We start from the raw sequence: 144,179 nt of genomic DNA on the forward strand, positions 1-144,179 counted from the left end.
ACAAGGACCACTGATAGGAGGGGTTACTAGTGAAATCTTCTGGTGGGAAGTATCACTGTTGCCAGAATTATCAACACCCTTATCATTACCATCACCATCGCTGCCACTTCTGTTTCTATTATGATCACTCCAGGGGCAGGTATTTCCTCCCCTTCACTGTATTTCTGCCAAGCCCCACAAAACATGAAAATAGTAACCGTGTCCTGCAGAATTATGAATGCATGGATTTTGCCTTTGTCACCACCTCCTGGCTCCTCCTCCGCGGGAGAAGCATCTCCTTTGGTTGAGGTGAGCATGAGTAGCTTGGTCTCACCGGCTCATGCTCTTTTCCTAATCAGGCTGATTGTGACTGCAGGCTGTTTTCTTCCTCCTCTCTATGCAATAGTCTCACCTGGTCAGTCATGGAATTTCATTACTTGCAATTTGGGTAGAATCCCAGGTTTTATTCACACTTTTCATGTGTATTTTCCAGCTAAGTCTCACCAGGGTGGAGAGAGCACTATTTTTTTAACTATCAGTTTCCTGTCCATTTCTCAATTGCTTCAGAACCTAGAAGAGTTTACCCATTAAGCATTGCCATTTAATGCTGCATAAAATTACTGCAAATCCTCAAATGGCCTACAACCATTGTGTTTATTGCTCTTGTGTTACCTGGTGTAATCCAGATGGCTCTGCTGATCTTGGGGGCAATTGCACACATGTCTGGAACCCAGTAAAGTGTTGGCCCATTTAGAATGACCTTGGATCTCCTTCGTGTTACCCTTATCTTCGGTAGTCAAGCCCAAGTATATTCTTATGATCATGGCCAAGGTGCAAGAGGGAAAGCGGAAATAAGCAAGGTCTTCAGAGACCTAGGTTTGGAACAGACCCATTATCACTCCTGTTGGATTTTATTGAACACAAAAAGTTACAAGGGCTTCCAAATTCAATGGGAGACAGTCTCATCCTTTTTAGGGAGACAGACTTCATAAGGCTTGGATTCAGGAGGAGTAACAAACTGGGCATAATTGCTGTTATGGTTAATATCTAGATGTCTGCCCAAAGCCTCATGTGTTCATAGGCAGGGCTTTGGGGAGGTGATTGGATCATGAGTGTGGGTTAGCCCACTGATGAATTTATACCTAAATGTGCTATTAGTAGGTGGGGCCTGGTTGGAAGAGGTGGATCACTGGGGACAGGGCTTGGAAGGGTTCATATCTGTCCCTAGTCCTCCCTTTGTTCTCTGCTTCCTAACTGGCACAAGGTGAGCGGATTTCCTCCACTGAGGCCCTTCCACCATACAGCCAACCATGCCAGGACTAAAACTTCCAAAACATGAGCCAAAATAAACCTCTCCTCCTTTCAGTTTCAGGTGTCCGATATTTTGTCCCAGAAATGAGGAAAGTGAGTAAGATAATTGTTATTTCAGAATTGCAGTCACTTCCATGCCACCGTGAACTTGGCATCATCATGACCATGGTCAGCATCCCCATCACCACTGTAGACCCTCTGTCCCTGAGAGGTTCATAGCATGACATGCCTAGTTCTTCTTCTCTGATGGATGGGGACATGTCTCACACACTCTAAACCCATAATCTAATATCAGGGATGAATTGTTTTCTTGACAGAGGAAGGCACAGCATTACTTTCACTTTTCTTCTAGAGGAAACTGAAATTAGAGAGGTCAGCAGGTCTGACTAAGGTCACACAGCTTGGCTGTGGGGCAGCCCAGGCTGTTCCCTCGCCCTGATACCAAATGACAGATGTGTGTCTCCCCCGCACCAGCAAAGGGTGAGCTTGTCTTTTGCATCCTCCCCAGCCACAAAACTGAAGACTTTCTAATGCAGAGCCTCTCAAGATCTGGGCTGCTCAGCTCCTTTGAATCGGGAGGCTGCCTGCCTCACCCCTAAAGCTTAATTAAAATGAAGATGAAGTGCTCTCCATGACGGGTCATGCTTGGTGGCAGTCACTGTGCCAAGGACCCGGCGGGGCCCTCTGATGTTGAGAATTCTTCTCCAGCTTCTGTTCAGGCAGCAGCTTCCTCTGGGAGCCTCATTATAATTCCTTTGGTAATTAAAACAACAGATGTTATAATTAAAAGGCTCCTCATTAAATCACAAATAACTGAAGCTCGAGGTGGGGCCTCACTGAACAGTGTCATCAAGTTACCTTTAGAGGGAATAAAAAAGCAAGTGAAAGGGAGTCTCAGCCCAGCTCTGTACTGCAAAAAGCAGCCAGGCTGAGAATATTTGTGAGGTGCCAACAGATGCATCAGGGAAACTCTCTCAGGGTCTTGGACCCCAGTGAGCAAACGTGTGCAGAGAGAGCACAGTGACCCTTCAGAGGGCTCCCTGGGGGCCAGGATGCAGAAAAAACCACAGTGGGAGGAGCCCTTGGAGTACTTCACCTTGCTCATTCTTTTGTACTCAGGGATCAGGTCTATAGGGAGCTCCAAAGACAAGTGAGGCACTGATTGAGAACTTGACATAGGGAAGGGGGAAGCATCAGATGAGGGTCCAGGTTCTCATTCTGGCTGGGACACTCACACTCTTATTGGCATTGAGTATGCCCCACCTTTGAGCCATGATACCTTCATCTGGAAAATAGAGGAAGTAACACTGAATGCTGCACTGCTCGGGCATGAGATGTGGTAAAGCCTCCAGCTCCTGTCTGGGAGCAGGAACCTGGGAATGTGGGCTGCCTGGGCTGCTATGAGGGCTTCTAAAAGGCGCTTTCCCAAGTGGCTGCCTAAGCATGGTTGGATTTCTCAGGGCCTGTGTGTGTGTGTGTGTGTGTGTGTGTGTGTGTGTGTGTGTGTGTGTGTGTATGGGGTGGGGCGCTGTAGCTGGAGTCAAACGCCACAGCACGGTAGTACTGTTGTATTAAGCTCCATCCCCACCTCTCCATGCTGGCCATGCTGCTGGACTGGAGAGCACCATCCAGATCCCAGGGCAGTAATGACAGGTCTTTATTTAAAGAGGCTGACCTCAGCTCTCTGCTGTGGAAGAGGAGAGAGAAAGGCTCTGCCAGCTGGTCCAAAGGCTTCAGTACCTCTTGCCTCTTTCTAGACTTGCCTTTAGGCAACTCTCATTCCTCTAGCCTGCTTCCTTGATCATAAACCAAGGTCAGTGAGGTCCCTGCCTTGATTATTAAATGATACAATAGTGAAGGCAGATACCTTGTAGTGCTTACTATATGCCAGGAATATTCTAGAACTTTACCTACATTGATACGTTGGATCCTCACATCAGCCCTATGGGAGGGTGAGTGGAAGAGTGAGTAGATCAGCTAGGTGGCTGCCTGGAGTTCGGGGGTAGAATAAGTTCAGAGACAGACCATGGCAGAGTGGTGGGGTACTTCAGAGAGCCTCTATATACTCCCATTCTGTCCAGCACTATCTTGAGCCTTCTTTTCCATTTCTGTGGCTCTCCTCAGGGCAGCTCCAACCCACATACCTCAGGGAAGTAGGTGCAGAGGGAAGCAATGCTCCTCCTTCAGGTGACCTGAGTCAGGCTGTGGTGACCATCTCACTAGCTCAGAGCAGCACTAGGTCAGGTGGCAACAGGGAAAGTGAGACAGAAACCAAGGCCACCACCTCAAATATCAGAGCAAGAGAAAGAGAATATATCAGAGCTGTCTTATCCTGAGAACTCACTACTATATTCCCAGTCTAGTACTATGCCCAGCACCTAGAAAACACTGAGTAAATTTTGGATGGATAGATGGATCATTGGACTGTGTGATGGATGGATTCATAGATGAACAGATGGATAGGCAGATGGATGGATGGATGAATGAGTGGAAAGTAGGTTGAAGGGATACTCAGAGCAATAAATGGCTACCATTTTTATTGAGTACCTACTTTGTCTGGACACTACATGCTTCTAATTCACACCACATCCTGCAAGGTTAGCTTCATTATTCTTATTTTGCAGACAGAAAGTGCAGTTAAGTGACCTGCCTAAGAGCAGACTCTGAGTGACAGCACCAGCATTTGAAGCCTCTTTCAACAGTTCAAACAGTTCAAACAGTTTCAAAACTATGTTCTTCCTACACTGCCACTCAGCTCTGAAGGACCAGAGTTAAGACAGGTTTTCTGGCTTTGTCCAGATGAATTCTGGCCCTCCCTATGTGTCCCCAGCATACAACCATATACACTTCATACCAGGCCATGTGCTGAACACCAGGAGCACAGAGATGGCTGCAACCATGGTCTCTTTCAGGAAGTCTGTGATCTGGTGCCCAGAGACACTGGCCATGCAGAGGGTAGTGCCTTGGGGGGTGCACAGGGGCCAGGGGAGCCCCAAGCAGAGGTAGAGATTCAGCCTACCATTTCTGCAAGACTTATTTGAACTGGGTTTTTAAAGGAAAATAAGAGTCAATAAAGGAAAGAAGGGCACTCTAGGTAGAAGGAAAGGATTTACAAAGTCAAAGAGCAATGAAGGTAATTTAAAGTGCAGGCTTCTTGCTGGTGGCTGCAATGAGGGAGGAAGTGTGGCAGAGATGGGATATGAAGGAAAGGGAGGCTGAGGCCAAGGGATGAAGGACTTTGAATGTCAATCCATGAATTCAGAAGCTACCTGAGGTTTAGAGCAGTGGGCTATCATGCTCAAACATGTGGTAAGAAAGCTCAATCAGCATCAGAGGGATAAATATGTTTAGCAATGGGGAGACCTGATACATACATCTGGATGATTCTAGTTATTCTCATAAATTATAAAATTATGGCTGATTAGGATGAAATGACCCTTAGAGACCACCTGCAACCTCTCATTCCATAGATGGCAAACTTGAGGCCCAGAGAGATGTAGCAACTAGCTTGAGGTCACATAGCAAGTTGGTAGCTGACCAAGACTGGAAGCAGCAGCCCCACAGAGTTGAGTATTCTTTCCTGCTGTCTTTCATGGCTCTTGGATGTTGAGCAGAAACCAAGCTGGTGGCTTCACAAGTTGCAGAATTCCAGCACATCTGGGAGGTTTGTGTAAAATGATGCTCATAATAAATTCCACCCCCCCCATTTTCCTCCTTGAGGACAATGAAATACAAAAGGAGGGAGCAAGTGCTTGACAGGGACTCTGATTAACACCAAATACAGACGTTTTTGACAATAAAGGCTGCTGGCACCACTGAGAAATGAATGATGTGAATATAACAGCTTCAGGCTGGGCAGGCAGAGAAGCGGGGCTAGGGAATGACTGAGTCAGAGGCTGCCAGAGAAGGGAAGAACCCCCTAGCTTCTGGGACCATGGCACCCCTCAGAAGGAGAAAGTCTGCCCATGGCACACCCAACTCACACACTCTGCTGCCCCCTTCCTGGAGAATTCTATGTCCTCTTGTAGACCAGGCAAAAGGACTGTATGCTACATATTGCAATCAAGACATGTTTAGCTGTAGAAATTTGTTTACAAAAAAGAAAAACATAATAACTCATTAAATTATCTTGCAATGTTTTTCTATTTTTGTTTTTAAGATTGATTTCAGCATTGTCCCGTTTAAAAAACAATTAGCTTAGTAACATAAGCATCTGTAAGCCCAGGATTATATAAAAAATTTAAAGCCTGAACCCTAGACACTTTCCTCCATAACCCTTCCTCCAGGCCCCCCCCCATTGGGCTGGACTGTGTATCATCTCTTTCCCAAAGCCTTCTTGGATTGCATAAGTCTGCACTGCTATCCCCAGATTGAGCTACACAGCCGCTGCAGGCTCTCCAAAAGGATGATGACCAGCCCCTTCCATACCTGGCTTTCTACTTCACAATAGATCCCTTTCCCACTGGCCCTCAGAGATGAGAGCTGAGAAATACACACAACCCAGCCTTCTATAGGATCAGAGCATCCCCGGAGGTGTGGCTTGGGGCATGAGTGAGTTGGGGCTCTGCTGACCCCTTTCAGAGGGGAGGTCGATTATGCACCTGGATTCTTTTTCAAATGGGCACAGAATCTCTCCACACTTGCTCAGCTGCTCCGGCCCCATTGTACAATTTGTGCTTCCTCAGTGCGTGTCTATTTTGCAGGAAGGAAAACCCTGTAGCACCGTCCTTCAAGGCCTGTTGCACACAGGAGCTCAGAAGAAACTGGGCTCTGCATACTCAGAGGAGTGTCTGGACTCTCTTCTGTGGGCCTCAGTTCCTCTATTTGTTAAATAAAGGATTGATCTGCATCACATTCAAAGTTGACTGAAGTAACAATGCATAGGAGATTCATCCCCCAAACTGACCTAGCCGTGACATCTGCCAGTGGTCCGATGGGGCCTGATGCAGGTTATGTGTAGAAAGCCTAGAGTCTCTTGGATGATGCCTTAACCCTTTGGGCTCTCAATTTTGGAGACTAAGAGGTCAAGATCAAGATCCTGGCTGATTTGCTTCCTGACAAGAGCTCTTTCTGATTTGTTGACAGCCAACTTCTTGCTATATCCTCTGAAATGGTGGGCAGAGATCATCTCTTTCATGCCTTATCATAGAAGGGCACTAATCCCATTCATAAGGGCTCTGTTCTTATGATATAATCATATCTCAAAGGCCTACTTCCTAATACCATTGGATTAGAGATCAGGTTTTAAGCATGTAAATTTTACAGGTACACAATTGTTCAGCCAATGACCTAGGGGTGCTATGAGCCTGCAGATATTTGGCCTGGGCACTAGCATGAAGGTCCTCACAGGGACCTGGACCTGTCCTCACCTGAAAGCCAGTTTGAGTAGCCTGGGTCCAGGGAAAGAGCACAGTGGGTGGAGACCCAGGAACACAAGGGCCTTGTCTCAGAGACAGCACTGATTACTGAACCCCACATGAACCACCTCCCTTGTCTGGGTCTCAGTTACTTTGCCTGCAAAGTAGAAGTCTGCTATGAGCATTAAATGACATTATGTATGTATGGGTGAACATCTTTTCTTTGTTTTTATCATCATTAGTATTCTAATTATACAAGTAATATATGAATATGTTGTTACTTTAAACATTTAAACAATGACACAAAAATGAAGGTAGAGCTTTATTACTTTACTACCTACTCCCTATCCCAGATCCAGGCCCCTCGTCAGAGGTGACCCCTTTTATTCTTTAATATCTATTCATCTATATTTACACACACTTTTTGAAGGAAAGAGCTTTATTTTTCTGTTTGTTTGTTTGTACATAAAGAGATTGTAGTAGCTGGGTCTTGCGTTCAGGGTCTCACAAGGTTGCCACGTGGGTGTCCACCAGGCTGTGTTTGCATCTAATGATTTGAGTGGAGAAGAATACATGCTCATTCCAAGCTCATTCAAGCTGTCACCAGAGTATATTTCCTTGGAAAAACACAGCTGTGGACTCCAGATCCTTACTGGCTATTGGCTGAAGACTGATCTTAGAGCTAGAGGCCATCCAAGTCACTTGCCATGTGGCCCTCTCTCTCTCCCCAGGGAGTTAACATACGACTGTTTTTTCAAGGCCAGCAGGAAACTCTCTCTCTCCAATCTGCTACGAAGAGTCATGAGGTAATAAGAATCAAGAGGCGAGGTAGTCATGGGAGTGACATTGTATCAACTTTGCAATATTACATTGGTTGAAGCAAGCCAGAGGCCCTACTCATGCTCAAGGTGAGGGAGTCACCATAGGGTGCTTGTATCACAGTGCTCTAATATCCATCTTTCCTCAGCCTTCATATTGGCCCCATAGTTCTGCACTCTCCCCCATGACTCGTTTATATCTTTGTAAGTAGTCTTTGTACTGAACAGTCTTCAAATTACCTAAGCTGAACATACTATCATTGTATCTGAACCATCACAAAAACAAGTTGCCAGGGAACATCTTTGTGAAGTAAATATGTGAAGAGTAAAATCCAAGGGGAAGAATCAAGGTGAAGGGAACAAGGAATGGGTTGTGAATTCTTTCCTACCACAGCTAGCCCATGCACAGGCAGAAAGTTCATCTTCTTTAGTATGTAATAAAGGAAAAACACCTCTTCCTCTTATCCCTAGTTCTATGAGCAAAGATTGTCCTAGTCCTCCAGACCTTCACTTATTCTTTGCACCAGAAGAGTGGCTTATTTGATCAGCATGTTTGGGATCAAGACTTGGCAACCTAAATTTGTTCATCTCTATTTCTTTTTGAAGCTTCACCTGCTACAGAGAGCTTGTGTGCTGGGATGCTGATTCATGCTATGAGCTTTTATGAGAAAATCCCACATGAGGACACTGGCATTGTTCAGCACTGCCTGTGACTATTTTTTGTTTTGGGCTTCAGAATATGGAAGCCCATGACTGCAGCAAATTCAAGTCATATCCCCCAAACCAGATTTCAAAAGCACTGCAGGTGATATTTTGATCTTCGTCTATCAGCTTATGTTATGGTTTAGATCTAAAATATCCTCCAAATATCTGACATGTTTGGAAGGTGATTAGATCGTGAGGGTGCCACACCCACTTGTAGATGGATCCATTGATAAGTTCACAGCTAAATACACTATTAGAAGGTAGGGTCTGGTCACACTGGGTTGTGACTTTGGAGGGTATATCTCCTCTATCTCCTTCCTTTTCTCTTTCTCTGCTTTCTTGCTGCCATAAGGTGAGCAGCTTTCCTCTGATGCTCTTCCACCATGCTGTTTTTGCCTTGGAGCCAGCAAACTATAGACTAAATCCCTCTAAAACCATGAGACAAATAAACGTCTCCTCCTCTTCTGTGGATGTTGGGAAAAAAATGACTAATAAAGGAAATTGGTACTAGAGGAGTAAGACCATTGTATTGACTGTACCTGACTATCTGGTGTATAAACCATTGGGACTGGTTTGCAGAAGGATTCAGAATAGTTCGGAGATGCCAGTTAGAGGAGTCCCAGAATGATGTAAGCAGCTTGATAGTCTACTGGTCAAAGCTCAGAAGAACAGACTACTGATAAGAATGCGGACATTGATGGCCAGGCTCAGAAGGTTTTCAGTAGGAATGAGGGCTCTATTACAAACTGAATTTGAGGCCATGCATGTTACATTCTGGCAAAGAATTCATCTACAATTTGTCTATGTCCTAAGATAGGGATCCCCAGCTTCTGGGTCACAGACTAGTACTGGCTGGTGGCTTGTTAGGAACCAAGCTGTACAGCAGGAAGTGAGTGGTGGGTGAGTGAGCAAAACCTCATCTCTTTTTACAGTGGCTCCTCATTTCTCATTTTACTTCCTGAGCTCCGCCTCCGATCAGATCAGTGGCAGCATCAGATCCTCACAGGAATGTGAACCCTATTGTGAATTGCACGTGCAAGGGATCTATGTTGCATGGTCCTTATATGAATCTAATTTTTGATTATCTGAGGTGGAGGTTAGGTAATGACACTAGCAACTGGGAGCAACTACAAATATAGATTAACATTAGTAGAGAGGTTTAACCACACAGAGAACATAATAAATCAATTATTGCAAACTCATATAAAACTTTATTAGTGAGAGGCAAGTAAAAATTAAACTGTACTGGTGACAGGTTTTAGAGTGGGAAATGAGTTGATGTAATTCACTTGTACAATTGCATCTGGTGGCAGGATTTAAGTCAGAGTCTGACACTTATTTTAGTCTTTTTGTGGCCTGCCTGTTATTTTATGATGTCTATCCACACCTCTTTCCCACTCTACCCATATGTCTCAGTCATAGTTTTGGTAAGCCCACAAGCTAACCGAATCTCAAATGAGTAGATAACAAACATTACTGGAGATATTCGAAATGGGGAAAAGACCCAATGATGATAGAGAAGACTCTAAAATTACCAACAAAAAGAAAACTGCATTTAAAAAGAAAATGAGTCCTACTCAAATTATGAGTTCATTGAAATAGGTGATTCACATTCTCTAAGCACATTTTGTATAATATGCAGTGACTGGCTATCAAAGGAGGCCATGAAATCCTTAAAACTGCTGACCAAACACAGTGCATTGAAAGACAAGCCTTTGGTATTTTCAGAAGAAAACAAAACGAACACAAAGAACAGAAGCAATTAATGAAGGTCACCACTTCATCAAATGTATCTGCATTGAGAGCATCATTCTTAATTGCTAACTGCATTTACTAAACATAAGAAGCTCTTTACTATTGGTGAAGAGTTGATCTTGCCTGCTGCTAAGGACATTTGTCATGAACTTTTAGGATAGGGTGCAGTTCAAACAGTGGCATATTTTCCTCTTTCAGCTAGCACCATAAGTAGATGAATTAATGGAATAGAAAACTATATTGAGGAAAATTGTTAGAGAGGGTCAATGAGTTACTGTGGTATGCAAACTAGACTGATAAGGCTATTGATGTCAACAAGTCAACAATGCTTGTTTTTGTGCAATATATTTTCAGAAGGATGTACATAAGAATATGCAATGTGCACTTTTGTTGCCAATCAATGCCAGAGCTGTAGAACTATTCAAGGCTTTGAATGATTACATATCAGGAAAACTGAATTGGTCATTTCATATTGGTTTATGCACAGATGGAGTGGCTGCCATGACTGGATAGGTTTCTGGTTTCACTGCTCAGGTCAAAGATGTCACTTCTGAATATGAGTGTACACATTGTGTTATCCACAGAGAAATGCAGGCTAGCTGAATAATATTACCTGAATTTAACAACGTTTTGTATGATGTGGTTAAAATTATTCAACCACAGTAAAGTACATTGCCTTGACTCATGCCTGTTCATACAACTCTGTAAGTGCATAGAGAAAGAGCACACAGATCTCTTATCTATACAAGTGAGATGGCTTTCTAAAGGAAAATCTACAGGAAGATTGCCAGAGATTTCTTTAGGAACGCACTCACCAGTGGTTGCACATTTCAGTGACACAGAATGAGTCACAAAACTTGCTTACTCTTGTGACATATTCAACTTGGTCAATGAACTCAATCTATCACTTCAGAGAATAATAACAACTGTGTTCAAGTCAGCAGATAAAATGGATGCATTCAAAGCCAAGTTGACATGGGAGTGAGTGATGAGTGAAATTTTTAACAAGTTTTTACATATATCAAACATTACAGAGATTTTGAAAAAGATTGAACCAGCATCATCTTTCTCTCAATTGATGCAAGATTACTTAGTTCAGCTTTCAGAAGTTTGAGCATTAGTTTTCAAACACAAAGTCCCCCAAACTGGGAATGAATGGATCCATGACCTATTTGTGAATAGGTGAAGTAAACCAATTCTATCTGTTCCAGAAGAGGACCAACTGCTTGGGATCACTAATGATATTGGCCTTAAAAGTATGTTTGAACTAACTTCAAATTTCCATATGTTCTGGATTAAAGTCAAAGCAGAACATCCTGATATTTTCATGAAAGCATTGAAAAGCCTGACAATATTTCAAATATGCTATCTTTGTGAGAGCAAGCTTTTCTGTGGTGACAGTAACCAAAATGAGATTACAAAATAGACTGGACATAAGCAACACATTTTGTGTGTCACTGTCTCCCTTCATCCCCAGATGGGACCATCTAGTTGCAGTAAAACAAGTTCAGAGTTCCCACTGATTCTGCATTATGATGAGTTGTATAATTATTTAATTATATATTTCAATGTAATAATAATAGAAATAAATGCACAATAAATATAATATGCTTGAATCATCCTGAACCCCTCTCCACCCCTTCCCCCCAAATCTGTGGAAAAATTATCTCCCACAAAACTGGTCCCTGGTGCCAAAAAGACTGGGGATCACTTTGTGTGAAGCTGAATTTTAAGGTGGTAGACTAATAAATCTGGCAGAGAAAATTTCAAAGCAGCCCAATATTTAGGTTGTGGGATAGGTACTGCTGGCTTCTTTTAGCCAAATTTATAATGAGAATCAGGTGCAAAATGCAGAGTAGAGAAATTTGAAAAGCTTAAATCTTGGATAGAAAGAAAGGTCATGTAAAGTTGGGGTCAAAGAAAGCATGGCTCCTGAAGAGATTAGTATTATTAAGAAGAAAACAAGTACTTTTTACAAGTACAAGAAGAAAAATACCTTCAGGACATCTCATAAATCACTAAAAACCTACCCATCCCAAGCTCAAAGCTGTAAAATTATAAACTTTTCATTTGAGAAGAGAGTCCCTGGAATGTCCACTCAAGAAGAGCCACCTAAGAAATTGATTTCTTGGGGTTCATTTCACTGTGCTCAGCCATTCTGGGACTCAGAAACTGCTCCAGCAGCACTACAAGGGATTTGGCTACTGCTTAAGTCATCGTCAGCAAACCTTGGCATTGTCCACACGATGCTGGTTTTAGTGGCATGGAGAATGCAAAAATTGTGAAGTTAGGAAGGCTTCCACCCAGATTAAAAAAAAAAAAAAAAAAAAAACAAGTAAGAAGATCTTGAGAGGACAGTTTATAAATCTGTGAGAATGAAGTAAAAGGTTCAGTGGAGATTCCAGGAAATTGGAGATTTCAGCAATATGGATCATCCACAGTGGAAAGCTGCAGGTAGTGAGTGGAGCCACTCCAAAAGATAGCCAAATAGTAACGCCATAGTGATGAAACAATAATGCACAATAGAATAGGCCTTTCCCCTGCCCTCATTTAAAAAAAAAATGTAACTGAAATGTATGTTAAATTTATTTTAAAATAAATGTAACTGTTTAGGCTGCAGAGTGCTCCTGCCACATGTATCAAAATGTTCTGTGACTGTGCTGTATAATGTACCTGCTCCATGTATCAGAAGTGTTTTGTTGGGCTGAGGATTTAGCTCAGTGGTACCCTGCCTGCCTTGCAAGTGCAAGATTCTGAGTTTGATCCTTGGTACCAAAAAAAAAAAAAAGTGTTTTGTTTAAACAATGTAACTGTTAGTATCTGATGTTTCTACCTAAGTTTCTTCCTCCCAGCTATGTCTTCACCCTAAAAGGTTCCTTTCAACTTCAATAGGAGAGTAGCTACCCAATGTTTTTGGAGCTCACACCTCACTAAACATGACCTGGTTGTGGATATGCAGCAAACGTTTAATTTTTGTCCTGCAGGGTTTTGGTTCTGGTTTGATCCATTTTCTGTCTATACTTCTATTTCTCCCTTTTGGAATGTGAATGTTTACCATGTGCCACTGTATGTTGAAAGTATTTAACTTTCTTTTCGATTTGTACAGTGCTTCACAGCTCAGAGTTTGCCTTGAGTCTCAGAGGAGATTTTGGACTTGGACTTTTCAGTAATGCTGGAACCATTAAGACTTTGGTGATTCTGAGAGATGGAGTAAACATATTTTGCCCAATGAGATGGATGTGAGTCTTTTGGGGACTAGAACAAAATGTTATGGTTTAGATCTAAGATGTCTCCCAAAATTCTTATGTGTTTAGAATGTGATTGGACCATAGGGGTACTATATTCATCAATGGATTGGTTAATTGATGAGTTCATATCTAAACATGATGTTAAGATATGGTGCCTGGTTGGAAGAGGTACATTACTGGGTGTGTGCTCTTTGAGGGTGACTCTCACTCCCCATGTCCTCCTTTCCTTCTCTCTGCTTTCTGGCTGCCATAAAGCATGCAGCTTTCCTTGGCTGTGCCCTTCCATCATGCTATTTCTGCCTTGGAGACTGCCAACCATGGACCGAGTCCCTCCAAAATTGTGATCAAATAAGCCTCTCTTCTTTTAAACTGTAGGCATTAGGTATTGTGTCTGTCAATGGAAAACTGACTAATATAGATCATCCTACACCAATAATAATCACAGACATTCAAATTAAGTAAGAGTTGCCAAAAATGTTAACATGAAATTACTCAATGCTGATGAGGTTGCAGTGAAATGGGCATCTAATTTGTTGTTGTTAGAGGCATAAATTGTGGCAATTATTTTGAAGAACAATTCAGAAATATGAGTCAGAATCCTTACAAAATTCATATTCTATATTTCTTAAAATTTGTATAAGCAAGTAATCTGAGATGCAAAAAGACTTATACCCAAAGATTAATTCCAGCATTATGAATGAGAGCAAATATTGAGAAGAGAATCTTAAATGCTTATCGGTAGGAAAAAAGGCAGTCAACCATGACATAGCAGAACTAGCTCATAAAATATTATATAGGCATTATGATTATTTTCAATAGACATTTAACAGTGGCAGAAAATAATTATGATATGATGTGAAGTGAAAAAAAGAAGAGAAAAATTCTTAAGCATGTGATGCAACTACAAAAATATGAGAGAAAAATGACTAACTTGATTCTATGTCATGGTTTTAAGGCCCTCTCTATTTTCTCTATTTTTTCTGTTTCTCATTGTAAAATCATATGTTCCACTCACCCACATGCCATCATGACACAAGTGCCATCCTCCTCCTGAAGATATTTGATGCCACCAAAGGATCTTTGATTTTCAAGTGCAGTGTGAGCTACAAAGTGTTTCTGCAAGAATATCAGTATCATTCCTCAGTTTTATGGAAGTCCACCAGGATGTGGAATTCCTGGTGCTCCTCATCATGATGGTGAGGAAGGACGCTTCCTGTCGAGGACCTGCCCCACCAATGTCCCTTCACTAACATCTCATCCTGTGGCCTCTCCTAAGCACTCTTGCCAGGTCTTTCTGAGGGCACATTTCTCTGAGTACATCTGAAAGTCAGTGTACTCTTCCATGAATATCATGTTCCTGCCACTCGTTGTGGCACAGGTTTGCTTTAGTGCTTTGCTGAGACAGCACTACATGGATGTGCACAGGGAATCCTGGCATTGCTCTTTGAGAGTGTCCAGACCTGTGTAGCTCCCTGACTTTTTGCCTGGTAGTAGACCTTTGTCACTAAATAAATGACCCTGATTTTTGGCTCCAAAGGAATAACAGTAAGGTGCCTCAGCAGAGAGAACCAATTATAGCAACACTGGAAAGAAAAGCCACAGGAATCCTGTTGTGGAGAGGAAAAGCCTAAACCCTGGTCATTTTATCAGTGAGAACCAGTCCATGGATCTTTCCTGCCTGCTGCTAGGGGTTAGACACTGGGCCCAGGAGGTCTGGGCAGCTACAATGAAGTGAAGAAGAATGCTTGTTTGGTCCCAGAGAACTGTGGCCAGAGGCAGGTCTTATGAAGGATGTTGTGCCCTGAGAATTTTTTATAGTGTGGCCTTATGACAAAAAGGAATGTGTCGCCTCCTGTTTGAGAGGTGACTTTTGCTTGTTAACTTGTGGCCTGTGAGATCAGGTAGTTGGACAGACATTGGACAGGATCCTTACTCCATTAGAAGTGTGGTGAATAGAAATGAGGCCTCTAGAAGAGGGCAGTGAATCCCTACCTGCCCCAGCAATGGGAAGGACTATGTCACATAGAATTGTGACATGGTTCAGGTACTGAGCACAGTCTGTGGATGGATTAGGAGCTCAGATTAGGGCTGAAGTTAGCTTTAGCCTTCAGCAGGCAAGGCCTTGCCCACGGAAGGGGGAGTGGCTTTCTTTAAAGCCATGCTCAGGATCTGGTTTGATCAGGATCAGGGATTGTATTAGAGCTGATATCAGAGCCTACTGTGTAGTTGGCAGACTCAGTGCCCCTCCACTTCTTTAGGAAAATCAATGACCCAGTAGGAGGGGCACAAGGATTGGCTGTTAGATGCCAGCCCACTGGTGTCACCTCTGAGGATGTGACTAAGGAAAACAACAACACTAAGAAACTGAGGATTTAGAGACCAAATCTCTTGTAGGCCAGTGCTCTGGTTGCCACTGCCCTTTCTGCCTCCACATCTGCCAGTCTAATCTTCCTCCAGATGTCCTTTGATACATACCTTGTGAACCCAGACAGGTGCATGATGGTGACATCCAGCACGTAGGGTGTCTAGCTTTTCTCCTGGAGCAGTTTACAGTCTGGTTGGGGTTCCATAGGACATAGCCCAGATTTGGAGGCTCTCATGCTCTGAGCTCTGTAGCTGGGACAGACAGCCTTCCTGGAGGAGGTGGCGCTCCCTCAATTGGTAAGATACTGCCAAGCAGTGAGGCCAGTATCCAATCCCATGAAGAGTCATACAAAAAACTGGCAAAACTACCCAAAGCCTTTTCTAGATGTTACTTTACTTCAGACACAATATTTTGATAGTTTCCACATAAGATGAATCAGAAACATATGCATTAATTTCCTCTTAAAAATATACACTTGTTTTACTTGGCAAAATGCATCCCGAGATTTGATGAATGTGAGGCAAGGGAAGAATTGTATGGGATCCAAGATGGGGAGGTCTTGGAAGCTGGAGCATCTTGCAGCCTGTACCTGAAGCCCTTCTCCAACCTACACATGGCAGAGACCTGAGACAGTGTCCCCTCCCTGAGGGCATCCCAACACCCAAAATCTCAAATCTGAAGTCATACTAGATCTTAATGTATGCCTTCTGTTGAGTATCCAATCCCAAGCTGGGCACATCCTGGCACACATCTTGGAAAAGACTGAAGCTCTGCTCCTCTGAATTTATTTGGTAATGTCTATTCTATTCAAATCCTCCAGCTACCTCAACTATTTCTCATGTAGGTGGTGTTCACATCACACCCTGAGAAACGTTGTCTATATTGATATTGATCTACATTCATGGAAAGGTTTGTCATGAACAAAGGTTGGCTTTTCTTAGCCTTAGACTCAAAATGAATCCAAAAACCCTTTTCACAACTCGGCCATCATCTGCTTTACTTTGGCATGAACATGGTCCTTTGAAAGGAGCACCTTCAGACCTTGGTGTTTGAATAAAGGTCCTTCACTCTGGACAGGATGGTGCAGAAGAAAGCAGTTATTCCCATCAGTATGTGGTTGGATGAGCAATTTCTTCAGAATGCAAAAGCAATTAAAGTTTATTTATAAAATGAATCTGAGGATGAGGATGGGAAGATATCTCACTAAACCAGTTGCCTGTAGGGTAGGACAGATTTCCCCGCAGTTCAAAGCTGAAGACCACAATCAGCATTGTTGATTTTCCTAGCTTCTTCAGGCTAGGGTCTGGAGGCAGCTTTCCTGGCTCTGATCTCTTTCACCCACAAGCCTGGCTAGAGCTGGAGATCCTGCGCTGATCATCTCACACAGCCTACAAACTGGTTCTTGCTATGGTCTGAACATCTGCTTCCTCCCCAGAGCCGCATGCTGAAATCCTCACTACCAGGGTGATGGTATTAAGAGGTAGGGGCCTTGGATAATCTCAGGATTGGAATCTGTGCCCTTAAGAGGTCAAGAGAAACCCCTTGTCATTCTATCATGTGAGATTTTAATAGAAATGTGGCCATCTATGAGCCAGGGAGCAGGTGCTTTTCAGATACTGCATCTCCTGGTGCTTTGATCATGGACTTTCAGCCTCCAGAACTAGAGAAATAAATTTCAATTGTTTGCAAGCCACCCAGTTTATAGTATTTTGTTATAGCATCAGGAATGGACTAAGACAGTGCTGGATATTCTCAGGAGGCTTGTGTTACCACGGGGCTGTTAGAGTGCCCTCACAACATGGTGATTGGTTTCTCCAAACAGAGGGACTCGAGAGAGAGAGATGGAAGTAACAATATTCACAACCTAAGCTTGAAAGTCACATGCCATTACTTCTGCTATGCTCTATTTGCCACTCAGGTTGGTCCTGAAGTGATGTGAGAGGGCTGTGTAACCAGACAGCGAAAGTCATTGAAAGCCACATTTGAGACTGGAGGTTTCACTTTAAATGCAACTCACATCCATCCATCAGGCAAATTACCCAGAAAACCTGTGTTATCCTCATTCAAGTCACCAGCAGTGACTTTTCTAAAAAAGGCATGTGTGCCACTGGGATTGGCCTCTAATTTGGAGTCATCCCATGTTTTGTAGCATGTAGTAGTACGGTCATTATCCTGAGCCTTGAGCACTAGAAAAATGCCTGAATGCTTGGTGTCAGAATTAAGGATACTTGAGTACTGAGGAAGAAGAAGGCAGAGAAGGCAATGGAGTGATAGGAGCCAGGGGACCTGGGTCCTTGTCAGTAAACAAGTGGGCACTGCCTATGGCCAAAGGGAGGGGCATTCTCAGTTATTAAGGGGCCCACGAGGATGAATGAGTGGGTGGCTCTGAATCTAGGTAGCTGGTCACTCATTGTCACTACACTCTGCTTCCCCACATGTCAAAGTAGCCTGGAGCAATGCTAGTGATCGACGACTACTGACTACTATTATTGCAGTGTCATTGTAACTATATTAACCCATCTCCCAGGTCAGGCCCTCTGCCACATGCACTTCAGAAATTATCTTACTCACTTTCTCAAGCACCCCTCAGGGTTTGATTTCCATTCTTATTGTCATCATCCACAGCCACAGCCATAGACGTTACTGACTGACATCTTTTAGAGTACGGGTATGGAGGTGGGTTGGGAGATTTGATTGGGGTGGGGGAATGATACAATCTTATCTGATTGCTTCTGTTTTCATGGTAGATTTGAAAGCAAGGTCCTTAGCCAAGAGAGGACTGTCTTCAGGGCCTGACCATGTGTCCCGGGTCAAGATTGGGGCAGGGGGAGTCCTTCTGTATGGGGTATTCTCTTTGTAACAGGCTATAGGGCAAGACTCAGGCTGGGATTCATGGAGATTATGCTGGAAAAGTTCTTCTGGGCCTGATGTCCCTGCCTGTGAAGTGCTCAGAATCATGCCTGGTCATAGTAAGTGATACCTAAGGATTCGCAGTGGTCATTGCTGCTGCTCCCTGGCTCTTCCGGGCAAACAAGAAGTGGTAAGTAGGGGTTATATAGTGCACTGGGCAAGCAGCACCCACCAGGTCTGGAGAAAACAGTAGTTATGCTGGGGACTCAATGACCAGAGTCAGCCTCAGAAGCACATCATTCTTGGTAGGTGCAATACAGACTAAGGGCTGGGTCATTCCAAATAAATATTCCCAAGTGAGTGAGATATAGTTAGCACCTATCAGAGAGAAGCTCAGAGAGCAGATTTGTGGAAGATTAACAAGTAAGTTACAACACCCAGGAATGAAGGCAGGAATGGGGGCCTGTAAATACAAGGTGAGGCAGGAGCCGAGGGTATGGGTGAGCACGCTGTCCAGGGAGTCAGAAAATGTTTGCCTAGGAGGTGAGACCTGAGTCTCAAAGAGTGGACCAACTTTGTTAGAGAACAAATTACCTGCAGACTACAGTGTCTCAGTGTCACTGGCTATAAAACGGAATAACAATAGCATCCTTCTCATACTGCTAAGACAAGGAGTGAATAAACACAAAGTGCTAAGTATGGAGATGCCCCAGAGTAAACAGTCAGCAAACTGTAATTGTTGATATTGTTGGGATTACTGTGGAGGCCCTCAAATGTCAACTAATAGGAGATTTTTTTTTCTAGGCCAAGGGAGCCTCTTGAAGACTAGAACAGGTAGTGACTGGCACTTTGAAGGGAGATGGACAGGGTCTGAAATACAAAGCCAGGATCAATCAGTCAGAATCATCTCAGGAGGGGCCTACACATAAAAATGGCCAGACAGAATGGGGTCTCTCTCAGACCCCAAAGGTATGCAAGCCGAGGATGACCAGTCTTGGTAGAGATGCAGAACATGAGTTCAAGTGTGTGAATCCACATGTGTGGGAGGGAGGGTTGGGGGGCATTTTCTTCCCTGGAATGATGGCTGTTGGGAGGGAGGCTCCATTTCTGAGGGCCTATCATTGTATTTCTAAGCCCCTGGGGTTCAGGACACAAGGCCTAGATTAAAACCAGTCTTCCAACTTTTCTGCAGCCTCATACGATGCCCATACTCCTGCCGGCTTCATGGGAATGGGGCTGAAAACCTTCCAGGGTGATCGGCAGTTCTAGTGAGTGGAGGGGCAGGTATTAATTACAGTGCAGATTAACTGTCAGTGGTGGGTAACAGCACCAGGACCTAGAATTGCTTAATAAGAACGTTTGTTACACCGTTTGGCCTTGAGAAGGCAATATTGATCAGGAGTCTCTGTCCTGGAACTAATAAAATATTCACCCCCAAATTGCAGTGCCTGGTTACTTTTAAGGTCGTCTCTTCCATTGTTACTTGGAAAATTGTGATGGGGCTGAGGCATAGTGAGAGAGAGAGAAGACCATGGGGGTGGGGGGGAAAGGGAGGGAGGAGAAGAAAACAAGAAAGAGAATAAGCAGGGAACGGAATGGAGCTTTTTCTTTTTCTGCCTGAAAAATCAGATATGATGAGCTAGATAGGGCCTTCACTTGAAACAACTTTTTATCCCTTGGAGAGTAGCTTCCTTGGTGTCCAACTTTACCCGAAAGTATGTGCGCTACTGCAATTTTAATGAAGAAAGCTTTCAGTATGTTAATCTTGGGAATAAACGAGTATGAATTCATTCCTCTCTGTGCTGCCTCCTTCTCCACTGCAGCTATGAGGTACTAGGATAATGTGCTTCTAATGGTGTTTGGAGGATCCTGTGGCTTTCTGGGGAGAGAGAGAGTGAGGTCCTGGGAAGTCTGTTGGGGTGAGACAGGAGGAAATGGGGCTGGGGATCTCACCCAGGCTCTGGAGCCTTCAGCTCTCACAGAGCAGTCACGTGGTAAAATACAGTGTACTAAAGGCAGTGCTGTTCTCCTGTGGTTTGTGCATCTTTCTGACCTCACCTACCTATCTTTCCACCTCCAACACAGTGCAGTTACCGTGGAGTGTGGACATACACATGCACACACTCCCTCAGGACTGGGGTTCATGGCCTGGAAGGAGAACCAGGAAAGCAATGGAGACCACACAAACCCAGGTAACCTGCATTGTGGAAGAAACCTGCCAAATGCTCAGGGGGAAAAGCTCCATCCCATCTAAGTGTGAGCTCCAAAGATGTGCATGAGCTCAACTGGCAAGGAAGGGTAGAGGAGATGTTCCAAGGAAACCGTGCAAGGTCTAGGGCATAAGAGTCAGTCAGCTTTCTGTCTCTGTGACCAACTACCTGAGAAGAACCACTTAAAGGAGAAAGGCTTTATTCTGGCACGTGGTTTCAGAGGCTTCAGCCCATGGTCACTTGGTTTCATTGCTATAGGTCTGTGGTGAGGCAGAAATGTCATGGCAGAAGAGTGTGGCTGGGAAAGACATTTATGTCCTGCAGCCAGGAAGCAGAGATAAAGGGGAAGAGCCAGAGAGGAAGGGGTCGAGGAGGACCAGCAATAGTCCTCAATGTCACATCCTTATAATTTACTTCCTTCAATAAGGCTCCATCTCCTGTTTCTATCACCTCCTATATTACCATCAAATTATGATCTCATGAATGGATTAATCCATTTGATAAAGTTGGAACCCTCATGGCCTAATTATTCCTCAAAAGGCCATTGACTGACAACCAAGCCTTTAGCACATGAGTTTAGGGGGACATTTCCAACCTAAATCATTACAACAAGAAGAGACATGGAGTGTTTGATGGAGTGCTGGGAGATGTGACCAGGCATGGAGCTGGGGGCTGGGCCACCAAAAGCTTCAAAGTTGAGGCAGTGCCCTGAGTATTATGAGGAATCATCAGAGGTCCAGCAGCAGGGGACAGGTGGGTGCCATAGGGGGAGGTTGGACTTGGAGGTAGGGGAGGGAGTGGAAGGAGGCTTGTGCTACCTGAGCCAGAGAGACCTCTAAGGTGGCTGCGATGCCAACTCATGGGTGAGTTAATGAGGATCTGAACATGGAAAGTGAGTTGGGGTGGAGTAAAGAAGGCTGTCCATGGTGGAAGGGATTGAGCATCTGTGATTGGGTGAGGGATAAGAGGGAGGAAGAAGCCAAGGGTAACGGCAATGCCTTGGGTCACCGAGTGGATGGTGGTGTGGCTGAGATGAGAACCCAGGATCAAAGAAAGCCTGGGGGAGACAGAACACTGAGTCTTGGCTGTGCCATCTGAGGTTTCTGGAGATGCTCAGGGAAGCTGGATTCACAGGCCTGTTACTCCAGGGACAGGCAGAGACATGAGGGCCCCTGATATGGATTTAGTTGAGAATATGTAAGAGGAAGCCATCTGATGGCCCAGGAAAGTACAAAGAGTGGGAAGAAACAGATCAAACCCAAAGAGAACTAGCCTCCAGTGATAGTGAAGCCACCATCCAAAGCCTAAGAGTGTACATAATGAGAGGCAACCTGCTATTTTACAAATTCTTGGTTCTACAGACATAACAGGTAAGGAGAGCCCTAGGTTTTAATAGTAATTTATCTCAATGTAGGCTTTTAAACTTCAATTTCTCATTGTTGCTGACAACCCTTGGATTAATCTGTTGCTCAGTGTCTGTCTTGCTGCTGCAAATCCCAAAAGGATCAAAGGGAATTGATATACATAAAGAACTGAATTTCAATTAATGCAAGCCCATGTTAATTTTCCAACACATAACCCAGAAACATTCTCATTCATTGCAATTTTGTCTTGGCTTATCCTCCAGGGGAAACACACCCATAGATTTTTTTTTTTTTTTCTGGCATCAGATTCATCACAGAGGGCATGAGGCAGAGGTGGGGATGTGGAGGGAGCTGGCTGAGCACCCTGCCCCTCCTCAGCTGTCCATGTTTTGCTGGGATGTGCATGGAAAGGAGCTCCAGAATTTGCCCGGAGTTTCTTGGATGCTTTCAACAATTCTCCTTCCAATGGAGACATGGTTCTGTGAAGCAGCAGGTGGAAAGGGAGCTGGGATCTAAAGAAGGCAGTTCTGTGGTTAAACTGAGGCTGGCCAGCCTATGCCTCAGGCTGTGCTATCTCCTGATTCCCTGGGGTGGGTACTTCAGTGGAGTGGTTAGGATTATAGCTTCTCCTGGAGGCACAGTCTGTAGGGTTTTTTTTGTTTTTTGTTTTGTACTGGGGATCGAACCCCGGACCTGTGCTTGCGAGGCAGGCGCTGGAACCACTGAGCTAAATCCCCTACCAACAGTCTGTAGTTTTAATTCTAGAGAAGAGCATGGACTTCACTCTGACCAAAAGAAAGAGGAGGATAAGCTGAAGGTGATGAGAAGAGTTTATTCCTCACCCCTCTCCCGTGCCCACCATGGGCTCTTCCACATGTGACAGGAATGTCCCACATTATTTCAGCCTGTCAGGCTCCCTACATTTGTCAGTACCAGCCTGAGCTCCTTCTTTGAGGGGCTCTATAGCCCTCTTACCTGTGCTTCAGTATAGAGCACCAGGCTTTCCTGAGACCCTGATGTGCCAGCTCCCTGAGGGAGGACAAGGCTGCTGAATGCACCTGTGCAACATTTTGATACCATAAAGGTGCCCTCTGGTGCCCATTCTGCTCAACATTCTTAGATGTGCTATGCATGTGTTGGAGGAGGGATGTAGCTTTCTTTGCCCTAAAGCACCTTGGCAAAATTCTGTACCTAAGAGGCTGTGTTTGCCCAGAGGGGTAGCTCTTCTAACATGTCTCACCAGAAGGTCTCCTCATGCCAGCTGGCACAAAGGCACTCTGTGCCTGCCTAGCCTGGGGCACTCAGCTTGGCACACCTAGCACACCTCTTTACCATGACCTGGGGGGTGATTCTGGGTGCCAGAGTAGGGCCTCCCTGCCAAGCCCAGATACAGAACCTCACAAACAAGCTCATTAGAATTCCCTGGTGTGGTTTGGCTGCCCTTTGCTCTGTGATTGGCAGAAGCAAAGCCCTGCTTAAGTTGCCTTGTCCCAAACTTGAGGAAGAATCGGAAAGCTAACCCATTATGGCCCCTCATTTGATCTGCTTCTCTGGGGAGCCACAGTCCCTCCTCAGCTCAGCGTGGCTCTGATGCTCTTTCAGATATCCCACCACCACCCACCTGTGGACATGGTTGGTGTCCATTCCCAGCTATGTGGCCACTGCTTGGCCCTTTTCCTCTTCACCTATTGTCTCCTTTGTAGAAGAGTGGTCCCTAGCATTTTCCTTCCAGAAAATTAAAGGGGCTGTATTCTGTGCCTGGGTCTTAAATGCTAAAGGTGGCTGAGTGACAACATAGAGAGATCAGTGCCATTGGAAGAAAAGTTGAGTGTTGATCACGAGGGCACAGCATACTGTGCAGTGCTGTAAGGGCAAGGAACAGGGCCAGTCAGGGGTGAAAGGCAGCAAGGGAAAGCATAGGTTACAGTGTTATTGGAGTTTCTCTTGGACATGCAATGCAGGTCAGGGGAACAGCTTAGGACTGCTTAGTTTGAATAATTCCAGTGGGCTCTGGGATCTCCCTGGGATCCTGGGATGACCTAGGCAGGGAAAATATTGACATGGTGTGTGAGAATTAGATAAAGTAATAGCTGAGGACCTTGAGACTCTTGGCTCTTTGGTTGGTATATGGAGCCTTTTGCTGTCTCTAAGAATTTTGCTGTCCTTCCAGGCCCGCCTCTTTCTGGGTTTATGACATCTCCAAATGTCAGAGCATTGAGGATGTAGAAAAGGAACTAAAGCCAATAAAGCCCTGTGATAAATGGATCCAAATAGACAAATGCAGAATGTAAGATTATTTTATGAGAAGAGGCTGCTCTGTCATCTCTGGTCCTGCTTGTCTACCTGGAAACGCAGTGGCTTAGCACAGCACCAGTTTCATCTGCATGTGGGCAGGGCTTGGCAGGGACAGGTCACCTCTATCCACTGCATATGGTGCAGCCTGGGCTCCAGGCAACTAGGCCTCCAAGATCCTGGTGGTTTCTCACTTGCACATCAGTGGGTCTGGAGGGGTCTCCTGAAGGGAATCTTCTGGCAGGGCAGGGAGACTTCTTTTCTGGGGATCAGAACTCCATAAGGGCAAAAGTAGAGCTTCCAGGGTTCTCTAGGCCTAAGCAGGCATAAGGTCACTTCTACCACATTAGCCCAAACAAACGACAAGGCCAGCACAAGGAGAGAGGCTGTACCTCCTTTTTCTGTACCTCTTAATAGGAGTTCAGGTAGGGTGGGAAGAATTCAGGTGCCCACCTGCACAGACAACATACCATTGGCCATGTTGGGGACTAGGGGCATTGAAGGAGAGCTTTGTCTTATCTTAACATGGAGGGACATAGGTTGAGCAGAATCAGCAGACTCCAGAACAAGGAATTGTTTCTGTGTTTCCAATATTCACTGACTAGGTCTGTGAAGAGCAGTTTGGTATGGCAGCAGAAGACTGTGCAGGACTTGGATATGAACACCCTTGCACTCAGTTCTTCCTGCCTCTTACTGCTGTGTTACCTTGGGTAAGACCCTCCGATGATTTCTTGTCCCATTGATAATAAACTCATAGCACGGACAGGTCTCCTGGGCTTGCTCCTCCTTTGTGCATGCCTGCTCCCATTCCCCTTACTGCCCCTGCTCCAGCTGCTGTGGTCCTGGGCTGTTTTGTCACACAACCATCAGGCATTTGCCAAGTCCTGAGACCAGCTACAGCTTCCTGGCACCTGAGTCTGCCACACTGCACCCTGTCCCCCAACTAGGCTTACTTGCTCCATTCTGGCCTTTGCTCAAACTTTCTCTCCAGACACAGGCCTTCTTGGTCACCCCAGCCCTCACTCCTTTCCCCTGGCCTTTTCTTAGGGCTATTATTCAGCCTGGACTCCTTGTCCATCCCCCCGTGAAGTGAAGTGCCATAGTTAATTTCTTGGCACTGAGACACAATACCCGACACCCACAACTTAAAGGAGAGGTTTATTTTGGCTCACAGTTTCAGAAATTTCAGTCTGTGGCTGGCTGGCTCCAATGTAGAAACTGCATGGTGGAAGGGTGAGGTGGAAGAAAGCTGCTCACATTATGGCATCTAGGAAGCAGAGAGTGAAGGGATTAAAAGCCACCTCTGATCTAAACCATAGTGTGAGGGGAGATGGGCGAGCTTCATTTTGCTCAAAGCTGTGCTTGTGGAATTTTATTTATTTTTATTTATTTATTTATTTATTATTTTGGTACCGGGGATTGAACTCGGAAACTTGCGCTTTCTAGGCAGGCGCTGGACCCACTGAGCTAAATCCCCAGCCCAACAGAAACAAACATTCTTTTTTTTTTTTTTTTTTGGTACTGGGGATCAAACTTGGGACCTTGGGCTTGCAAGGCAGGAGGCGGAAGCTTGTGGAATTTTAAAGTCACTGGCACATAGTAGGTGTCCCCTGACAAACTCACACTGAGATTCAACTACCACAGTGATGGAATTGGGAGGATGGTACCTCCAGAAGGAGGTCATGAGAACTCCACTCTCATGATAGATCAAGCTGTTAGTTATTAGGAGAGAGGATTGTTCTAAAAGGGAATTGGGCTTCCTCAGTGTTCTCTTATTCACCATGTGATGTCTGCTGTTGTGTTATGATACACCAGTGGTAGCCCTTTCATCCTGGACTTCCAAGCCTCCAAAACTATAAGACAAAAACTACTTTTCTTCACAAATTACCCAGTGTGTGATGTCCTGTCATAGCAACACAAAACGGACTAAGGGGAATATAAATGTATTGAATGAATAAAAAAGTTAGATAAGCCTCCAATTTCTTTCCTGTAGAAAACAGATAACAATTCCCACAGCTTAAGATTATTGGGAGGAATAGGTGAAACACGTGGTGTGAAGACAGCACTGTCCTTGTCCCCCCATAGTCCCTGGGAAGAGGACAGTCCTTACTCCTTCACTGGCCCCTTCAAGAAACTAGACCTTGGTGTCTGGGCTCAGCTAAGCATTTCCCTGTGCTGTGAATGCATGCTGACTGCTCAAGCTGTGCCACCTCCAGCAATGACACCCAACAGGTGCTGCCTCTGTTTGCCTAAAACATTTCAGGGTGTAATGGCAACACGCATTGTCTGCCATCTGAAGCCAAGCATAAGTTGAAGTTCCAAACACATTCTTATGCATGGAATGTGGAGTAATTAGTATAATTATTAGGGGGGTTAATGAAGCTGGGAACAGCACATCAAGCACACATTTAAACAAAACCTTTTTCAAAAAGTGGGTGGAAAAGTTTGCCACTTAACTTTCTCCTTTTTTTAGAATTTGGATTTCAGGGTTTGAGCTCAGCATAAATTCACTGTTTTCTCCCCACAAACCCAGGCTACTCTTTGTCTCCCCATGGCTGTTGTGATATTGCTGTAAGAGGGAAAGCTAGAGTGTCTGTGGTTGTTTCATTCTGCATATGCAATTAATAACCAAGGCTGCTGATTTCACCTTGTTGGCATTTCTGGACTTGGTCTGCACTCTTCACCCCACTACCACTGTCCAGGGCAAAGGTAGCTCCGTTGTCCTCTGGGTGATGGCATTGCCTCCTAAGTGGCTTCCCAACACATATCTTCCTGGTCACCTTATTCTTAGGTTGGGGTTCCCAGAGGCGGATCCTGAGATGAAATTTCCTGTGGAGGACATTTTTTTAAAGATAGTTTTCCTGGGATAAACCAAGAGATGGAGTAGAGAAGGCAGATTGGGGCAGAAAAAAAAGCAAGGGAAGATGGGTAAGTAATAGTAGCACCCTGAGCCGAGGCCCTTGGAGGGCAGCTGTGGTTTGACCTAGCAGTACAATGTAGGTCATGTCTTAGAGCTGTCTCTGTTAGGGTGAGAGAGCTAGAGTATGTATTTAGATTCTGGCAACTTCAATTGTGGGTCAGGCCATGGTACCCAAACTGTGTGCCACAGTATTCCAGGTGTTGTGGGATATTTTAAGTTTTGGAGGAAAATACAGAAACAGCTGCTAGACTATCTCAAGAGAGTTTGCAGTTTCCACATTAGCTTGCCCTACATTCTATTTGAATGACATCAAATGTTTGTGAAACTGGGTGTTAAGCAGGAGCTAGGATCAAAAGCAAGTACCTAATGGAAATCAATGCAGAGCAGGAAATGAGGGTGGTGATGTCCGATCTGTTTCTAAGAATGGAAGAGCTGTAAGGTGCCCAATAAGCCTTGCACATCCCATCAATAAGTAATTGTGGTTATTTATGATGAAGTCAACATGCTATTTTCTGCTTTAATTTTTATGTAGCATATTCACAAACAGTGACTGAATTGTTAGGACATAAATACTAGTTCAACTGTTTGGACTGCATTTTACTTAATAAACGGCACTGTTAGTTTTATTTTTTTGTTTTGGTCTAATAGTGCACAAATTACCGAGACACCAAGGGCCCCAAGGAACAGTGGAAGTTCTGGAACCTCTGAGTAAAGAGCTGCCCCTGAGTGGACATAAGTTCCAGGCCCTCTGGCTGTCTGTGCCACAGACAAAGGGGCCTCTGGCAGCTCGAGGGCAGCCTTCTGGCAAAGAGAGGCATAGGTAGGCTGCTAGGTGTGAAGGTACACTAGGAGTCAGTTGGCACAAAAAATGTGAAGGGACTTGAGAGAAGGGTAGACATGCTGTGCTAGAGCTTCTCAAATTACAGTATGTGCACCAGTCCCTTGGAGATCTTTTTAAATATTCTAATTCAGGCTCTGGGAAAGGCCTCGGACACTGCATTCTTAACATGGCCCCTGGTACTGCTGTTGCTCTGAACCTCTCACTTGGAGTGGTAAGATCTACACACCTTTCCTTTCTGTCGTGGCTTGCTCTGCTTTCCAGGTCCACACATAAATACTTTTCTTCAGTGCCTGTCCAATCTAAGACTGATGTGGAGTTCTTGGGGAAGTCCCAGAACTCCCAGAACAGCTTAGAGTTCCATTTAGACTGAGTAACCCAGGCTTAGCCCTGCTTCTGGCCTGGAGGACAGTGAATAATGAAGGTCCCTGTGTCCAAAGTCCTCATTTCTCCTAATTGCTTTGTTTCTTCCTAAAACAGAAGACTGACAGCTCTGGACATTGAGGAATGACAACAGGAAAAGTTGGGCTGATACAGAGCCAAACACTGAGACTGGAGTACCACTCCTGGTATTCCAGGAAAGGCTCTGCTGAGAAAGTTCTTGGACTTACACATAGTGGCCTGAGCCCATTACAGAGAAAGGGAATTTGAGGCCCAAAGATGAGCTTCAGGGCTTGTGGAAGGCGGTGTTAGCTATGAAGATTCCATTTTAACTTTGCCCTCCACCGTAAAGGACAAGATATCCGCTCTGGGAATACTCTGTCCCTGCCAAGCCAAATGCTTATCTTTAAAGATTGTCCTGTGCCGTGATGAATGTTCTTTTACCCAGAGATATAAAGAACTAAAAGAACAGGGAAATTCTAGAGAATGGGGAAATTCCAAAGAAAAGAGAAGTAGGCGTTTCTGTATCAAGGCCAGGACTAAAAATAGCCACAGCCTGTTCAGTGTATAAAAGATCCAGAAAAAAATAAACTTGCGCTCTCAGTCTCTCTGGGAGCCCTCCCGACTCTATCTCTGTGTCTTTCTTTTTCTTCATCCTCACTCCCCCATTCAGGTACTGTTCGACAAGTGACGGCGGGCTCCGTCAAGGGCTGAGAACAGAACTCAATGCATCAGATTTAACACCCAGGACACTGGCTGTCCGCCATCGTTGTCATGTTGAGATGAGGGTATCATCTTGAGGCCCAGATGTTGAAAATATAGCAGAATCTAGTAGTATTGTCGTCAACTAATGCTCCTGGTGTTGGAGTTCACTGATCAGAGATTGGAGGTACTGTACATTGCATGGAATATTGTGGGGAATGCTGACCCAGATATAAAAGGTACTATAGTGGTTTAAATATGAAGTGTCACCCAAAGACTCCTATATGCAGTAATGTAGTAATGTTCGGAGATGGGGCCCAGAGAGGTGATTGGGTCATGAGGTTGCTAATCAATGGATTAATCCATTTATGAGTTCTTAGCCAAATGGGCTCTCAGGAAGGTAGAGTCCACTTGAAAGGAGTAGGTCACTGGAGACATAACGTGGAAGAGAATATCTTGCCCTTAGCTTTTTCCTTCTCTCTGTTTTCCAGCTGCCATGAAGTGAGTAGCTTTCCTTTACCATGCACGTCTACCGTGATGTTTATGTCTTGGAATTATCTGGACTGAAATTTCTGAAACTGCGAACCAAAATAAACTCTTCTTCAGAAGGACAGGTTTGTTCCTAGTATCCCTCTCTAGGTATGTACATAAACTATATCCTCGTTTCCATTTCTTTACTCTTGGCATTAAAATGATGTATCTGCATCTGTTGTAATGCCATCTTACCAGACCTCACAATAGAAGAAGTGAAACATATTTCCCTTGCCTATTACTGTGGGTCCTATTCAATAGATCGCTATGGATTTACATTTTTTTGACTTGGAATATTGCTTTCCCTGTCTGCTTTGAGAGGAAAGAGTTGGGTAACTATCATCCCAGGAGGATGCGGAGGCTCCTAAATGGACCAACAACAGTCTAGTGCCAATCCCATAGGAGCCATAGCTGTCAGTGAGAAGTAAATGCTTCTTGTCATCTCCTGAGCTTATGGGTTATTTGTTACATAGCATTATTGCCACAATAGCTGACTAATGGACTATGGGACATTTGGCTAGTTACTTACGTTAATCTCTGTGGGATGCAGTTTCCTCATCTATAAAAAATGGGCAATAACACTTACCTTGAAGCTCTGTGTTATGGTTTAATAGGCTATGGCATAAGTAAAGCACATGGCGTGGTGCCTATTTTGCAGAGGGCTCTTGATGAATGGAGATTTTAGAGAGAGGGCAGAGTCACTCTATAAGAGCTAGATTTGACAAAAGGGTATTGAGTGAGTACTCACGGTGGATGGCTCAGTGCCAGGAATCATAGGGGATGGATTTCAAATCCTATTCCTGTTACATGATTTATATTGGCTACAGACAGGTCACTGGGCAGAAATCCAGGCTAGATTCTGGACAGAGCAGAGGAGGAAGTTGGGAGTCTACTCCCCTGAATGTTAAGCCTCACTTCTGATCACTGGACCTATATCCTCCTTTCTAGACTATGGGTTCTCTTTTCTTTTATGAGTTTCTGGGCAACTTTACCAATCTCCTGCCACTTCAACAAGACAGTTGTGATAATATGTCATCTCAATGACATTATAACAGAAGCAAAATTATAGCACCTATCAAGGGTAGGATTTAGGAACTTGGAATCCTTCTCAATCCCCTTGCTTTTCCTCTGCCTTTTCTGCTGGAGTAGCCATCCAGATCCACACCCCTCTCCAGGGTCTGAGGCTCTGTTTTTGAGGTAATGCATTTTTTGTTATTCTAAGTGCAAGTTAGTCCAACAGTTTCTCCTAAAATAGGTGGGTGAGAGTGGTCTCAAAAGGCTCTAAGATCCCATGGGCTCAGGATCCCTCACCATTGCCCCTCTAAATGTCCATGAGTAGAAGGGCTGGGATGTCAGTTTTGGCTGCATCCCTGGGAGAGGCTGCCTTCTCTGTGGTGCTACAGGCTGGGCCCGTGGGAGGGTGGAGAAATGAGTCAGATCATGAGTGAGGAGCGAGGTCTGGTAGTGCTGTTTTTTGTGGGGGCGCTCAGTGAATATGCAAGGGCTGGGTGGGAGGTGGCCATAGGGTGCACTGAATTGTGTGTCAGCATCACAGAGGACATGGCCTTCTCCAAATGAAAATTGCTTCCCCTGCTCCCTGTTCAGCCTGGGAAGCTAATATATGCTGCTTTAGAAAATTCGAATAATATAAAAATATGTAAAGAAGACAAGGGAAACAGTAATACCTAAAATATCAGTAGTCAGAAATAACCACCATTTTGAGACATGTAACTCCACACTGATTTTTTAATGTATATGCATGTGAGTGTGCATGTGTGTGTGTGTGAGAGAGAGAGAGACAGAGGGAGAAACAGAGAGACAGAGACAGAGAGAGGTTCTGCTATATGCAGTCTCATCTTCTAAGGAGGGCAGGTTCTGTTTGGTGAGTGGCCTGTTGGGAGCTGACCTTGAGCCCTTGGATGGGTTGGAATGCATGCAAAGGTGGCCTAGATATGGATTTGGGGGTGGAGCAGGAGAGGCATTGAATTGCTCTGCTTCATAAAGTGAGAAGAGCTCCAAGCTCCCAGGCTCCATCAAGAGCTAGAGGGAGAGCAATAGAGCTGAAAATAGAAAGAAAAATAAAAGCACAAAGCACAGCCCAGTAGGAGGCTGAGCCATGGGCAAAGGAATGGTCAAGACATCTTTGAAAAATGGGGACACCTAATTACTGAGTTTCAAGTTGCATGCTTTGTTGCTATGAAAAGCCTTCAACAGGCTTCCACAAGCCATTAACCATGTTCATGACACACACAGACCTCATGTGAGTGTCCTAGGGTAGACATCAAGGACAGTTGACTCTATATTGGGGTTGTCAGGGTGTGAAACCAACATAAGTACACGGGAAAGTAAGATAACCCTGACCTTGAACTCATTCAGTGAAAGGATATGGTGGTGATGGTGGTGGTGAGGGAGTGTGATGGAGAATCCAAATGTGACTACATCAACAAATGTCCTGGGCTGGGGATTTAGCTCAGTGATTCTGCCGCCTGCCTCAAAAACACAAGGTCCCAAGTTCAATCCTCAGTACCAAAACAAAAACAGAAACAAATGTCCTTCCAGAATTCACACCAGTACTGGGGTCAGGGATTCCCAATTTGTGGATGGTAGTTTCAAGCCAATTTTTTCTAGTTCTGACTATAGGCTGATCCTAGACATCTAGGTTGTGTTTCTGTTTATGGGTTTTATTTTAATAGAATTTCATAGCCCTTGCTGTGTTATATGTCTTTTCACTCAGTCTGTGTCTTATGCATGTTGACCTGTCACTAAGTTTGTATCTAGTTCACTCTGCTTCATGTCTAGATGGTAAACTGTTGGGAGGAACTAACAATGTAATAACTACTGCTCTACCAATAGGCATTTAAATAATGCCCAGTATTTCTGTGATAAAATCCTTCTATTTCTATCTTGGAAGATTTGTTGATGTGGCTACTTAAAAATTGGTTTTAGGTGAGAATACCAAAAACAAATGAACCAAACCCCCAAACAAACAAACATACAAACAAACAAACAAAAGGCCAACAAAACATAAACCACATTGGTAATTTTATTTCATTCTATGGAGGAACTAGTTGAAGGCCTTGCCAGCAGCCCCAAAGACCCCCACAGGTTGCAAAGGGTAGTTGGGTTTTAGTGAATATTACCTGACCTGTCAGGTTGGGGGTGCAACACTGACACCCCCTTATGCCAGGAGAGTCAAAGGATCATAGATGCAATTCTTTCCCTGACTGTGAATTTGGAACTGGGCCTGTTTAGGTTTTTAACACATACTCAGTTTACAACCATGGCCTATGACCGCTGGGAAGAAGACAAAGTCTACTGAGGGAAATGGATTTCGTGGTGAGAAAATTAGCAGCTCAGGCAAAAAGCTGCTATTTGGCTCCACTGTCAAAGGCAAGGAATATCAAAGCTGGAAACTTCCTTCATGAGTAGGTCTGGTGTCTTCATTTCACAGATGGGGAAACTGAGGCCCATAATCACACAATTTGTAGTACAATAATGAGAACCACCCTGTTAGCCTTCCTATCCTCATTTTTCAGTAGAGAGAATAGGGGAAGAAGAGACCTGAACCCTGGTGGTCTGGAGCCCTAGTCTGCACACTGTCATTAGAGACCACTGTCTCCTGTCACTGATAAGGGAACGTAGGACTCTGGCCCAAGGCTCCCTGCTTTTCTCCCTCATAAGGCATCCCTCAGCAGAGCTGCTGATGTGTCATAATCCATTGGCTACACTCCTCCCTGTCCAAGTGTCTGTCTGTCACAGCTATGAGCCTGGGGGGACATTCTAGGTGGACAAGACAAATGAATAATTCAATAAAAGTGAATAATTTCCATGGCAACCTTACCAGCAAGTGACCTGTTCTGCTGCCTCCCAGGGCTGGATTCACCCTAATAAAGAAGCTCTGTATCAGACGCCACAGAATAGGCTGGGAGATGCTTTTCTTTTATGGAAACTGAAATGAAATAAGGTTGGAAAAGGCAGCAGAGCTGGGCCTCGTGGGACCTCTGATCAGACATTCCTGTGGCAGGTCAGAAGAATGTGACAGGCCCCCCATCACTGTAGGCCTGAACTTGGTGGCAGGGCGGGTGTAAGGAGATCAGTCCTCAGGTTTCAGTGAAAACTGCATTGTCCCCCAGTGTACAAGGATTCCAGGGCACAACTTTCAGAACCCTTACAAAATCTTTTTGCACTAGGAAAGGGAAACTGAGGCCTAGAAAACTGCCCCTTAGAACAGAGTCTAATGTGACTCTGCTGGTGAGTCAGGGATGGAATGGAATCAAGCCAACAAGAGCCAAGATAATGAGAGAAACAACCTCAGGGATGGCTGGGGTGTGGTCAGGACTCAGCCTAAGGCACACTCCTGTGTGGGGGAAGAAGTGTGTGTGCACCAGTGCTCAAGTGCAGACCTTGTCATGGGTGTCTGGGCAAGTTTATGAAGGACTGATCACTCTAGGACATGCCTGGGAAGCCTGGGAACCCTGTGGACATGTACACTGTCATACAAGAGAATTTGTCTACAACGTAAATGTCACCCCCTTTGATGGGGCTTTCCTGTGCCATGTACAACATGAACAACTAGGCAGATTGGCCTTGGTGAGTTGTCTGGCTTTAGGCTAATTATCTTACCTCTCTAAGCTTCGATTTCTTTTGTAAAATGGAAATAATGAAGGTAAACCCAGAACCTTATTGAGTACACAACATGTGACCAATCCTGGGGAGAGGGATGTGGTAGGCAGCCTTTGGAGAGTGAGTTTAGAGGCACCAAGCAAATGAAAGGGTGCAATTTGGCTCATTCTCAGGAATAAGCAGCAGTGTCTTTGCTGTTCCTTCCAACAGATGAAAGAAGAGCATCAGCACGGGAGGCAGCTGGCCCAAGGTCACACAGCTAGCAAGTTGCAGAAGCAAGGTGCAAACTCAGAACTCCTGAACCCAAGGTCTTGGCCTTTCCCTCTCCACCTTCCTTAGGCCTCTGGCTGCTGAAGAAGTCATCACAGAAGAGGAGGAAGAGGTGGAGGGGCTGAGCCTAGGAGCTGCCTCGGTGGAGGGGTTCTCACTTCAGCCCTTTGGATGGTGGCCACAAAGGAATAAAATGAAGTGACAATCTGTGAGCACAGTCTCTCTTTTTCCAATTCAATTATGTCTGCCAACAGCAAATATCATCATTTCAGGCCATGAGAGAGCTGCAGCTTTCGGGAACCTTTGTCTCGTTAGTGTAAATCTCGCACCGTTTTCTTCTGCCTTGGCAAAGACGTTCCTTTAAATTACACTACGCACACCCACCTCTCACCAGTATCATCCTGAACACATGTGTTTTATTTTATGTGATAATAATCATCAAACACACACCAATTTGATTTGGGCCAGTGCAGTCATTAAGAATAGATGCTTTCCTTTTCTATCATTTTATAGGTCAGACCATCAGACAGGGGTAATAAAAATAGTGAAAATAGTAACAGCTGCTCAGTACTCTGCTAATATCTTCGCATCTAACATTTCATTTAGTGAATCACTAGGTGACATTGATATTTTTATTATTTTTTCCATTTTATTTTTATTATTCCCATTAGTTGAATAATAGAGCTGGGACTCTAAAACAAGGTCTCCAACAACAAGATGCATTTACCTAGGTGCTGTTTAACCTCCCTGAGACATTGGGGATCTCCAAGACCTTTCAAAAGGTCCTTCGCTGACAGCTTCAGGCATGAAAAGCACACTTGCATTCAGAATCCAGCTGATGCCCAGTAAGGAGGCCAAAGTCCTCATGGCCTGGCCCTCTCTCAACCAAAGGCAGAGGTTCTAAACAAAGGCTTGTTTTGTCTCCCAGAGGATATTTTGCAACATCTGGAGATTTCTGATTGTTGTGACCATGACCGGGAGAAAGGGTTGCTGTCGAGAACACAGGGACACTGAAGTCTTGCAGAGCACAGAATGGTTCATAGAATCCAGAAACATTCATTCCAAACTAGTCAGTAGGGTTGAAGTGTCAGGGAAGGGACAGGAAGAATGCGTGGTCAGGAGAGCAGCAGAGAGCAAAACGTCTGTAGGGATTAGGACACTGGCTTTCTGGTGCTCCCTCAGCTCCAGGTACCATTTTCAGTACTTGACATTCTTTTACTCATCCATGCTTTTCACTCAAACACCTCTGGTGGGAAGGACAATTTTTGGTATCCTCATTTTACAGAGGAAGAAACTGAGGATTGAGAGGTTAAGCAAGTTGTCCAGAATCACACAGCTCACAAAGGGCAGGGCTGGGATCAGAACCCAGGTAGCCGGATACTAGACCATAGTTCTACCTTAGCTATTTCCCCATTCTGCCTCTGAGAGCCCAGGCTTTGAAGCCACCCAGATCAAGTTTAAAGTCCTGTCTCGGATACTGGTTATCTATGTGACTTTGACAAGTTGCCCAACTCTTCTGAGACTCAGTCTCCTAAACTCTTTATTAGGGATTCTATATTCGTTTCCTAGGACTATATCCCAATTGCCAAAAACTTGAAGGCTTAAAACAATGGAAATTTATTTTTTCACAGTTCTGAAAGCAGAAAATCCAAATCAAGGGGCCCACGGGGCAGCAGTTCCCATGGAAGATCTACAGATGAGTTTGTTCTTTGCTTCTTCAGCTCCAGGTTTTCCAGACATTCCTGTACTGTGACTATAGAATTCCAATCTCTGCTTGGCCTTCTCACAGACTTCTGTAGTGTCTGACTCTTTTCTTCTGTCTTCTGTTAAGAACAATTGTCAAGGATTTAGGGATAATCCAGGATAACTCATGTTGAGGTTCTTAACTTAATTGCATGTGCCAAGATTTTTTTTTCAAAATAAGGTCAAATTTGCAAGTTCTAGGAGTTAGAATGTAGACATAGCTTTCTGGGGGCCACCATTCAACCTGCTGTGGACACTGATGCTACATCATCAAATGGGATTATAAATAGAAAGACACCAAGCATGCCAATCTTCAGTAAATCTTAGATGACCCTAGTTAGCATGTGGTAGGGACTTGGTAACTGCAAAAGATACCATATGACTGGTACAGCTATACCCTGTCTTGGTGGAGTGACAGAATGCTTCATGATTTGTATCAGTGCTTTGGGTCCTGATTATTTGGGTCAGTTTATGGTCCCTTGCTTTAGGATAAGCATTTGAGACTAGGAGATAGTGTGGTTTTTCCATCTTTGCCCTGGCCTGTCTTCTCCATCCTGCTTACCTGTGTCTTCTCTGGCCCAACACCCTACACACCCTGTGACCATCTCTGAGTCCCCAAGTAGGCATATAGACCCCTTAGAGGCCAAAGTCACTTAGCCTGTAATTGGGAGTCAGATTTATAATTCTGCCTTTTGACAGGATCCTTGAGAATAGGAGTCATCCATAAGTACCCTTTGCACAACAACCCAATTCTTCATCCTCTCAGCATGCAGAGGGTGGCACTTCCTAGTTTCTAAAGATTGGGTACAACTGTGTGAGTAGTTCAGTCAATGAGTCTGAAAGAGTGTGATGTGCTTTATTTCTGGGTTGGGTCATTTCATGCTGGTGCAAACCCCTTAAGACCCGTCTTCCACGTGTGTAATGCTCCAGGCAGTGGCTGCCCCATAGGATTGTGTGTTAGGGGAGGAGTTTATGAGGCAAGATGGCATAGTGAGGCCTGATGGACTTGACGCCTGAGTAAGAGAAACCTTGGTGCTCCTAAGACATTGATGCCAGGCTGCAGGACTGCACCTCTCCAGGCTGAGAGTTGAAGGAGGAGACAGAAGTCCAGGCTGCTAGGTACCTGGGAGTCAGCTCAGAGGAAATGCATTCTAACAGCATAAAGGACTCTGAATGAGCTGTGATTCTTACAGAACCCATTGTTCTCTGCTCCTCTCCAGAGCCTTGGTAATGCAAAAAGGGTCAGGGCTAGTCACAGTGGACCTTATGGAAAAATAGTGTAAAGCTTTCACTAAGGATGGCTAGCCAGCCTAGGTATTGTGGATTTGATCTTGATTATTAGATTTCAAAAATAATCTCTCCAAATACAATCATGGAACAGAAAAGGACATGAGTGGGGACATGAGAGATATCCAAATAAAAGTTTCTCATTTAGTTAATCATAGCATAGCAATGTTAATGTCTCAGTTATGATAACTGCATGTAGGTTATGTTAGGTGTTCCTAACATTAGGGAAGTTGGCTAAAGGGAACTCTCTTACATTTGTTATTCTGCCTCTGGCTAACAAAGTCTAATTATCTTGAGGGAAACTGAGGCTGTATAGCCCTTATTCCTTGAAACACAAAATTCCTTGGAACATGCTCTGTCTGGCCATGCTGGCCAGATGGAGTCCACCTCCCTTGGCCTAAGCGTCTGATGCATCCGGGAAGAATTGGGTGAAGGCTGACTTTAAGGTGAGAGTCAGCAAAGAGGAATCAGTCCCCTTTCAATGGATGGCATTAAACAATGAAAGCTTCATCTTCTAATCACATTACCTCACCCCAGGGGGTGTTTCCCAGCCCATTATCACATGGTGTGGTTGGCTGGATCTCCATTTGTCACAGCAAACATCAGGCATATGGTAATGGTCCCGTAAAACATGCCCTGTTGGGTCTTAATGTCTATTTAATGACACCTGCTATGAAGGCTCCCATAACTGAACCCCTAATGGGAGATGAGGGGATATTAGATTTTGGAGGAGAGTTCTCTGAATGACAGGCTGCCTTTTTCCAGGAGGCCAATGCTGAGCTAAGTTGGGTGGGGATGGCTGATATCGAATCACAGAATTTAACTGTGGCAGGGGCTCTAAGAGATGGGCTGGCCAGAAAAGGTCTTTGGTAATGGTGAAGGGTGAATAAAGCCCCTAAGCAGGGGCACAAAAATGGTTCTGGTAGGGACACATGGAATATCAAGCTTGATTTGCATTTCTTTTATTGACCCTTAATCTGTGTTCAAAGTGAATCCTAACTACTTCATCTATTTGGAATGGGGAAGAATAGCTAATTTTGGTGGAAGTAAGGTTGAGGAATTTCTTTTTTATCTTCTCAAGAGTTGGAAATCTTCCAGTTCTCTTCCATCTCTTCTCTTCCTTCTTTCTTTTTCTTTGTGTATCTCTAGGCCTCAGTTGTCAGCCTCAGGTAGAAAGAGGTAGAGTAAGTCTTAGGAAAAAGAAGGTTTCAAGGAGGACAGGGAGATTTCACTCCTCCTCCATGTGAAAATCATATCCTGGGAAAGGTGCAGTTCTGAGAACACTGAGAGCCCGTGCCTTCCTTGTGTGCTGGGTTAAATACTGAGATGTTTGCTATGGAGACCGTGTTTTCCAAAGAGAATTGCAGTACTACCTTCCATTGCACATGATTTATAATGTGAGTATCAAGAGGCAGAGTTCAATTTCCCATTCCTTGAATCCATGTTGGCCCATGACTCACTTGTAACCAAGAAGCTGTAGCTGGATGTGATACTTAATGCCTTCTGAGGCCGGATCAGAGAAGGCCATGTAGCTTCTATCTGCTTCCCTTGGGACTCTTTCCCTGAGGGAAGTCAGACAGCTTAGGAAATGTGACCAGAGAGGCTATACACAGATGCTCCAGTCAACAACACTTTCTGAACTCTCATCTGACAGCCTTCAGATGGCTGAACCCCCAGCTGATATGTTCTTGCAGACTGCACGAGAGACTGCTCACACGCTAAGCTCTTCACCTATAAAATTGTGAACAAATTAAAATGATTTCTTTCAGGCCTCTAGTTTTTTGAGGGTAATTTGTTACACAATAATAAATGGAAAACTGAACAAATTCAGCTCTTGCCATTGAAAGATTCACAATATTATCAGAGATTGGAGACATCTAAGTACTGGTCAAACTATGACATAGTGGATCTACACATAGGAACACGGAGAGGAAGTGGCCAAATGGCCAGAGAATCAGGGTATTTGGCCAGGAAAGGATAGCATGTGGAAAGGTAAGGGAACATCACAGGAGGTCAAGTTGGGATCATATTTTTTTTTTTCAGAACTGGGGAATGAACCCAGGCCCTTTGCACTGAGCACCATGCCTCAAGCTCTTCTTTTAAGTTTTTATTTTGAGACAGTGCCTCACTAAGTTCAGCCTGGGCTCAAATTTACTATATATTCTTGCCTCAGCCTTCTAGAGTGGTGGAATTAGATGAGTATGCCACTGCCCCTGACTCATCAAGTAGGGACCATCTTAATGCAGGGATGGGAAGTTCTGTCAAATCTTCAAGGAGCTGAGGGTGTGTGGGGGGAAGGCATTCAGAACTACACAGATAGCACATCTTTCTAGATATGAATTAAGTCCACTAGGAAGTTAGTAAACATTTTCATGTTAAAACCAATAAGAAGAACAACAAAATAAAAACACAAAAAGATGATATTTTAGGATTAATTCCAAAGTTCAATAAATCATGTAGCTTTTCAGACCTTATTGTAGGCTCCTTGGAGGTACAGCTTTGTTGCTTAGGAGGCCTTTGGTGGAAACTGAGAAGCTCTGAGTAGGTGATAGTTAACTGTGGTGTCAACTTGAATAAGAAACAAACACCCAGCTAATTGGTTTCACATAGTTCTGGGAGTGTCTGAATGATGGATTTACTGAAGATGGAAGACCCACCCTGGGTGTGGCTGGCACCAACAAATAGGCTGATATCCTGGATGGAATCAAAAGAGAAAGAACAAGGAAGTCTGGTTTCTGTTTCTTCAGAAGAGGTGCAGTCTTTGACATTGCCTTTGGATATCCATCTCCAGGCTTCCAGCAAAGACCTTTTGGCTTCCTGATAACAGACTTGCACAAGAGTCTGCAGTGAGCTCCAAACCTTTGACTTTTGACTGGATCCTTTGGATCTTCAGCATGCAGATGGCCTTTCTACAGTCTTCCACACCTGACTGCAGGTGGCAGTTGTAAGCCTACCTTGACAATCCACATATTTATATATCTATATGTATAGATATATCTTACATTAACCCTGTTCTTTGGAGAACACTGACACAGTGTTGTTCTTGAAAGGTTTTCATCTAAGGGTGAAACATGACTGGGCCTGTTTTAGGAAGATTTCTCTGGAAACAAGAATGGAAGATAGTCTGAAAAAGAACAAAGAGGCTTATTCAGAGTGTGTTGGAACATTCAAGGTAGAGATCCATGGAATGGAGGGACACAAAGGAGGACAATTTTAAAAGACTTTTCCAAGCCAGAATTGACTGCATCATTACCCAACCTTTCCTATTTCTATGTTGATGTCTCCTCCAAGAAGTTTCCATCTGATATGGATTAGAACCCTTCCTAAGTGGTTAGATAGCTCTCTGTGTTTCTCTTGTACTACTGATCATACCACATAGTCATGACACCAACATCACAGAGAGCATTTACTGAATTCTTTCTGCATGCCAAATACTTTTCTTATTTTCAGGTAGGTGTATATTCACCTCTATAGCAGTTATTATTATTAATGTAATTTTATGAATGAGGGACTTGAGGGAAAGATATGGCAAGTATTTTCTTTTTTTTAATGTTTTATTTTAGATAGAGGAGCTGGAGTGGCATGTTTATCTATATCTCCAATGAGACCATAAACAACCTGAAGCCATGACTATGTATTTAGCATTTTACTTATATCTCTGTATCCCCATCACCTGACATAATATAGTTAATAGGTATAATGATTGATTAATTGAATACTTTATTGACATCCCAATAAAAATCTATACTTTCCTGTCCCCCATCTATGACAATGGAAAGAGGGATCAGAAGGGACCTCTTCTGGCACGCCATTCCTCTTGACCAGTGTCAGCTGGGACTTGCTCAGCTCCAAGTTCTGCTGATTGTCAGACCAACCATGCTCAGCTGAGCACACCAGGACTTAACAAGGTCTGAATTGTTTCAAGAAGTGTTTTTAGCAAGTTGTAAATGCATTTCACTAAGTCCCATTGCTGTACACAATTGATGTAGCTGATGAAAAGCAATCATGATCCTGTGAATCATTTCTGCCTATTTACAAGTGCATTTTGTTCCCCATCTTCCAGAAGGATGCACAAAGCACACTTTAAAGGAAAATGTATTTGATATTGACATATGGTAAGACTGTCTCACATTCCAGTTCCTTACTGGCTCATATGATCTGCAAAACAGAAAAAGGCAAGCTCATAATTACTATAGGTTTTTTTTTTTTACATAGCCACAGATAATTGCTTTTAAATATAAACAAGGGCATTTGCAAGAATGATCATTTTATCTCCACTTGGTTTGTTTTAGGATAAGAAATATGGCAGGCACCTTGGGATGTAATTATTTGTGTACACATCTTTCACTCTCACTTTAAGGAATGAAGTGTGGATCATTGTAATTTATAACCACCCCTTCCTTACTCCCAGTGCCTCTGCTAAGCTTAGCACAAGTAGTCATTCGTTAAATATATGAACAAATGAATGAAGGAAGGAATAAACCTTGTGGATGAAATATTGAAAACCATGAAAGGGAAGTATGCTTTTTGTAACAATGATTGAGATTGATTAACAGTATATGAATAGTTGGATTTAAATGAGTGAGAGTTTGAGTATTTGAACTAGTGAGGCTATATCAGCAACTGATGCTGCAGTTATGCTGTATAACAAACCAACTGCAAGTGCAATGGATTAAAATAAGTATTCATTCTCATAATTATGAGTTTGCAGGCTGATTACAGCATGGCTGATCTAGTTGGAATTGGTTAGGTGGATCTGCTTCCTGGTACAGGTTGAATGGCATTACTCATGCTACAGGATAGACTCAGGTTTATTTTACATGTTTCTTTGGGGCTCTTCTCTCAAATGACAGTGTCTCCATGGCATATAATCTTCTGATGGATTATGAGAGTTCAGAAGAGCAAATTCAATTGCATAAATTTCACGTCTCTGATAATATTCACTAACATCTCATTACTCTAAACAAGTCTAGTCATCCCAAAAGTCAACGAGGAGGAAAGTAGGAGGAAGTGACCTATAGATCACTAGGCCATGGAAAGAGCCTGAAAGAAACATTCTGTTACAAAGCAAGGAAGAGTTGAAACAAAAATGTGATAGTTAATCTTGATTGTTAACCTGACTGGAAGAAGAAACCTCTAGAGAGGTGGTTGGATTTTGAGAGCACTTATCAACAGATAGACCCATTGATGAATTTATAGCTGAGTGGGCTGTTAGGAGGCCCACCTAGTTGGAGTAAGTAGGTCATTAAAGGTGAGCCTAGGAAGGGTAAAACTTTTCTTAAGCTTTTGCTCTTTCTACTCCCTGGCTGCCATAAGGTGATCATTTTTCTTGCCCATACCCTTCTACCATGATGTTTCTGCCTTGCTATAGGCCTAGAAGCAATGGAGCCAAGTGAGCATGAACTAAAACCTCTGAGCCAAAATCGATCATTTTTCCTTTAAGTTGTTTATGTCAGGTATTTTGTCCCAGAGACATAAAGCTAACACACAAAATTTCAGATTACCTCAAAGAAAGCTGTAGAGGTAAAGAGGAGAGAAAAGAAAAGAGAGATTATATAAGCAGAGAGAACAAACAGATATTGGGAGTAGAGCAAGAAGGGGAAGTATCTATGGCATATCTAGGTTACTGAGCTTGGATTTTAGTTCCAAGGAAGGATAGGAACCACCGTGGTAAAATTACCTCAAGCCATCAGAAAGACTCTCCAATATAAAAATATCATAGTAGTATATAATATACTCACTAAAAAGCCTAGAAGTATAATTTCCCCAAATTTATTAGGTCTGTTGAGAGGAGAGAGCAAAATCATAAAGGAGAGGTGTAGATGGCAGGCATTAACCAGATAACTGTGCACACTGTGTGACTCCAGCCACCCCAGACCAGCTCACTCCTGTCTCAGGTCATGCTACTGCTCTTGACCCTCTGCTTCCTGGTTCTCACACAGCCATAGTGATTTTCTCCCACCTAATGCAATGGGCACTTTCCAGACCTATTATTTTAATTACCTGTGGCTTGTGATACTGTCAACTACTTCCTTCCTAAAATTCTCCATTCTCTTGGATTCTGTTTTGTGATTCTCATTTAAATTTTGCTCTCTCTCTGAGTATTTCTTCTCAGCATCTTTTCTAGGTTCATTCAAGTTTTCAAGGAGACAAATGCTGGCAACTGAGCTAGAGAAAAGAAGTATTTGGCAGTGAGTGGTCCAACAATCTTTGTCTTGGAAAGATACTAGCTTCACGCTAACGGTGCTTGTTGCAATATGGAATATGGACGGGGAGCTCCTCTGGGACCAACTGTCATATTTAAACAGTAACTTCCTCCCTGCCTATAAAAATGCAGATGAAAGTTCAAGGGTTGGTCACAGCATGATTTCTACTTCCCTCTGTGTTGCTGAGGGTATGCTTTGTGCCTGTATTTCCTGGTCTTCTAGTAGCCACGGAAGAGTTTGGCACGTTGGTGTGCTGTGCTGATTGCACATTTACTTTGTGTGTAGAGAGGAAGATATGCACAGCCTTGGGCTAAAAAATTAAATATGCTTCCCCCACTTTGTAAAAACCATGGCTTTATCTTCTCTCACCATCTTTCTCCAGTGTGCACCATACCAAAATCATTTCCACGTTAGTCTGGTTTAGCTCCTCCAAATGGCCATTTACTTCCCTACCTGCCGATCTGATTGCTCCATCATTCCAAGTCCAGCTCAAATCCCCCTTCTTCTGTCATGACTCCCATGACTTCCCAGCAGGAAGCAACTACTTTGCCTCTAAACTCTTTTAGCACTTCTCTGAATCTCTTCCAGAACATTTATTACTGTTGACCTTGTATCACCATTATTTCTGCCTGCTGCTTATGTGCTACCTTCCCCAGTTGGTTGCTGGTTCCATTCACTGGGGAGATTAAGTTCTGATTTACACCAGTGTTTAGCTAAAGATTACAATAGGGTCAATGCTTCCTCAATAAATCAATAAACAGTTTAGCAATAAACAAGTTGGGATGGGATTGGCACTCTGGGAAAAACAATCTGATATGTTCTTGGGATTTTTTTTTTTTTTTTTTAGTACCAGGGATTGAACTCGGGACCTTGCACTTGTGAAGCAGGTGGCGGCACCACTGAGCTAAATCCCCGGCCCACAATCTGATATGTTCTTAAAATTTTCTATCCCAAGCTTGTAGTTTTGGAAAAGAGAAGAATAAAATCCATTTTTATTGAATCCATCTCCTCTTTGTAGAATTATTTTGTGATCTCTTTCATTGGGCCAATTACATTTATGAAGATGAATTATGACAGTCAAGAACCTATGTGCATGGATTACTGTGTGGTAACTATGTAATTAGCAGTGGCTGCGGCTAGGAGAGGAGTTTGTTAGATATTTCCATATGAAAAAACACATTATGATCCATAAAAAACAATGAGCAATGATAATTTCATTTTTATTGGTCATTTAAAAACATTCGCTGATAATTCCCCCCATGCTTAATAGGCATATGTTTGCTTCCTTCAGAATAGACCCATAAACTTGTTGCAAAAAGCATTCTTACATAATCGTTTCAGCCTCCCTTCTATCATGAAAGACTTTCAAAGACAGGAAGTGTGAAGTTCATTAAGGGCACTTTAACAGGTGATATCAGTTATTCTAAATCAGCAGCTCTTTTCCACAGGAGCTGTAAAGGCCAGGCCCAAACTAACTACTGCATCATCCTCCAGCCCAGGGCATTTCCCACCTGAGAGGGTTTATCCTCTGGTTTGTATTTGAATTAGGAAAGAATAAGCCAGTATTCCTTGCTTTTAGTGGGTAATCCAGAGGATGCTAAGGGTCCTGGACCCAAAGGCCAGGCCAAAGACAGATTTGCAGAAGGTAGTAATAAATGTTAATTACATGAGTGAAGGACCAAAGGCTGGATGGATAAATGAAGGAATGAATGGTGGATTCGACTGAATTGGATGGGACTTCTCATATCCTATCCTCTGTATTCTGGCACAGACTTCAGATCCTACTGTCACTGGTTCTCAGCTCTTCTGGAAAGGTGACAAGATTCTTGAGTACCCCGGGAGGTAGTTAATAGCCTCTCAAGTTCAGAAAGAAAAATACTTTCATGTGTTTCCAAAAACACTTTAGGAAATTATCGCAATCTTCCTAACTGAAAATTAAGTCCCCCTTGTGAAATGCACTTACTTTTCCTTCTTTCTTCTTTTGGCTACATAACTCCGTTCTCTGGCCCCTGACTAACACCTCAAGGTCCACTTTCCTGTCATGTGCAAGGCCAGCAAACTGTCAAGGATGAAAATGGTGACTAAGAAGCGAACTGGCAGTTCTTCCAGGTAAGAACCCAGCTCACAGTTTTTGGGACATGCTGATTTCTCTCCAGAAACTAGCTATCTGTTTACATATGCTTTGGCAGATGTGGAAGCCTAACGGATATTTAGAGTGTGGGGTATATGTGCATATGTGTTCATGTATGAAAAATGTATGTGTGCATGTGTGTGCACATTTGTATGCGCATGTATGTCTGTGTGATTGGGTGTGTGAATGTGTGTGCATATGAGTGTGTTTGTGTACATGAGATTATATCTACATGTGAGGCAGGAACTGTGTGTATGTCTTTCTGTATGTGTGTGTACATGTGTCTATATACTTGTGTATGTACATGTATGTATATGAGGATGTATACTTGTGTGTGAGCATGTGGAGACAGAAAGTGTGCATGCCTGTTTGAGGTCCTACATGAAAGTATAAATATGTGAGTGTGTTTATATGTTCAAGAAAGCATGTTTATGCATGTGAATATGTGTGTGTGTTATCCCTGAATGTCTGCATGTTCTCATCTCCCTGGAATTCTCCCTATGTAGGGCAGTAGGGAGAAGGAGCACAGGGGATGAGCATGGGCTTGCCCTTCCTTGGAGCACTGGGAAGAAACCCTATGTGTGTGTTTACCCCTGTCTGAACATGTCTGCCATATGTTCACCCAGCACCTAAGGCTTTTCTGGGACAGCTACTTGGTTATGGTCATAGCTCCCACATTGCTGTGCCTGTGCCAGCACTCTGGGTTCTGCCAGCACTGGTGGTTCTGCAGCCTGGTGTCCACATGGCCATGGCTTGCTCACTACCCACCCTTTCTCTGTGTCTTCCATCCCATTTGGCTCTCTTCCTTTCTCCAAATATTTTCTGCCTGCACTGTTCTCTGACACTTTGCGGCAACCTCAGGACTCGTATTTGTCCTGGAGGATTATGACAAATGGTATCAATGAGCTGGTCACCCACCCTTGCTGGTCTGGGTGCAGCTCAAAGGTTCTGTCCTGGGGACAGGCAGAATTTGTCCTGAACCAAATAAGGTGAGACAGTCTTTTTTATATACCTTGCGAGTGCGTTTGAAATAATACCCAGTGGTGTGGTGGGGTGGATTAATTAATGGTCAACTTGGAATGCCCAGCTGAACTGAATCAGCATAGTTTTGGGTGTGAAAGACCCACCTGGGGTTGTTGCCAACAGCATAAAAGGAGAACTGAAGGGAAAGATTGTATGCTGTTGATTTTCCTGGAAAAGCTTGCAGTGGCTGATTATCCTGATATGAACTCAGCTGTGTCCAGGTCCTTGATGTCATCAAGGGTGGCTTCTCTTCCAGGGAGCTCTGCTCTTTGCCTTGAGCATCACTTCCTGGCTCCAGTGCAGATCCCTCAGCCTTCTGATCCTTTACTCTGCCAGCATAGTCTTTCTAGCTTCTACCACTGGCTCTTGGACCTTCCCGGTGCAGATCTTTGACACAGACTTCATGAGACTGTGCTGTAGACTCTAGGCCTCTGGCTGGACTGATGGAGGACATTGCCATGGGCTCTAGGCCTCCAGATGGACTTGTACAGGACACTGCTGTGGGATCCAGGCCTTCAGTTCAACATTTAATGGGTGTTAAATGAAGCCAATGGGTCAGAATGGCTGGCTTGGTGATCACCATTTTCTGTGTGACTTCTGGGAGCATTCATTTCCTCATCTGTTAAGCACGAGTTAATATAATACCTGCTTCAGGAGATTATTCTAAGAATTGAATAAAGTCACATTTTAAATCATCCATAGATGTTAGTTACTATTACTGCTGTTGATATTGTCACTGTGACCACTACTTTGAGCCAAGTGACAAGTGGAGCGCAGTAGAAATAGGTGACTAACAGGATCCTTGCTCTATGGCAGCTCACAGTCCAGTTGTCAAAGCAAATATGAAGAAACACCTATGATGACTAAAAGCAGAATGAGGGAAACAGAACTGTGAGCATGACAGAGGAGAGACCCATTAATTTTTCCTTTTGACTGTCTGGGAGGAGATAGGTCCACTTAAGTTGGACCTTGAAGGATACTTGAGACTCAAATAGAGACAGAAAAAGAAAGATTTTGTAGGCAGACAGAAGACCTACCTTGTAGACTGGCTGAATAATAAATGGAAGGTCACAGCCACTGTGGGTAGGCTACAGAGAACCTTGAATACCTAGCCAAGTGAAGCCTTTGGTTTTTATTCTACTGGCCATACCGTGGAAGTGACTCCCAACATCTTAGTCAAGGAACTTCCATTGTAAAAATAAATACATTTACCCAAGATTGAAATATTGGGAGGAATAAGTGGCCAGATATTCATTTCTTTGGCTGTTTGGGTTTACTTCTTGCCATAGGCAAAAGAGGCAAGAAGAATAATGCCACAAGGGAAACGGGATGCCTCATGTCAGGATTAGATAACCAGCTTGTACTTACCAAGGACCATGGATCAGGGAGACAAAAAAGAAAGCTTTTGGCACCACACCTCTCTAAGCACTATAGCCCAGAGAGCTTCTAGAGACCTGAGAAAATTATAAATGAGAAACTTGGAGTCTGATGATCTGAGTCTCAATCCTTTCTACCACTTAACTAGTTGTGTGACCTTGGGAACAAAGAGCTTAATTTTTCTGAAGCCTAGTTTCCCCATCTACAAAATGGGAATAATAATAGTGCCCTTTTCATAGGCTTGGAAAGAGGACTTAATGATAGAATACACAGAAAGATGTTGGCAGTACGCTGGGCATGTGGTAAGTGCTCATTGAATGACAGCTATTAGGAGCAGCTCTGGAGACTTGGAAGAGACTGGGCACATAGGCCTCCTAACTGCTCACCTCCCCTTCCACCCCAAGTCCTACCAGTGTAGTGGGCTCTGAGCAGGCTGTGATCCACCCCAGGATGAGCTAGAGAAGTGTGGGAATGAAAAGTCCTTGCTTTGGAGGATTTGTAGTGAAAGAAAACCAAAGAATATCATGTATTTTTTACCACCTCTCCTAAGAGAGTAAGAAATGGATCATGCATTCTTTTTTTTTTTCAGGCCCTTTGAAATTTTAGCTATAAATGGTAAAACACATCAATGCATTTCCCCATGAATATTTATTGAAATACCATTTCTAATACAAAGCCATTTGAAAAATGAACCTCTAAGGGAAATGCATCTTATACAGCCATTGATCTTAAAGTATTTACTATGAATATGCTCATCCTAGAAATATTACATACTGCTTTTTATTATTTGTTCTGGGTGAAATCACAGGGATTTGGCCTTGATGTTTTTTTACAAGCTAAGCAGAACTGGCAAGATGATCTTCTGGACCACATTCAACTTTCTTTCTAGTCTATGATTTGTTATTTTCCAAAGATGTCTCTGGGATTCACAGAGAACTGGTGGAGGGGGACTAAACACACAGCTGGTAACAGGTGAGCTCTGGAAACAGATGGTTAGAGAATCATGGATACTTGAGTTAGAAGGATCTTGGAGATCCTGTTGTCCAATGCCCTTTCTCATATGTTAAGATGCTTTGTAAAATACTCTGAAGTTAGATGCCAATACTCAAAGCTCCCACTGGATAGGCAAAAGTTGAAAATAGCAGTAATGCCTAAAGTTGTAAAAATGCATGTGAATAAACATTTATATTTCATGTAAATATTAATTTCAATGGAATTCATATTTCCAATGCTGGTAGGAATGTGGACTGCTACATGTTGAAGATTAGGCCATCAGTATCAATTAATGTTAAAATTTTAAGTAGCCTTTAAACTAGCAGTTTCATCTTTGAGAGTCTGTCCCACAGAACTTCAAGGACTAGGATATAAATGTCTGTGTAAAGCACTGCTCGTTTCAGTGCCCAGGAACAGTCTGGATCTCCATCAAAAGGCAAATATATGAATAAAATATTCCCTAATTTTGTAGACTAGTGGTCTCTAAATATTTTTAAGTGCTCATTTAATGATAGCACATACCTCCATAATATAGATATTTGTAGGTATGAGTATCTTAAGTGTAGGATAACAAACACAAAAGAGAAATTTTAAAGAGATGAAATAAAAACAAATAGAGATAAAAGTTTGAATATGTTTCCCTAGTGCCAATGTGGTATATTCACCTATTTTGTAAATTCCTACCAGAGAATTTTATGCTACCTTCTAAAAGAATGTATACAGTACATCGTTCAGGAAACATCTTAAAAACAAAAAAAAATTTGTGCAATATATGATTAAATTTTTTTTCACAAACAAATGATACTCCTTAAATTCTTTATACTGGGGGAAAATAAGATATAAAAAGGCTATAAAAATGAGAAAATACCAATGATATAATATTAAATAAAAAAGTGAAAATTTATGAGTTATATTAGTCAATATAGGTAAAAAGTAAATTAACTTGAAAAGGGACTAGAAAACAAACAAATAAGAGAATTGATTTGGTTAGGTGCACAATCTTTATCTTGGGTTTAATTGCCATTTTAACATCAGCATTAGGAGATACTACCTCATTCTCTCTGGGTTATTTCTTGGTTTTCTTCCTTGTAGCAGGATGATTCCATTTGTTGCTCTGCAGAGGCCTCTGCATTCCCATGTGCACATTCATTGGGGTTCACATTCATGAGTCTCCATTTCACACTCCCAGCAGACAGGCTAAGATCTCTGAAGCCCAAGTCCAAGTCACCAATAGAGATAATCTGATCGCTCCAACTTAGGTCAAAGGGTCCCAGCGGTCCAATGAGCTCTGGCTGTGGAGACAAAGTTGTAAAGTCAAATCCAGGTGTCAGATTCACCATCATGTTTGAGTGATAGTTCTCAGGGAAGGGGCTGGCAATTTCCAAAGATGTGCATGACCAGTTATTTGTAGAGTTTGTTCTAGAACCTGAGGCCTCTGGACCAGATTGGGTGATCTTTCCAATCCTCAGAGTTGATTCATTCTCTATATCCAAGAATTGGTGACTAAAAAACAACTTGGGTCAGGGATTTGTGGGATTAGCATAAGATAGACGCATCAAAATGGGACATTTCTATGGGAAAATGAGAGAGTAATTTACAGAGAAAAATATGGCTTTTAAAGGAATGAGAATACATGAAGGTGCCTCTGGAATATTTCTACTTGTTGTTTATCCACAACTAAAAATCTATATAAAACAGTTTGCATATGGTGTCCACTGTCCAGTGCAACTCTCAGACCTGACAGGTTACTTGCTGGCATCTTGTGCATAAAATATCCTCTTCCTGGCTCCATGCCTCAGCTTGATCCTGAGATGCATGACAAAGCAGCCCAGGAAGAAAGAGAAGTCAGGAAGAGAGGAAGCAAGAGAATAGGTCCTGGCAGGGGGCCCTGCTGTCATTGTGGAGTGAAGTGTGGGATAAGCTCTGGTCAGCTCTCAGAGCAGCAGGGGAAAGCACAGATCCAAGCCACTTCCCTGATAAGAACTCAGTGGAGCCAGAGATGGCCCCACTGCCCTTGGCTACTGGGCCATTTGAGGGGAAAATTAAATTATAATCCTACCATCATTTGTATATCTGGAAATTTGGCATAGTAATTTAATGTTAATAAAGTGAGAGATTAAATGGATAGTTTCCTTAAAGATTACACTTCACCCCCCAAGGTCAGATAGAAATTATAAGTAATGTAGTGGTGTAGTCAGATCACTCTGGCTGTATAAATGTCACGACAAAAGCAAGGAGTCGTTCAATTTTCTATATTTGAACATCTCATTAGAGTCTGTGTCATTTAGAGACATATGGATGGCAGAAAGGTGACATTTAAGGTCCCTCATGGTAAGACAAGCTCTTAATTATCTGATGGAGGTTAATGTGTCTGTTGAACAGGGGAAACCTGAATATAAAACGGAAGAATGGATTATGTTAAGAACAGATTTCATGGGTGCACCCATGAAGTGGGCCATCCCGCTAGGATGTCTGGCCAGAGTTTTCCTACCTAGCTGGTTCCCTGCCAGGCTGAATATGGCAACCAGAACAGTTCTCCTTGGTATAAAGAAATGATGACCACAGATGTAAGGAAGAGGATTTCAGAAAATAAGTCTTTACCCCCCACAATGATGTAGGCAGAAGCTTAGCCAGACTAGAATGCTGAAGGCCATGATATGGTCATGTGCGGGAATGAAACAAAGTGCATGAAGTTCAGGGTGGCCTGTGACTAGTGTAGGAGACCGTTAAGGGCAGTCAGGTAGGCAGCTCATTTAATGAACTATAAGAACTCATGTCCTTGGGCCAGAGATTTAGCTCAGTGGTTCTACCACCTGCCTCAAAAGTGCAAGGTCCTGAGTTCGATCCCCAGTACAAAAAAAAAAAAAGAAAACCTCAGAAAAATTCATGTCCTTGTGTAATGCATGCCCCACTCCCTGGATGTGGGTGGACTGAATGATTTGCTTATAACAAATACAATATGGTAAAAGCAATGTGATATCACTTTCAAGATTAGGTTACAAATATAAACCAAGATTTCTATCTTATGCACCTTCATTCTAGCTTTTGTCATTGGTTCCCTCTGACAAAGCAAGCTGCCATGTTGCAAGATACCCCATGGAGAGGCCCAGGTGGCCAGGAAATGGAGTGACCTCTGGCCAACAGACAGCAAGAGACTGAGGCCCTTAGCCCAACAACCCTCAAGGAACTGAATCTTGCAAGTACTTGAGCACCAAACTGAGTCTCCCTGAGTTGAGTCTTCTGATGAGATTGCAAACCACCCCAACTTAACTTCCTGATTGCAGCTTGTGAGAGCCCCTGTGCCAGAGGACCCTGCTAAGCTGTGCCTAGATTCTTGACCTACAGAAACTCTGCGAGAATAAATGTTTCTTTTAAATTGTGGCTGAGTTTTGAGAAATTTGTTACATGGCTGTTGAAAATTATTACAGTAGCTTGAGACTTTATCACGCTCCTGGGGTGGGAGGCCCCAGGCCAACCAATAGGCAGGTGTTTCTTGCTGTGTCTCCACTTTCTCACCCTTGCCCCATCCTATGGATTGGGGTCTTTGTGTTTCATCATGGGAGCCTAAAATAGAAGGAAGATTTGTACTGAAATGAACACATTTTTCTATAGATTTAATGATTAGCTTTAGGTAAGGAGCTGAAGAACTGGGCAAGGTACAGAAATGGCCCTTGAGGCAGACAAGAGCAGTGCCCATTTTCAGCAGAGACTGATGCAGAGCCAAGATGCTTACTGCAGCTTAGGTTATCTTTCTGAACAACCATTGTCAGAGATTTTGACAGAAATCCTGCCAATTTGTATCCTGCTCTTCTCTAAGAGTTGGGAACAGATTGACCAAGAAATGGTGTGGTAGCTCAGAATAACTCTCCAGCACAATTTGGTGGCTGCTGTATTTTTCACCTTTTATACCTGCAACATTGAGCATACAGCTCAACTTAGCCCTTGAGCTACTCAATAAACAGCTGGTGGAAAAACCCTTTCAACTGTCTCCAGCAACATCTCCTAAATATGAAAAGCAAGTTTTTATTTCACAGGAAGGTTTTATTTTCTTGGAAAAGTTTAAAAACCAGGTGAATTTGGACTTTCATCCATATCTTCTTCGATTCCACTAACATTTCTTGTTCCTCCTGTACAGGAGGTCTTGTCTTAGTGGATAAGGTTATAAAGATGAACACAAAATACCATACTGGCTTAAAAATGCCATACAGGCTCCACTGGTTTAAACATCTAATGAAGGACTTAAGTAAACACTGCTTTTCAAGTGAATAAGGAAGTTGCAGAATTGTTTATTGAATTTAAAGAAATGACAAAAATGGAGGGAATGAACAAAACTTATTTTCAGGGTATTTTATTTTTCCCAAGACATTATCCATTTAAGAGGTGAGGGAGACCTGACCAACGTTGGGAAATCCAACTTTCGTAAAGTGAAAATCTAACTGCTTTGATATTATTGGTAAGGTTCTCAGTTTTGAGTGTACAAAAATCATTCCTTCTCATGAGATTATGTGGATGAGATGAGTAGAATTTTAGAATGATATGGCCAACATCTGAAATGAACAGACATTTCTCAGAAAAAGAAGTAAGAGCAGCAAATAAATATATGAAAAAATGTTGTTCAACATCACTCGTCATTCGAGAGATGCAGATGAAAACAACACTGAGATTCCACCTCACCCCAGAAAAAATGACTGCTATCAAGAAACCAACCAATAATAAATGCTGGTGGGGGTGTGGGGAGAAAGGAACCTTTCTCCGTTGTTGGTGGGAGTGCAGACTGGTGCAACCCCTGTGGAAATCAGTATGGAGATACCTCAAAGAACTAGGACTAGAGGTCCCATTTGACCCAGCTATTCCCCTGCTGGGTATCTTCCCCAATGAATTAAAAGAATCATACCACAGCGATATATATGCACCCATGTTTACAGCGGCACAGTTTGTAATAGCTCAAACTTGGAAACAGCCCAAGTGCCCATCAACTGGAAACTGGATAAAGAAGATGTGGTTTTTTGTTTTTTTTTTTTATAAAATGGAGTACTACTCAGCCATAAAGAATGAGAAACTAGAGACATTTATAGCTAAATGGTTGCATATTGAGGCCATACTCTTAAGTGAAATAAATAGGACACACATGTGTAAATACCAAATAGTTTCTCTAGTGTGAGAAACTGAAAGTGTAAATAAGGATTGAAATGATTAAAATGAATAATTGATAATTTGAAATATTAAAAGGTCCAAATTTGTAGGGGTGGTAGGAGGGGAAGGGGAAAGGAAAGAAGGGAAAGGAAAAATTATGAGAAAAGAAAAAAAATGGAAATGAAATCTATGTAAATAGGGAAGGGTGGAGGGGGTGAAGGGCACACAGGTAATGGAGAAAAAAATAAGAACCAAGATACATCATGTACAGGTACAAGCACCCAATGATAAATGTAAATGTATTGTATACCTAAAATGTACCAATAAAAGAATTTTTAAAAAAAGAATGAAACGCCCAAGCTTAATGAAGATTTTGACAATTCTTTTTTTAAAATTTCTAACATTTTTAATGAAGAAATAAATTCAGAGAGGAAAGAATATGTGCCCAAAGTTACATAGTGCTTAAATTATACATCCAGATGAGAAGCCAGGTCTTCATCTTGATTCAAGCCATCATTTTGTATGATGTTCTTAGGTCAGAGCATTAAAGATCTGGATTTTATAATCAATGACTTGTTTTTCCTGGTGATAAATTAAATCATGGAAGATCTGATTTTCAAGATGATCGGTTAATGAAGCGCTTCCTTTATTTTCAGAATTAAATCTATATAATATAACCATGCTTGAAAATGAGAAAAGGCACAAAAGTGGACCCTATACTGAGCAAACTCTGAAAGCTGGCACCCAGGACACAACTGAGAGTTCTGCTTCAGAAATATGAGTGCTTCCTCCTGAGAGTTGGACTTCGAGAGTAGAGAGTAGCCGAGGCTAAGCAACAGTCATCACTTAATTAAGGTATCACACTTAGGACCGTGAAGATGATTTAAAATTGCATAATTCGCTCTTTTCCTGAATACATATTCAATACAATTTTGATAAAATCATAAATAAGACAGCAAAAAACAAATGGAAAAACTCACACCCAAGGAAACCAAGTCAATAAAGCAAGCATTACAGAACATAAGTATATGATATCCTCAGAGAGATGTAGAAGAATATCACATCTATGAAATAAGTTCAGATTGTTAAAAGAATCAAATAGTAGTCTCCAAATTTCAAAAGCACATATCTATAGAAGGCAACAGGTGCGTTGAAGATTAGAATGTACACAGTGAAGAGCAAGTTATAATATTTGACTACCAAAGTGAAGAATTCTCCCAGAACTCAGCACAATAGAATGAGAGGGGACAAATATGAAAAATGAGCCGAGATGTAGAAACTAGATTCTTGCATTCTGGCATTAATGTAGAGAAATAGCAAAAAGAGAGATTAGAGAAGGAAAGTGATGGGAATATTCAAAGAAATAATAATGAATGATGTCCTAAAATTAAAGAAAGAAATCCAGACATCAAAAGGGGAACTACGTACTGAGCAGGATAAATTTTATGTAAAAAGTAGAGTTGGCCAATATAAATTAGGGGTTCATTGATAACTTTGCAAATAGATGCTTCTATTAATGTTGATACATTAGCTTGGGAAGATGGGCCCTGAATTCATTGTTATGATTTGACTGCAACCTGATCTTCTTGGATGATGCTTCGAAACACCCATTGCATTTCACACAATTCAATGCATGGTGCTCTACAGACATAAAGCCTATCCTGATGGCAGGAGGGTTTCCTTACTGAAGTTGTGGTAGACAGACTGAAAGGGGATCCCCAATGATTCTCACTTTCTGGCATTCATGCCTTTGTGTCATCCCCTCCCCTTGAGTGTGGGTGGGACCTGTGACTTGCTTCTAACTAGCAGATATAGCAAAGGTGAAGAGAAAATTTCCTGTGTCTCTATTATATTTGCAAGATGATCTCACTTTCTGGTTGGTCTTTAAGAAGCAAAGAGCTGTGTGGTGACCTGCATATGGAGAGGCCTACTTGTGAAGGAATGCTGGGTGGCCTGTGGGAGCTGAGGATCTCTGTCCTACAACCACATATGACTTAATTTTGCCAACAGTCTGAGTGAGCCTGGAAGTGGGCCCTTCCTTGGTCACATCTTCAGATTAAAGCCCAGTCTGCCAACACTTTGATTGCAATGTGCAGAGATCCTGAGCCAGAGAACCCAGCTGGGCTATGCCCAGACTGCTGACTTGCACACAAAGTGTGGGATGACCAATGGGTGCTATTTTCCACTACTCAGTTTATGGTCTCTTGTTACGCAGCAATATAAAGTAAATTCAGGTGATTCCAGGACATGAATTTCAACTTTTGATGATGCCTATGGTGCAACTGGATGGTGGAAGGCTGGGGAAATTTCTGTGCTTAGTACCACTAATCTGCTGTCCTGGTATTTTGCCAAACACACACTAATCCTACTCCCTGCCTTTCAAAGTAAGAGTGAATTATTGTCACCTTGATATGGCAGCTCTGACTGTAGGAAGGAGTTTTCCAAATGGATGCTGATGCCCAGGTGACTGGGCTCTTGTCACTGGTAGTGCTCAGGATAGCTGGCAGGTGATTCAAAGGTGCTATTGTCTGTCAGCAGCTGCAGCTCACACCTGCATGCCTATGTACTTGTAAATACATAAACACAGCTGAGTGAACTCACTACAGATGCTTGCCTACCACTATCCTGGCATGACAAGGTCTTTCTGCTGCCTGGGATGTTTGTGACTCAGGATGAAATCTCTGGACTCTTATTTTATGGCAAGTGCCATTTCTCAGGAAGTGTCTGAGAAATCTAATGTCAGCCTAAAAGGGGTAACAGTGGGCAAGTATACTCATATTGATCTCCTGGGATCCTCATCTTTCTCTACATATCTTACAGAACTTCACCTTGGCATACTATATGAAAGATGTTCCAAAGAGAGCATGAAGATATGGTAAGGGCTATGGTTTGAATAAGTGTGCCCTAAAGGCCAAATCTGAGCCCATGGCATGAGTGGGAGGTGGTGGAAAACTAGGAGGGGACCTAATGGGAGGTCTTCCAGTCCCTGGGGGCATGCTCTTGAAGGGGATACTGAGACCCCAGCCCCTCTCTTTCTTTCCCAGTTTTTGTCACAATGTGATGTGCTGCTTTGCCACAGCCCCAAAGAAACAAATCATAGCCTGCACTTGCAAAACTGTGAGCCAAAATAAACCTTTCTTCTTTTCAAGTTGATTTTCTCAGATATATTGTTATGTAATAGAAAGCTGACTAATACAGAAAATTATGGTCCATCTCTTTTACCTCACTTCTTCAGAGACAAATGCTTCTGAACAGGTTTCTAAGCATAGGGGTTGCTTGATGGGTGGCCTTTAAAAGTGAACTCAGTGGTCACCAGCAAGTATTTCAGCCAATAGTTCACAGTGAAATTAGTGGAGTCATTTCCAAATGAGATGAATATGTACAATTGTCTCATTTTCAGCAAGTTCTTGGAGTTATAGGGATGCAATGTGGAGGCAATCAGGTGGTCTAGTGGAAAGATTCCACATTTGGATCCTAGCTCTACCATCCATTCTCACAGCATGACCTACGACACCCTTCCTCATTCTGAATCTCATTTTCCCCATCTGTACAATAAAGTGGCTAAACTATGGCCAACTTAGTCTTAGATACTACATTTTCTCTTCTCCCAGCATAAAAATAAAAATAAAAATGCTCATCTCACTGAGACACCCATGAGATGACGAATATCCATGGAACTTCATGACCCACAGGAATACTGCTTACTGTATAGATTATCAGGGGCCACACTTTCAGGACATGGATCTGTCACCATTGATGTCCAAACCTGAAAACCAAACATCTCAAGTACCAAAGACACACCTTGGGTAGTTCATTCATTCAACTCATGCTTACAGCATCAACTGGAGTTCTTTTCATTTTGTTTGACATCAAGATTCTTCATTTTATAGAAGCAATCATGTTTGCAATTTAGGGTAGATCTGGTCATATTTCCCATGGCAGGCACCTGGGTTTCTGTGATGTTTCTAAACAGGAAGTGTCTGAGAAATCTAATGTCAGCCTAAAAGGCGTAACAGTGGGCAAGTATACTCATATTGATCTCCTGGGATCCTCATCTTTCTCTACATATTTTACAGAACTTCACCTTGGCATACTATATGAAAGATGTTCCAAAGAGAGCATGAAGATATGGAGCACATATAACTCCACGTGCCTCTCCAATTTCTGGTACACAGTGAGATTAAAGAGGTAAGTCCAAAGGAAGAAAACTCTTAGATGTTATTGTCCTACTTTTCCAATGGCTTTATTCTGCTCCACCCCAAGTCTGCATGTCCCATTCAGCAAAATCAAAGCTTTATAGCTAATCATGCCTCCTTCCTTAGACAGCACCTAACTATCTGCTGTCACTATTACCTCCTACCCACTGAAGGGGTTCACATACCCTGGAAGTAGCTTATCAAAGAATTCTTTCCTACACCACGTGGTCTTTTCCATGAAAGGAACTATGGTAAATGCAAAAGAACCACACTTTCACAATCATCACAGATGTTATTCCAGTCCTCTCATTCATCATGCAGAGAGAATAATCAAATAATAACCACACCAAAGAGTTCATAAAGGGCTAAATGAGACAATTGATTGGCTGAGCATCCAACAGGAACTGTTTTCCAAGGGTATCTTGGTGATCTCCTTGTCAGGACTGAGTAATGCTACTTGTCTTGGTTGATGGCTTCCTATTGAGTACTTCACACTCAGCCCCTTCCTTTGAAAGTAACCTGACAGTCCTACTAGCTCATGGTGGTGGGGTTTCCTTCTTTATCTGCATCAACTGTTGAGACAGAGAATGTCAGAGCTCCAGGACTTTTCACTCCAAGCCCTTTTTATGGTGCTCTGGGTTGGAAGTAACAGAAATCCAACTCAACCCCATTTAAGTAATAAATAGAGACTTTATTGGCTCATGTATGAAAAAGGTCCAGAGGCAGGACGACTCTCAAAGTTTACCCTATATTTAATATCACTGAAGACCTGGATCTTGTTGCCTCTCAACTCTCCCTTCAGCTTCATGTTGAGAGTGATGCTATAATGGTCCCAGGATGGTCATTATCAAATTCAGGATTACCTGCTTTCTCTTCATATCCTTCTCCCTCTCCCTCTCTCATTCTCCCTCTCCCTTTCCCTCCACCTGTTTTATTGTCCTGGGGATTGAACCCAAGGCCTTTCCACTGACCCATCCCCAGTTCTTATAAAAAAGTTTTCGTTTTGAGACAGCGTCTCTTTCAAGTTTCCAGGCTGGGCTCAAACTTGTGATCTTCTTGCCTCAGCCTCCCAGAGTACTGGGATTTCAGGCATGTGCCATCTCACCAGCCCAGCCCCAGAAGTCTTGAAATTCCCTCTGCCTACATAGATCTAGCTCACACAATCATACCTAGATCAGTCACTCTGGCCAGAGAGATGGAATACATTATTGGCTTAGTTTACATCAAATGTTCACTCCTGGAAGTGGTGAGAGCCAGTTCTGCCATCATATGAACCCTCAGCAGAAATGAAGGACTGGTGGGAAAGGAAATAGGGGAGTAGATGTTGGAAATGCAATCAACATCCATCACATCCCTCATTTTATGGATGAGAGACTGAGACCAGACATGAAAAGACTGTCTAAGATGACAGCAAGCTGGGACCACAACCTAGCCCAAAAATATACAAACCTTCCAATGCTTTCACTATACTTTGCTCCTACCTGGTTCAGGCCAATTCATCCAATATGCAAATGATCAATTTGAACCAATCAATTTCTCTGTAGCCCTTATAAACTGCTTTGTAGGCACCAAATTTCAAGCACCTCCACCAAGTTTTGACGTCAAACAAAACAAGCTTGGCCCAAGGATTCTTACAGACATGAGGCTCAACTTCATCTCTTCCTCCTCCCTTCTTGGGGCCTCCTAAGAACCAAATAGCTCTTGCTACTTTTAAGAGAAAAAAAACTGCATTCTGATGTGCAAACATGATTGCATATTCATGCACTCAAAATCTAATTTTAGCTGCGAGAGGCTTCATTATAAGATGCTCACATAATTAAGCAGCTTTCTTCCCAGGGTTTGGGAGCTTGTCTATTCTTCTTTCTCATTTACACATCACTAGGATTATCAGGATGTGTTTTAGTTTTTTAAAATTATGTATTTTGGTTTTTCCAAATTGATCCACAACAGGAGATAAAATCTATGAAAATGACATGTTTTAACACAGGTTTGTGTAACTCCATATCCTTGCTATTACAGTTGGAATCTGTAGAGAGTTTTGCTGTTCTGTTATAATTGAGTCTCAATGCATTTGCCACTCTTCTGCTCTACAGACAGATCAGCTTGTACCCTGAGGCTGGTCAGGACAGTATCCTCTTTCCTGAGAAGCCAAGAGTTGTAGATGAGACCTAACTTTGGAGAGAGCCAAACGGATTTTCCCAAAAGGACAGACAGATTCCTCATCCTAATAAGGAGGTAGACCCAGGATGAGGGCTGCTGGGAACCAGCAGTGGCTGTGAACTCCATGCCATATGAACTGACAGCACCCCACCTGAAAGGGGATGAAGCCTTGGGGCATCTGGCAGCAGTGAATGTACCAACCAACTCCCAGGAGAAACTCTCCAGGGCTGTTGGCTCTCTCAGGCTCCTGGGGTGGTGAGTGAAGTGTAGGAGATCAGGCCTTGGCTGCAGGCTGGTCAGTTCTCTCTACATGTTTTCCCTTCCCAGCCTCTAGGGTTTTAGTCTTTGCCTCTGATCATCTGGATGCCCCTGGAGAGTGAGCCCAAGCCTTGGCTCTATTGCACAGGCCAGCCTCCCTGCTCTCTAGCAATCTGATGCCAGGCCTACTGCCTTTTTGAGTCTATAGGTTTGCTCTGGGATGTAGACACCCCTGGCTCCCTTCCAAGGCAGCATGGAAACTCCTGTGGGTCTCAACTGCTTCCATGCTCAAAGGAAATAGCTTTGTCAGGGGCTTTCACAGAAAGGACCATGTAGCCATCCTAAGCCAGTGAACATTTACAAGGACACTGGTGTTCCCAGCTTTAAGATCCCAAAGTAAGTTCTAAAACAGCCTCTCATTGGGAATCACATGGAAGCTACCAGGAGCGGGGTCAATCCCCCCACCCTTCACTGGGTGAGAGGGAGCTTCACTGGGTTCTCCACCTGGTCTGTGCTCACTGCAAGGAGCCCTTGGCTCCCATGGCCAGGCCAGGGGGCAGAGGCAGGATATACCAATGGCAAGGCTGAGCGGAGGTCTCCCTGATGGCCACCCCAGGGCAAGATCACAGGGTCCTGCCGGGATTAGCTCAAGCCTGTAGGAGCCACACAGGGGCCACCTGATTTCAGGCTCACCTACTTCTTCTCCCTTGTGTGGGTTAGTCTGCAATGAGATCTTCACAATCCTCCCTATACCCTGGCCACACCAAGCTTTGCTCCCAGACTACATCCCATTCTCCAACCTGACCTTCCGGGTCTCTGAGTCTAAGATATGTAGTAAAGCATGCAGTTGGTCATTAGCATCAGCAGCTCTCCTGGTCTTGGGTTAGCAGGGCATGGCCCAGGCTGAGCACTAAGTAGCCACAAGGATAGAGTTCCTTTCTATGCCCACCTGTCCTTTTCAAGGATTGCCCCAGCCTCTGAGGCTTTGCACATGCTCCTCTCTCTCCCTTGACTATCCTCCCCATCTCCCCTATGCTAGGATAATTCCTACAGATTTCTCAAGACCACTTCAATCTGAAGGCACTCCTCAAAGGCCCCAACACAGTGACCGAGTCCCCTCTGAGCTCACATAGCACTTAAGTTCCTCGGAGATGGGGTGTCTCATGCCCCTCACTAGACTGTGAAGTGAGAGGGGAGCAAGGGCTTCTGGCATTTGCCTCTTCCCCGTGCTTGGTCAACAGAGGCATCCATGACTATATGGGCTTCCCCTTGGAAGGAGGAAAAGGATAAACAAGTGGGAACAATGTCACCACACAGAAACAGAGACAGATGGTGTAACAAAGAGGCTGAGTGACAATATAATGGTGATAGGATGTGTCAGGATGGACACAGAGTGGCACAGAGGGTCTGCCACCAGGGGTCTGGCAGAAGCTGTGGCACAAGGGTCACATAGAGCATTCCTATGACCCGAGTGTGACAATCAGAGAACAGGTCTTGTTAATATGTGTTGGGCAACAGTCCCAGTGGCCCCAAAATGAATCCTCAAGGGTCTCCTATGTCCACCCCAGCCCCCTCCTGCTGGAATACTGGTCCCTTGGGTCCTGGACTTTCCTAGAGACTTAGCCCCTGCCCCACCCCGCCCCAACCCTCATACCCTGCTTCTGGGGCAGAGTGTGAATATGCAGCTTCCTTAGAAAGCATCAGAGGAAAAAGGCAGGAGGGGCCCCACTCCAAGGACCACTGACTTGGGGTGAGTTGAAGAGAAAGGTTGGGCTAGGCAGAGTGGTCAGTATGTGCACCTGTAGAGCATGGCAGGGGGTGGGCTTCACTTTGCCCACCGTGCCTCACCATCCCATCCACAGAGAAGAGAGAGGCTGAGCTGCAGACTTTGCAGTGCCTGGTAGTCACAGCACACCTTTATGGGAGGTCAGACAAGGTCAGGGCCGAATAGCCCAACATCAACAGTCTACACCCACCTCCATCCCTTTCTGCTTGGGGCACGAGTGCCTGCCCAGGCTGGCATTCTAGAGTTGAGGGCTCTGGAAAGCAGGTCTGTGCTGGGGCTGGACACAGGAAGCCTAGGGCCTCTCAGAGCCCAGGATACATGTATGTGCACGTGCACCTATGAGAGACAGCCAGCCAGCCTCTGGGCACACACCCTGGTACCTATGTGTTTGTGTCTGTATGTGGCTGCATTTGCAAGGCTGGGCACATCTGGCTCACCCTGCATGGGTGGCTTAGGCACATCAAAATGGGCATCGTGAGTGTGGAACAATGTCTAAGTGTCTGTGAACATGTGAGTGTCTGTCAGGAGTGTGTGTCCATTTGTCTGTCCTGTGATGTGTCTGGGTGGGTCTGGCATCCAGATCAAGTCTCCCTGCAGCACCCGAGGGCCTCCCTGCTGACTGTGTACAAGCAGCCATATGTCCCATGTCCCAGAGGTCCACGACCCAGCAGCAGAACAGGGGTACAGTTTCATGGCATGACTGCATCTTGAAGCAAGGGTGGGCAGCTTGGGCTGGGGCCTATCATCTGGGCACATACTCCCTGGGCAGTCCGGCCCAGTTGTGGTCACGCAAGGCCTGGTCCACTGTCCGGATATAGCCATTGATCAGGTCTTTCATCTCGGGAGTGAAGGGTTCTGGGTCATGTGGGCGCTGGCCATGCCGCCGGAAGCTGCCTTCCTTGTTGTTCTCCACACAGAGCAGCCGATCCTCACTCACAGACACATTGAGGAAGGCCACCATCTCCCGCAGTGTGGGGACCAGGCTGCGGCGCAGCTCTTCATAGTGCACCACCAGCAGCCGCTTCCCATACTTCAGCCAGTCCAGCACATGCGAGGACCACCATGACGCATAACTGTTCACGAAGTCTGGCCACTCTGGAGTGGACAGAGAAAGGACATGGTCAAAGACTGCCCTGCCATGGCGGCTGGCTCCATTGGGCCTGCCAAGGAGAAAGAGGCAGCCAGGGTTTCCATGGGCCATTGCTCAGGGCCAATCTGCCTGGATTGCCATGGGAGCAAGACCCTTTGGTGACCTAGTGTGAATAATGGGCTTGAATGAGTCCTAGGGCAACAGCATTTCCTTGGAAACATACCAAGTTAAGAAAAACATGGCCTGTTATATGCCAACAACCAGTTATCTCTGTGTGCACTATGATTTCCTTAACTTTTGAGGTTGTACCTGGACAAAGAGGTCTGGGAGTGGACCTGTAGTCCCAGGCTATCATGACACAATAGGACCTAGGATGGGTGGGAAAGCCAACCAGGGCATCTCTGTCCAGATGAACCACAACTACCTTGACCATGGCCTTGGCCACTAGGCATGTCCAATGTTAAAGGGTTTTCTACTGATCCTCTCTAAGGCTGACCTGCCTGGATCCCCCAAGGAGCAGGACCCTTTCGGTGACTGAGCAGTGTGTGCTGGGTATGGGGAAGCTACTGGGTCTCTTGGTGAGATGAAGAGGCTGAGCTTGGTTTCCTGTGCTGGGTCCTCCTATGTCAGATTTGGCTCGGTAAACATGGTACTTGATGGATATGTATAGTGTTTTGTGAGTTTGATTGATAGTTTGAACCTGTGACTCTGCTGGGAGGTAGGATACACAATGACACTAAAAACATGGGTGGCCTCAAACTTCAGCAAATGATCTTCTCCATGAGCTGTCTTTTCTAGAAAATTAAGAAATTAATTTTTGAAAGGGGTTGGGGTACAATTTGTCAAGAATTGTCTCAGCACAAAGAGTTTCAATAGTCGGGCTGTTAATATACCTCAAATGTGATGGCTTGCTTTCTCTCATCTTCACAATGGGCCCATGATTCCAAAATAAGAAAACAGCTCTGAAGATGAGGTACACAGCTTGCTGAGGGTCATATGGCTTCCAAGAGGCAGAGGAGGGATCTGAACTCAGCCTACCCAACTGTGGGAGCTAATCTTCTGCCATTGTCCCTGCATTTCTAAAGGCAAGTTGGCAAGAAGGACCAGGATGGCTGTGCAGGACTGGTCTAGGTGGAGGGTGATTGGAAAAGAAGTGGATTCTAGCCTGGGACGCTAATCAGACCCAGCTGATGCAGAGTGAAGTGGGGACGGACACACAGCCTGACTGGTCATAATGCCCCACAGCACTTCGTCTTACCATCACCCTGTCTGGATACAGCTTGATTTCTGACTTAATCTATATCACTTACCACCAGACCTGTATCTTTATGATTTACTCCTAAAGGCTAGACTATATGTGCTTTGAGGTCAGGGGCTCTAACTCTTTACTCTGGGCCCTAATGCTCTGCTGGGGGCCTGGCACACAACAGTACTTCAGTCGGTTCATAGACAGGCTCTCTGAATAAAGCTACTGGAGAGAGCAAGCCAATCTGACTGAGAATCAGAAAATCTGGGTGTTATGGACTGAATGCAGCTCCTTGAATTTATATGTTGAAACCCTGATCTCCCCAATATGACGACATTTGAAGATGAGGCCTTTGGGAGGTCGATGGGTTCAGAAGAGGTCGTGAGGGTAGAGCCTCTGTGATCTCATTAGTGTTCTTATAAGAAACATCAGAGAGACTTCAGTCTCTGTCATGTGAGGACACAGTGATGGGGTGGCTGTTTGCAAGCCATAAAGGACCTCAGTAGACAGTGAATCAACAGGCACTTTGGCCTTGGACTTCCAGCCTCCAGAACTATGAGGAAAAGATGTCTGTTGCTTAAGCCACTCAATTTGGCTGCCTGAGCTGACTATAGTGAAGGGTTTGAGACTCAGCTCTGCTATCAGGACAAGTCATATAGCCAGGTTCTCTGGGCTCATCAGAAAGTCAGGATGATGGTGATTCTCCTGTGGGACACTGTGAAGAGTCAAGCAGGGCAGCAAAGGATGGGGCTGGCACACTGAGCACTGACCACAGACTGGGGAATAGGCATTATTTTGCCCCCAGATGTGGTCTGTGGCCTTATCTTATGAGGCTAGAAGGAAGCTGGTCCTGCAGGAAGGGGAAGGCATGACCAGGCCCACCTTTATCCAAAGCCAGCGTTCTTCTCCCAGCTCTGTGTAAGAAAGGGGCATGGATCATCCCACTACCCAGCCTGGGGCAGGCAGACAAGATTTTTGACCATCAAGCTGGCATCCATGTAAAACACTATGATGCACAAACTGAGCAGGCTTAGAAAAGACAGGGAAGAGGTGAGTTCAAACCAAGCACAGCAGTGGAAGTCTTCAGAAAAAGTGTGTACTGATCCTGTAGGCTGGAGGGGATAATGCCAGCATCCTTGTGCCCCCTGCCTGGCTGGGCCCCTGCTTACCTTTGCTCTTCCAGTTGTGGTCGGGAGCATAACCCAGGTGCCCGGCACATTTTCTGTTGAATTCAGCCACCAGGGACCTGTAGGGGTTCCGGATCAGCAGAATGGCTGAGTCGAACATCTCAATCTCCCTCTTGCCGCTCTCATGGGTCTTCACGCAGATGGTGCGCCGGCTCCGCCAGTGGTCCTTCTCACCCTTGAACCCTGCCCGGGAGAAAGGAAAAGGTCTCGGTGGAGGAAGGTGCTCCTGCTCCCACAGGGGGTGTCCCTACTTCCACAGGGGCAGGAGGCCTGATGCTGACCTACACAACCACCGGAGGGAAAGCCAATATTGAGGATAAGAGGGTCAGGGATGGCTCAGAAGGGAGCACTGAGAGTGTCCATGGATAGGGCACAGGCATTCCCCACAGGAGTGACCCCGTCCCAAGGAAGGTGAAGCAGGAGGCATCTATGAGTGGGGAAAGATGGCACCTGCAAGAGAAATGAGGACAGTCACCTCTTGTAGCAGGAGGCAGAGGGGCCAACCATGCCCTTTTATAGACACTGAAGATGCAGACACATTTGAGGCTTTTTGTGGAGATAATTTCACATGAGCATTGTAAATAATCTTATGAGTTAAACAGCTGTAGGCACAGCCAGATGAAGGGACTAAGGCTCAGAGGGAGTGTGTGACTTGCTAAACACCACATAGCACCATGTAAATAGTACCAGAGCTCTCTCCATACGCCACTGTGTGTCCCTGTGCAGCCCTCAGTTTCCATCTGCCTTCCCTCAGTGGGGTCGGGATTCCAACCTCAGGCTCAATGGCTAAAGGGCTAAAAGTGGCTGGATCCCCACCCTCTGACTTTACAGCATGTCCTACAACAGGGCCCCAGCCTTGCATATACTCTATGGAGATTCTCCATCTTGGGCTCTGGAGAAGGGCTGGTCAAGGCTTCATCCGTAGTATTTGAGTCCAACCCTGAGGAATCCAGGTCTGATTTCTATGAATATCCCATTAACCAAGTTCTCTGGGGCCTGTCTCCTTCCTTGGCGCCTTGGTATAGTACTGGGCACTCAGAACCTTAATGACAACCAGCTGAGAAGACCAGGCTCCACTTATCCATTCACAGAGGCACATATGATTCCACAAAGGTTTTTCAGAGGCTTGGACTCTTAAATTGGCAATGAAGGAGTAAGACCCTGCCTTTAAGCCTACGTTCTAGGTAGATTGGCCCAAGGACAGAACATAGGAGCTTATGGAAACAAACAGTAGGGGAGACCAAATACAGTGGACCCTTGACTTACAAATGCAATTCATTTGTGAGGGCTGGTTGTAACTCAGGTTGGTCAGTTGAAGGCTCAGATTCCTCTACACAGCCTTCAAAGTCTCTCTCCTCTATATAGGCAGATCTCAGTGTCCTTAGCGAGACATTGGTTCGGGATCTCTCAATTAACCCAACACAGGAAAGGATGTTGTAATGCTCCTTACAGAACCCTTTAAGGGTTAAATTTGTATCTGAGACTATGTGGAAGCACAAGTGGCTGGCATTTGGGTCATAAGTCAAGACTTTGGTGGTGAGTTAAAACTAAAATTCTGGTCATAACACAAGTTGTTTGTATGTCAGGGCAGTCATAACTTAAGGATGTCAGAGTAATATTGGAAAGATGTCTCCTGGCCATATCCTAATATAGACAATGCCATTCAGTTCTGGGGACAAGCGCCATAAATATTAACTAGCTTATCTTGGGCTCTTGGAAGCAAAATGAGTTTTTCTACTTGCTTGCCAATCCTTCTCCTTCAGGAATGGCTGGTACACATTCATATCTACTGTGAGCAGCAAGGGCTTGTCTAATGCTTGGGAAATAAAAGTATCCTGACTCTGGCAGTCTGGGTTTATCTGCTGAAACTCAACACAAGTTTCAAATTCATTGTTGCCATTGTTTCATTCTGTTTTGCCACCAAAAGCCTATTCTTTGATTCCTCTTATCAACTAGCTGGGAAACATCATGAAAGGAAGAACCAAACCATGGGCTCAATAAACTTGAGATCTAGTCTTTGTCTAACCTGACTCTCAGGTTGCTGTTCATACTGCTTCAGCCTATTGCAATTTGCTACTCTGCCCGTTCAGACCACATTCACTTTCCACACCAGGTTGGTGTTTTTGACATTGGAGTTGCCTTGTAAATTTTTAATTTGTGTGTATGAATGATCACTCTGTCAGTGCTCTGGGGCCTATAGCTACATCTAACCCATCCTTGAAAGCTCAAACACGCACTAAGTATCTCTAAAGCACCTCTGAGGCAGTTGTCCCAACTCTTGGCTGGCTCTTCTGGTCTTTGGTCCACTCAGACATATGTGGACCAAAACAGTTAATTGCTTTAATAAGGTAAAGGCCTTTTAGGTGAACAAGGTGGCTGAAAGCATCCTGGGCACAGGGGAACAGCCCGGAGAGGATAGAACCACACCCTTATTTCACTACTTCCTCTCTCACCTGCAGGGACTTTTAACATTCTTGAGTTCTTGGTTATATTAGCTACCATGGCTTTTCCCCAACTAGACCAAAACTGTCACAGGCTTTTCCAGGCCCACTGCCAATCTCAGGAAGTTTCTGTTTCTCCAGGATGTTACTGATAGCATTATCATTTGCTAAACAAAACTCTGGTTAAATAAACTCTGAGAAAATGCTCCAACACTTGACAAGAGAGTAATATATTTTGCCAAATTTAGATGCCACTTGACTTGTCTGAGGCATCCTGTTCGTTTTTAAACAGCACACAGACTTGAGCCATTTACATTAATTTACTTGGTATAATGAGACCTCTCATTTCTACAAAGGTAAGATTAGAAATCATAAAACTTAAAGATTTTTGAACCTATTTAAGTAAAATTGCATTTTGATATGCTACCCCTTGCCTCAGGAAAAAAAAAAAAAAGGAATGAATAGATTGAGTTTTGGTCCTAATTATTGAGGGTTCGGAAAATTAAGGAAAATTCAAGAAATCTTTATAGAGGGGGAATCCTAGCTGTTAGCCTTTCCTTTTGAATCTGGAATAAGCACTATTTTGTAAAGTTCCATTCTAAGTGCAGTCGAATGGCTGGCTGCATCAGCACCCCTTGGAAACTTGTAGAAATGTAAAATCCTTGCCCCTGGGTCAGACAAACTGAATCAGACTGGGAGTGTGGCCCAGGAATCTGTGTTCCAGAAAGCCCTCCGGGGGGTCCTTATGCACACTCAACTTCAGGAGGAGCTGGCTGGTGAGCAGAGAGTCTGGCCTATGCAAGCTACCTTCACGCCTCTCTGCAGCCCCGGCTCACCTTTGTTGTACAGTGTTCCATCGAAGTAGTAGCTCCCTGTGTAGAATCCTGTGGCATGCTCAATGAGGTGCCGTGCCCACGTGTTCCCGGCTCCTGGGAAGCTTGATAAAGCCACAAATACCTTGGATTTGCTGGGAAGAAACCTCCTGTCTGTACACCGTGTGTCTGAAAGTCCAGATGTCATTAGTTACTCACCTCCATGATGACCCACAGATCCACCACTGGGCTCCCTACACCGAGACAGATGAGTTATGATTCCCATTCAATGGATGGGAAGACAGAGGCCCAAAGAGGTGAAGGGATTTCCACCTGTAGCTTGGCTGCACAGGTCTGTGCCTGGACAGAGAAAGCCCATGACAAGGCTTCCCATAGCCCATGCAGGGGTGGGCATCTGGTGTACTATGGACCCTTCCCCCCATTCTGTCTCCATGGCCACAACTGAACCCTGGCTCAAGCATAGGTAACTCCAGATTTGGCTGGGGGAAGTGGCTGGGGGATGTGCCCAGCCACAGTGAATCAGGGCTGGACTTATTTCAAGCACTCATTGAGCTGCCACTGGCTATAGGTATTTTAGACAAGTAACTCTCTGAGTCTCATTTCCCTTCACCAGGGCTGCTGCGAGAAGCACATGAGTCACCAGGGGAAAGTCCCCCAGCCTCCCTAGTTGAGCTGGACATCAGGTGCTGGATAAAGCTGGGAACATTCCCACCCACCTAGGGCAGCCCTGATGCTCATACCAAGGAGGAGTTCAGGCTGGGAGCCCTCAGAGGCCTTGACCTCCCCTTTTCCCTAGGCCTGGCCTCACCCTTCCCATTCTTTCCACAACCCACCATGATGCTGGGGGCTTGACACAGATACCTTCTTGCTCTGCTCTGGGACTGCACACTCAGGCACACCTGGCTTCTCTAACCTCAGGAGCTTTCCCAGACCTTCGAGACCAAAAGCCATAGCCAGTGGTGGCTGTAGAGCTCACCTTGCACAGGAGTCTGGTAGACCTTGCAGTAACGAGCTGTCCTCTGTGGCTCAGGGGTGGGGCCACACAGTGCGCTGTCCACAGCATCCCGCAGGTTGAACTGGGGGGTTGAGTAGGCACAGTAGCACTCCCAGCCCCGCAGGACGGCCAAGGGGAACTCCTACCAGGGGAGGAGAGAGAGAAAAGGGCCCAAGGTGAAGGTGAGGGCCAGACTCCTGCACTTGGGCCCTGAGCAGAACAGGATGGGGCAGTGGCTACACAGGGTCAATGAGGATACCTGCACCCCTCCATGCCAGGCCCTGGGTCCAAACCAGGGAAGCCAGAGCTCAACAAGACATCACTTTTGTTCCCTGGGAGCTCAGCGTTGGCCAGGGACAAGTCCAGTCACACGCAGTTGAGCAGCACTGTGGCAGAGGGGTGAGTAAAGCATATGAACCTAGGAGTGGAATGTGGACCTGGGCTGTGAGATGTCTAAATGTTTTACTGGGAGGGCACTGGCATGCCAGAGACGAACTAGGGCAGCCTAGAGCTCAATGTGTCACATCATTCGTAACAGACCTGAAGCCCTGAAAGGGGATTGGAATTCTCTTTGCACTCTGTGGCCACCCCCCTCCATGGAAAGAGACCCAAACCAACCCCTGAGCCTGAAGCCTTGCTGCAGGGTAAGGATGGATTCCTATGCAGTCATTTTTCCAGAAATGGAAGAGGTGGGGAAGTGCACACCCAGTTTGCACCTAAATTGCTCAGCTTAATAGGGGCTTCCTGAAAAAGATGGGTTCCCACCAGATTAAGAGAGGGGAGGCACCTTGCTAGGAAGGCCCAGCAAGCACTTGGCAGTCTCTTCAACTGGTGGGAGCTGGATGTTGGCTTCCTGAGGATCTGAATGTGAATTCTGGCTCACTTACTGGGTAACCTTGGACAAGGTGCTTAACCTCGCTGAATCTCACCACTGACAAAAGGTAATTTGATCCATCTTGTAGGTTATGGTAATGGGCAGATGAGATGGGTGCACACTGCCCAACACTGAGCCAGGCACACAGTAGGTGCTTCACAGAGCAATAGGCCATCCTCGGCCTCTTCACTCTTTTGGATACCAATCACAGCTCACTCAAAAATGTATCCACTTGCTTTTCATATAGTTTTCTGAGCACCTGCTATGCACCAGGCACTAGGTAGGACATTTAGCCTCCTTCCTGCATCTTGAAACCTAGGGATGCTAGGTCCCTTGGAGCATAGTCTTAGGGGTGTATGGCAGGGAGGAGGGAGGCAGCAGGTGGATAAAGCTGCTCATTGCTAAGGGAAGTGCTGCACAAACCTTTTTATTTTTTGCCCACAGCAAGAAATCTCATAAATAAATAAATAAATAAATAAATAAATAAATAAAAGAAAATCAATAGCATTTTTTGTGTGCAGCTTGGTAAAGCTGAGGATCTCAGCATTCACGGAAGACGGCAGAAAGTGTCACAGCCAAGTAAGGGTGATGCAGAGCCTGGGGAAGTGTGGGGAGCATCTTACAAGGGTGTGCAAGGGAAGGCTGTGGATGCTACCCACCAAGGGAGTGTAACCTGTAAGTGCAGTGAAGCCTCTCTTCCACTGCCTTGGCCCACAGTAATCCCCGCATCCCAGGAGCTGCAGACACAGGCAGCCCAGCTCCGAAGGAGCACACAGTGGTCAGGCTGTGCCTCCCATGCTCCTGTCCACATGTGCTGTGAGGGGTGGAATGATGTCCTCCAAATTCATCTGTTGAAGGCCTAACCCCAGTATCTCAGAATGTGACCTTCTTTGGAAATAGTCTTTTCCTTGTTGCTGGGACAAAATACCCAATGCCTACAACTTAGGAAAAGAAGAGGTTTATTTTGGGTCATGGTTTCTCCCCAGCAGAAACAGGAAGTCAGAGGAAAAGATGCTCAATCACTGGCAGTCAGAAAGCAAAGAGGGAAGGAAGGAGCTGGGGACAAGCACAAACCTCCCAGACCATGTCTCCTGTGGGCCACCTTCAACCAGCCCCACCTCCTAACAGTACATTCAGCTATGGTACCCATCAACGGATGAATCCAATGATGAGCTAGCACTCTGTGATCCAGTCACCTTCCACACACACAAGAGTTTGGAGAGGCGTTTTAGATCTAAACTATAATAAGAGTCTTTACAGAGATAATTAAGAGGAAGTCATTGGGGTAGGCCTACTCCACTGCGACTCCTGTTCTTATGAAGAGGAAGTAAGGACACAGACAACCCACAGACCTAGGGACAGCCATGTGGGAAAACCGTGAGAAGATGACCATCTGCAGACCAAGGAGAGGTCTCAGAAGGAACCAGTCCTACAAACACACTGATCTTGGAATTCCAGATTCCAAAAATGTAAGAAAGCAAATGTGTGTCATTTAAGGCATCCAGCCTGGGGTAATTTGTTACAGCAGCCCTGGATGCCTAAAACAATGACTGTCTTGCTGTTCCTGAATGCTGTAGCCAAGGCCCACATCAGGACCTTTACGGATGCTCTTCCATCCTCTGCCCGGAAAGTTCTTCTTCCAGATACACTCACTCTTTCCCTCACTTTCTGAAACTCCCCCTCCTTGGCCACCCATTTCCAAGTTGTGATACCCTTCCTCCAGCAACACATCTTATTTTTTTTCTGTGCTTCTACTTTTGTGTAGTAACTCCATGAATGAAATACTCATGCTCAGTTGGCTTTGACGAACATGTATCAAGACAAGCAGCACTTCCATTATTCCAGTGGTTCCTCTATCCCTTCTTCACTGGAAGCAACCACTATTCTGATTTCTATCACCACAGACTAGTTTTATCTATTCTGGGATGCCATATAAATAGGATTACGCAGTAGGTATTTTTATGCACCTGGCTTCTTTCATTCAGAAAAAAATTTGCTAAATCCATTCATAGTGGTTTATGTACTGGTAGATCACTGTCTTTAATTGGCATGCAGTATTTTATGTGCGGATGGACTGGCATGTTGAATCATTCACTTGATGGACATCCAGACTGTTTCCATGTTTAGCTATCTGGAAGAGAGCTGCTTGAAATATTCTTATACAAGACTTTTTTAATGGATCAGTTTCTCATGGATAAATACCTATAATTCCTGCCTCATTTTCTCCAGTACATTTATCACCACACAACATACTATATATTTTATTTATTTATCAGTTTATTGTCTGTCTCCATCCATGAGGACGTAAGTAGGGATGGGGTTTTCACAGGTTTTGTATGCCTTGCTGCAAGCTCAGTACCCAAAACAGTGTCTAACATGTGGCAGATGCTCAGTAAATGTCTAACTGATGAATAAATGACTAGATGAATGAATCCTTTCCAGATTTCATCTCCCTCAGAAGCTGGGCCAGCAAACTTGGGTATGATCCTTCTGCTGGTCACTGCATCTACAGCATCACTGCACAGAAGGAAGGGGCGGGGGAGCCCACAACAACTAAGCAAGGCTCCCCAACTGCTCTGCTCTCCTGGGGTTCCTGCTCAGAGGAAGAACAGCCCCCAGCATGGTAAGTCTGCTCAGGGGACGCTCATTCCATCTCCCTCCCCAGCAGTAACTGCACTGCTGACACAGCTCACAGTCTGATATCCCAGGGCTATGGAATGGGCTGCTCCCACCAGTGACCCGAACCTTTTTGCTTTCCTGAGTGGATTAAACTGTCAAGTTTCTGGGTGTTTTCAGAGCTACGGGAGAGCTGCAGACAGTAATGTGGTTTTATTTACAACATAACCGCTTCAGCAACATCACTGGATTCTGAAAACACAGAACAATTTTCAGCCCCTTGGGGATTTCTAGGACATGATTTCCATAAAAATTAAATATTGATGAATCTTATCTCTCTGCCAACTTCCCAGCTCACCCCACCTCCACTCCAAGCTTCAGTGAGAGAAAAAGAAAGAGCAGAGAGAAAGAGGAGAAAAGGGTCAGAGAAAAGCAGGCAGGAAAAGAAAGTGAGAGCACAGATGTGGGATTGTTTTCATCAAGCAGAAAGCAGGGGGTTACACGGGGCTGGGTCAGCCTAAATCTGGGGCAGGGTGGAGGTACCTGGGGCCTCATCCTGGGGTGTCCAGGATGGGGTGTCAGCTGGGGGCTGGGGAGGGCTGGGGCCATACCTGACTCTGGGGGAGCATTCAGCCTAATCCAGCTCATGACCCCTCAAGGGCGGGCCTCTGTGGCTCATGAGGCCCCATATGCAGAGGCTTGGTCTATGGCCAAGGGGTCAAGGAGTAGCTATTTCTTCACACATGAAGCAAGGGCCAAAGCAGACTTGTTTGTACCTCCTCTCCTCTGTCCCCATCCTTCCTTGAGCAGTATTCTCAGGATCTCCAGGACTGCACAGAATTAAAGAGACTGATTCAGAGGTCACACGAGGGGAAACTGAGGCTTAAAAGCAGGCGGCCAAAGCCCAAGATTTCCAGCCTAGCAGGTGAATGGGCTCAGATGTCAGCCTTCTGGACCCCTAGCTCAGGTCTTTGCCTCACCACAACTCAACTCCTCAGAAGCCACCCCGCCTGTGTGTTGGGTTTCTAGTAAAATCTGCATACCAGTCTCTCACTCCAGGGCAGTTCTCTACACTCCAGAGGCAGACCAGGACACTCAAGGGGCAAAAAGGAAAGCTGTTCACAAAGCTAGCTATGGGGATGGAGGCCAAAGGGGCAGACTTCAGCTTGCAGGCCAATGTTAAGTTGAAGGACCACTCACACACTGATACTATAACTGGCAATGGGGGGCTGCAGGGTTCAGAGTGGCAATGCTCAGAAGAAAAAAACAGCTCAAGGCTTGCCACCAGGAGCCTTTGGCTCTGAACCCCATTTGTGGACTCCGGAAAAGACACTGGGTATGGGTTTACCATTTGTAAAAGGGACGTGGCTTAAGGATTAAGGGCTCTGAAGTCCACAGGTTGATTTTAAATTTAGGTAGACTGAATTGATCTTTCCTTTTAGAAGGGGTATTAATACTTTCTAGGTGTCTTTCAGAAAGTATTCAGCAGCTTGGATGGTCTGAGTCCTGGTGAAGCTAGATGCATGGAGCCAGAGCTTCAATCCTGTCATCCCCAGCATCTTCTCTTCTCCATGTAAAGGGCTAACTCACCAGTCCCCAGTCTTCATCCATCTGTCCAGCTACAAGGGTCTGCTAGCTCTAGTTCACAGACTAACAGATGCTGGGCTGTCTGTCCCACGGGTAGAAGAAAAAGCAAACCATGACAGTTCCAAGCAAAGGTCAGTGAGACTCCATGCCTATGGGATGAACCACTGGTTTGGTGGATTTGTGAGGATCTGAGCCCATTGGCAGCAGACCTATCTTGCCCATTCGAAAACAACAGCCTCTCATTAAAGTCAGACATTCATCAGACAGAAGAGTCTGTGAAATGCTGCGGGTCTCAGAACCCCCAAATAACCAGGATTCCAGGGAGCCCAGATTTCCACTGAGCTGGAAAAGGAGCAGTTCCACATCTTTGGCAGTTTCCCAAACAGACAGAAAGAAGAATGAAAGATTCAATGCTTATAAAACCAACTCCCTAAACATACACCTAGAATAAAGACCAAAAAGGCTGTAAAATGTCATCCGTGATCTTGTTTGATGTGATAAAGTTAGAGGTGAATTTTATTTTCACTTCTAACAATTTTTTCAAATTTTCTAAAATAGATATTTATGACCTTTATAATCTTCCACAAAAAATTTTAAAAAACACCAAGAAAGCAAAAACAAACAAGTGTTCTTAGAAGCACACATAGGGTCTGATACTGTAGGTTCTCTATAGACTTTTGAAAAATCCAAAACAGCTCCTTTTTTTTTTTTTTTTTGGTACTGGGGATTGAACTTGGGTCCTTGCGCTTTCGGGGTAGGTGGCAGAACCACTGAGCTAAATCCCCGGCCCAGCAGCTCCCTTTTTTCACTGTTTTTTTTTTTTTTTTTGAGACAGGGTCTTACTATGTAGCCCAGGTTGACTTTGAACTCGTGGTGATCCTCCTACTTCAGCTTCCCAAGTGCTGGGGTTACTGGTGTGGGCCACCGTGCCTGGCTTAGCAGCTCTTTCTAGTCACTTACTGGGTAGTCTATGGCAAAGGGAAAATTCTTCAGATTGAGGTAGTGGTTCACAAAATCCAAACTCTCACAGGTCATACACTTGCCAAAGACATAGAGTTGGGTGCCCTACAGAGACCAAGAATCTAATCCAGGGAGGACCATGCCTACTAGGATCCCAGTGGATTTAGCAAGAGCAGCCACCCAGTGGAGAACAAAGGTTCCACACTAATGCAGGCCTTTCCAGTTCATGGGTGGCTAGGTTAGTGTCACCATTAAATGGCCAAAGGAAAAATCTGTTAGAACAAATGTCAGTGGGAAAACATCAGGTGCTTAACATTCTGCATGCAGAGTTTAAACATACAAAAGGGGCTAAAAGAGGTCAAAAAGGAAAAGTACCATCGCCCTACCTTCTTTCCCTGCTGTGCCCTTGACAGCAGAGCCACTAGCAGCTGCTGGGAGAATAAAGTGTGCTCCCAAGGCATAAAAGCCAGGGGAAGAGACTTTCAGTCACTCATTAAGTCACCTGTTTGCAGCCTGGGTTAGAGTCCATACCCCAGCACCAATTCCAAAAGCTCACTCTCACAAACAGCCTATCTACCTGCATGCAAATATCAGCCTTCGAAATCAATTACCCCAGATCTGAGTTGGTAGCAATACAAATATCCATTTTCCCCTCTGCTCATTCACACTGTGCACCTAAACCAAGCAGGTGATAGGATCTTGAAAACCACTGAAGAGGAGTGGGTTTCCTTTCATTTCCAACACCATTGCTGGAAATTAGATGAGACCATTCTATGGGGCTTTAACAACACATCATGTTGGTCAAGTCCCTCTCGCTGGCAGAGAATTGGATCATTAAGATGTTGATGCTTCCCCTAAAAGCTTCTCTCCCCTCCCCTTTCCGCCCCCTCCCCCCATTCAATAACTCTTGGAACTCCCCCGATCCACTTTCACTAACTGGCAAAAAAAAGAGTACAGAGTTTTATCTGGGGCCACGAATAAGCCTCAGAAGATAGTTCAAAAGTAGGAGTAAAGCCAGGAGAGGGCCCCTCTTTTTCTGCTTCCCAGCTCTACTACCTACATCTGCCATTCCCAACAGCTCTACTGCCCAGTCGGTCACAATTAAGCCCCTGGCCTCCCACCTTCAGGCTTAGCTCTGTCCCATTGAATATTCTGCTCTGAGCATATTTGTTCATCAAAGTCTTTGGAAACATTTTCAATGGCTGTAGTATAGTCCAGTCTATGGCCCTGGCATAATTGAGCCATTCCCACCTCATAAGGCATCTGAGCTGATTCTCAGCCAAATGAGGATAAGATAAAGATGCCTCTGAGATAATGGAAAGATCACAAGCCTTTCAAGTGAGAAAGCACTTGGACTTCAGAACAGGAAAGTACAGCTAGATGTCCCCAAGTGCATCTTTTCTACCACCCTCAGCATTCAGCAGAGAAAAGGGGAAGCGATAACTTGCTGAGGCCAAGATTGGGTGAACTTCTAGTTGATTTCTCATACTCAGACCTCAAGGCGTGGAGGCAGGAGTTAGCAGGTAGAGAGGTGGGCCAGCCTGGGCATGGCTGACAGTATGTCCAAGCAGGTTTTCCAGTGCTGCAGGTCTTAACCAGGGCTGATTTTGTCCTCTTGGGGACCTTGATCAATGTCTGGAGTCTGAATTGTCACAAATGAAGGGAGAGTTGTTATTGGGATTTAGTGAGTAGAGGCTAAGGGCACTGCTAAATATCCTACAATGCAAAGACAGGTCCTAAAATAGAATTCTTCAACTCACAAAGCTTGTAAGGTTGAAAGATGTGGCTTTAGGGTGACATCAAGATTCCACCCAGTATCCAGAGCAGAGGGTAGGAGGGCTGACAATCCTGAAGGCCTGAGTCCAAGTTACCAATACCCACAAATTGAGGCAAGGGAGAACAGAGAGAGAATATGGGAACTTGGCTGGACAGACAGTAGTTTTACCTGGATGTATGACATCGAGGCACTATTCTTTTGCTTCCTGGGCCCCTAACTGCAGAGCTAGGTTATAGGTTGACTTCTCAGGTAGACGAGACATCTCTGAGGGTGACCCTGAGGAAGGCCACCTCTCCGAATGACCCACAGAGAGAATTCCTCTCTCTCACATCCTCTCCAGTGGATTCTGCTTCTGTAGCATCTCTTAGATCTCCTTCATCCTTTATCAGCTCCAGTACCCTTCTTGCTCTAGAACATCCCTCCTATAGCTGTAAAGTATCCTGCTAGACATACGACTTTCTCCTAGGTCCATCTATAGCTCGCTTCTTCCTACTGAAAAAATCCTTAACTTTAAGGTAGGTATGCAAGGCCCTCTGCAAAGTGTCCCCACCCCACATGCAGCACTCCACTCAGGCCACACTGGACTGCTTTCCCACCACCCTGGTCCTGCCCTGTACTTATTCCTCTTAAAATGCACTCCCTACTTTCCCATTCACCTCACCTGCTGACATGGCCCCAAATGCTCCTAAAAGTTGTAATTCCTTTCTCTTCTAAGTTTCCTTCCAAGCTTTTTCACCCTGTTTAGGCACTAGGCTTTTTCTGTCATATGTGACTCACCTGAGTTCCTGTCTCAGTCCCTTCCTAGCCACAAACTACATTCTGAGTAGGGCTGAGCTGCATCTAGCACTGGGATCTGCTGGCACCCAGCACATGGGTTTACCCATTGTAGATATCAGCAGATGTGTTTTGCCAAATTCCTGTAAATATGCTTTGCTGAGACGCACTTTCAACTTAAAAGCTGGAAATGGTGACTGTTCCTACAGCTGCAAAATCCTGCAGCTACAAACAATAGCACCAGAGGAAGCACGCACTCCAGCCCCATTCAACAATGCAGACTGGTCAGGATAAGGGACTGGCTGTCAGCACGGATACCAATGCTGTGTGCTTTGGGGACACAGGCATTTCTGAGAACACTAGGTGCACTTTCCATTTGCTTCTGACCTGAACAATTCCCAGTTGCATATGCCAGGGCTGAGCAGGTAACTTGTCCTTGAAATGTATCAGGAAGGGAGGTGGACAAGGTGCTAAAGGTGCAAAATGGCTTAAGATACCAAGAGCCTGCCGGTATCTTTAGGCGCATACTCCACTGTGAAACAGCAGCAATCTGGATTTGTGCCAGTAAATATGAAGAAAGGCTGAAAACAGAAGTGGAAGAGTTTTAAATCTTTTAAATTCCTGTCCATAACCACAAGGCAGAATTCTCAGGGTAATAAAGGGCTGCCTAAAGGGAGGCACTCCCAGAACACTGGGGAATCTGCCCGGGAAGTTGCTTTGAACTGCCTTCCCCCAAAGAAGGATTATAAGGGTGGCTTATTCTCCCTCACACATTGCTGCAAGGGGTGTAAAATTAGTAAAACATTTGCCAAGGGCAAACTGGCAAAGTTGAGTGAAATGACAATGACATATACTCTTTAACTCACCATCTCCTTTAAGAGTTGTTTTTTAAGTAAATTCACTCACAGAAAATGACCCAACGATAGTCACTGCAGCATTGCAAAAGCAAAAGACTAGACACAACCTAAATGCTTAACAGTGGGGGATTGGTTAAATAAATTACAAGACATCTGTGTAACGGGAAAAAAGAAAAAGAAATCATTTTCTGCACTGATATGGAATAATCTAAGGTGGATTGCCTGGTGGAATGGGTTCAGTGCAGAATAGCATGTGGCATGTTGCTATCTGTGGGTTTTGTAATGGAACACCGGATGCAATCGCTTGAATATCCAGTCTCTGAAAGTGGACAGGAGAAGCCAGGACACTGCACTGCCTCCAAGGATGGGGGCTGGGTAGGAGAGACTTAGGCATCTTGCTCCTGTGTTTCATGTGAACATACTGCCCACTCAGAACTCATCTGAAGCGCTCAGGACACATGGCCACCATTACTGTCCATTCTCTTTCCTCCTATTTCTTCTCATCTCTGTCACTTGCTCCCATTGCACAGAGAAGCTGTGGTGTGGCTGATTCCAACTTACATTGCTGGAAGGGGTGCTAGTGTCAGGAGCCAGGACTGATGCTGGTCACTTGGAACCTGATGGTAAATGCTCTCACCTCTGCAAGCCTGCACTGGCTCCTGTAGCAAACAGGGATCTGAAGAGTTCCCCTCGCTTGCAGCTGGGAGGATTAAAGCAGACATCGTATGGGAAAGCCATGGTGGGATTCTTTAAGGTTGCTGACCCAGGGAGGCGTACTTCAGCCTGCTCTGGGCTGGCAGAGCTGCTCTGATTCCAGTGGGGAGGGCTCTCTGGAGAGCTGCTGAGAACTGCAGGTGGGAGGGATGCCTGAGGGGTGGCTTGTTTCCCTGTGGACACAAGCAGGGGCAAGCAGCGGAGCAGGTATCCCCACTGGCTCCCTCCAGATCTCTGTTCCCATGAGTATAAAAGGCAAAGAGATTTCCAAGCCAGACATCTACAAATCAATAAACTGCCTTTTGGGCTGGCTACATTGTGTCCTGTAAACCCTGACACACAAAGGCATCCTTGGAAGTGGAAATGTTGGTGACAGAGTAGAGTCACTGCAAAGGTTGTACTTAGGCAAGAGGAATGCACTTGTGAAGGGCTTTGTTCTCCTCCACCCCTGGAGGTAACTTCCTGGGTGGTGGGAGACATCCTGGGAGAGCTCAGGAACTAGAAGTCAGGAAGAAGACAGCCTCTGGAGTGGGTGCACAGGAAATGCACTTGTTCAGGTCACATCTGTCTTGTGGATGCACACTCCTTGCACCCTTCAAACTACCAGCAGGTTGTAAAGCTAGTTGAGGTCAAGTTCTAGCTCTACTACTCTGTGACCTCAGCTAGATTGCTGAAGTTTCCTCCCTCAGTTTCCTCAACTGCAAAACATAGATTATCACAGTACCTATCTCATAGGGTTACTAGGATGTTTAAATGAGTCAAACATATGCAAGTGCTTGGACTAGTAGCTGTCATGGAATAAACCATCAGTAAATGTTAGCTTCTGTGATCATCACTGTCATTGTCATCATCATCATCATCATGTCACCAGCAAGGCCCTCTGCTCTCCTTGGATCTGGTCTGTTATGCTGTCATGTGTCACACTCTATAAACCTTGTGAACCTCAGCCTATCTAGAGCAGTCCTGGTACCCAGTCCAATACTACCCAGGGCCATTTGTAAAGCCTCAACCTCTACTAGCTGGAGACAGCTGGACCCCAGCTGAAGACCTTAGAGCTCTCTGGACAGGGCCTACTGGGTCTCACCAGCCTTGACTCACACTCTTCTAGCCCTGCCTCCTATAGCCCCATCTATCCTTGACCAACTCGAGGTGAGAATGGATATAGGGACAGTGGCCTCCAGTGCCCAGCCTAGCCCTTGCAGAGTTACTCTACTCCTCAGCCTATGCTGAACCAAAGGAGCAGGTGTGTCCATGGCCCCTGCAGCCAGATTCACCTCCCAGTGCTGTCTGCACAAACAACAGAAAATGAATCAGCTGTCCCCAAGTCCCAAGCCAGCATCTTCTTATACCCAAACCAAGTCAATTTAACATCTGACACTTGTGCCAAGAGCTCACATCCAGAAAGGCACATTCCTTTCAGCTTTACAACCTTCACTGACAATTCCCTACTCAGCCTCCAATCCCTGACAGTGGCTACGAGTTAACTGCCAGGATCCTGTGACAGCAGGTGCATGGCCTGCTTCTCTCCCACTGAGGCTGCCAGAGTGGATGTGCATAGTCCAGGATGAGCACCTCTCCTTCTCTGGAAGCCACCTCACACACTGGACCATTAAAAGGATGAGAAATTACAATGGGTCTTACTTTCTGGGAACAAAATCCTGAGCACATCTCCACAGTCATGTTGGCCTGTATCAGGGAGGTGGGGAAGGTGTGTGTGGCATTCTCTGGCAGCTGGAAACACCCGCGGTAGGTGGCAGTCCGCCCTGTGGGGAAGGAAATGGGTTTTTGGTGAGACATGCTATTCATGGTTGTTGGTACCTGTCATAAGGAAAAATACTAGCTTTGGATCCCAAAGCAGGTGTAAATATACTCAAGAGAGTAGCTCTTAAATCAGAAAGGACAAACTGTGCCAGTAGAGGTGCAGGCAAGCCGAGCTCCTGAGAGACTGGCATTGGGACCTGGCTCACCCAGGGTCACTGACAAGGGACTACTTGGTTGAAATGACTAAGCTCAGGTTTTGCTTCTCCTGCCAGTTCTCTGGAGATGGTGCCTACCTGTCTTTTCTTTCTCCTTCCCTTCCTTTCTTCAACAGATTTGCAGTGCGCATTTACTATGTGCCAGATTCTTCAGTGGGTGACTCGTGGACAACTCTATGTCCTCTGATGACATGCATTAAAAGAAAGCAGACCTGAACCTCTGAAATCCTGCCTGTTGCCTTTGTCACTGGTGTCAGACCACTGCAATGCTTCTTAGCAAAGCTGGCCTCGCACTGCTCTTGAACTCCCACCCAAATACTAGGAATACTCCTCAAACCTATGGCACAAAGAAAGCTTCCTGACAAGTTGCTCTCCAGACCTTCTAGTAGAAAAGCCCAGCTCTTTCACTGGCTTCCTTGGTGTTGAACAAACAAACCTTCTGGAATGTTCTGGTGCCAACTGCTCATATAGCTTCCAGACTCACCAGAGTTTCTCTAGATGATGTGCTTATGACCCTTACCCCACACTCCTTTTCATACAAGGTCTTGCAGAGCTCGGCATGTCCCCCAGTTCTCGCTGCCTGCCACCCCTCCTGGCCAGCAGCAAAAATGCCTTAGCCATGGCAGCAGGGAGAGGGCTCTTTCCATGTCACATTGCCAAAGCAGGACCAAACCCTGGCTCTGAAAGCCCATCCAGATCAACTACAGGACCAGTGGTCTCAAAGACAGGGCACAGACCTTGTAGGAAAGACATAGGAAAGCTGCCTGGTGCAGAGAAAACAGCTGGGGTTAGTGTCCTCAGGGCCTGGGTTCAGATCCAGCCACTGCTTGTGAGTCTCTTGCAACTCTGAGGAGAGTCAGTAGGACAGGACAGACAAAGGGAGGGCAGACTGACCAGCATCCCAGTAAGTCTAGGCCACAGGGAGGGACAGCATGGGCCCAAAGGGCTCCGAATGGTGCTCCTGGGGGAAAGGTGCACCTGGTTATCCTACATTCCCTGGAGATGGCCTGTTCTATAGCTTTCTTCCTCACTCCCCAGGTAAGAGCATGAGGACCACCTAGGGCAGAACTACATTGCCAAGGGAAAGGCATTAATGAGTCTGGACTATCCTGATTCCAACCTTGAGGCATGCTTACAGGTCTTGTTCCTTGTGAATGCACCTTGCTAGCCAGAAGGTGCAATTTACAATGAGTGGTCATCTGGTCACCTTTGACAGAGATCCCATCAGCCCAGCCCCTTCAGAAGGGAGCAGGAAGGCAAAGGTCAGCCACACAAGGCTCCACAGCCTGTCCTAAGGGACAGCACTAACAACATTTTCAACATTAGCTATGACCAGCAGGTCTGATGGACTCAAAGACTACCTCTGGCCTGAACGACTGAACCATTTGTCCCTTAGCCAATGGACAATGGAGGCAAAATAGCTGTCTCTAAAAGTCAGTGGCTGAGCAGCCAGGAAGGCTGGTAGGCAGCCCAGAATTTACATACAGGCTTGATTCTGCTGAGGGTCAGAGGTGTGGAGACAGGCTAATGTTTGAACCCAAAGAAATGAAAGATCCAATAAACTATCATGGAGCGGTATAGTCCTCAGGATGCCCATGTGAATGATCAGGACAAACCTTATGCCAGGTCAGGGTTTGGTGAAGAGCAGGTATCAGTGAAAAGAAAAGCACCTGTTGAGTTAATGACCTCATGAGCAAATGCTTCAGCTAGAGTACACTGTCAGTATCTCCACACCATGCTCACTGACTCATCTGGACCTCCTGACTCCCATGCACATCCTGCCTGAACGCAAAAAGCACCTGAGCACCCTAGCTGTCAGGTACAAACTTCTCTGTCTGCACTCTGACCCCATACAGTGGCCAGGTCTGGCACAGGGCTGGGTTTCCGAATTGTTTGGAAAACTTGCTTGTTTCTACAGCAGCCCTCCCAGAAACACCTCTGCAGGCTTAGCTTTTGATCTGACACCTCATTCCCTAGGCTCTGCTCTGGAATCCTGCTACTAGAACCAAAGAGAAGAGGCAGTTGTGCCTATGAGTCAAGGTGCCCAGATGCTGAGCTGTGCTGCCTTCATCTGTTGTCCCACCTTTGCCAGTGGAAGGGGAAGTCTCTACCTATGCTATGAGAGAAGTCTCACTTCTTTCTGCCCTTGCTCTTCCTTGTCATGGGAAGGATGGCCTCCAGAGTGAATGAATGTGTACAACCTATTCTTTCATACAGGAGCCTTTTGTAATTAGATTAAGTGGATTTGGGGCCTATCATCTTATAATAAGGACCATCTTGAGTTTCAAATTCATCTCCTTGGGCCCCCTCGAAGTCCTCTACTTGGCAGCACCTTTCTTGAAATTCTTGCTGATTGATATACCCACTTATTTTTCCTCATGGTTGGTTATTTGTTCTTATGTCCTGGAATTGTGAACTGTAAGCTCACCTTCAGTGAGAATTTCCTATGAGAACCCTTAACACTGAGGCTGGTGAGACAGCTCTCAAGAGAGATTTTATATTTGCCTCTGCCAGGTATCTCCAGATATCCCAGAACCAACTTCTATGCTGAACCCCAAAACTCACAGAAATGCAGGACTATAGTTACAAATTGTTACGAAAGGTTTTTTTCACCTGAAGCTCAAGTCAAAACAGATAAGCTTTCTTTCTGTCTCCCTGAACGGGTATGTGGTTTATTATGACTATGATTTTTATATCTAAACTGCAGTAAAAGTGAGTTCTGCCTTACACAGAGGTTTCAGTCCAGTTCCCATTGGATGATAGGCTCAAGCCCTTCACTGCTGCCCGGCTTAGGCACTAAAACCTATGCTTTGTGGCCACCTAAACTGCCAACTTCACTTTGCAGAAACCCAGGGCACAGCACTGTTTCTTCCTCTTACCACTGTGGTTCTTAGTTCCTTTTTCATTTCTGGACCCAGGGCTTTCCTTACTCTCCCGCTAGTTAAGTGAGGGAGAGGAGAGAAAGGGGGTGTAAAAAGAGTTAAGAGGTGTTATATACACGTACCAATTCCCTACAATGAGTGTAATCATTATGTACTGCAAACACACTAATGTACTATACATACGAATATACTAATAAAAATAATTTTTTTTTTAAATTGCAAAGATGTAGCTCAGTGCGAAGGCCTTGGGGTTCACTCCCAGGACTGCCAGAAAATGAAAATTCAGTAGGTAAGATGTAATGACTTAATATATTTTAACTAAGCCTATCATATGCCAAGTTGCATCTGTACAATTTTTATTTGTAAATTCAAGTAAATATTTTTAAAAACTAAAAAATGATACTGGTTAAATCTTAACCAATTCTTTTAGGTTTTTTTATAGTTAGGGAACTTTCAGATTCTCAGGTCCACTTATTGCTAAAAATCTAAGGTCTTCCCAGTGATACTACAAAATAAACTAAAGCCCACAGGGGAAATGAGCTGTCTGAGGCTATACCACATGTCTGAGGCACACCTAGGACTCCTACCATGTTTCTCCTGCAAGGAACAAGCAAAGACGTGCCTCTATCATAAACTCAAACAGTTAAGGTTTTGATGGACCCTAAGCCTGCCGTACCCTGCCAGGAGCCAGTCCAGCGAAAGTACAGGAAAGGGAGGGCCTACTGCATGGGTTCTGCCCCATGTAGCATGGAGCTGAGGCTATGGAGCAGGTGAGAAATGCAAAGCTCTGGAGAGGTTGGCTACTCACGCTTGCTGGTGCCTGTCTGCAGCATGTCCACGCGGTACACGGAGAGCCGGCCCACGGCCCCACACACAGCGCCCTTCTCGCCCTTACACTCAAGGTTGCACTCATTCAGCCCGATGCGTGCAGTTGGCAGCCGGTTCCCGCAGTAGCACTCTGCCCCAGCCTCCAAGCCAGCATACACGTAGGACCTGCGGAAGACCAAGCTGGGTGAGTCTGGACCTGGGCCCCGAGCAAGGGCTGGGGTCCTAACCACAGGAACATACAGGTCAGGTGATACAGCTGGGTCTAGGGAGATAAGGGCTGGACTTGAAGCTGAGGGTAAGTCTGGGTGAACAGGCAGGGGCCATAGCCATCAGCACAAGGCTGGCCTCATGAATCAGTCTTCATCTAGAATTAAAGGCCATCTGAGATCAGGAACCAGCATTTCCTTTGTAATATACCTTTTGGCCATACCGGTCTGTCTTGTGAGCTCTGAGCTTTGGTGCCACCCATGTTACAGGTTTTGATCGGATGAAATCAGTGCTGTACTGGCAACTGGTTCTGTTAGGAGCTGGGAGGGTCCTGATAGGCAGTGCCAGCCAATTACTGAGGTGGAAATACTCTCACTACAGTCACTGGTTCACAGCAGCTCTCAAAACTGAAGTTTGCCCCAGGCCCAGCACCACTGGTCTGACATACCAGGCACACATCTCATCCTGTTATAAACACGACCTGCTGCATGTCCCTCCTCCTCAGCCACTTCTTCACCTACTTCCCCCAATGTAATTACAGCTGCAGATAAAGAGACCCGAGATGGAATCTGCTACATAAAGCCCAGGAGTGCACTAATAGAAAGCAGTCAACCTTTTTAAACTCCCTTCTCAGTGGATCCTAGAGTAAAAAGCCCAGACTGAGAACCCACACAGAAGCACCTAGTGCCTGTTTGGCCACTTGATAGCTGTGAGATCCTGACATCACTTCCTACATCCAAGTGTCAGTTTCCTTAACTGTTAGGAGACTAACCTGAGACTGTGAGGCCCTCTGTTCTGGCTTTATCTAGGCTGTGAGGCATGTCTAAGTAGGGACCCTGTCATTTCTTTCTCTAGCCTCAGATTTGCCATCGATAAAATGGTGATAATTAATTGTTACCTAGGGGTTGTGGGGCTTTACATAACATAAAAAGTATTAAGGAATCTAAGGTGATAAAATAGAGGAAGAGTAGCCTGCTTGTGCTGTTCTGCCCGTCTCTTATACAAGTGTGTGTATGTGCATGCATGGTGAATTGATTGCCTCAATGGTAAGGCCCATTCTCTGGCGCCTAACACATGTCTGATAACTACTGGGTGAGGTGGCAGTATCAGAAGAGGTAAATCTTACTATAAATGCAAGATCAGAATACTGCTTCCTGCCAGAGGTGGAAAAGGCCTCAGAAAAATCTATGTTAAAGACCTTTGTTTTATTTTATGCAAGAGCAAACTGAGGTTCAGGGAAGGAAAAGAATTCACCAAAGTCAAATAGCAGGTCCGTGGCACAACTGGATTAGAAGTCAAGTCTCTTGGCACTGGCCCAGCACCCATGCCATCTGCCAGTGGGCTTTCTCTGGACAACCGAGAGCGGATCAATTGAGATCTCATGACACTAGGACAGCTGACTGTAGCCAAGGCATCACCAGGTTCAGGGACTGAGTCCTGACTTTATTTCCAGTGCAGTCACCAGAGGTGTCTCCAGCACTTACCGCTCAGCACACGCATCCTGGCAATGGGCAACCGTCATCTTCCTCAAGTCATAGAACACTGCCCCCTTCAGAGTTCTCTCCTGGCCTTCGTCACTGAAGCATCCAACATAGGTGCCTGTAAGGAGGCAAACTGCAATCAGAGGACTGGGAGAGGCATCACCTTTAGGGAAAGCCAGGGACTCTCCAGCCCTCCTGGCCTGGGTGCCTTCAGGGAAACACAAGAAGTGAGGGCTGCAGTCCAACTTACCCTTGGTGCAGGAGCTAAGCAGGCACCTGGACATCTCCATCTTATTTATTTTCCACCCTTTTCTCAGTTAATAGCCCAGGGTCCACCCGCACAGCTCTGCCAGGAGCCTGGTATCAGCCTGGCTACTGCTCTCCTCTACCACTCCCCAACTGCCTATATCTGCATTTGGGATTTTTAAATTCACTATTATTATTCAATTGTACATATTATAGGGTACAGTTTGATCATTCAATGTATGTATATGGTGTACAATGACCAAATCAGGGTAGTTAGCATATCCATCTCCTTAAATATTAAAAAATCTTTTTTATTTACATGTAATAATTGGATGGTTTAATGGCCTCCCATGGCCATCAGCACCTCCTCCCCATCCTTTCTACCAGGCACAGTGAGGCCCCTTTGCCTTTCTAAAGGTCCCAAGAGATACTCCTGTGGCCTCCATGGAGAGGAATGGGAAGACTGACAGTCCCTAAGCAAGGAAAAGCTGACAGTAGCTGACATAAACAAGATCTTTCAAAAGTGGGGAGCTGTGTTTATAAAGAAATTTAATGTCTGCTCTTAGAGTGCCTACGAGGAGTCTGTTAGAGTGTAAGATGAGAACCTGGGTGGGAATCAGTGGGGCCAAGTGACCACAGAGCCCTCTGAAGTCTCCTTGGTACATCTCTGTCCCTCATCAGGGATGCTGGAGGATGACGTGAGGCAGTGGTGACACTGACCTAACCAGGCAAGGGCCAGTGGAAGTCTGATCGACCCTGCCCTGTCCCTCCAGGGAAGGAAATGCCTCCTGGAGATGTACAGAAAACTCAAGAGAATGTGAGCACAATGCAAACACAGCATCAGGCATGTAAATGTCACTCACATCAGTGTTTTGAAGGAATGGGACTGGGAATTTGCAAACACGCCACCACATGGTCCCCAAGCTGTGACTGCATACCCACAATAGCTGTGCTGAGACCTGGATTGGGCACCTGTGATAAAGACGTCACACATCTCCCCAAGAGTGTCTGCAGTCTGCTATTTGGTGTCTCTGAAATGTCACCTGTGGTGTGCATGCCTCCAGAGAAATTAGGCTGTCCCTGGAAGGCACATGCGAAAGGCTTCTAGGCAGCCTGTGACTCTCACATGGTATTTTGGTGAGGAGGAAAGTCCTGATGGCCTGATGCTTCCCAAACTCTCTGAGGGTAGGGAAAACTCATTTTTATTCCTGGCAAGAATGTGGTCCAAAGCAGGGCCCCAGGGCCACATGCTGAGGAGCACAGAGGAGTGGGTTCACTGTCTTTTCACTCTGGGGTCCACAGCAGGTAGTGGTGTTCCTGTCTGTGAGCACTGCCACACTGCATTCCTCCTCTGACCTTGCTAAGTCACTTCAACTGTCTGTGCCTCAGTTTCCTCCATAAGTGCCAACATCTACACCTCCCCCTACTCAGGCTCATTTGTCCTGCCCCACCTTTGGCCCATCCCTGCTCCTCCTTCAAGTCCACTCTATGCTTCCTATCTGCCCTGAAGGCTGAGACCCTTGACTCCAACCACTCCAGCCTTTCTTTTCTCCGGATTCTTCTATGTTTTGCCTGAAAACTCATCTATCAGCCACATCCTTGCCATTAACTGTTGCTATTAAAAATCTTCTAAATCCATGCATCTTGTCTCTGCAAAATGACTGGAGCCTCCTGGAGGGCGGGGGTTATGCCTGCCTTCACCCTACCTGGTGAGCCCTCAGTTGCTCATCAGGATTAGGCACAATGTCAGTGTCAGTGCCTAACTGACCAGTGGGTTATACCTCCTAAGAACCATACTTTGATGTCCTGTGGGCACAAGGGTGGGCTCAAGAGAGCCAAACACAGGAAGGGGATGGACTTGCTGACTTGTATCAAGAGCAGTTCCCAGGTTCTAATTTAAAAGAGGCACAGCAGAGGAGAATCACAATGGCTGCAGGATCCAAAGGTCCCAAAGACCCTCAGATCAGAGGACACCAGGGATGAGGGATGAGCAAACATCCACCTTCATTCATGTCTGCCAAAGATCTGGCCCTTTCCCAAGCTATGAGCCTCCTGGGGTCACCTTCATGGAGGGATGCTTATCAGCATCTAAGGCCACACCCGGTGCACCTCCACAAGCACCTGCTACTTCCCTTACCCTGAGGTTGCTTCCCTGACCCCAAGCCCTGCAAGCTTCTCTCTCCTGTAAGCCTCAGGAATATGGCACACAGCATGCATCACTGCAGAAACTTCACCCAGGGCAATGGGCATGCATTCTTCTCCTCTGCCTGCCTCGTTAGTAAAAGAAAACCACTACATGAGAATTTTCTGATGTGTTGCTCAGCAAAGAAGAGAGTTCGTTACTGCTTTTAATTAAACACCCAAAATATTTATCACTGTAGTTGGGGAATTTAACCACAAGGTTCTAAAGGTGCCTTGGCTCAAAAATTTCCAAGGCTGAGGCAGGAATAGACATATTTCTGGGCAACTGGATGGAAAGAGCCTGTGGGAATAGACTGACTTGGGTTCAAATCACAGTTCCATCACTACCTATCTGTGTAACCTGGGATGCACAGCTTGCCCTCTCTGAGTCTGTTTCTCCATCTGTGAAATGGGAACATGGTGCCAATGCCATGGATTGTGAAAATTACACAAGACACCGTATATCAAGTGTCTAACACCAGCCTTGGTATAGGAAGTGCTCAGTTATTATTCACAGATCATTATAAATAATGAAAAATTCTCAATGCCTTTTATTTCCCTGACACACAAATTCTTCACCATTAAAACAGTGAGAACGCCACTTACACCAGAAGGCTGTGTGAAGATGAAATTAAATGATGACAGATGTACATCTATGCTAAACAACTATTGTTATTCTGATCCTACATTCTAACCCAAGCCTACTGTGATGAGGAATTGGTAAACATTAGTTGAATAATTAGCACATTAATAAAGGAGAGAAAAAGTAGTTTCAGGCAGGCGGGCTTGGGTTCTTGTGAACACAGGGGTGTCCAGGAGTTACTGACTGGCCAGTTATGGGCCTGACCAGGGTGGAGAGGAAGCCCCCACTCGCCTCTTTTCCTGTGTGGCCAGGCCTGAGATGCAGATGGACCCTCTGGTTTGTGAGTAGCAGGTGAGCCCTTTTACTCTGAAACATAACAAATGGCTTTTCTAACTTTCTGACAGAAGCACGAATGTGCAAAGAAGAAAGAACTTTCGAGGGATACGCTGGGACACATCCCAAGGTGGATTTATTACTTTCGGCTGAAATGAAGGCAATGCATTATTGTGTGTGACTCCACATCTGTTCATTTGCACATCAAAATGGACAAGCCGTGAGGCTATTAAGGATGGCTTTGGAGATATTGGAATGTCTTTGGAAATTACTATCAATAAAAAACAAACTGGCTATGGAGAAGTTACTATTTTTCCCCTAGTAAACTTACTGACATTTTATTCCATTATGGATGTTGTCCAAGGTATAATGAAATGCGTCGTGATTGATGGAGCCTCCTGCAGCTTCCGAGGCTTGCAGGATCCCCTTTCAGGAGTGTGGCGGGCTGCCCAAGCCACAAAGAGAAGCTTGCTTTGTCTGCAGCCCCAGCAGCTATACTGAGGGCTGCATTCTAGGCCCTCTCCACCAGTGAGGGCTGCCTGGCTGCACAGGACCCCCACATCCCAGGGCCCCCAGAAGGCTTCTAGGCCAGCGTCCTGCCTTCCCCTGCTTTCCCTGAAGACCTCCAGCCATGTAACAACAGGGCGTTCCCCAGACAGGCTCTTTCATATTCTGCAGGGTCAGCAATTCCTCCCTAAATCCTGGGGTCTATTAAAAATATTCAACAACCCGTGGAGGGCAGGGACCATTTGGAAATGCCACCATTCAGCACTGATCCTGGGCATCCTGTGGTCCCTAGCCTTCCTGGGTCATGGAGAGGCAGTCAGAGTGCAGAAGACACCCCAGAAGCTAAGAGCGGGAACTACGAACAGGCGTGGAAGTGTCCCTTGCTGCCCTGATAGGATCGTGCTATGCTGTTGGACAGCAGCTGAGTAGCAGTCCTGCTTACATCTAACCACAGTTTCTCCAGCTTTTACTGGAATCCCTTCTGTCATCACTTTAAGTCACTGGAGGTAACTACTGTTCTACACTATCATATTTAATCCTCAAAATAGCCCAGGGATGTGTGTCTCCATCTCCATTTCAGAGCAACCTGGAGGAATCAAGTGAGATGCCCAAGGTCACCCAGCAAAGTTGTGGCTAAGCCAGGATTCAAAACGAGGTCTGTCTGAACCCAAAGCGGGAGCTCTAGGTGACTGGCTCTCGCAGCTCAGCTTGGAGCCTCGTGGAATTCCAGACAGAAAGTGAGCGAAATCTAGGGCACCTTACATCCCAGGCCGCACAGAGCAGAAGGCACAATTTGCCAAGGCCATCAACCTGCAGGGCCTACTTCTCCAGCTGCCATGGAGCCAGATAAAAGGGATACCAATTCTTGACCCTGGGCAGTGATTCTGGGTCCAGAGACACTGCAGAGCACCTACCTTGGCTGTGTGTGGCTGGCCTGGGGGCCTCAGGACCCAGGGTGGGTGACCCATGTGGATCACTCACAAAGCGGTGGAACCAGCGGCGCCGAACTGAGCTGCGGTTCCTCCGGGGCCAGCGGAGTCCAGGTGGGAGCCGGGCCAGAGGGCTCTGCAACATGTCCACATCGAGCAGCAGGTCTGGGCTGACCTGGGAGTCCTGGAGAGCTCTGCTGTCCAGCAGGCCCATGCCCGGTGCCACAGTGGCCACTGGCAAGGCCTGCAGGGTGCCAGGTGCCCGGGGGCCCTGAGGGAGGGCCATTCGGGCCCGCTGCAGTAGCAGCAAGGTGCCGGTCATCAAATAGGCAGCCGTGAGGAAGAGCAGCAGAAACTGCGTCCTGCGGAGAAACTTCTGGAGTCTGAAGAAAGGTTTGGCCATGCCCCTGGGCAGCAGGGCTCCCGGCTGGAGCCCGGGGACGGCTCCTAGCACCCGGGAAGAAGGGAGGCCAGGGCCTCCGAGGGTGTCATCCTCGCATCTTGGCTCCTGGCATCTGCTTGGGCTCTCCTGGGCTACTGTTACTGCACCATGTTCTGCAGATGTTCAGAGGGCACCATCACTTTTCACCAGGAGCCACAGGGCCCTGGAGCTAGCTGCAGCTTCTGCCCAGGTGTCATGATCTTTCCCATCCCTGACCTCTACCAATTCTCATTTCCTGGCTTGGAAACCTGGAAAAATGGAGAAAGAGCACTTAGATGTAATAGAAGAGTCTGGCCCTTCCACTGCCCCATTATTGAATCATCAAAGGCACCGGCCTTGTTGTGGAAGCCCTGGACACAAGACTGGGTTCAGATCCCAGCTCTGCCACTCGCCAGCTTTGTGACAAATTGCTTTACCTCTCTGGGTCTCAGCTTCCTCATCTATAACATTCGGATAATGCCCTGCTCCTGAGTAGTGCTGAAAGTCCTGTGATAACAGCAAAAGCAACAAGCAGGAGAAGAAGCAAGGGCAGCTTCTTACTAAGTCCTAGGTACTCAGCTAAATGTGTTACACATTATCTCATTCAACCAATCCAACGAAGCAGATACTGTAATATCCCCAATTTGCAGATGTGGAAATTAGCAAACTGAGGCAAAGAAGTTTTCCCAGTCACATAGTTGGCAAATGAAAGAGCCAGGGTCTTGCTTGAACAGTCTCCATTCAGATCCTATCCTCATGAAAAAGCCAGCCTGTAATGAGACACCTGCCTATGTAAATGGCTAGGCAATGCATACAGCAGGTGTTGGATACATGCATGCAATGAGCTGACCCCCAGGTGTGCACTGGGATAGCAAGCTGTGTCCTGGAAGGAGGTAATGCAGAGGGTAATAGCTGGCTCTCACAAAGAAGGAGTCCAAGGGAGAGAATAAGATTCAGGAGCTTCCTGCCAGAGCCAAAAGACGAGCCACAGTGCCGAGGCTGGGGCGCCTGGTGCAGACTTTCTGAGCAGCACCCCCACCTCTGAGGGCCCTTGCTCCTCAGGATGTAGAGCTCATGCCAGGCTCTGGTTCCCACTGGCGGAGCCTCTGAAGTGTGCTGTTAGGGTTGGCAGAGGGCTCTGCAGCTGCCTTGAGCCGGGCTGCCGTGTGAGGAAGGCCCTCAACACAAAGGGCAGGCTTGTCCTAGAAGAAAGGGCCCCCGAAGCGTGACTAAGCCAGTGCCCGTAACTAACATGGCCTGGGACCTTTGCCAGGCCCCACAGCCACTCAATGGTTGCTCTGTGTGCCGCCGAGGAAAGACAGACAGTGCGAGAAGAATGTCAAGGCTTGGGCTCTGGAGCTGGCATTCGAGGCCCCCAGAGAAGCAGCCTGGACCAGCACAACCCTTCCTGAGTAAGCACCAAGGGTGTCCAGGTTCCCAGACTCCAGGAAGGGCAGAGACATGGGAACACAGGTTGGCCCGGCCACCCTGGTAATCAGCCAATGAAGGCAGAATGAAATCGAGGCTGTCTGCCACTTGAGAAGGGTCTCAGAGCCTTTCTCTTTAAGCTGTGTATCTGCCAGGCCCACCTCAGAGAGCTTCCGATTTGTAAAACCATGGAGAAAATCCTATGAAATCCTTACTTATCTCTCTGCCTCCAGCTTTGGCCCTGCCAATCCATCTTCCATAAGACTGCAAGGGTGATCCTCCTAACACGCAGATCTGCTCATGGTGCTCCCCTGTTTAAAACCCCTTTCAATAGGGTCCTGGGGCTTTTGGGATAAACTCCAAGCTCCTTAGCTTAAGGTACAGGGCCCCCTTTCGTGATCTGGCCTGTCCATCCTGAGCTCTTGCCAGACCGTTTCTGCTGCACCTCTACCACCATGTTCCAGCCTAGGCACCTACAGCCACAGTACCTGCTGTCTTTCTTTCTACTCCTCCTTTCACTTGGCCGATCCCTGTGCAACCCCTAAGGCTCAGCCCAGGAGTCAGTGCTTTCTAGCACCCATCCATAGGCATACATTCCTTGGTCTTCCCGTACCTTGTGCAGACCACAGTATGATGATTAGCACTGTCCAGCTCCTCGAGCAACCTCAGAGGACTCTGACCTCCTCAAGGGGAGAAGCAATGCCCTATTCATGTTTGTCACTCTGCCCCCCAGCACCTGAGGCATGCCACAATGTGGCTACTCCGTGATCTTTGTGAATACAGTTTTTCAAATTAATGAGAGCACAGAAAAATAAACAAACGGGTCCTGATAATCAGAAACCTGTACCTGTGGGGTCAGATCTCAAATACCATTCATCCAGAGCTGGGGTGGAGCCTGAGCTGTGGGGAAGCTAGGATAACACATAGCCGACAAAGGACACAGCTCCACAGCTGGCGTCTTTCAGACACAGGTGCATTATGCGGGCTTTATCCGGTACCTGTTCCACCCAGTAATTCCATGAAGCAGGGTTTCTGGGTGTGTTTGTAAAAGAGTTCTAATTAAAGGATGTTGGGATCCTATCAAAGGAAAATCCTAGAAAACTAAAATGAAAGGTGAGAGGTGGCATTCCTGTTGGGAAAGAAAGTTTCACTGAGATGGAGCAGAAAGGTAGGCAATGGCCCCACAGTTCAGAATTTTAAAGGCAAGGCTTGGTGTACTGTCCATACACAGCCTATAACTCAGACCTGGACACTTGGTACAAGTAAGACCAAGGTACAGTAGGTTGGGGAATCGTTAGGGCTAATCCACCAGGAGTCAGACTTACCAAGTTCCTCAGGTGCCTCCCAAGTCCTCCCTGGTGTTGCCCCTTCCAAAAGGGTCTCCCCTGGTCTGGCAAGATGGCTGCTAGGCACTGTAAGGCAAATACCATTTGCAAGATAGAGTGCCATGGCCCAGGTCTCCTATAAGGTAGACCGTCACCTCCAACTTTTAAAAAGGCAAGCTGTCCCCATGCCAGAACACTAGCCAAAGTGGGCTGGGGGAACTACATGCCCAAAGCATCAGGAACTTGTCCTCTTGCCCTGGACTTCCACAGCACTTTACCACCAAATTCCTATTTGCCAGTCATTCTCCATTCTCTGCCACAGTCACCACTCCATGAGGCTGACATTACAGTCCCTCCAGGGCATGGATCACACCTGGTTTATCTCCATGTCCCTGGATCTCAATATATAGCTAGCAGGGCAGTGACAAGTCATGTTTGTTGAGTGGCTGAAAAAGGAGCCCTGGGAAGTGGGGAGACTTGGATCATGTACACAAGGGCTCACAGCCAAGCCACCAGGTGAAACAGACAGCAGAACCAGCTGACAGGTATCTAGCCAGTACCTGTCTAGAAGGTCATGGGCAGTGCTCTCTACCCCCGAAGCCAGCAGGCTGTCCATTAGCGCAATCTAGCTCAAACTATTGTCTGGCACAGAGCCTCAGGCTCCTCATCTGTTAAAAAAAGGTATAAGCAGGAATTATCGTGAGATGAAACCAGGGAGTGGATGTGACACTTCTATTAGCTAATGTGAAACAAACTGGTTATAAATGTAAAATAAGTACCACCTGGAGGACAGGCCTACAGCAGCAGTGTTACTGGTGAAATCAGTCTCAGTGGCCCCTGTCCTCCCTCTGATTCCCCCACACCCTGGGGCAGGCTCAGTATCGCACTCTTGCCTGAAGCTCACACCTATGCTAAGACTGCTATTAGCAACTGCTGTTTTTCTCAGTGCCACCATTTATTAAGCTTTGCAGCATTAGTAAACAGGTTAGATGGGCTGCATACTTCACTGGCACCATCTCCTTTACTCCACAAAGTCGCCAAGGCAGAGGCCCTGCTTCCCTATGCTTCAGAGCTGAAGTCTGTCCTAACCTTAGAGGGACGACACTCAGTGCCCAAGATTAGACCATCGGGATCAGTAGTTAGACCCGAGCCACCTGCACCCAGAGCCCCTCTTGTGGCCACTGAACTTCCTGTGTCTCTTCCTACCTCAACCCCAGCTTTGCATGAGGCAAGATTTATTCTTAAAAGGAGTTTTGTGTGCTTCTCTCAGTAGCTTTTTGAATTCATGCCAGGCTCCTGGAGATGATGCTCCACATGGTGTCTGCTGAGCCAAACCTTCCAGGCGCTGCCATGTGGGTAAGTGTCCCGGCCTCCCTGGGCCAGTGGGGAGCAGCCTCAGATTCTCTCCCCTCCTCTGGAAATCTCTGTGTTCTTCCTTGAGGTGAGCTTCCCAGGTGTACCTCTGGTCTCGGAGCCCTGCAAGGTGCTTTGAGGAGAGGCTGGTGGGCCCACTGCACCCCTCCTGAGGCTTGGCCCTGTTGAAAGGGGCCATGTGAGCTGGATAAAAGTGCCCATCCACCACCCTGCTCATTGCCTTCCAGAGGACTTGGAGTTACTGTGGAGCAAAGCAAGGCCTGAGGAGGGGGACCCTGTCTCAGGTGTGAGAGAAGAATAATCAAAGAGAGGGGCTTCTGTGAGTGTCGGGAGGTAGCAGGAGCTCACAGCAGGTGGGACTCAGCAACCCTGAGCCCCAGGGCGGCAGATGGCACCTGCCTCTGTGCCAAGCTGGGGACAGAGGCTGAGAGGTGACAGCAGGAAGAGGAGTAGAGGCAGTCCCTGGAGCTGGCCCAGGTGACCAAGGGCCTCTGATTCCATCTCCCTTCTGCTGCCTTGCCAGAGATGACGTGCAGGAGTAGTGAAGAGGAGAAGGCTCCTAGATGGAACGTGGCCAATTTGACCACTGCGGCAGAGGCTATGAACATCTTGGGACTCAGGGCTATGCACTCTGACTGGGGCAGGAAAGGGGCCCCACAGGCTGCTTTCCAGACATGCAAATGGATACCCATATCAGAGCAGTTCAGAGCCCAGACTCAATGACCACAAACAGGACCACAGTGAAGCCACACACGGGAAACTCCAGGTAGGCTCAGGGCTCCTAGGTGACCTCTCCCTGGCCTTCCTCTTCTGATCTCTGGCTCTGCCCCTACTCAGGCTCAGGGACTATGTGCTAACCACAGTGTCCCTGGCCAGCTTGAGATGCTCAATCCCCACCATCCCACCTAGCTCACCCATGTCCTTCCACCTGTGAGGGACACCTATACCCCATCTCACCATTCAAATGCTTCCAACTTACAAAAGCGGAGCCTCAAGGCTACTTCTTCTCTGATGTTTCCCTGATGCCTGGTGCAGGGCTGTTCAGAGCTGACAGTGAAGCTAAATGCTGCCATGACGATGACCTTTGCCTGGATTTTGTGTTCTACCTTGAGTCAGGCTGCCAGCTAATGCCCGTAAATCCCCTCCCAGCATGCAAGCCCCTTGCAGGGCACTCAGTGCCTCTGCTGCCTCTGAGACCACTGTAATTACTCCAGGATCCCATGCACCTAGGCTCTGAAGGCTAAGAAACCCACTAAACAAAAGCTGCTGCTTTTGGCAGGTATACAGTCTGGGGAATGGGAATGGAGTGTGGTTCCTGTCTTTGAAGAGGCAGATCTCTATCATTTGAACTTGAAGACTTAAGAGAAAAGATTCAAAATATGTGTGCAAAAGATATAAAAGATAATAGTTAACTAGCTTAAATCATTCCACATTGGATACCTATTTCAAACATCACATCATACCCCATTTATATATACAATCATGATTTGTCAGTCACAAATAATAAAAAATACAAAAATTAGAAAGGTCAAAACTCCATTCACTGCAAATGGGAAAAATCTTCCAGTAAATCTATTGCTGAAGTTCTTATAATAATAAATTTTATATGCCACATTTGAGAACGCAGAGTACTTTCACATACTATTAAGTGTGTTGGCTGAATGAGCAGATGAACAAATGAATGAGAGATCTTCCCCCAAACTTAGGAAGTTATTATATTATGAATCATTATCCCCATTATATAGATACAGAATGTGAGCCAGAGAGAAGATCCATTAATTTGAACAAAGCCAAACAACTACTGCTAGAATGAACTCAAGTTTTCTGATTCCAAGGATGGGGTATCACGTGCCATCTCACATGGCCTTCACTTTCTCAGTATCAGATGGGTATCCTTCCCAGCACTGTGGTGGGGCCTGGGGCTTCAAAGACAGACAGGGCTCCATGTGGGGCCTGGCATTTTCTTTCACGATTGATTGGGAGCCCATCTCACTCTTTACACAGCCAATCACAAACTCTCCTGGGCTATCTCTGAGCAATCACTTTAGCAGCTCCCTAATCCTAATTTGTTTGTTCTTATGTTCCTGCACCTGGTGGAGAATCCCTGAAGGGTATCTGGGGCCCAGCTCAGAGTGTGACAGGTAAAGAGGTGATCAAATTCCACTGAGAAATGTGGATAAATCAGAGCTAGTGAGTAGAGCACCCTGCCAAAGTCAGCCTTGCCCTTCTCTGGCCCCATCTCCGCCACCAGGATGGTGACTCAAGCTATGGAAAGGGGACCAAGACACCCGGAGGCATTTCTGTCCTCATGGTCTCACTGTGAAGGCAGCCACCCTCTGGGAGGGGGCTAACATCTCCAGGGGTTTCCAGCAGTGTGGAAAGAGAAGCCCAGGGAAAAGGCCTTAACACATACCAAGAGGTACACTGTACTGCGTAGCTTATAAAATTAATCCGGTCCATTCTTCATCCACTTCTCAAGTCTACACTGGGAGGCAAGGTGTGCATAGATAGGAGTCCTCCCCAACAACATTCCCCCAAACTGGCACACTTGTGATAATTTTTCAGGCCACAGGTCAACATGGTGATATTAAAGGCAAGAAGACATTACAGCCAACAGTAGGAAGCAAGACCATGAGGCACAGGGAAAAAGCGGTGGGAGGCCTTGTTCACCCACTTGTTCCCCAAAGGAGGAGGGCAGGGTCCAGCCCAGCCTGACCCCAGATGTTGGGACTCAGTTCTGGCGCTGCTGGTGTATATCATTATCATTCTCCTGGGCAAAGACCCTGAAGGTCTGTACACTGAGCTCCCCCAAATTCTGAAGTACTTGGCCTTGACCTCACTTGAAGTTCCACAAGGAGGATCAGGGAGCTCATCTCACCAAGACTGACCAGAGTATGAGCCGGGTGGGAATAACAGCTGGGAGTGTCTACAGTGAGAAATACCATGCTCAGATACGATTTGATCTGGGCTTGGAGGCTCCGGGTTCTTAAGACTCTGAGCTACCTGCTCACACTGACTCTACAAGGAACCAGCTCTGTGACTCACTGACTTGGTCTGTGGTGCTTGGACTGAACAGGCTCAGCAGCAGGCCAACCAGTGACCCAGATTACCCCCTTCTGCCTAGTGAGCCAACAGGAGGAAGGGACAGGAGTCTGGCTTTCTGCTTAATCCAGGCTTCTCTTCACTTTTGACCATGTGTTGCAAGGTCCTAAGAACCCACTGAAAAGAGGGATCCCTCACCCTTTCCAGAGGACCTGTGAGAACAAACCTGCTGAGGCCTACAAGATGAAGCTGTAGGTGAGGACTGCCAGTTTCCCACAGGGAAGATCAGGTAGTCCGGGTGCCCACCCAGCCAGCCGCTGGCCAACCTGCCTTCGGCCACTGGGTCCCTGGGTCAGGTCCTGCTGTTCCTCCTAGAAACTCTAGGCTCTGACAGCTTTCCCTGAAGCTCCTTCTCCAGGGGACTTCTCAGGGCCGTGTGTGTGTAATGTTTGGGAGAAATAAACCTGTTCCTACCTGCACAAAAACCACCCCTTGCCCTCTCTCTAGCACTTAGAGCCTTCCAGTAAGGGAGGTACTACAAATAGAACAGGGTCAATCAGTGTGAGGCCTCCTCTAATTCTTTAACTCCCCACCAGCCTTGTGCCTGATAACCTAGTAATTCAAAGAAAAGGTCCTCACTTCTGATCTCAACCATTGCTACAAACATGGGGCAGTGCAAGTACCTCCCAGAACCCAAGCATTCTGTCCCAGCAACAGGAGGGCCGAGGCTTCTGAGGCTCCGGAAGTACAGAGCAGTCTATCCAGGGAGCAGTGGCCAGGGGGCTGGATCCCAGGGCAGGGTTGTGGTGCTGGAACCTCCACAGCAGCACTAAACCGGTCCCTAGAAGGGGCAGAGGTCCGTCTCCCTGTGCCCAAGACCCATGGGAGAGTCAGCGCAGATCAGGTATCACAGATGCACAAATGCTGGGGAAAGCAGTCAGTGAGGCTACTCTGAGGCAGGGGACCCTACCAAGGACGCTTCTGAGGATCAAAGGAAAACTCATATGCAGCACCCAGTCGTGAGTCTGTACACACTTGGGAAGATGCAAAGCTCTATATCGGTTAATTTTCCGAACATATTACGTTTCGATTTTGCCTCCGCCTCTGTTCAAGTTCACCAAGAGATGGGAGAAACCCTCCACTGACCGTTGACCGGAAGCCTGGCTTGGTAGCGGATAGAGAAGGAGCTGCTAATGGTGAACGTCTCCGCCTAGGAGGGAGGCAGTGTGCACCCCAAATCCTGCCCTGGCCCCCCCTAGTCCACTCGGGGCTCCTACCGCGACGCCCTCCCGTGAAGGAGACGGTCGCTGAGACTGCCTGTGAGGAACCAGGCTTGTGCAACTGCCTTGGGCACCCCCGCCCCGGCCCGATTGTTGCGAAGCGCTCCCCCGACCCGACACGCACACGCTCACACATCCCTTCCCGGGTCCAGCGGCCCCAGACCCGGGAGGGCGCCCCCCACCAGGCCACCCCGAAGCCAGAGCAGGTGCAGCCTTGCTGCGCTCCCAGCCGCGGCGTCTACACAAACTTGTTTGCCCGCATCCGGGGAAACCCAGCTCTCAGCACGCACGGGGGTCCCACCTGGGACACCCAGGAGACAGGACTCACCCCGCGATCGCGGCCAGCTGGGGAGCCCGCATCGGCCACTCGCCAGTCTCCCGGGGCGCTGAGCCCGCAGCCCCGCAGTGCCCTGAGCCAAGACGCCCTCGGCGCCCGCACGCCTCTGGCGCTGGCTGCGAGCGGTCCGACGTGCCCGGGCGCGGCGCCGCCGCCCAGCTCCCCGAGGCTGCGGACGTTCGCGCGGAGCCACGGCGGCGGAGCGGGCGCAGAGTGCGAGCGGGCGCCGAGCCGGGCGGGCGGGCGCGGAGCGGGCGAGCGGGCTAGGGGGCGCCCGGCTCTGCACATGCTCACTCGCGCGGCCCGGGGACAGCGGCCGGCCGCTGCCGGGTCCTAGCGGCGCCGGCGCACACGCCTGGCGCTCCCCCGAAAGGAAGGGTCTGGGCTTTGATGCTGGAGACCGACACTGCCCTGACTCGCGAGACATGCACACACGGAGGGCCACACGCGATAATGCAAGTCAAGATGCTGACACCCACTCTGACACACACACACACACACACACACATGCACTAAGCCACAACCTTGCATCGGAGCCTCACTAATTCTAAAGCACATACACTTACCCCCCCCCCCACTGAGCTCTGCCAGAGGGGCATCTGCCACACTCACTCAGATTCTGACACAGTGACACACACCCCGTCTGGTACAAACATACACTGAATCACCACTTCACAGACACACTGACCCACCCACCCCACCCCACCCCGCCACGTACACACTCTGAGCCTGGTCCACTCTCAGCGACAAGCTGGGGCACGATGACAGACACACACACAAATACACACATGCCATGCACTTTGTAGCACTGTGATAAGAAATTATGGAGTCATAGACACACACTGGGTCACCATCCCATGCGGAGCTGGACACTGACAACTACATCTTTGGCACAGACACACATACGTATAGACACTCACACACATACATATAGACACTCACACACATATCCAGAAACAAGCATACACTGCAGCACACACACACACACACACACACACACACACAGAGTATCTGAGAGTCCCACAAAGAGCCACAAGCCCACAATGCATTGACAGCATCTCCCTACACACTTAGGGCTCTGCCAGCAGCTCGTCACACTGCTCTACACTGGCACACTGTGACAGACCCCACCTTGAGGCAGTTGCCCACAGAAGCAGTGCCACACACCAGATGGAGTCCACTAACAGACACACTCTTTTACAGAGGAACATACTGGTTATCGCCTCACAGGCAGGCCACACACACACACACACACACAGATGCAACTTCCACCCCCACCCCTTTAAATAAAGGCTGGATCCAACCTTAAGGATTTCCCTTCACTAAGGAGTCCCACTCCTGCTCTCCAGAAGCTCTCAAGTCACAGCATCCACCCTGCCCTGTCAGGTGCACCTGGCACCCAGTCCTCACCCAGGGTTGGCTGCTAAGATCCTCTCAGAGGCCCAGGATAGTAGGGGCAGCAGGCGCAGGTGGAGATGGCTCTAACCCCGTCTTCCTGAAAGGGAGTTGCATGCCTCCGACTCCCGCTAGGGGCAGAGCTGCTTGGCCAGGCTCAGAGGAGCCAGATTTCAACAGGTGCAGGGCAGCGAGAGAGGATTAGATGGGGACCAGTCCTAGCAGGCTTCCTGCAGGTCAGTCAAGGGGTACCAGAGTGGAAAGGACTCACCAAAGTCTGCACAGCTTGTCAAGCCAAGTACAGAACTGGAACAGAGTCGATGGCCTGGAAGTGAAAATTGAGCTCTCTGGATCCCGGGGAGATGTGGGTGAGGACCCAGGGAATGAGAGGCAAATTCTGTGCCATCCCAATATTCCAGGCTTGCAAAAAAGCTCCCTCCGCCATCTGTGTTCTTTACAGCATGTGAATATATGTAATGTTATCAACAGTGGCACCCCACTATGCACCTTTACAATGCTCTTTGGTTTTCACAGCCCTCTCCAGGAGGAGCTACATAATTTGCAAGATCCAATGCAAAAAGAAAATTTGAGATTCAAATTCAAAAATTATCAAGAATTTCAATCAATGAAAGCACGGTATTAAACCAAATGCTGGGCCTTCCTGAGCACAGATGCATAATTCTCATGCCCAAAAAGCCAGCCAGCCCTGGCCCTCTGGTACCCATTGTCCCACTTAAACTCACAATAAGCTGCCTTTACGGGTCCAAGATGAAGCTCTTGACTCCTGGATGATTGTAGCAAGGAGATCCTAGGTGAGCTCAAGTCCAGCTTCTCTGGGAGGCCAGGGTTGCCCTGCAGCTGCCATTTGGAAGAGGCAGTCTTGAAGAGAAACCACATGAGACAAAGGATGCAAGTTGAGGAGTCCATGTCGTGTGCTACCAAGGAAGGAAAAGAGCCTTGGGAAGGGCCAAATGTCCCGAAATACCTGCAGTGCTGGCCTCTGCAGGGGAAGTAGGTAGGCACACCTGCTGACTCCAGGGAGTGATGTTGAGAAAGGGCATTGAGTCGCTGAGAAGGGCTTTGTAAAGGCAGCTTGTTGTCCAAATGGCCAGGAATATTTTAGCACTGGCACAAAGTTCTCTCCCCTAGCAATGGTGACAAATAAGAGGGTGTGAGGGGTCCACTTCAACTAGGTCTGATAACAGAGTCACTCCCAACCCACAACTACTGCCTTCCCTGGGTCCTTTCTACATAGCTGGGACCAACCATTGGTAGTATACCCCTTTTTCTTTTGTCTATGTCCCAAAAGCAGCTGTGGGAAGATATCCTAAAGTCACAGAGGCTTCAGCAATGGTCCCACCATGATGCTGACACATATCCAGTTCTTGCTGAATAATGCACCCCTCCCTGCTTCTCCTCAAGTCTGGGACTAAGAATCAGACCAGTCTGATCTCACTTCTTCCCATCCTTCTGTGTTCGACTCTTGACTACGTCCACTGCTATCTCTTAGGCCCTTAATTATTGGATCCCAAATATATATACTGCTTCCTAACTTCATGTCACCTACTGGTTTCCCCTCCTTCCCTCCTTCTCTTCTTCCTTCCTTCCCTACAGCCATCCTTTAATTTTGTCACCAATCAAGACACCATCATGTGTTAGATTTTTGCCATGAACACTGGTGACTGATAGGAAGAAGCAGTCTCCTCTAGGAGCCTCCACTGTGGAGACATGGAGCAGAAAAGAGTCTCAAAGTCATGGCTGACAATTGTGTGTATAAAACATCATCTGCCATAAAATAAGCACATAATATATTTTAGTAAATATTATATACAGGGTTTTTTTGCCCCAAGGCTTTGCTGGAGTCCAGAAATGCCACATATGCCTTATTCTCCTAATCCACCAGGTTTGTAGTGTTTTCTCTTCTTTTAAATACCACCTCCGCAGAGAGACCTGCTCCAGTCCTCTCCACTCCACTTCCAGCTTCCATTCCTCCTAAAACTCATCACCTCACTATCAGCTTGTGTATTTAGCAGTTTACTCCTGTCTTCTTAATCCTCAGGAACCCTACACCTAGAATTTGAGTGCCCACCACAGCCATGGAAATGTCTGTCTCATGCACAGCTATACTATTTATTAGTGCCTAGCTTAATTCTTGGCACATAGGCATGCTCCCTAAATATTTATTAAATAAACAATTGATTTTCTTCAATTTTAAAAAATTTTAAAAACTTTTTTCCCATTAAGTTTATTGGTACATTTTAGGTATAAAATACAGTTACATTCATCATTGCGATCTTGTACCATTACATGAGTATCTTGGTTCTGATTTTTTTCCCCTTCCCCTGCCCTCCCTTCACCCCCTCCACCCTTCCCTATTTGCAATGACTTTGTTTCCATTTTTGTCCTTTTCTCATATTTTTTTCTTTTCCCTTTTTTCCTTTCCCCTACCCCTCCCACTTCCCCTGCCCCTTTAGATTTTTTCTTCCTGCTATACAATATCAGTTATACATTTTTAAAATTACAATATCAAGATCTAGGAGACATTACCACAGATTTTACAGAATGTAAAAGGATATAGAAAGCATATTTCAAAAATCTGTTTTGAAATAAATTTCATAACTTCTAAGAAGTACCTTGGAAGACAAATTAATGAAACTAACTCTGGAGGAAATATAAAATTTGAATAGCACCTATTAAAGAAAGTATATTCCTAGCTTGAAAACCTACCTATATGACAATAGCAGGCTCATATACATTTTAACTGATAAATTATATCAAACAATTAAAGCAGAAAAAAGAAGGAACACTTCTCCCCTCATTTTAGGAACTCAACACTGTGCTAATCCTAAAACTGAATAAAGGTAATAGAAGAAAAAAGTATGAACATAGATAGAAATTTGTTTAACAAAACAAACTATTAGAAGTCAGATCTGGTAGTATGTAGAAAGTGGTTTTGTTATAGGGATGGCAGTGTTGGTTCAGCATTGGAAGATCCACCCCTAAAAGTCATCATTTTAACAGAGGAAAGGAAAAAGCCTTATGATCCTGTCAGTAGTTGGAGAAAAAGCATTGGACTAAATTCTACAGCTGTTCATGGTAAGAGTTATCAGGAGACTAGAAATAGAACAGAACCTTCTCAACAGATCAAGGACATGTACTCCATACGTCCAGCAAAAATGCCTTATATGAATAGAGAAGATACAATGCTTTCTCCCTAAAGTAGGGAACAAGGACAGCTATGCCTACTCTTCATCTATCCATTAAACTTTGAAACCTAGGCCCAAATCAAAATAGTCTGACAATCAAATGACACAATTAGGATAGGATTGGCAAGGTAGAAGTAAAATCATTTTTTTTTTTTTTTGGTACCAGGGGTCGAACTCAGGACCTTGCGCTTGCAAGGCAGGCGCTAGAACCACTGAGCTAAATCTCCGGCCCAGAAGTAAAATCTTTATATGTAGATGAAATGATCATCTACAGAGAAAATATGAAGAAATCTCTAGGAGCCCCTAGAACTTGTATTTGAATTTAGAAGGATTAGAAAACACAAGGTATATATAAAAATTCAGGTCTGTGTATACTTGCTGTAAATGAAGAATTGGATATTGAAATTTAAAAGTTATGTAGGAGTGCAAAGGTCCTAGAAAAGTTAAAAAAAAAACAGTGTTGGAAGACATTTAGTACCTAATTTTAAGACTTCTAAAGCTACAGTAATCAAGGCAATGTTGGTGTAAGGAAAGACATATAGATCATTGGAATAAAACAGAGAATCTAGAAATAGAACCACACATATATGGTCCACTGAGTTTTGAAAGATTATTTAACATTAGCATTTTATAGAATATAAACTAAATTCAAGAGCTGAGGAAGAGATAGGGTTTTCAGCAAACGGCACAAGAACACCTGGTATCCGTATATAAAAAATTAACCTCAACCCTTTATTTCCATACATGAAAATAACTTGAAGGGATCTATGAACCTAAATATGAAAGCCTGAAAGTATAAAACTTTAAGAAGAAATTATAAGGGAAAATGTTTATGAATTCAGGGTAGGCAAGAACTACCTAGTGTACAAAAGACATGATGTATAACAGAAAAAAATTGATGAATAAGATTCCATCAAAATTTAGAACTTTAAAGGACATCATTAAAATGAAAAGTAGTCCTTAAACAGACCATATTTCCAATGCATATAACCTATGAGCAGAATATATAAAGAATTCCTAGAGCTCATTAATAGACAACTCAATGAAAATGTAGACGTAAGAAGATGATAAATAGCCAGTATAGCACAAGGAAAGGTGTGCATCTCTCGAATCAGAAAAATACTAATCAGTACAATAATAAGATTGAATTATACAGTCATTAGGGAGATGAAGTTAAACGTTTTAAAAGCCTTGTCATGACTTTTTCTTTTTGTTGGATTCTCCCCCTTTGCGTTTAATTTGTCATGCCCAATGGATTCATTCTGCTGGGTTTCCTGGGGTTGTTATCCTCATTGTCTTTTCCTAGGATATTGTCTAAAATTTTTTGGAGTGCCAGTTTGGTATTCATGAAGTTCCTGAGGTGTTCTTTATCATGAAAGTATCTTATTTCTCCATCCATTTTGAAAGATAGTTTTGCAGGGTACATCAGTCTGGATTGGAGGCTGTTTTCCTTTAAGGCTTGAAATATGTCACTCCAAGCTCTTCTTGCCTTGAGAGTTTGCATTGAGAAGTCTGCTGTGATTCTGATGAGCTTTCCTTTGTATGTGATTTGTTTCTTTTCTCTCACTGCTTGTAGAATTTTGTTCTTCTGTTGGATTTCTGGAATCCTAACTATTAAGTGCTTATGTGTAGATTTTTTTTGATCAAGGCTATTTCGAGTCCTATATGCCTCACTTATCTGTATGTCAAGTTCTTTTCCCCTCCTTGGGAAGTTTTCTGCCATCGCTTCTGTGAACAGTTTTTTATGTCATCTGCACTCTCTCCTCTTTCTTCATTGACTCCAATCAGTCTTATGTTTTTCTTCTTTGCATCATCTAGCAGCTGCTGGATTGATTTCTCATGTTCCTTTACAATTTTAAAGAAATTTTTCTTTTCCTGGTCACTAATTGCAATCTTTTCTTCTATATCTGAAATTCTTCCTCACATTGGTTCATTCTGCTGTGCAGACTTTTGATGGAGTTTTTAATCTCTTGGAAATCTGTTTGTATCTGTTTTATGGATTCCATTTGTTTCCTATGTTGGGATTCCATCATGTTCCTCAGATCCTCTATTTTTTTTTTATCTGTGTCCTCTCTAGATTTATTAATCATGTCTTGCACCATGAGCACAATCTTTGCTCTTATCTGAGTAAGTATTACTGATTTCATTTTTCCCAGATCCTCTTTAGTTGCCAGTTCAGAGAGTCCAGGTGGTTGAGTATCAGATTGTTCCATCTCATTTCCCTTTGAGGTTGCTGTAGGTGATCCAGATGTCTGTTTTTGAGGCTTGTTTACGTGTCTTCTCATTTCCACGGGGTGGGCAGGGGGGTGCTTCTGGCACCTGCGTGGCTCACCTTCTCTGCCCTAGAAGCTTGGGATGGTGGCAGTGGAGCTTCCTTCTGGGTGCTGGGACCGGCTCAGCTTCTCTGCCCTAGGAGCTTGGGGTGGCAGCGGGGGAGCTTCCTTCTGGGTGCTGGGACTGGCTTAGGTTCTCTGCCCTAGGAGCTTGGGATGGCAGCAGGGGAGCTTCCTTCTGGGTTCCAATAAACAATTGATTTTTAAGATCCAGTATGTCTAGAATGACATATTTTTAATGAACTTGAGTGAATTGCCAATGTATGCTATATTTTCTTCTCAAGAGCTCAAGAGACCACTTGGTCTTGCTCTGGTCACAAACTGATCCCTGTTTGTACCCAGCCATCTTATGATTATTCATCAGATTCTACTGGCTATCGGGGCAGGGGGATTGTTCACTCACCACATCCTCCTGCCAGGAACCTAGTGTCTGGTTGAGGAAGCAGGTGGCCTGTCACCACATGAGACCACCTGCATTTGAACATTTTCTGCCTTTAACTGCACACTTCTGGGCTGCTGCTCCACCACTACCCTGGCATCCAAGGTGACGTGGATTGGCCAGCCCAGAGTAGTCTATGAAAACTTCCTGAACTCCAAGACATCATATATTGGAAACAATGCAACATCTCAAAAGGAGAATGTACTCTCTTCTGTCTTCCTTTGCATATCTTTTCCATGGTGCTGTGACCTCTTTGATGCCTTCTCTGTGCAGTCAGACCTGAGGCTGAGTTTAGCCCTTTACTGGGCTGTGTATTTACTTGCTTTCTCCTGTGAGTGCTGCAGTGACTTAAATATGCCTCTGTAAAGATGCCATTGACACAGATGGTAATTGCACCCCCTGCCAAGCTGGGCCTGCAGACACAGGGAGGTAAGGGTGTGGAGGAGGGCAGAAAATCTGTACTTGCCTGGGAAGGAGGACCCTCACTCTAACCCTAAAGATAGGCAGGGGAATAAGAAGAGAGTGATTTGGGACCTATTCTGCTTCTGTATTTGGGCAAATTACATCACTTCTAGTTATTTTGCCCTTTTTATTTATTAACTTGTTTGTTTGGCTTTAATGCTTGCTAACACAGTGTCCTTTCTATATCATGTGGATTTAAATTTAAACTTTTGAGTCCTATTTAAAAATACTTTTTGTACAGCTATAGCTGTCATAGTGATTCTTTTAATGGATCTGGATAGAGATAATTGAAAACCTTTTGGAATATATTCACCATTCTAGATGTAGGTAAGAACATTCATGACTCATGGGAAGAGGTCAAAATACCAACATTAACAGGGTTTGGAAAAAGTTCATTCCAATGTTCATGGTTGACTTTGAGGGGCTCAAGACCTCAGTGAAAGAAGTAACTGTAAATGTGCTGGGAAGAAAAAAGAAAAAGCAACAAAGCCTAGAGGTGCAATTGAATTGCTACAATATAATGGTCCAATTTTAATAGAAGAGGAGTTGATTTTTATGGATGAAAAAATTGGTTTCTTGAGAGGGAATCTATTCCTGGTGAAGACGCTATGAACATGGTTGAAATGACAACAAAGGATTTAGAATATTATATAAGAGAGGATTGACTCCAATTTTGGAAGAGCTCTCTCTGTGGGTAAAATGCTAAGATGTAGTTTTTTAATCTGCAAAATGGGCAAAGTGCTTTATTTCCAAAGCATAGTTTATAGCACAGAACATATATTTAATAAGTGATAGTGAAGATGATTCTTCCAGCTCTAAGTTCCAGCCCTGGCACTGGGTCTGACATCACATGTGCAAGAATAAGAGCAGTTGAGTTAGGCTTCATAACTGCATGATCCCATCCCCTTTTATACAGAAGCAGCACAAAAAGCACTGAAGGACAGCTGAATACAAAAGTGAGTTGAGGTAGGTGTAGTTTCAGTCATCAGTTGGGAAATGTAAGCTGGCAAGCAAGCTATGGTAGGGGAGAAGAGCAGTCATGTCCCATGCTTTGTTTCCCTTATCTACTTGATATCTACTGATCAGCAGACACAGACACCTTATAGAGAAAGCACCTCACTTTTATGAATTCCCCCGTAAGTTATTCATTAAAGGCCTTGAACTTGCAAGTCAGCTAAATTAAGCTACTGGTGCACCCCATACATACAGCATTGATACAACAGGAAATGGGCTCACTTTAATAATCTTTTCATTTTGGAATACTTTAAAATTTGTAGACAAATTGCAAAGAGAATAGAGTTTTCATATTCCTCTCATAAGTTTTCCCTATGGTCAACATCTTATATTATGATAGTATTTTGTCAAAGGTGACACATTGGCTGACACTGGCAATTTGCTCTTACACAAACACCAGACTTTACTTGGATGTCCCAAGTTTCTCCATTAATGTCCTCTTCCTGTCCTAGGATGTCATACAGGAATATTATGTTATGCCTCCCCAGCCTCTTCTTGTCTGTGATGGGTTCTATTCTTTCCCTGTTTTCATAACCTTAACAGTTTCCAGAAGCACTAGTCAAGTGGAATATCTAGCAGGTTCATTGCAAACAATCAGACATCTCAAGTTAGAAGAGTTTCTGAAGGTGGTGGCATCATGCAAGTATGGATATTGTCTCTTAGGACGTGAGGTCTGTTGGCCAAGCTCCAAGAAGGGAGAACTGGTCAATGTCCTGAAGAAAGGCAAGAAGGAGAAATTGCTATGGAAGAAATTATAACATAATCAGGGCTGGCAGATGGCTGGTGGCTGAAATAAAATTCTGGAGAAAATGCAATATCAAGCTCTGATTGTGGTGCTGACAGATTCCCAGAGGCACACCTGGTATGCAAGGGCTGCTGGTTTGTTACCCATGTCCTCTACCCCCTAGATGTCCTTCCTTAGCCTTTACCTCGAGCTCTGCTCCTTCACCCCAGATGCATAGATTCACCTACTTAAACATTGGGCTACTTCTCACTTCTGCCCAAAAGGAAATGGCACACTGATATTGATGGGCACCTTAAGTGCTATTCAAGGTGAATTGATCCCTTGTTTAGAAATAATTTTAAGAAAGAGAAACATTTTTTAGTTTGTTCTAATCTCTTTTCTCACCCTCTCTTCTTTAGGGTTTTCTATTGCAGCATCAAAACTCAGCTACACTGTTTTTGCACCATGAAGTGACAAGCTAACCCTCAAAGGGGGCAGAGCACAAGGGAAAAACAGCCTGAGCTGCAGTACCAACGGAGCATCTTTTACCTCTGAACGGACATCAGAAAATTCAGGTCTCTTTGTATGGAGGTGTGTGTGGGGTTCCTACTCATTTATGTGCTTTGATGTGATTTCTTCCCTACAAATTATGACCCCCCCCAGTACCTAGCACAGAATTGATGAGTTCCTAACAAATGTCTGCTGGCCACTTGAATGGAACCCTTTAGAAATCATGATTCCACCTTTTGAGTCTTCTATCTTCTGGAAGGATGGTGTGCAAGTGAGCAGATGATGAGGGGTGGGTGGAAGAGCCAGGTTTTATGCAGATGGGTCAAAGGGTAGTGGATGGACAGGTGCTGAGTAGGTGAGTAGAAGGTGTGAATACACAGAGTCATGACAGAAGGAAACCAGTTTGTCTTCACATTTACTGCTGCTACTCAGCACTATGAAGAGGGTCAGCAGACAGCAAAATCTCAATAAATATTTGCTGATTAAATTAGTGAATATCAAGGATGATAGCTAAGAGGGCAGAAGTATGTTTGTGTAGGTGAGTGAGGATATAAAGAGTGAAATGTATAATACATGGATAGGTGGATTTACAGGTGACTTTGGAGCTCCTTTTAAGTTCTTGTTGCTGCACAAAAATTGTCACAACCTTCGTAGCTTAAAACAATGCACATCCATTACTTCATTATCTGTGTGTATTAGAATTCTGGGCACAGCATAGCTGAGGCTTCTGCTCAAAGTCTCACCAGGCTGCAGGCAAGCAGTCAGCAGGGCTGCATTCTCACCTGGAGGCTCAACTGGGGAAGAACCAACTTCCAGGCTCAGAATTTATTTCCTTGCTGCTAGATGACTGACAGCCTAGTTTCTTACTGACTGCTGGCTGGGTGGTCACCTTCAGTTCCTAGAGGTCACTCACAGCTCCCCACAACATGGCTGTTTACTTCTTGAATACTGCAGGAGCATTTCCTGCTGCAATGGGCTAAGACAGAGTCTTACAGACTCTGTAATCAGGGGGCGGCATCCTACCCTCATGGCATATTCTATTGGTAAGAAGCAATTCACAGATCCTGCCTACATTCAGGAGCACAGGGATTCTATAAGGGTACATTCACTGGGAATCACCTGGAGAGATACCCAGCACAGAACATGAAGCTGTACCAGGCTGTCAAAGAAATACTAGGCCTGATACTGCCAGCTTCTTGAAGGCTCCCAACTGCCCTTTTCAAGTCCAGCCCAAGAGAGTGGGGTTTCTCTTGTGTACCCTGGGTGGCCACCTCATAGGTGTGAGCAGAATACATAAGAATGTCACCACACTCAAAAGGGCAGCAGGAGGCATGCTCTTGTCCTTCAGCTTGCCTTGTCTACGAGATTCAAATAGAACTAAGCATATGAAGCTTCTACTCTCCTGGTTCTCTTCTGCAAAGCCCTGTCTATTCTTTGCTTAGATTTCTACTCTGAATCCCAACTGTCTGCTAAATATCAATATTTCCCCCTGGATGGTCCTGTAGACTCTGAAGGCCACTTGTACCCTATCTCACAATATGGCTCCTTTTTCCATTCTCCCCCCGCCCGCATTAAGTTTATTGGTACATTTTAGGTATAAAATACAGTTACATTCATCATTGGGATCTTGTACCATTACATGAGTCTCTTGGTTCTTATTTTTTTCCCCTTCCCACGGCCGCCCTTCACCCCCTCCACCCTTCCCTATTTGCAAAGACTTTGTTTCCATTTTTTTCCTTCTCTCATATCTTTTCTTTTCCCTTCTTTCCTTTCCCCTACCCCTCCCACTTCCCCTGCCCCTTTAGAACTTTTCTTCCTATTACACAATATCAATTATACATTTTTTAAATTACAATATCAAGATCTAGGAGACATTACCACAGATTTTACAGAATGTAAAAGGATATAGAAAGCATATTACAAAAATCTTTTTTAAAATAAATTTCATAATTTCTAAGAAGTACTTTGGAAGACAAATTAATGAAACTAACTCTGGAGGAAATATAAAATTTGAATAGCACCTATTAAAGAAAGTATATTCCTAGCTTGAAAACCTACCTATATGACAACAACAGGCTCATATACATTTTAACTGATAAATTGTATCAAACATTTAAAGCAGAAAAATGAAGGAACACTTCTCCCTTCATTTTAGGAAATCAACATTGTGCTAATCCTAAAACTGAATAAAGATAATAGAAGAAAAAAGTGTGAACATAGATAGAAATTTGTATAACAAAACTATTAGAATCAACTCTGGCAGTATGTAGAAAGTGATTTTATTATAGAGATGGCAGTGTTGGTTCAGCATTGGAAGATCTACCCCCAAAAGTCATCATTTTAACAGAGGAAAGGAAAAAGCCATATGATCCTGTCACTAGTTGGAGAAAAAGTATTGGACTAAATTCTACAGCTGTTCATGGTAAGAGCTTTCAGGAGACTAGAAGTAGAACAGAACCTTCTCAGATTAAAGACATGTACTCCATACTTCCAGGAAAAACACTTTATATAAATGGAGAAGATACAATGCTTTCTCCTTAAGGTGGGGAACAAGGGCAGATATGCTTACTCTTCATCTGTCCATTAAACTTTGAAACCTAGGCCCAAACCAAAATAGTCTGGCATAAAATGACACAATTAGGATAGGATTGACACAGCAGAAGCAACACCTTTATATGTAGATGAAATGATCATCTACAGAGAAAATACTAAGAAATCTCTAGGAGCCCCTAGAACTTGTACTTGAATTTAGCAGGATTAGAAAACACAAGGTATATATAAAAATTCAGGTCTGTGTATACTTGCTATAAATGAAGAACTGGATATTGAAATTTAAAAGTTATGTAGGAGTGCAAAGGGCCTAGAAAAAGAAAAAGAAAAAGAAAAAAAAAAACAGTGTTGGAAGACGTTTGGTACGTAATTTTAAGACTTCCTCTAAAGCTACAGTAATTAAAGCAGTGTTGGTGTAAGGAAAGACATATAGATCATTGAAATAAAACGGAGAATCTAGAAATAGAACCACACATATATGGTCCACTGAGTTTTGAGAGATTTTTTAACATTTTATAGAATATAAATTCAATTCAAGAGCAGAGGAAAAGATAGTGTTTTCAGCAAATGGCACTAGAACAGCTGGTATCCATATATAAAAAATTAACCTCAACCCTTTATTTCCATACATAAAAATAACTTGAAAGGATCTGTGAACCTAAATATGAAAGATTAAAACTATAAGAAGAAATTATAAGGTAAAATGTTTATGAATTTAGGGTAGGCAAGAACTTCCTAGGATACAAAAAACATGATGTATAAAATAATAAAATTGATAAATGATATTCCATCAAAATTTAGAACTTTAAATGACATTGTTAAAATGAAAAGTAGTCCTTAAACAGACCATATTTACAATGCATATAATCTATGAGCAGAATTTATAAAGAACTCTTACAGCTCAGTAATACACAATCCGATTAAAGAGTAAACACAAGAAGATGATAAATAGCCAGTATAGCACAAGGAAAGGTGTGCAACACTAGAATCAGAAAAATACTAATCAGTACAGTAACAAGATTGAATTATACACTCATTAGGGAGATGAAGTTAAAAGTTTTAAAACACTTGTCATGACTTTTTCTTTCTGTTGGACTCTCCCCCTTTGTGTTTAATTTGTCACGCCCAATAGATTCATTCTGCTGGGCTTCCTTGTTTTGTGATCCTCATTGTCTTTTCCTAGGATATTGTCTAAAATTTTTTGGAGTGCTGGTTTGGTATTCACAAAGTTTCTAAGGTGCTCTTTATCATGAAAGTATCTTATTTCTCCATCCATTTTGAAAGATAGTTTTGCAGGGTACATCAATCTGGATTGGAGGCTGTTTTCCTCTAGGGCTTGAAATATGTCACTTCAACCTCTTCTTGCCTTGAGGGTTTGCATTGAGAGGTCTGATGTGATTCTGATGAGCTTTCCTTTGTATGTGATTTGTTTCTTTTCTCTCACTGCTTGTAGAATTTTATTCTTCTGTTAGGTTTCTGGAATCCTAAGTATTATATTCCTGTGTTTATATTTTTTTTGATCAAGGGTAGTTGAAGTCCTATATGCCTCGCTTCTCTGTATGTCAAGTTCTTTTCCCCTCCTTGGGAAGTTTTCTGCCATCATTTCTGTGAACAGTTTTTTTATGTCATCTGCACTCTCCCCTATTTCTTCTTTGACTCCAATCAGTCTTTTTTTTTCCAGTCAGTCTTATGTTATTCTTCTTTGCATCGTCTAGCAGCTGCTGGATTGATTTCTCATGGTCCCTTACAATTTTAAAGCAATTTTTCTTTTCCTGGTCACTAACTGCAATCTTGTCTTCTATATCTGAAATTCTGTCCTCACATTGGTTCATTCTGCTGCATAGACTTTCAGTGGAGTTTTTGATCTTCTGGAAATCTGTTTGTATCTGTTTTATGGATTCCATTTGTTTCCTATGTTGGGATTCCAGCATGTTCCTCAGCTCCTCTATTTTTTTTTATCTGTGTCCTCTCTACATTTATTAATCATGTCTTGTAGTATGGGCACAATATCTGCTGTTATGTGAGAAATTATTTCTGATTTCATTTTTTCCAGATCCTCTTTTGTTGCCAGTTCAGGGAGTCCAGGTGGTTCAGTATCACAGTGTTCCATCTCATTTCCCTTTGGGATTGCTGTAGGTGATCTGGAAGCCTGTTTTTGAGGCTTGTTTACATGTCTTCTCATTTCCATGGGGGGTAGGGTGGTGCTGCTGGCACCAGCGCGGCTCACCTCCTTTGCCCTGGGAGTCATGGAATGGCGGCCAGGGAGACTTCTCCTTGGCACTGGGATTGGCTCACCTCCTCTGCCCTGGGAGTGGTGGAAAGGTGGCTGGGGAGCCTCCTCCTGGGCGCTGGGATTGGCTCACCTCCTCTCTCCTTTTCCCATTCTTGATCTTCTTCTGCCCCTGACTCCCCACCCTTGGTGAATGGTTCTACTGACCTTTAAAGCCTTAAGCTAGATACGTGGGTGTTGGCCTTTTTCTCACCCCAGGCTATCTTCTTGCATACCCACATTCATTCCTCATCCCTAAATCCTGTTTGGATAGCTGTCTTCCACTCCATCTGATCACCTCTTAACTGTTCAGACTGTCCCTGCAGCCTGGCCCATCCAGCCCAGCCCCGATCCTGTCTGGTTGCCTGCTCTTAGGTTTCTTTGTGATGTTCCCACTGCTTGCACAGTGAGCTCAGAATGGAGATGGGCACCCAAGGCCCTTTGCTGTCTGGCCCATACTCTTTAGTTTCCCCTTACTGGTTTTCCCTTGTTCTTTATCAGACCACTAATCAGACTATGTTATTCTATCTCTACACTTTGCCTGCTCTGCTTCTTCTGCTTGGAACATTCTCTTCTCAGAATTATTATCTGCAAGACTTTTCTGGGCCCGAGACAAACTCTCTATTTCCTTTGAAAAGATTAATCTCTGAGATTCCATATCTTGATTTTAATGTTCCCCTCCTCATCAGTGTTTCCATGGTTTTGTGCTTGGGATAAAAGCTGGGATGGAGAAATACAGGTGTCACAGCAAGAAGAAGAAGGGGGACAGTGTGTGTGTGTGTGTGTGTGTGTGTGTGTGTGTGTGTGTGTGTAGGCAGAAGTGTTCCGATGTTGACTATCTTACAATGTACTGATCACTCATCTTCCCTCAGCTGAGGATGGCAGGAAAAAGCATTATTACTTGTGGAGAATCTAGATTCCTGAGTCTCATATCAGGTATTATACATGATATTTTATGTAATCCTCCTCCCCTTCATGACCTTATGCAATGTCTGCTATTTTAGTCCCATTTTGCAGTTGAGAAACTGAGCATCAGAGGGGTTAAGTGACAAAGCCACAGTACACAACTGAAAAGTAGAAAAGCTGGGGTTAAAGCACCAGTGTATTTGGATTTATAGGACCCCATCCCATGGACTGTGCTCCAGTCACCATGCCTGCCAACCTGTCTTCTTCCCTATCTATCTCCCCACATGGGCACAGAGGGACAGACGCAGCTCTTCTGTACAGGCAACCCTCTGCCCCTTTCCCTTGCACCTCATCTTAGGGCGAATACTCACATGCTTGGCCCTGGTCTCTCAGATTATGAAGGAAATTGCATGGAAAGGGCTTGCTGAGTTGGTACTAGCCAAGGATGTGGCAAAGTCATGCAAGAACCCAGAGGAACAGGGGGTGCTGCTGCCGGTCTTTTAGAGGTTCCTGAGCTGGATTAAGGGACCCTCTGGGGAGAGGGCAAGGGAGTGAAGAGCTGCGGAAGAAAGGCACTGCAGCCCTGCCCTTTCCCCACCCAGTGCCAGATCTCCAGGCAGGTGGCTTACAGCAGGATGACATCATGAGGAGGGGAGGACAAAGCCACTTGAGTAAATACAGTGCACCTCCATGCTTCACCTACTCTCTCTGTGTCTTTTTATGTGTTGTTTCCCATGGAACCAAGGGACAGAGGTGCCAAGGAAGAATAAGAAGGTGGCTCAAGAGACTCACCAATTCTGGAAGCCAAGCAGAGCAGGTGACCACCATTCAAGGATTATAGGGCTGTGTGCCCTCTAGCAAGCCCCTTCACCTCTTAGAAGCTATGGGAGACTGGAAATTAAAGGAGAGGGAGCCTATTTGATCCCTGGACTGTACCTCATACCTTCCATGCATGGCTTTACTTAATTTTTCTTTCAGATACTCATATTTTGTAGTTCTATTGTCATACAGGTACTAGCTGGGTTAACACTTACCTCTGACACTAGACCTATCCACAGGAGTGGCTTTGCCGATGTTCATTTCAGCTGTTTTCTCACAACCCAAGGTAGCATTTGCACAGAATGAGCTCAGAAAAGTTGCTGGTGCCCATGACTTCCATATTTCTCTGTCCATCTGGTCCATATCTGTTGGGGACTGTGTTAGGCAGGTACCTATTCCCAAACCTGGGAGATGTGAGATTTGAGTTCCTGTCATAGTAAGAATTAGAGGATGGTAGGTGAAGGCTGGGCCAGGTAGGGACCTGAGATCACAGAAAATGCCTGCGTAACTCAGAAGAGCCCTGATGACCTTCCTGTCATCAGTTTAGGAAGCTGGAAAGAGGAAAGAGTACATTTCAAAGGGATAGGAGTAGAGTTTGAGAACACTTCTAAAAAGTGAGTGGATGGAGAAGAAAATTCTAAGATAAGGAGGGGACTGTGTGGTTCAGCCTAGTCTAAAGCACAAAACATGCCTGGAGTGCTCAGGGGAGCTGAGAGGTCCTCTTTGGTGGGCACACAGGTGGGGACAGAGGCTGGAGGTGCACTGGGAAATCCAAAGGGGTTTGGCTTTCTCTTGGAGCCAGGGGTGATGGGAACCATGATTGGTAGAAGGGAGGGGGATGGGTCCTGACCACCTGGACTGCCTGCCTGTTGCCATGGCAACAAGCAGTAGGCATCTAGAGAAATATTTTCCAGCTCATGTATGAGACTGTCCCTCAGAATCTTAGGGTGAGTTCGGGACCAACAGCTGAGGCTACTTCTTCTCCCTTTCAGGGTCCCCTGATAAGGGAGAAGTTTGATCACCTGCCTACCTTCCTCCACCCTCTCTTAGTCACCAAAGCCCTGGGTTGTAGGTCCAGGGATCCTTCTGTTTCCTCACATGTGAGAGATGACAGGGCTCAGGTGTGCATCAGGCTTTTTGACCAGCTTCCACCCTGTTCTAACCAAGCTTCGAGGAACAGGGAAAGGGGAAGTGACAGCAAGCGCCAGGAGTCACTAAATCTGTGTCGCCTCAATTTCCAGGCAAATAAAGCTGTCTCCAAGTGATTATGGCACTTCAGAGACACCCTTGTCCCTGAAGGATCTACCTGAGGTAAGTGAAGACTTGCTCCCAAGTCTGCTCTTCACCTCTGGAGGCCATGTGCCATCCCACCCTCCCTTCTCCCTGGCAGCCTCCCCTGGTTCACATCAGCCTCAGCCGTTCCCTGGACCCTGGATGCCTGAGTCCAGCCACAGCCTCCCTGCTGTCAGGGTCCATCCTCCACAGCCATCAGAACCATGCTTTATCTTCTGTAAAGACAGATCTGGCTCCTGCATAGCCAAACCACAAGCAATATCTCTTTACTCATCTTGAGCACTGTTTCCTCAGAATAAATAACTCTCTTCATTGCTTTTTAAAGATAACCTTTAAAAGGGTTGCTTATAATAACATCCAACAATTATGGGGTCAGATTCCCAGGAATAATGAATTACTCCATCTGTGTTCAATTTTTTTTGTCTACTTTTATTTTCACCAACAGATTGAGGTGATTTTAGGCTACTGTATCATTCTCCAAACAGTACCACATTGCTGTTTGAAACTGTCTAGACTCTCAACAGTGCCCTAACATGACAGCCTTGGGAAGGAACCTTTCCAGATAAAAACATTTGAGAAGAATAATTTCATCTTGTATGCAGGCATTTATGGTAACTGAAACATAGGTGTGGCCAAGTCACTCTCTTCCTTATGATTCTTTCAGACTCTACAAGATGCAAACTTCCTCATTGATCCTTCCTCAGTCCCGCCAAGCTTGCTACCTGCATTTTGGCAGCTTTGCTCAAAATGTTGCCCTCAGCCCCTAGATTAAATTCTCTGACTCCTCCAGACAGAGTTAGATGCTCACAGACACACATGCACACACACATATACACATACACATTCACACACTGACCTATACACATACACCCCTAGATATACAAGTACGTATGTATGTGCACACACACACACATGCACCCACAAGCAATGCACATACATGCTGAGGCTGTTCAGCGATTGAACATTCACAGGCACACATGAGCTCACACACAATGCATCCATATGTACATGTAGGTACATGCACATACCTATGTGCACGTGCATAGGTATATGCACACAGATTCTTTCTTTTTTATGTATTTTCTTAATGACACTGATAAACATGACACTTTGCACTTATCACAGTACCTTGGGTGCTCTGGCACTGGCTTTTCCTTCACTGACTCAAATACTGGCCCACAGGGAGATGATTGTTTCAGTGTCCAGAGAGAGATGAATGTGTACAGTAATCAGTCAGGAGGAGAGCCCTGGCATTATCTCTGTCCTCCCATGCTGAGCAATGGTGGCCAGGTCCGTGCTCCTCTCTGTCTCCCACAGGGACAATGGATATAGACCAGCTAGGATGGGTCTGCCATCTCTCAGCACACATGACCCAGGAGGGAGCAGACCCAGTGCTTCTGGTGGGGGCACTGGGAGCCCATTCCATAATTCCCCACTGTAGCTGGCACAGTGTCCCAACCCAGCTTATTTATGATGCTTTTAGCTCCAAGCAGACCCATTTCCAAACTCCTCTCCCAGATATAAATTATCCTAAAGGGCTGATTTGTATCACTGTGGTTGGACAATGCCTAAGCAGAAAGCACTCCTGCCTTTCAACAGTTTCACTCCAAGGAGAGCTATGGATGTTTTTAACCTAATAGAGCACTTCATACAGCGGGGTTGAAAATCTTCAATAGGTTTTATTTTTAAGGAAAACAATTTTGACGTATTAGGTACTGTTGGTTTAAAAAATACATTCACTAATGACTTCTATTTAAATATTTTCCTACAGCTGAGACATTAAAAAAAAAAGTACTGTGTGAATGGATTCAACATTCCTAAATGAGGAGTTTCCTACCACAATTTCTAAACTTTCTTAGCCAGAGCCTCTTAAGTGGTCAAGATGTTCCCATGGGGTCAAGTTGTACCCATGGTGCAACTCTCTAGAGGAAGCCTAGTGGCTGCCCACCCCTCTCTGGGCAATATTGAGGCACAGTCTTAGATGAGGATCACTAGTTTCTTAAAGTCTTTTACTGGCATCTTACTCCCTATAGGATTAAATGCAAACCTCATAGCCTTGCAAAAAAGACCCATCCTGCCCTCATCTTGGAACAAGTACTTACCATGCTCCCTCTTGAACTCCAGATAGGAAACAGTGTTGATTTCCTGCCTATCTTCGAGATGTGGGACTTTTGCAGGCATACAGGGCCTGGCATTCAAAGAGGCCCACACCTCATTTAAAGACCTGCTAGTGTCATCTTGGAATTCTTTTTTTAAAATTTTTATTTTATTGTTACAATTTAGGTATATAATATAATGACATTCATCATGGGAAATTTGCACCTTTACATAATCTCTCTTGGTTCTTATTTTTCCCCCTTCCCCTGTCCTCCCTTCAACCCCTCCATCCCTCTCTATTTACAAAGGCTTTGTTTCTATTTTTTTCATTTTCTTATATTAATTCCATTCCTTTCGCCTACCCCTCCAACTCCCCTTCTCCTTTGCCCCTTTTCTTCCTATTTCACATTATCTATTATACATTTAGTCCTTATTTACACTTTCAGTTTCTCACACTAGAGAAACTATTCGGTATTTACATGTGTGTTCTGTTTATTTCACTTAAGAGTATCACTTCCATTTAGCTATAAATGTCTCTAATTTCTCATTTTTTATGGCTGAGTAGTACTCCATTTTATAAAAAACCCACATTTACTTTATCCAGTCTCCAGTTGATGGGCATTTGGGCTGCTTCTAAGTTTTAGCAATTACAAATTGTGCTGCTATGAACACGGGTGCACATATATCACTGTGGTATGATTCTTTTAATTCTTTGGGGAAGATACCCAGTAGGGGAATAGCAGGGTCAAATGGGACTTCCAGTCCAAGTTCTTTGAGGTATCTCCATACTGATTTCCAAAGTGATTGCATCAGTCTACACTCCCACCAAACAGTGGAGCAGGGTTCCTCTTTCCCCACAGCCCTGCCAGCATTTGTTATTGGTTGATTTCATGATAGCAGCCATTCTTTCTGGGGTAAGGTGGAATCTCAGCATGGTTTTCATTTGCATCTCTCGAATGACCAGTGATGTTGAACACATTTTCATATGTTTATTTGCTATTTCTACTTCTTTGTCTGAGAAATGTCTGTTCATTTCAGATGCTCATTTTTGGATTAGGTCTTTAAATTTGGGAGGTCTGATGTTTTTAAGTTCTTTACAGATTCGAGATAGTAGACCTTTGTCTGAGGAACAGCAGGTGAAAATTTGTTTCCCACAACGTGGGTTGTCTCTTCACACTGTTGGTGGTTTCTCTTGCCATGCAGAAGGTTTTTAATAAGAAGAGATCCCACTTGTTGATTGTTTGTGCTAGTTCATGGGCAACTGAGGTTTTGTTCATAAAATCTTTTCCTGCACCAATGTCTTCAAGAGTTCTACCTAACCTCTGCTCCAGCTGATTCAGTGTTTCTATTTTAATATTTAGATCCTCAATCCATTTCAATTTTAGTTTAGTGCATGGTGAGAGATACAGGTCTAGTTTTAATCTTTGGCAAGTTGAAACCCAATTTTTCCAGCACCATTTATTAAAGAGCCTATCTTTCTTCCAGTGAGGGTATTTGGCTCCTTTGTCAAAGATGAGGTGCCTGAGTATGTCTGGAGTTATTTCTGCCTCTTCCAATCTGTTCCACTGGTCCTCAGATCTGTTTCTTTGCCAGTACCATGCTGTTTTTATCACAATAGCTTTGTAGCATAGTTTCAAGTTGGGGGTTGTGATACCCCCTGCCATGTCTCTGTTACCTAGAAGTGCTTTTGCTATTCTGGGTCTCTTCTTGTTCCAAATGAATTTTTGGATTGTTTTCTCAAGGTCTGTGAAGTATGCTGCTGGGATTTCAATTGGGATTGCATTGACTCTATATAGCAGTTTTGGAAGTATGGCCATTTTCATTATATTGATCCTTTCTACCCAAGAGCAGGGGGTGTCTTTTCATTTTCTGATATCATCTTCAATCTCACTTTTCAGAGTGCTACAGTTTTCAGAGAAGAGGTCTTTGATTTCTTTCGTTAGGTTGATTCCTAGGTATTTCAGTTTTTTGAATGCTATTGTGAAAGGCATTGTTTGCCCTATTTCTGTCTCAGTGAGTCTATTGTTCATGTAGATGAAAGCAATTGATTTTTGTGTGTTGACCTTGTATCCAGCTACTCTACTGCATTTGGTTATTATGTCTAGAAGACTTTTGTTGGAGTTCTTGGGGTCTTCTATATAGAGTATCATGTCATCTGCAAATAATGACAATTTGACTTCTTCATTTCCTATCTTTATTCCTTTTATTTCTTTCTCTTGTCTAATTGCCATGGCTAACGTTTCCAAAACTATATTGAACAAGAGTGCAGATGTGGACATCCTTGTCTTGTTCCTGATTTCAGTGTGAAGGATTTCAGTTTTTGACCATTTAGTATGATATTGGCTGTTGGTTTTTCATAGATGGCTTTTATCAGATTGAGGTAGAGACCATCTATTCCAACTTTTAGAAATTCAATTCTTAAAAATTGATGAATTAAAGACTCAAATGTTTCATTGTGCACTGGATCCTGTAAATTGTATAGCCATTTATGCTCAGATTCATTGTTTTCAACTCCCTTCTACCTTTCTTTTCCACCTGTCTTTTTAAATTTATTTTATTGGTACATTTTAGGTATACATTATGATCACATTCATCACTGAGAATTTCTATCTGTACATGATATGACTTAGTTCTTGTTTCTTCCCATTCCCCTTCCCTCCGTCCCACCCTTCTACCACTCCCTACTTACAAAAGCTTTTTTCCATTTTGTCCTTCTTTTGTTATATTTTTTAAGTGTGTAGGATTGTCTAACTTTGTGTTCACTGTTTCCTCTAAATGAAGTGTCAGCCCCAGTCCAGCCTTGCTGTCGCTTGTCCATACGGTAGGCCTTGGGGAGAGGTACAGTGAAAAGGGGAAGGGGGACTGTCTAAAGACTGAAAACCTTCAAAGTACCAATCTCAGTTTCACTGCTTTTGACCTCAGGCAATTGAAGCTTATTTCTCCCACATAAAAAATGCAATTACCATGGTCCCTACTTTGTAGGTAGCCGCAAAGACTAATTGGGAGATAATCACAGAGCGCTTATGAGTGTGTCCAGCACAGGGCAACTGTTTGAGGAGCTGGTTACTGTTGTCATTAATTGTGACCATGATTTCGCTTTGACCCTTTAAGAAAATTCCAAGCTGGCCTGACCTTATCACCTGAATGTCTCTTGTATGTGTGCCTATAGCCTCCTCTCTTGCAGATATAGAATTATACCAGAGTGTGGCAACTGTCCATCAGGATAATTTAAGATCAGTTTTGTTAGCAATATTTCACTGAAGGTAGCTTAGGCAGAAAGAGGCTGATTATAAAAAGGAATAAACAATGGAAGAGTAGCTTGCATTTCCAACCTGGGCCACCATGTGGATCTCTCAGTGATTCTGATCCTTGTAGGAATCCACTAACGGAGTCTATCCCAGAATCCAAATCTTCGGAGGCAGCACTTCATCTGAGGAGTTGTGGAGAGTCTGGCTGTAAGCAAACACATTCAGCTGGGCTTTGTCTGGCTCCTCAGCCTGTACCCAAAGCAACTCCTATTTATCTCTGCTACTTGCTCACAAAAGAAATCAGGGCTTGGTCTTCCTGAAAATGCAGCACATTGCTTCAGGATTTACGTTTTTCTACAGGAGGGAACCTGCTCACTCAACAGAATCTACAACCTCAGAAATTACTAAAGGAGCAGAATTAAATTCACTGGAATCAGAGGTCAAGGAATTTTGGAAACACTGCAGAACCTTAACTAATTGCTATAGTTGAACATGCTGGAGAAACAGAAATGCCACTGAATTGTTTACTTGGATCCAAATACCAAAGCAAACAATGGAGAATCTGCTCTCCACCTGGTGATTCCATGAGGTCAGAGCATGGTGGTAGCCAACAGGTGCCTGTATTTAAGGGTTTCTAGAGCAACTGGAACCTTCTGACCATTACTTTCCCCTCCCTAAGTCCTTTTGTAAAGCAGGAAAGGGCCCTTTCTCCCCACACTGGGACTCCTAAAACATAATGACAAAACTGAAAAACCCCAATGGGCCCTAATCCAAGCTGCTATAAACCACCAAGGTCATAATGCTCTACCCAGTCGCTATGATTTGGATAAGTGTCTTCCAAAAACCTGTGGATTGAAGGCTTGGCCCTCAGCCCATGGCACTATTGGCAAGTAATGGAAACTTTAAGAGATGGGAATTACTGTAGTTGAAAGTGTTCCAGTCAAATGGGATAAGGTCCTTGAAGGGGCTATGAGGCCCAAGCCACTCTTCTTTTTTTCTTCACTTCCCTGCCTCCATGAGAACAGCTATGCTCCACCATGTGTTGCCCACGATGGTGTTCTGGCTCACCACAGGCCCAAAAGCAATGGAGCCAAATGACCATGGATTGAAACCTCTGAAACATGAGCCAAAATAAATGTTCCCTTTTTAAAAGTTAATAATCTCAGTTTTTAAAATAATAATAAAGGAAAGCTGACTAGCATTCTAGGGTCACAGCCAGAACCTCTGGCTATCCCCAGAATCATTTCATGTACAGATTTCACTGCCTAAATTCCAGCTTTGTTTTTGTAATCCCTAATGCACCCAAGTTGGAGGAATTGTGAATAAATCTCTAATAAAAGGTACCCCACTCCCCTTCTTACAATTTATCAAGTTGTTAAATAAAAAGAAAAAAAAGAGTTTAAAACAGAGTTTTAAACAATATCAGGTTTATGGCTGCTGAAGCCCAGGTGGGAAATGTGGTGTTACGCCCATTAGCCAAGCAGCTTGGAGGTCCTAACCTCCAAATCTTTCTGATGTATCTCAGCAGGTGCCAGACTTCATTCAATAGGTTCCCACCTGGAGGGGCCTGGCCTGGCCTGCTCAAGTGAGACGTACAGCTTGAAAGAGCAGAGGAGAACATTTGTCATTTGAAGTTAAACCTGACCCCAAGAAGGAGGACACAGACTGCCAGGGAACGTACAACTAGTATGTGTGTGAAAAGGTGGAGAAAGGCCATGTGTGCTCAGAGAAATCCCTCCTCCTGGAACCAGGATTTGTCAATTCTGTTCACCTAGTCACCCATACACAATCTAGGGCACTATTCTCTTAACTTCTAGTCCATAGTCACAGAGTCCTTTTGCTTCCAAATCTACTTTCTAAATAAGCTTCAAATCTGTCCATTTTCTCCACCACCACAGGCAACACACTGACTCAAGCCATCTTCTTATCCCAGGCAACAGTAAAACTTCCCTACTTGTCTCCTTGTTTCTATTCTTCCCCTGTTGCCAGTCCATCTTCCTCTTTCAGAGTAGTCCTTCTAGAATGAAAATCTAGTCATATCAGTTCCCTTTTTAGAATCCTTCTGTCCCTCGCCTGCCAAGCCCTGGCTTCCTCTCCAACCTCATCTTTCCCTAATTTCCTATGCTCTGGTTGTAGTAATTGTCTGTCTGGCCCTCCAAAGCATCCTGCTCTTTCATGCCCTGGGCCTTTTTCACATGGGCAGTTTGTCCTGCTGGTTGTTCAACTGGAAGAAGAATTAATACACACAAGAATCAGTATCAATAATATCAATCAATATCAGTAAAGAACTAAAACTGCAACTCAGGATAACCAAATCATTTATAATTAATTAATGCTAAAATTGGATCACACATGTACCAAAGATGATAATGTATTGTGAACTGTATTAGTTTGCTCAGGTTGCCACACAGAATACCACAGACTGGATGGTTTAAACAACAGAATGTATTTTCTCACAGTTCTGGAGGCTGAACATTAAAGTCAAGGTGTCAATAGGGTTGACTTACACTGAGGGCATTCTTTCAGGTTTGCAAATGGCTGTCTTCTTGCTGTGTCTTCCTGTGTCTTTCTTCTGTGTGTATATGCCCCCAGTGTCTTCCTTTTCTTATGAGAATAGCAGCCCTACATAATTAGGGCCCCAAACTTAGGATCTCATTTAACTTTAATTAACTCCTTAAAGGCCCCACTTCCAATACCTATGGGAGATTTGGGGTTAGGGTTTCAACCTACCAATGTAGGGAACATATTCAGCTCATAACATGAATCCAGGATTTTGCTTAATCAAATTCTGTGCAATTACAGTTAAAAATAAAATAAAGACAAAACAGGGACTAAGAAGATACTTGTACATGAATATTCATAGAAACATTGTTCACTATAGCCAAAAGGTGGAAATAATACAAATATCCATTACCATATAAGTGGATAGAGTAATATCCCTACAATGGAATATTATTCAGTCAACAAATGAAAGAAGGACTAATAGATGTTGCAATATGGATGAACCTTGAAAATATGCTGGGTTAAAGAAGCAGATAAAAAAGAACAAATTTTGTGTGATTTCTTTTATATGAAATATCAAGAACAGACAAAAAATCAATGAAATAGAAGGTTGATTACATGCCAGTAGGGGCTAGACAAGGAGGGAATGAAAAGCTGTTGCTTAATGGGCATAGTTTCTGTTTGGGTCAATGGCAGAGTTTTGGAAATAGATAATGGTGACTGTTGGACAACATTACAAATGTAATTAATGTCCCTAAAGTGTATACTTAAAGTTACTGAAATGTCAAATTTCATACTATATAGATTCTAGTACAATACAGCAAAATAAAAAGACAGGAGCAAGCCTCTGTCATAGGCTGCTACAATACCGTGCATGTTCATAGTACTTATTCTGGAAGTCCCTTTTTGTTTGACTTCAAGGCTGGCTTACAGGTATTAGATGCTCAATAAACTATAAATTAATAATTGTTAAATGGTTGAATGAATTAAAAGCAGGAACTGCTTCAGTCTTCTTTTCTGCTGCATCTACTACTCCTAACAGGGTGACTGACACAGTGAAATATGCATTGTAATCAATGAATTAACAGAATCATTGGTAAATGAATCAATGAAAGTCTGAGGTCATGCTTATTATTGGGCTCATTGGTAAATTTTTTTGTTTGTAGTAAATTTCCTGATACCTCATAAAGACCCAGTGAAGAATTTTTAAGTGAACAAATATGTGAAAGAATAAACTAAAGAACAAATCAGTGTCTAAGGTGCAAAAGGAGGGAGGTGACAGTGCTGCCTGTCCAGGGGTGGTCAGAACTAACTCAGGAGTGGGGTCCAGATGTTAACAGCAAGTACAGAGGTGGTGAGAATTTGATAGAAGACTTCTGTAAATGTTGAAGGAACTAGAAACAATGTGACATTCTGTCTTCAAATGCGTCTTTAAACATCTGTGAGGTTGTCATGGGAAGGAAGAAGCAGACATATTCTGGAATCCCCAAGGAACCTGTGGAAGAAGATTTAGTGAGGCAGATTTGGGCACAATTTAAAAATGAAAACCTGTATGATTTGTGCACCAAACACATGTGAAGCATTCTGCAAGCGGCTTTACATGCAGTCAGCTATATGAAGCAGAGATGATGTCCCCCACAATTTATTTATGAGTAATAGTTTGGCTTGCTCAGTCACAGTTCTACAGGACAGCCAGGATACAAACTCAGGACGAGCTGATTCCATATCCTGTTGAGAGCTGTCCAAAAAAGCATAGGCTACCTAATAAGGTAGGGAGTTTCCTATCAGTGGAGCTGATCAAGTGGAGGCTTGCTTGACCATTTAGCTAAAACAAGAGAGAACACAAGATATAGCCAAGGGGAACACTGAACTGGAGTATCTGTAGTTCCTGGGCCTGTGAGTTTGCCCACTTGTGCCTTGGACCCACCCTAACATTCATAAATCTATTTGTAACAGTGGCTTTGATCCAGTAAGCTTGCTTTGAATAAGATCTACCTGTCTTCCAAGGGACTAATACAAGTACTATGTTGTAGACCACACTTGACTTTAAGGCAAGAATAGCAAATCAATTTTTAATGTTTCAATTTGATTTGATTAATAGTATCTTCCTGGAGTCCTGTTCTAAAAATAATTATAAAGCTTTATTTAACCTCCTGGGGAAATGCTGCTCGATTGATTAGTGATGTCTGTACAGGGTATGAGATAGTAGCTGGCAGACATTTGCCACAGATTTGCCATCCTTACTGGTTCCAGGATATGCATTTTTAACTCTGAAGTACCCAATTGGATAACAGTGGTAAAGCCACATACATCTAATAAAATACCAAAGTACATCGTCTTAGAGCCAAAAAAGGGATTAATTTTCAACTTGGAGATTTGCAGCAATCCAGATTCCAGTTCCTCAACATTATTCAACTAGCTTCCTTCTGGGCTTGTCCTTTAATTAGGAGTCTCTGCAAACACTTCAAAGCTCAGCATTTCCCCAGCCACCTCAGCCCAGCCCTGTCCTTGCCAGCTCCCCAACACCCCCACTGGCAGTCCCCCCAGAGTGCCAGACTGGGTTTTGATCAAGCAAATAGGAATGTGTATTTCCCACTGTGAAGTAAATAGCCATCCCTCAGCCACATTTTTATCCCTGAATCCAATTAGAGGCACAGCTGGCTTCCCAAGAAGGACTGGGAGGGAGCAGCTCTGCCTCATTCTCTTCTTGGGTGTTCAGGGAATGCTGTGGTCCCACATCTCAGCTCCCTAGGCTCTGGAAAATCTGGGAGCCTTCCTCAGACAAGTGCCCTAAGGAGCTTTCTCTGCCACTTTGGCCTGTCCAGTGTTCACACACCTTCCCAGAAGTGCTCCAGGGTAAAGAATACGGTTTGATGTCCAGCAGACTTGGATTCAAAGTTTTATTCTACCATGCACTTGTTGTGTTGCTTGGGTAAGTAGCTTAACTTATTTGAGATATGTTATTTCCAAAATATAGTTATTATAAACTTCATGATACTTTGGCCAAGAACCTTTTTCCTCCTTTACCTATTGCACTGTCACTTGTGAGTACCCATTATATGCATGTGTTTCATTTTACCAGCATGGTTTAGGTCAAAGCTTCATCAGCTCTTCTCTGCTAAGGTTTGTGTATGGTTACTCAGGACTTAATTTCTTGGAGTTTTTGTTTGTGTTAATAAGCCAGGGAAGCTCCTGTCAACATCTTCTCTGCCCGTAGAGGAACTTTAAGTCATCTTGGAGCAGATTTTTCTCTTTCCTGGAAGAATCTCTGAAGGGAGCCCCATTTCAAGGAAATCAGGAGCAAGACAGACCTCACCATCCTGGAAAGAACAAAAGGACTTTTGTGAAATTTGATTGTAGCTGAAACTCTCAATATTCCAGAGTGGGCTACTGGAAAGAAAGTAGGAAAATGAGGAGTCTCTTAGGGAAAATAAGTTTTAAGAGCCCAATTTCTTCTTGCATCTGAGACTCAGTGATGAAGTTTCGGATGGTCCTAGCTCAGGTCTGCTGGAGGTTCCAGGAGGGCTCACTTGAAGGAAAGTGCTGAGCTAAGCTCAAGCTCTGAGCCTGGGCAGTTGCTTTGTTTGGCCAGAGGTGGCTACAACTGGAAACCTCACTTTCCCAGGCCCTCTTCCCAGAGGAAGAGCCCTGGAGAAAATCCTGGTGCTGGAGAGTGTAAAGAAAGCAGATTATCCTCAGGAACTGAAGAAAAATCTTCAGCCTGATGGGAGTAGAGATCCGCTCTGGTCAACACAGTAGCCATTAGCCAGCCACATGTGACCATTTGAAATTAAAATTAAATTAATTAAAAGGAAATAAACTTAAAACTTCAGTTCCTCAGTCAAAACTGGCCACATTTCAAGGGCACCATTGCCATATGTGGTTAGTGGTTACATTAGACAGTGCAGAATAGTGGAACATTTCCATCACTGCAAAAATCCTGTTGCACAGTGCTGAGCTAACACAGGACAGCCCAGCATCGGCACTACTGACATTGATGTGCACTGGAGGATATTTAGCAGCATCTCTGGCCTCCACCCACTAGATGCCAACAGTATCATTCTCTTAGTTGTCACAACTAAAATGTTTCCAAATATAACCAAATATCTTTTTAGCATGGGCAAAATCTCCCCCAGATGAGAATCACTGGCCTAGACCACATATAAAATCATTGTGGGAACCACTCAATGGGGGATAAAAACACAATTAGGCTGGACTAGTTCCCTTCAGGGCCTGGGGACAGGAGGAACAGTGTGCCCAGCTTGCTCCATCAGAATGGACTGAGCAAATGTACAGAGTTTACAGTTCAAAGGCTGAAGACAGGAGGATGAGGAGGCTGTCAGGAGACCTGGCTCACACAGGATACCGCTGCATTGCTGCTGCGCATCCTCCACGGCCTCCTGGTCTCCTATTTGTGTCTCCATTGTCAGCCCTACACAATGACCACCAGAGTGATCTTTGGAACAGACATATCCTTGACTATTTTTAAAGCACACCCAGTGTTTCCTGTTGCTCTTAAGAGAAAATCCAGACATCTTGCCTTGCATGCCGGTCCTTTACAGGATGATTCCTCTGAACTTTTTCAGGTCCATCAATATCTACCTTTAATTTCCTTAGTCACATTGCTCCCTGACTAAGCCATACCCTTTCATAATTCAATGAGTTTGCATAAGATGTTCCCGGGACCTGGCACACCTTCTCTTCCTGCTCCTCCCATTATAATTTCACTCATTTTTCCTGTTTTCGAGGTCCTCAATGCCACCCCCATGCTCACTGATTCACTAGAGGGACTCACGGGTCTCAGCATGTAGTTGTCCTCATGGCAGAAGTTTACCTGTAAGGAAGATGAACTCTGCAGAAATCCATCCATAGACTTTCTACTTCCTTTCTCCCATGGTACACTGAGGGATGGGCAGATTGAGCATGCTCCTTTCTCTGAGAGTGACTATGCAGATATAGCCCTGGGCAAAGCTTCTGCCCAGGGAAGCCTGTTTGACATCTGAGCTTAAGAATTTTTTTACTGGAGGCATATAGATACAATTTGCCTAGAAACTATCCAAATCACAGGCTCCCATGAGGGAAACAAGTGTGCTGTCAGGCACAGTCTAGGCACAACAAACTTTATCAGTTAGGAAGGGTTTCCAAAGCCATGTTCCCTGCCTCAGGCCAAAGGCCAACCTTGTAAGCATGTTCTTCTGAAGACAGAAGCTTCAGTTTTCCTTCGCTATTTCTTGCCTGCATATTCCTTTACCCACACTCAAAGGCTACACTCTTTCTTGCCTTGCAGGTAAAACTAGTAAATAGATTTTGGGTCCCTTGGCTTCCAGTGACTCCCTATATCATAAGAGATACCATGGGGGCCTTATAATTCCCTGTACATTTCCCCATCCAGACTGTGAGAACACTGAAGTCAGAGATGGTATTTTTTCCTTGGTGTTCCTAGGGCTGTCACAGAGCCTAGCACACATCAGGAACTTACTTGATTCATATTTGAAGAAGGAATGGAATCTTGGAAAGCATTAATGTGTAAGGCTGTGGAGGACCAAAGTGGAAAAGACATGACCCCGGCCCTTAGGAGAATATGTGGGGAATGCTAAGGCTCAGCATGATGGAGTGCAAAGCACAGTGGGCAGAGTACCCACGTGTCCAGCCTTGGCCACCAACCCACCTGCACACCTGGTGGTCTGTGAGACAGGAGCACCAACAGTAGCCCGGGCTCACATCCCCTCTCTGTAGGAAATTGGAGAGATCAGGAGCCTTATTGATTGAGAATATTGGGCATAGAACACTTATGCCTAGCTGGGCATTTGGCAAAGCATCTTGAAGCTCCCATGTGGGCCAGCTAAGGCAGGGAAATGTCAATGACTAGAAAATAATGCTCAATATTTCCTTAAGAGAAGGGTTAGTTAGGTGCTACTGAGGAGAGGGGAGGTAGAGGAAGGTCTGCCTTCAAAGTCTATCCCTTACAGTTGAAAAATGGGTCCAAGCCTCTCACACTGGATTTTGGATTTCAAATGATCTGGGTTGGAATTCCAGCCCCATTATTTTCTGTGAGTTCTGAGTTCCAAGTCTCCTAGCTTCCTGAGAGCTTCAGTTCCTTTCTGTGTGACTTGGGAAAAATAGCTCCTTCATGAAGCTGTTGTGAGGGTGCACTGAAATAAGGCACATAAAGCATTTGTATGCACAGTGCCTGCCCAGCACACTGTAAGTAGAGTTGTTTGTGAATGCCATTATGTCAGTCTCTGAGTGATTACTGTTGTCACATGGCCTCAATTTGCCCTGCTTCTTCAAGTAATAAGCACAGAAAGTCTTCCCTATAGTGTTAGACCCTACCTGGGGCGGCTGATCCTTTGGACAGTGACTGCCACTGCAATGGGAGTGTTTGACCTGGGACCCCGGGCCCATCAAACCTGCAGGCCATCTTGGTCCATTTGACTCACCCTGGGAAAACATCTACCATCTCTTGACAAATGAAGAACAGCCCCAGAGACTTTGGGGAGTAACCATGGCAACTGCCTTCTGAGCAGGATTACTGTTACTTTATCAGAAAGTTCTCTTTTCCTTCAGCTTTCAGAGGCTCAAATTTCACAGAATTTTTAAGTGTGGTTTTATTATATCTTGGAGCTTAATGTTTTTGTAGCAGAGACCTTCCCTCAAATCAGGAATGAAAGTCCATAGGGAAGAGTCTAGAATCTATTCCTAGGGCAACACTTTGCCCGTACACACTGTCTCTATTTACCCTGACTTCAAATCCTCTCTGCTGCTGATGTGTAAGATCATACTTTTGCTGGGTGGCTCGTTGGCTGAGAACAACAAGTGTGGAGCCCTGAGATTCCTATAATGAATTGAATTGGAGAATATAAATGGGGAAGCAAATATAATTGGGACATTCATGGTCCTCTTCCTTTAGATGACCAATTTTATTCTCCAGGTCACCTCTAACCTACTACACCGTTGTAGCTCAGGGGGAGCAGGAGACTGTAGTCTCCCCTGACCAGGGCAGAGACCTACCAGATTGAGCTTTGCAGCTGAGCCCCTGGATAAATGGATGAGCAGTTCAAGCTATTCCAGACTTTCTAGCGTGGGACTGCAGTGAGACCTGCACCTCTTAGGGCCCCAGTTTCCTGCCTGTACAGGGGCTAATGATACTAAGCTAGCAGCCCAGTGCCTTGTTTTGTATCTAATAAGTGCTCTGTAACTGAATGAATGCTCAGATTAACTAATTAATTTCTTGCTGTGTCTCTTGCAAGTTTCCAGTGAAGGAATGATTATGGAAGTTCATTATAAGCTACAAAGTGCTCCTAAGTGCATGGGAATGTTGTTAAGGTCGGGTGGTTATTAATGAGAAGGCCACCAACAGCTCGCTTGGCCTGCCAACAGAATCACTTCCTGAAAATGCTGCCTAGCTCAGGTCAGCTTCTTCAGGCCTTGCCTTAAAAATCTGCAGGGTTTAGAGTTCTGATTCAAAGCCTCCTCCTACAAGAGATAGTGAAAGATGGAAAGTAAATGCCAATGCCAAAGAATTGGAGCTGGAGTTATCTGACTCCGTCTTTTCAAGGGAGAATTAAAATGTTAAGGTCTCTCCGTGAAGTAACCTCTTCTCAGAAGCATGACCAGGCTGGTCCTCCACCTTATTAAGTTTAGAGTCTGCACATTTGTCTCTCAACTGCTTTAGGGTGAATGAGTCTTTGGACAGTTGAGGAGAGGAACGAAGGAGTCTGAGCTCAGGTGGAAGCTGCTCTGTGTTCTGGGGACCCAAACCCCAGAGCATGCTGAGGGGCTGTTCACACTCCACAGGTTGTTGCTGGATACCTTCTAGCAACCTGCAGGCACACAGGCCCTCAATGGGAGGAAGGGCTGTGGGGCTCCACACAGCTATTTAGGGAGTTACCCCTTTTCTCCTCCTCCTCAGACCAGCAGCTCCCATGTTCACTCCACCTTGGCCTTGCCTGGTGACCCCTCAGATGCCACCCTGGGGCACTGCGGGCCCACCTCTATCTCTCTCTTATTTTGGAAACCTCTGTCAAGCCTTGAGCCTAGTCTTAAAAGAGCTTTGGGGAAGGGGCAGCTGAGGCCAAGGCCGGAGCATAGGAATAGGGAGGTGAGGAAAACGAGAGTGGGTGAGGTCCCTTTGAGGGCCAATGTCCAGCCAGAAGAAAGCCCTGACCAGAAACCTAAAGGCCATCGCCCTTTAAGGGGCATCTTCTCCCTGGTAACCTGACAAGAGCAGGCTATTTTTACACGAGCCTTTGTTACCCAAAGTCAGCACTTAGCACACGGCTGCTTCATCCATGAGTGACTCTTGGTGGGCATGGTGGCCTTTCCGCCTATCACCCTGCTGTGGCAAGGGTCTAAACTTAGCCAGTCAATACTGCAAATACTGCTGAAAGGTCAGGCCTCCTGGAGTCACAGCAGGGAAACCTCAGCACCAAGTGACTTTGACCAAGGGAGAAAGCATAGCTGTTTAACATTTTAAAATTGTCACAGAAAAAAACTCAACTTTATCATTTAAGATTCCTGCCTTTCTCACCACCTGTGACCAGTGTCACCGAGTCCTGCTAATTCTACCTTAAGAACAGTTCCTCTTGCCATCTGCCCATTTCCTGCCTCAGCTCTGGCCACATCATTTTCTCTTGACAAAGTTTATTATGATATGGTTATGATCTGAATGTCCCTCCCCAAAGCTCATGTGTTGAAAACTTAATTCCCAATGCAACTGTCTTATTTTTCCATGACTTGACAAAATACTGGAGAAAAATTAACTTAAAAGAAGGTTTATTTTGGCTCATGGAGTCAGAGGTTTCAGCCCATAGTCAGCTAGCTCTGTTGTTTTGGGATTTGTGGTGAGGCAGCACAGTATGGCAGGGGGGCATATGGTGGAGCAGAGCTGCTCCTCTCATGATAGCTCAGAAGCGGAAGGAGAGAGGGGCTAGAGTCTCACTTCCCCTTCAAGGTTGTGCCCCCTAACTCTTTCCACTAGGCCCTACTTCTTAAAGTTCCACAACCTCCCAATAACACCAAGTGACCAGGCCTTTGACACTGTGGGCCCTGTGTAGCAGCAACAGTGTTGTAAGGTGGGGACTTTTGAGAAGCGGCTAGGTCATGAGACTCTGCCCTCATTAATGGATAAATGTCATCCTAAAAAGGGCTGTGATAGCAGGTCTGCTCTCTCTTGCCCTTCTGCCTCCCACCAGGTGAGAACATAGTCAGAAGGCCCACATCAGATGCCAGGCCTTGATCTTGAATTTCTCAGCTTCCAGAACTTCGAGAAAATAAATTTCTGTTCTTCATACATTACCTAGACTCAGGTATTCTGTCACAGCAGCACAAAACCAATTGACAATTCCTATTTCACAAATGAGGAAACTGAGGCTGAAAGAAGTTGAACAAATGGCCTAACTGCCACAGCTACTAAGTAAATCAGGAGTTCCAACCTAGGCATGTTTATCTCTGCAGCTCTTATTCTTAATCTCTATACCATACTTAGCAGCTCTAGTGCAGGAGATAAATCAGGCACGACTCCCTCCAGGAGCTCAGAGTCTTGAGAGATAACTTATAAATCAATGAGATAGAGCTGTTAAGAATGAGAAAAGAGGGTTGTCAGAGTAATCTATTTACCTGGTTGGTATAGTTGGGGGTTGGGGGGATCCATTGACTATCTCACCAAGCACATGACCTGTGAGCAGGATGCTGGAGGAAGAGTGGAATGGGAAGGTCATCGTATGCAGAGGAAGCAGAGTGTTGGGAGGTTTTGGTAGACTGTGTAATCTGAGAGTGTTGGCCTAGGTAACAGAAGTAATAGAGATGGGGAGGGGCAGCCAGTAAGACTAATCATTTTACATTTAGTTATGTGCCAAGTAAGCTGTGCCTCCAAGCTGGTTCCTGCTGCAGCCATTCTGGTTTCAGTTAATAGCAGCTCCATATTGCAGTTACTCTGACCAAGTATTTTGGCATTGTCCTTGACCTCCCCGCCCCCCCTTCTTATATCCACACCAACAGTAAGTCCATTCAACTCTACTTTCAAAATGTGTCTAGACTCTGAACATTTCTCACCACCCACTCTACCTCCACACCTGGTCCAAGCTATGCCACCATGACCTTGGCAGTAGATTACTGCAATACCTTCTGAACTTGTCTTTGTCCACAAGGCTATTTTCCACAGCAGCCACAGTGACTCTTTTTAAAATTAAATTCATTTATATCACTCCTCTGCTCAAAACCCTCCAGTGACTCCCATCAGAGTAAGTCAAAAGCACGCCTTACAATGACATACAGGAACCATAGCACCTGCTCCTCTTTGTGTCTCTAACGTCTCCCTCCTCTCTGGTTACTCTGCCCTCAGCTCTTCCTGTCAACTCCAGCATGTTCCCCCTCAAGTCCCCTCAGTTATTGCCTGGCATCCGAAGGGGCCATCTTTTCTCTTCCTTCATGCAGCCATCTACTCAAGTCTCCTCTCCCAGGCCTCCTCTCTCTAAACTTGCAATCTTCCCCCTCCATAGCATTTCATATCCTACCTCCCTGATTGACTTTTCCTTTTAGCACTATTAAATACCGATATTTAGCCTTGTAGATGTTTGATCTTGTGAATCGTTTGTGTTCATCACTAAAAGGCATGAGAATAGGGATATTTTATTTTATTCCATCAGTCACTTGGGGCTGATAGGGAGAAGGAGGGAAGGTTTGGTAAAAAGTGGGAGAAACAGGTTTGTGGTCCAGAATTTTAACCCTGGTGTTTGATATTTCTAAAGGAGAATCATCTGGGAATAATGGGGGTAAGGAGTATCAATGCTGGAGATGAATTCAGGAAAGAAGAGATGTTGCCAGATGCCCTGGGCCCATCCCGTGTAAGATGTTAGGATGCAGACAGGGGTCGGTACACTGACAGCCATGTTCCTTCAAAGCAGGCCATTGGTCTGGAAGCCACACAGTGGTCAAGGCAGCTCTGACTATAATTCATGCCACTTATAAACCCACAAGGGCCCTTTGTCACCTCCAGGACAAATCCTTAACCCCTCAGTGACATCGGAAATCACTCATCATTTGGCTTTGACAAGCTCCCTGCCTCAATGTTTCTAACATGGGAAATTGAAAAGAGCCAGATGATCTGAGTCAGTACTGTGGTTCTGCTACTGACTCACCTGTCTGAGCCCCAGTTTCCTCATCACAAGATGAGGATAAAAATGTCCAATTCACAATGTTTCCGGTGCAATTGGTTTATATGAGATACCATATCCAAGGTGCTTAATAGAATATATGAGGTACTTAGAGGTGGACAAATGGCAGCTGCTGTTTTGACCAGTCTCCTCTCTAAGTCCTACTTTCCTCAACTGTAAAATGATACCATTGCATGGATTAAATGAGCATAGGCTGATGAAAACTATAAATTGGACAATGTGGATGACACCATGCAACATCAATGCTTCCCTGAACAGACTTTCTTTTTTCATATCCCCAGGCCTTCGATCAAGCTGTTCTGCCTGCAAGGTCTCCCTCCACAGACTACCCCACCTGTTCCTGGCCTTCCTTCAAGGCCTTGCTCTCCAAGAAGCTATCCCTTCCAGAGCCCTCCCTCTAGGTACCCAGGCCTTTGCTTAGTCCTCCCAGTACCAGAGCTGCGCTTTAGCCTGTAGTTCATTCCTGTCTCCCTTCTAGATTTGGAGCTCTTGTAGGGCACATGGGGGTCTCCCACACCCAAGGGTCTGTAGCTCCATGTCCCAAATTATGCTTGTGGTGGGCACTTGATAGATGTCACTTTAATTAGATAATAGTAAAGAATCCAGATGAGCAGCCATCTCTCCCTCAAATGTTCTTCCAATCAGATGTGTAACTGCTTCTCCTGGATTGGAATTAATTGAATCAAGGGCCATTTTGCTAGAGAAAAGAAGCCAATTTAGGATTTTAAAAATAATTGCATTTCTGTGTTATGTCCCATTTTGGGGAAGAGAGGAGATTCAGACAAACAAACTCACAGCAAGCAGGCAGAGGTGTCACCATTTCTTTTAATAAAGGATACACTTAGTCTCTCAATATCACTTGCAAAGTGCCCTCCCACTGGCTGAGGTTCCTTCAAATGCCTGGACACCCTATCTGGCCACACTGGGGGTTCATAGTGATGGCCACAGGCCTTCTGGCTCTGCTCCAGGTTCTAGCAGCTTGCACTGTGTTCAAGTTGGCATTTGCCCAACCTTTGCCAAACTGGTTTCCACTGCCTCTTTCACACCCTATTCTCTGTCAGGCCTCAATTCATCTGTAACCTGCACTATCATATCAGCCACCTTATAATCTCCCTGATTCCCCACATCTCCTTCCCAGGCATCCTTGTCAACTGGCATGAGGATCTTTCTGAAATACACATCTGAACATGTCCTTCTCTTATTTTTCAGTTGGAAAACCTCTCTTCCTTCAAAACCCAACTTAAACATTACCTGATCTATAAAGACTTTCTCTGTCTTCTTGAGGTTAAGTCTATTCCCTAAACTCCAACAGTTCTCTTTTTAGCATTTGCTATATTGTGTAGCCTTGCTTTCATAGGTCTAACTTCTCTGTCACAATCCCTTAAAGAACCTGGGAAATGTCAAAAGAAATCTGTTTCTGGCGCTGACAGAGGGGGAAAGATGGAGGGAAGAAGGGAAACTTGTCTCCTCTGCATCTTCATCATAGCCAAAGGTTTCCATGAAGGCTTGTCAGCTACTCAGAGTGTCCCCAAGAAGGATTGGCAGCTCCATCCAAGTGGACAGAGCTAAGAGTAAGAATCTACTCAGGCAGGGGGTCTTGTGAAGAAATTTGGAAAATAAATGCACACAGTGCAACCCAAGAGAAGGCAGTGGCTGCTTGCACATGGGGTTGTCCAGTGTTCACCTTCAAGAGAGGGAGGTGGGCATGGTAGTACATGCAGTACTCAAGAAGCTGAGGCAGGATCATCATTATGAGTTTGAAGCCAGCCTGGTCTACATAGTGAGTTCAAGGCAAGAGCCCGGACTATGTAGTGAGACCCAGTCTCAACCAACCAAACAACAATCAAAGGGTAAGATGTCTTGGGTTTGCAGAAGGCTAAGTCTGGTGAGATGGTTGCTCCAAACCTACTGGGCTCTTTGAGGGCAGGTTTATCTGGTTGCTCTGGGTTCCCAGCATCTCCAGGCATAGAGCTGAGCATGAGGAATAGTTCCCACATGAAATTGCATGAATGCTGACTTGCCGGTAGGGTTGGCCCAGGGAGCTGAGAGCAGTAAGCCTACAGTGGAGATGTCTGTACCTCGAGTCATAGAGCTGGAAAAATCAGTGACTCAATCTCTCTCTCTCTCTCTCTCTCTCTCTCTCCAAATCTTGTTCACCTTCTCCATCCTATCCAACTCTCCAGCCATTAACAACCCATATTCTTTGCTCTGGTTAGATTGAGTGGCCTTCGCCAGAGCCCTGAGTCCCATCCTCCTCCTCATAGCAATTTGGAGGCTTTTTAAGAGCAGGTGATGTGGCAACCATTATGCCTACAGAGACCACAGAACAGTGACTTTGTAAGTCCCATCTGGAGCCTGATTTTCCCAAGATCCAGCTGGAGGCTGCCAACCTAGCATGTGGGCTCTCAGCAGTGTATTACAGCATGTCATTGAGAAGTAGTTACACCCAATTTGAGCCATGATTCTCTTTGAGTTATGAGGTTTCCAGAGAGTTTTTGTTTGGTGTGGTTTGGTGATGCAGTGGAACGCAGAGCCTCATGCATGCTAAGCACGTGCTCTGCACAATAAGCTATTTCCACAACTCCATTCAGGAGAACTTAACTGAATTTCTTATTCAACATCTTCCTTTTTTTTTGGTACTGGGTATCAAACTCATGTCCTTGCACTTGCACAGCAGGTGGCGAAACCACTGAGCTCAATCCCGGCCCTTAACATCTTTCTAAAATTGGTAATATACTCATTTTGATAACCAGAAAATGAAACAACAAATGCTATTTTTTTGTGAGTAAAAAGAAATACCATGAGATACTGCTTAATGACATGGGGACAGCAAGATTAGGGTGTCAGAACAGACCTAGGAAGATGGTTATGATTTTGCAAGGTTGGCGTGAGGTGAGAATATTTGTGAACTAGAGAGCTTCTGATGGGGTGGAGAACAGGGCCTATTCTGGTGCAGTGTCATGTGTGGCTGTATCAGAAAGATGGGTTCAATCATGAAAACCTCTGAAGGTCAAGGGTAGGGGCAGAAGCATAGATTTGGTCCTGATGGTGAGAAGCATCAGGGACCATGAGCTCAGGGATCAATGTCATGCTTTGATGGGCTACTCAGGCAGCAGTAACCAAATGAAACATAGCTGTCACAGTCTGGGGTAATGGGAGAGAAGACTGAGCTACAGTAGCAGAGGGCTTAGGAAGGGGGACAAACTGTGAGGCAGTACAGGATGCTGCTGGGGAAAATGTTCTGAGCCTAAGAGAGATTGGACCCCATTTAAAGAGATGGAGTGTTTAGAAGGTAGGAGTGGGGGAAGGTACAAGCAGGGTAGTGATGTGCTTAGACCCACCCTAGGTGGACCTTTCTACATCCCTCCTGCCACAGGTGGTGTGTATTCTGATGTTTGCTCCCTGAATCAGAGAGCAGCTGCCTCACTGCACCATTGTATGCACCTGTGGCTCGCTCTCATTCAATCTCTGAGAACAATCCAGAGGAACCTGGTACAGCAGGCTTCTTTAGCCTGGAAGGGTCCTAACAATATCCTGTTAGAAATGCAGGTTCTGATTCAGTAGGAGTAGGTTGAAGTTGGAAGTTCTGTATTTCAACAGGCCCCAGGTGATGGCCAATCCTTAGAATACACTTTAATTAGCAAGATTCTAAAACCAGTCTGGTCATGGGACTGTCCTACCATAATATCCCATGGCCCAGTTGATCAAGTCCAGAATATATCACAGATCCCCTAAAGACACTGGGACACAGCTCTTGCCCAGCTCTCCAGCCTCAGCTCACTTCACTAGGCCTCTAACTCTCTCTTCTTTCCAGTTATACAGGTTACACAGAACTTTCTTTTTCACTTGTGAGCTACTCTCTGACTTCTAGAACCTGCTCCTTATGTTTATTGCTACCTGGTACTCCCACCCATCCCTAATTCTTTCTTCTCCCCAGACACACACACACAGCATATCTCTTTCCCTGTAGAAGCTTATTCCCACTTCTTCAACATGCTCACACTTTATGGCACATGCCTCTTTTGTCTTTTCATATTCATTGTTGTTTCCCCCTTCTGGTTAATGGTAGGCATTCAGTACATTTTCGCTGAACAGATCTGAGCCTGTTATTCAAACCTAATTAGTGTGACTCCCAGACCAGAGATATCCCAAGACCATATTTCCCCCTTTTCAGGCAGAACTCAAGAAGTCTACCTGAGCAAGGGCTTCTCCCCACCCTCATGAATATCTGAACACCTAACATGGCCTCTAGAATTGGATCTCAGGACCTTTATGAAGGTGGGCAGCCTTACCTAGGAGCGATCTGCCTGCTCCCATACTGCTGAAGCCACTCCTCTGCCATACACAGGCTCATCTCTTCTCTGGCCCTGGGATGGGTCCTAGCCAGGAGCTCAAGGAATGACTGGGGCCCTGGAGCTGATGCTTTGGATCTTGAGAATACCGTCTTACCACATAGCCCAGTGGAGTCTGCCTACATGCTGCTTGAAGTCAACACAAGGCTTCAGGTGTTGGCTCTGTCAGTGGTTTCTTCTGGAGACTGGAGTCTATGGCTGGAGTCCTATTCATATCCTCACCCAGCTCCTGCCTGACTACTACCTAAATGCTACAAAACCATTCTCTCACCTTAGCTGGACCATCTTTGGCAACCAAATTGATCACCAACTTGTCCAGAATCAATATCAAAATGAGTAAGCTTAAATTATCCCCTCCAGTGACACCGAACACTTCCCCAGTCCCTACCCCATTCCTAAAACTGTGCCTAGCTTAGGTTGAGATCCTGCCTGCTCCTTCAATAATTTCCAATCCACTGATGTAATTACTCTTTTCATGCTTAGCAAAACACAAATTATTCTCCGCAGCTTAGTTGGGGACTCAAATTCAGGCTTCTATTAAGCTGCAGAATTTATTGTATTATATCTATGAATGATACATTGGAGCTATGTATATGCTAGCCCTGTTTCCCAACCCTTTGGCCAGAGAACTTTCCATCAACAAATACTAGGTCAGCATGAGGGTAGGAGACCCCCCACATGATTCACTGAGCTCTCATCCAATGAAGCCTATACTCTCAAGGGTTCTAATGAATGGTCATCAGGATGAAATGCCAGCTGCTGTT

At 45.0% G+C, this 144,179-nt stretch overlaps 1 protein-coding gene and 1 long non-coding RNA gene across 6 annotated transcripts; one reads left to right on the forward strand and one right to left on the reverse strand.

The window, feature by feature from the left end:
* Positions 1–28,989: 28,989 nt before the first annotated feature.
* Positions 28,990–34,731, forward strand: LOC101708001 (uncharacterized). The gene is made up of 3 exons (XR_001184243.2): positions 28,990–29,282; positions 29,587–29,734; positions 34,460–34,731. It is a non-coding gene; the product is annotated as an uncharacterized LOC101708001 (long non-coding RNA).
* Positions 34,732–50,387: 15,656 nt separating this feature from the next.
* On the reverse strand, positions 50,388–103,640 carry Wscd1 (WSC domain sialate O sulfotransferase 1). Of its 5 annotated transcripts, none has more exons than XM_087191678.1 (10): positions 103,533–103,640; positions 96,090–96,176; positions 92,901–93,605; positions 88,140–88,254; positions 86,429–86,613; positions 82,404–82,525; positions 70,586–70,745; positions 69,613–69,777; positions 66,318–66,518; positions 62,911–63,907 (listed from the first exon to the last, which is right to left on the reverse strand). In XM_087191678.1, the coding sequence occupies exons 3-10, from the start codon at positions 93,316–93,318 to the stop codon at positions 63,555–63,557; spliced, it is 1,719 nt and encodes a 572-aa protein (XP_087047804.1). In that variant the 5' UTR covers positions 93,319–93,605; positions 96,090–96,176; positions 103,533–103,640; the 3' UTR covers positions 62,911–63,554. The 5 variants fall into 5 exon arrangements, with proteins under 5 accessions (XP_087047805.1, XP_087047804.1, XP_087047803.1 ...); XM_087191677.1 differs by lacking the exon at positions 103,533–103,640 and adding an exon at positions 102,114–102,332; XM_004857269.4 differs by lacking the exon at positions 96,090–96,176 and having other exon boundaries at positions 103,533–103,625.
* Between the last annotated feature and the right edge of the window lie 40,539 nt (positions 103,641–144,179).

Source organism: Heterocephalus glaber, unplaced genomic scaffold (genome assembly GCF_053883595.1).
Source record: "Heterocephalus glaber isolate CG9 unplaced genomic scaffold, H.glaber_assembly_v1.0 deba00001564, whole genome shotgun sequence".
Classification (NCBI taxonomy): domain Eukaryota; kingdom Metazoa; phylum Chordata; class Mammalia; order Rodentia; family Bathyergidae; genus Heterocephalus; species Heterocephalus glaber.

What these genes read in the sequence shown, in the direction of transcription:
- Wscd1 (XM_087191678.1), bottom strand. Translation starts at nt 93,318, where the DNA reads ATGGCCAAACCTTTCTTCAGACTCCAGAAGTTTCTCCGCAGGACGCAG. An exon ending in CAGGATGCGTGTGCTGAGCG is followed by an intron (nt 86,614 to 88,139) that starts GTAAGTGCTGGA and finishes GGTCTTCCGCAG; the next exon opens with GTCCTACGTGTATGCTGGCT. An exon ending in CTACCAGACTCCTGTGCAAG is followed by an intron (nt 69,778 to 70,585) that starts GTGAGCTCTACA and finishes CTGGACTTTCAG; the next exon opens with ACACACGGTGTACAGACAGG.